General features: G+C 39.8%; 2 protein-coding genes across 5 annotated transcripts; one reads left to right on the forward strand and one right to left on the reverse strand.

The window, feature by feature from the left end:
- Positions 1 to 6,615: 6,615 nt before the first annotated feature.
- Positions 6,616 to 63,808, reverse strand: LOC104846711 (IQ domain-containing protein H-like). Its single transcript, XM_023558368.2, has 5 exons — positions 63,758 to 63,808; positions 55,761 to 55,883; positions 54,573 to 54,667; positions 23,401 to 23,518; positions 6,616 to 6,952 (listed from the first exon to the last, which is right to left on the reverse strand). The coding sequence occupies exons 1-5, from the start codon at positions 63,806 to 63,808 to the stop codon at positions 6,812 to 6,814; spliced, it is 528 nt and encodes a 175-aa protein (XP_023414136.1). The 3' UTR covers positions 6,616 to 6,811.
- A 240-nt stretch (positions 63,809 to 64,048) lies between these two features.
- AAGAB (alpha and gamma adaptin binding protein) lies at positions 64,049 to 116,781 on the forward strand. Of its 4 annotated transcripts, none has more exons than XM_023558365.2 (10): positions 64,049 to 64,152; positions 80,442 to 80,632; positions 80,766 to 80,862; positions 81,207 to 81,296; positions 82,714 to 82,797; positions 108,184 to 108,266; positions 109,205 to 109,304; positions 113,413 to 113,517; positions 113,980 to 114,029; positions 114,832 to 116,781. In XM_023558365.2, the coding sequence occupies exons 1-10, from the start codon at positions 64,080 to 64,082 to the stop codon at positions 114,907 to 114,909; spliced, it is 951 nt and encodes a 316-aa protein (XP_023414133.1). In that variant the 5' UTR covers positions 64,049 to 64,079; the 3' UTR covers positions 114,910 to 116,781. The 4 variants fall into 4 exon arrangements, with proteins under 4 accessions (XP_023414133.1, XP_003418426.1, XP_064123444.1 ...); XM_003418378.3 differs by having other exon boundaries at positions 109,208 to 109,304; XM_023558366.2 differs by lacking the exon at positions 64,049 to 64,152 and adding an exon at positions 64,564 to 64,929.
- Positions 116,782 to 121,896: the final 5,115 nt, after the last annotated feature.

The following is a 121,896-nucleotide window of genomic DNA, read 5'->3' on the forward strand; positions in this document are numbered from 1 at the left end:
AATTAAGGATTAGTTGGTTAAGTACTTCACTTGAGGGGATCTGACAAATAGATTTTATAATTAATTTGAATCCTGGCTCTCTACTTATTACATAACCTTAGGCATGTAGCTTAATCTTGGTCTCAGTTTCCCCATCTGTAAAATGGTTACATACCTTTTGAAGGATAAAATGGTAGTAATGGTATAATAGTACCTACTTTATAGAGAAGGGTTAAATAAGGTAATATACATAAAGCACTTAGCACAGTGTCTGGCACACTTAATAAATGCCATTATTATGGTTGGTTGGCCAAAAGTACTTTTCAAATGTGTCATGTAAGATTTTAGATGTTTGAACATGGCCAATTTAAATTTCTTTTCAGATGTCTCAACACCCTTCTCATTCAGATATTCATTAAATCTGAATTTCGCATGTTGAGTCCAAATTTTAAGACGATGCTTTCTTGCTGACCTTTTATCTGCAGTTATAAACAAAGTAACACTGCAACCTGGCATTACCAAATAAAGACTGTACAACTCATTTCAAATCTTGTTAAGAACCAACCCAAACATAAAATGAACACTGAAATAATCTATATTGCTCTGTTATCACGACATAGCATGCAGTATTGTTATTGTACAACTGACGACTACGCTATGACAAAAGTATGCACCAAATAACTTGCCTGGCTCTTGGCTGATATGGCACACATGTGTTGTAAAACTAACTTACTGGATGTTTCCTAGGGGCCAGGCGCTGCTTTAAGCACTTTATACGTATTAGTTCATTTAATCTTCATTTATTTGTATATAAATCATATTTGTATGCTTTTTAGGAGAGTGTATATAAGCAGATCTGAATTTCAAAATACTACTGCAAAGCTACACCCTATTTAATTAAAAAAAAAAAAAACACTTTTATAAGAAATTCAAATGTATTCACACACACACCGTTAACCTGACAGCACAAATTAACCCATTAGGATGGGCAGGGCATTAACATTCAGTATCTGATGCATGTTGTGTCATGATAACAGAGGATTACAGATCGCTTCAGTGTTCACTTTATGTTTGGGCTGCTTCTTGACAAGATTTGAAATACTTAAGTATGAATGTATTGTTCTTTATAACATTTTAAAATCGTTTAAATATATATCATAAAAATAAAACTTTAATTAAATGCTTGCAACCTCTGAAGCTCATCTGGGGTTCTCCGGAACAATTTGAAAACCACAGTTATTAAGCCCTGTCCCTCATTTCTACTGGGGTGAAAGGAGCCAAATGAGACTATTTTTTGAAAGCAAAGGTGTAAACAAGGGAAAAGGAAGTCAGGGATTTTTAATATTAACTCATTTTTTGGAAAGCCCAGCAACATTAATATGTTATCTGTAGTACTTCTAGCACCCCTGCCTAGCAGGTATCACTATCCTGACTTCATAGCAAAAAAGCTAAGAACCCAAGATGTAAATTTACTTACCTAGGGTAACACAACTGGAAAATGGGGAGCTAAGACCCCAAACACTAATCTACTAACTCTTCCCAACACCCTCAAACCACCTCCACTCTAGCATCTCCTATTTTATAAACCAGGAAAATGAAAATGAGCCAGACAGAGTAACTTACTCCTGGAAACAGCTAGGTAGTGGCAGAGTTGTAACAAGAATCCAGGAGAAAGGATGTTTTTCCAGGTAAACCCTATCAGGGCCCAGTATGAGGATGGCCTGTGCAACCAGGCCTACCAGGACCCAACAAAATCATGACTTCATTTCTAGATCAGGCATCAGCCTGTATATAGCTTCAATGCAGAGACTGGACAGACGGGAGGACAGACCAGTCCTGCCCTGGGTACCTATTATGTGCAAAACAATGCTTGGTACAGTGGATGTTGTGAAAAACAGACAAAAAGAAGACAACAAGGTCCCTGACTTCATATCAGTGTGGGAGAGAAGACATAATCACATGAAATACTAAATAGAATGCCTATAAAGGACCACAGGCATATTCTGGTTGCCAACCATTAAAATAAAGTAGGTTTTAAATGACAATATAAAACATGGCACAATATCATAAGCAAGGACTGTCAATAGTAATAGCTAACATTTGCAGAGCACTTCTTACGGACCAGGGGCTTAGAGCTCTGAATTATCTCATTTAAATCTGAGTGTAATGCTATGAGACACGTAGGATTATTGTTGCCATTTTACACATGAGGAAACACAGGCTTTTTCTGTGAGATCTCCACCTAGTAAAAACTCACACCAGGAAGTATGACCCAGAGTTACTATGGTAAGAGCTAAAAAGTGCTTTGAGTTCGGCATAGGGTTGGTTTGGGAATACGATACATGCAGGATATTAGCAGAGAAGCTAAAGAAACACAGCACTCAAAGAAGCATGAGAGCTCACTCCAGCTAGATGTTTGATGAACCTTTGTTATCTCATGAGGGTATAGCCTCTGATTGTCTCTCCCTATTCCCAGAGCAATGGGTTCTGTGAGGGAGCTGCACACCAGCCAATGGCAACTATCCCATCACTTTCTTCAGCTTTTCCATTGCACCAAACCAGTACAGGACTAACATTCTAATTAGCTACAGCAGTATACAACTGCAACGCACCCCACGCTCACCACCAGATTAGTGGAATACGATGTATAGGCTGTGAATCAGGGAGAACATAAAAAGCCGCTATTGTTTTTTTCCCCCAAAAGCTCTTTCTAAGCAACCTGAAGAGAAGGCTCTCTTTAAATGGTAGAAGTGGGGATGTTCTACCCGCCATAGCAGTCCTTGGGTAATGACTGTGTCATAAATAGGATATGGCATTTCAGAATGTCCTTAAAGCTGTTTCTTTTTGTTCAACTAATTTAATTTACCAAATGCTCCTGGGAAAAGGGGGGTGGGTAGGGGGTAACAAGATGCTGACTCTACATTTCCTGAAAAATCAACATTTTTTTAACCGCTGTCAAAGAAATTACATCTGATTGTTATCTGCGCTGGCTTCCCCAAACTCTACCTCGGTGAAAATTCCGCCCTGGCAGGTGTGAGAAAGAATAGATGCAGAACTTGAACGAATACTCACATCTGTTTTTGGAAAAAGAGAACAGAAGCAGCACAGAAGGAAGTAAAAGAGATAATTGCTGGCTTGAACTACAATACATTTTACTTGTGGGCAGACGGCCAGCTTACAGCAGGCGGAATATGCAGGCCCATCTTATTGGAATTCAGGGGTGGGCCTCTATTCTTGTCCGGAGACAGCTGTAAACCAGCAGCCCATGGCATCACAATCAGGCACAGAGTTTTGTCAAGGAATGCTGATACATACAGAAGCAGCTTTGTCTGCTTCAACTGCACCCCTGCCTAGTGAAATGACAGTCAATCTCTGATTCCAGATGACAAGAACTGGATAAAAACTTAAAACAAATGGCGACCTTTCAAAAGATTAATTTGTTTACCAACAAAATGTTCCCTCTTTGTCATCTGAGATGGGGGTGACCTTCACTTCCCCATATCTAGGCTGAAAGGATGCTGACTACAGTCATCTGTTAACTCCATCTCAGCAATTATTCCCTTTTTTATTTTTAGTGACAAGAAGGGGTTTATTAATTCACTCTGCTTCTTGTTATGGTTTATAAATGCAACAAGCTCATTCTGAATTACTGCAGTGTAACATCAATTTGTTTAAATCTAATTCTGCTACCGTTGCCAAATTATGTTGTGACTGTAATTGTGGCCATATGCATGGGCTTAAAATACAATCGTGTTCTGAAATCGTTATTCTTCCCCCTACCCCAGCCCCCACCCCTTATTTCTGGTGCTTCTTCTAATCATTTGACATTAACACAATTGCCTCACTTTCCATTACTTTATCATTTCCGAGATGGATGTGCTTTCAGTGAGAGAGAGATTACTGTGTAGTCTCCAAGTGACACAGTAAAGAATGCAACTATGATTTGCGAAGTGTGGTTGCCACCCAACTAAGTTAGTGAAAAGCACTGCATAACATATGACTCATAAAACCTAGAAATCATAATAGTATTAAATTCAACCTCATGAATAAATAAAAGATTCTAAGTTTACATTGCATTATATATTTATTTATTTGGAAAGTGGTACCAAAGAACTGATATAATTCTATAGCAACTCGTATCTTGCCAAAAAGAAAAATGTTTTCATGATCCTTTTCTAGGTCATAACAGTTATAATCAGAGTTATTTGTGCAGCAATTCAAAGCCATGTTTTGTTTGGCTGTTTTGTTATGCATTCATAATCTTTCTTTTAAAATTCATGTTAACAGATACATGTTTCAAGCCTTTTAAGAAACGCTTGTTATTTAAAATAAAATAAATCAAAGTCAAATTTTCTGTAGATCTTTCAATGGGCTGCATTATAAAGTCTAACTTGAACTAAATGTCAGTGGGTAAATACAATTGGTACCAGGGATTTCTTCTTGTCTCCTTACACCTGTAAGGACCTATTCAAAAACATACTAGAGGGTTATTTGTTTTTTAGTTAGCAGATTTAAGATATTGAAAAAAATCATGAGTAGGTTTCACTTTCAATACTTTTTTTTGTAAACTGATTTTATGCAATAAAGTCACAGGATATAAAATTCTGGAGGCAGTTTTGTGTGATGTGAGTGAATGTGTGTGTGTGTGTGTGTGTGTGTGTGTGTATGGGGTATGTGTGTTTCCAAAGCACTAAAATCCTTCCATTCGCCCCTCACTATCAGGAAGGGCACACCTCTTTATAAAATGGATAACATGGCAACTTGTAGGACATAATAATGTGAATTGGTTACATATTCAAATTTACTCTGTCAAAAATGTCTAAAATTATTTACAGGCGTTTGACAAGCTGTTCGAGTTTCATAAGAAGTAAGGAAACACATGGCCCTCGGCAGCCAAATAATAATCCCCTTGGAGTGTTCTGAGTGATTCTAAAAAGCAATTAGCCTTGATGCTGCTTTTCTAATTAACTGTACATCTCAATGCTAGATACATTGCTTCAGTTTGGGTAACTGCCTTCAAAAACATTTTTATAAGTGGTAAATCACAACTGTATTTATTCACAAATGCTCTACATGATTGTTTAAAACCAAACACCCACGTTTCCCTCACAGGACTTTTTGCACAATTTTTCTGTTTTATAAATCCAAAATGAAAATAATGTTTTCAGTTAGTACTACTGTATATCTATACCAACATAGAATGATAGGGTCAACCATTCTGATTGAAATGCCAGTAGTCAGTTTGAGCAAAATGGACATAAACACATGCATTTTAAGTGCTCTTGGGTAGATTTTTATGGAGTTAAGTTTTTTGGAATAAACAGATTTTTACTACAGTAACTGAGTATTCGTTATCTATATGCCATACTAGGCAATGTGCTTCCCCAAATCCTCTGTACTCAAAAGTACATGGACACAATACCCAAAATACTCATTCCATCTAGCAATTAGAAAAACTGTAATAAATGATTAAGATTCTGCCTCAAATTTTGGATTTAATTTTGAATTCCCTATTTATGTCTGAATCTTCACTCGGATTCACTAAAGCAGAGCATAATCCTCTCTGAATCTAGAGACAGCCCTTTTAAAACTTCCATGCTCATCAGAAAAAGTTTGCATGGAACGCAGCAGTTGCCTTGGGCTACGAATCCTCTACATTTCACCAGCTAAGCCAATATTAATTCTAGATGGAAAGGGAAAACCAACAACAATAGAGAAATCTGCTTCTGTCTGTACAGCCTGAGAAATAATATTTTTATTTCAAGGGCTTTGGGCTCATGGGAAGCCGATAAAAATGTTTTCACATTATTCACAGTGACATTTTAAATAAAGCTTCAGCAGGAATAAAAATATCTAACTTTCTGGTTATTTCTTAGGCTATGAAAGTATTTCTGTGATAAAGTGCTCTTAAACAAACCTGTAAGAATAACATAAAGCACAGATAAAGAAACTGAAAATATACTTCAGAGTTACATGAAAGAAGCAGGCAGTTGAAAATTTCTATGCAGGAAATTTAGAAGATTAATTTAAGAGAATATTATGCTGGTTAGAAATGGTTTTGCAATTTAATTTTAAAATGAATCTTGTCTTCAGCTTTTCACTGAAGTGTACATTTAAGAGCTTTCGAGAGAAGCCAAAGGTTAAAAATGTATAGATGTCATTCCGGTAACTTAAAATACATGTGTTTCCAGTAATAGAAATGATCTCAAATAAAATAATTTGCCTTTTAAAGTGAAACATTCTTCTTAATTCTCCTAAGAAAACCCCAAACACGGAGGAGTACAATCTTTGCTTTGGGACACTTAAGTCAAAGACAAAAATAGGCACAGACTCAGATCTGTGAATGCCAATTTCCTTTTGATTATTTTTCCCTCTCATCAATTTGCTGACATAAAGTCTCTGCTTGCTTCAGATTTAGAATAATATTCTTAAATTTTTGCATATCGTATGAGTATACATCACTGAAGCTGATGCTGGCTACACTGCTGTTTTTTCTTTTCATCTTTCCAGTGGAAAGCCTACTGTCAAAGCAATAAAATATTTTAAAATTTCTCTGTCAATTCATTTTGTTGTAAAATTATTTCCTTCTTGTTAGAATCATGGTACCAGGTTAGTTGGGAATAATAACAGAGAAATTTGAGTGAGCTGCAAACAGATCTTTTTAAATGGATTTACATTTTCTTAATCATTTCTAATTATAAGCAGAATGCAAGACACTCCATTTTACCTTCCCAAAATTCCAAAGACAAAAGGATCACATCTTTACTTTAAAATCCACATTATATTTTACATTGCTTATCAATGACTTTTAATTCTTAAAAAAATTTAGAGCTTATAAAAACAACTCATTACTTACACAGGCTTTTCTCTGATTAATATATGGCAAACTGATTCCATAGTTCGCATTTACAGCAGCTCTGTGGTGGATGTTTTCAGGATCCTGCATGATTTTTACATTCAACCCTATCTTTCTCTGAAACAAAGAAACAATGAAACTTTCATGCTGGATGAACAAAAATGCTTACTAACATTTTATATCCGCAAAGGAGTATAAAGTTCTTCGAAAATAATTATTTCAATGTAATTCTCACTGGAAAATATGTATATATTTGAATCTTTTATTTAGGCTGCTGGCTGGTCCCTTTTTTGGGAAAATGACTTTTCTGCAGATTTTCCTCCATGTAGCCTTCTGTTCACACACATATATCTTCAGATACCGTTCTTTTTCTCAAAACACAATGCTAAGAGCCAATCCAGGTGGATAAAAGACTAGTATACCTGGTCTCCACTTATTTTCAGCTTTCCAGGTCAAGGATTTTGCCAGTGAAATCTATACTACAAACACACAGATAGAGGGCTCCCTTGGTCTGTTAATGTGACCACTATACTCCTGGGACTTTGACAGGTAAATCTCAGTTTGGACTTCTTCAGTTTACCACAACGAGTTTATCTACTCTTTCACAGAGATTTTGCTATCTCTAAGAATAATTTAAGCTTTCTTTAGGAAAAAAATAAAAACATCTTCCTTGAACCACTTATTCCTCATTTTAAATGATTCAAATTAGTTACTGCAGAAATGCTTGCAAATGACCAACTAGACTTGCAGTGTAAGGGGTGGTAGAAAGGGGCACTGGGTCAGCAGACCCATGTTCCAGTCTTGTCCTGGCCTGGTTGCCTGTGCGTGACCTTGGGTAAGTCATTTCATCTCTTTGGAAGCCAGTTTTCTTGCTTGCAAGATGGAGACAGTTAAACTTGACGACCTCTTGAGGAATTATCCTCTATATTTGGCATTCTATGACTTGAGGTTAACAGATAAGTTGGTACTTAAGAGGTAGGGTATTACCAATAGTTTCTGAAGTCTTTTGTGACTTTTTAAAAAATTGAGATATAAGTCACATACCATAAAATGCCCCGTTTTAAAGCGTGTAATTCTGTGGTTTTTAGGACATTCACAAAGTTGTGCAACCACTACCATCTCTAATTCCCGAACATTTTCATCAACCCCAAAAGAACTCCACGCCATCAAGCAGTCAGTCTCCATCTTCCTCTCCCTCCCTGCCCCTGGCAACCAGTAATCTCCTTTCCGTCTCTATGGATGCTTGCCTATTCTGGACATTTCATATCAATGGAATCACACAAATGGTGGCCTTTGTGACTTTTTTTTTTTTTTTTTTAGGAGGCTGGGGTGTTGCAAGTAATTAAAAAAACTGATCTTTCAATTAAGTACCTTAGTTCTGGGGGTGATCTGTGCAATTACTAAAATGGCTGCAGGAACCAGACAGATTAGTTCACGATCCAGTTGTTTCTTTGATCCTGAACATTCATAAACGGCCTATGCCTAAGGTCAAAGTGAAGGAGAAGGCTACAAAAATATCTGTGGAATGTACGCTGTCCAGATAAGCTATTGCTTAATACAGGCTTCAAAACTTCCTTTTATTTTTTAATAGCAGTTTTTAAACAAAATCTCTAGTTAATTGCTCTCAACTGTCCATTTTATTTAACCCATGCAAGGACACAGGCTGCAAACCAGACATGTCTATTCTCTTCTCCTTGAGGCACATGGAGTGACAAAAATAATGTAGTGCCTAATTACAAATGGTTTTCCTTCTGTGGGTAGGCCACACTCCCAGCACTACTCTGGGGTTTCTGCATGGAAGCTGAGTGCCTCTTTTATTGAAATTAATACCTGAACATAATTTTTTCCTTCTTAATTAAACTTTCAGAATAATTTCCATTCTACCAAGGATCAGGAAATTGCTAATATGTCTTATATTGACTGGATGTGGTTTCTGTAATTAGGGTGTTTTTAAAAAGTATATTCTGGATACAGTTGATGGTAATAGCTTCATCTATCATCTCTAAGCTTTGTTAGAACTTTTTAATTCTGGGATCACTGGCTTGGTGGACCACAGCCGTTTCCTTAGTTTCATTTGGTCCATCAACTCTGTGTGGCGATAGGACCAGTGGAGGAGGAAATGATCACATATAGAATGATTATTAAAACTGGAATTAAACTCCAGTTCTTTTCTTCTCATTTTTACATTTCCATGTCATTGGACACAGATTTTTCTGAAAAGAAATCCAAGATGTAGTATATTCTCAACAACAACAAACCAAATCCAAAAAAAAAAAGAAATCAGTATGTAAATGACAGGCTGTCATAATTCTTTGTTGTTGGCTTCTAAAGAAATGAGAATGGTTCTTTAAAATTATTAATATTCTAATATTTACTATTTTGGCACCAAATCACGTGTATACGAGGGTAATAATATTTAGAATGCATGGTTTAATTTCTCTTTAAAAGACATTAAAGCCTTCTAAGTTTAAATAATATTTACATATCAAATCAGTTCACCGAAATTTACTACCAAACATATTCAAAACCTAAATCTGTCTTCTATAGATAAATGAAAAAAAAAATTTATGAAAGCATAAGCTTACAAGACAATTATGTATTTTAAAAATAAAAACAGAATTAATCATTCCACTAAGTAGACAAGCATGTCCTGGAAGATGATCATTTTTTTTTTTTTTTTACCAACAATAAGATAAATATCAGAAATAATTTTAGAAATTTTTCTTAAATTTGTCAAGAAAAGACAACAATTTATTTAATCTATCTTGAGTCACTAAGTAGTCTAAACTTTGTATTCTCTCCTTTTAATAGTAATTACATGCAGATATATCAAACGTGACTCTCATTTAGACTTCGGTTTGTAAGAACAAAAGTTATTATCAAAGCCAATTACTGTTTTACCTACATGGCTGCACAGAAGCAGGGAGCTCAATTTTCATCTCATCAGTGATTTTGTGGTATTTATTTTATTACTATGCCCACAAAGCTATATAAGAAGGAAATAGCTTATGCTATTAAAACTAGGGTTTGAATACAAGAGGCTAAGGTTTCTTTTAGAAGAACTTCTGAATTAAAAACACTAGGCAGCGTGTAATGCCAGCTCCCTAGACATGGGCAGGCCATAAAATGATACACATCTGAGCAGTAGATCCCACACAGAGTAATCAAAATTGAAATGCTTCACAAACAAAGTTGAGACAGGCTATTTACTAAGTTACAGTATTATCAGCATAACATTATTCTCAACAGTGTTTGCTACAAGTAATGCCTTCTAAAGTGGATAGGGCTTCATATCATATTCCCACTGGTTAAAGGCATCCGCTGTTTAATATCAAAACTAGAGGAAACAAAAAGAGTCCAGCCACTTTTAACACTCTGATTCTCTCAACCATTATTATATTTAATGGAAAGAACAATGGATGTCAAATCCTGCCTCTCCATGTTCGAGCCATATAATCTTGGGTGAGTCATTTGCCCCCTGGAGCTTTAGATGTTTCATTTGTAAAACTGGGTAATAATACCTACCTTCACAGGGTTGTCTGAGGTTTAAATGACTAATCTAATTTTTTTTCTTTTTTTATGTTAAGTATCTCACAAACTATAAAGGAGCTGACTTCAAGGGGCTCCCACTGGCCAAAGCGTAATGACTGTAAGGGGTTGAAGCACTTCAAACAAATAAAAATCCATGAGTTCTTAATAATATTTCCTGCTTTCCCCCCCCCAAAAAAATTCTAATTGATAATCTAAAAATTTATTTAAAAAAAGAAAAGAAGGGATCAGGTAGGTATACTGCTTTTCCTGAAAAACTGTTTTTCAGATTCATCAAAAAGTTGATAAGGAAAAGGTCTTCATAGAAGCTCATAAATGCACAAGGGATGACAGAATTATAAAATCACCACTTTGTAATCCCTAAAGAAATAATGCATTAGGTAAACAACAACAGTTGCTAATACTACAGGTGAAAGGTTGTGGGGAACTTTAGAATGGATAGATCAGGCTGATAATACTTGAACTCACTGATCAATCGCATCATTTAAAAGATGAAAACAGAAATTGCCTCCTGATATGCTCTAAAGGAAGTACATGGCACCACCTATGAAGTATTCCTGCCAAGAAGCTAGAACCTGAATCTGATCAAGATTCAAAATAAAACAAGCAATTTACAAGGTATTTTGGGGACAGGGGAACATGTTAAATGAGACCACAAGGTTGCAATTAGCCAAATTCGGACTGTGGGAAAAACCTACATGACAAATGGCCTGGTTTCTTCAACAAACAAATGACATTTTTAAAAAGAGGGGAGATTTTATAGGTCAAAAGAGATACAGCTGTAACGTGTGGACCTTGTTTGCACCCTGATTCAAAAAAACAAGTGTAGGAAGACATTTTTAAGACAATTAGGGAAAGACTAGACTTAGACTGGGAATTATATATTATTAATGAATTACTGTTAAATTTCTTAGATGTGATAATAATTACGTTTTTTCTTTAATGTCCTTATCAGATAATATACTAAAGTATTTAAGGGTAAAATGATATGATGTCTGGGTTTTGCTTTAAAAGGCTTTACAAAAAAAAAATGGTGGAAGGAATAAATGAAATAAGAATGGTAAAATTACGGTGACTGTCAAAGCTGGGTGATGGTTACATGAAGTACATCCCAGTTTTATATCAATAAAAAGTTTTGATTATACTTTAGATACATTTAAATATTATTCATTACTTTATTACTATTTCAGCTCTAACATTCTACGACTCTAAGATTTTCCCTCTTACCTCCCTGCGAGGGCTAGAAGGATGAACAAGCTGAAGTCCCCCACAATCACAGCATCACTTCACTCCATGCTGCTTCTAAATAGCTCGGCTTCAGCCTAACTGCCTCAGGTTCACAAAACCTTAAGACCTAACTATTTCTATTCAGATATGCTCATACTCCTGTCTGACTCTTACAAGAGTTGAACTGGAGAAAAAGAGAAATGTTGGGATGGGGGGGAAATCTAACATTTATTGAGCTCCCATTTGGGGCCAGGTACAAAAAAAAAAAAATTTTTTTTTTTTTTTACCATAATAGCACAACCATAATAGATGGAAACACTGGTGGTGTAGTGGTTAAGTGCTACGGCTGTTAACCAAAAGGTCAGCAGTTCGAATCTGTCAGGTGCTCCTTGGAAACTCTACAGGGCAGTTCTACTCTGTCCTATAGGGTTGCTATGAGTCGGAATCGACTCGATGGCAGTGGGTTTGCTTTTTTTTTTTGGTACCATAATAGGTAAAAATAATAATAATAAGTAGATGTTGCCATAATTCAACTGGTTTAATTTAGTCCTTAAAATGACAAGAGGGAATACATGATATGATCCCCACCTTCCCAGTGAAGATAACTGCTTTTAAGTGACCTCTCAAGGTCACACAACATTCTATGTGGGAGAGACAATATTTAAGCCTCTGACTCCAAACCCTCTTTCCACTACAACATGCTGCTACGTTATAAAGAAATGTTGGTTGATGTACTGTTGATTGAACTTCTTGTCTGTCTCTCAGATCCTTTACCCTCTCTCTAATCCCCCAGGCACTGCCTGGATCTATGCTGTCATCAATTATTACACAGACTTCTATAATGGACCCCAAATTGGGTCTCCTTGCCTCCAATCCATCCTCTGCATGACCTTCGGAGTGACTGAACCTATGAGCACTACTTGGAATGTGTCTCTCACCTCTCTAAAATCTTCCAATAGTTTCCCTTAGGGTGGCATGATCCAGCCTCTTCCTACTCTCCAGCCTCCTCTCCTGCCGTCCCTCATGATTGTTCTGTGCTCTGTTTTTGCGAAGTGACCAGCAAGTCCCTCCATGCAATGTGTTCTCTCCACTTCCACAAGTAAGCATGCTGTTCCCTCTTCTGGAAATGTCCTCTTCTCTCTTCTTCATGATCTTCTGGACACGCTTTTACTCCAACTTGAACTCAGGGCAGGTGCAACCTCCCCTGGGAGGCCTCCCCTAACCTCCATCTCTCCTTCTCTACCCTCAACAAAGGATTCAAATATTTATTGAGAGCCTACTAAATGTTGATGAACAAAAAAGACAGAGTTCCTGCCCACATGAACCTTACATTCTTGAAGGAATGTGAAGAATCAGACAATAAACATGTAAACATACATATAAATTTCAGACTGTCGTAAGTGTTCATAAATAAAATAACTAGCGCAATGGGGCAGAGAATGATAGGAGGCTACTTTAGGTGGGGTGGTCAAGGACAGCCTCTCTGTGGAGATAACAGCTGTATTGAGACTTGTGTGAAGAAACTGAAGGAGTCGTGTAAGATCCGGGAATGATACAGGAGCGAGAAATCGATGATGAATGAGAGGGGATAATGGTAGGAGCAAAGGCCTTAAGAGGCTAGCTTTAATAGCAGGATACTTCTTCCATTATGACAAAGGAGAAAACATAGACTATAAATCCAGACATAGAGAAGCTGATGGTTTTGGTGATAGTCAGGTTAGCACGCGACTGAGAACTGGAAGACTATTGCTTAAACAAGATAGAATATATTTGCCTCACGCATATGAAATACAGGGGTAGGCTTTCCAGGATTGGTGTGGTGGTCCATAAAATTGTTAGGGACCAGACTCCTTCCAACTCAGCAAGATGGCTGCTAGAGTTCCAGCCATCGCGGCCTCATTCCAGACAGAGATTAGAAGAAGGGGAAGAAAACACTCAAAAGACACTGGCCAGATATCTTTTAAGAAAGTTTCCTAAAAACTGCTCTCAACACTTTTCCTTGCATCTCATTAACCAGTTGTTGTTGTTAGGTGCCACTGAGTCAATTCCAACTCATAGCAACCCTATGTACAACAGAATGAAACACTGCCCAGTCCTGCGTCATCCTCACAATCGTTTCTATGCTTGAGCCCATTGTTGCAGCCACTGTATCAATCCATCTCGCTGAGGGTCTTCTTTTTCTCTGACCCTCTACCTTACCAAGCATGATGTCCTTCTCCAGGGACTGATCCCTCCTGATAACATGTCCAAAGTGCAAGAGACAAAGTCTTGCCATCCTTGCTTCCAAGGAACACTCTGGGATTAATCAGTACTTAGTCAAACAGTATGTTAACCATCTGCACCATCCCTGCAGTTGTAATGGCTTAACGTTTCTGGAAAAGTAGCTATGGGTGAAAAATACGTAGCAAATTGAATCTTCTCATAGAAGTAATGTTATTAATGGACATAGCCCATAGGGCCCATGTTTGACGCTCATGTTTTAATAGAAACAACTCCATAAAAAAAAAAAACCCACTGCCATCAAGTCGATTACGACTCACAGCAACCCTATAGGACAGAGTAGAACTGCCTGATAGTTTCCAAGGAGCGCCTGGCAGATTCAAACTGATGGCCTCTTGGTGAGCAGCCATAGCACTTAACCACTATGCCACCAGGGTTTCTGAAACAACCCCATATACCATATTTAATCATCTGTTCCGTTAGCATGCCTTATGTACACTGTAAAGTATAAACCCCACTAAAGCATATATGTAAGCTAACTGAATGGTAGCCAATTGTGGTAAAACAATATTGCATATGATACATTAGCATAATATATTACATGTGATTCTAATGTGACTTTGTAATTGCCGCCTTTGTATTACTGCAACAAGTCAGAAAGTCACAAGGCCACCTTTAGTCAGGGGCATTGGACTGAGAAGTTTCTTTGGGAAGATTTAGAGAGACATATCTGAAGAAAATTCTGGGGATAGTTAGGAATTTACACAAAATCAGGATTTATTCTGCTGCTTCACCGCCCCCCCCCCCCCAATTATAAATTTCCCTGTGGCAAATACAGGCAGGAGCTCTAGTTTTTATACTTTTAACAGTGGTCAGGAAAAGGCGGATCTTTGAGGGCAAATAGAACTGAGTTTGAATTCCAGCTCTTCCTTTCTTAGCTTTAAATTACTATTGTCTCTCAGTCTCATTTTCCTCATCTGTAAACTGGTGATAGTAATGCTCCCCTCCCTCAAAGTGTTGTGAGGATGAGATAAGATATCACAGGCGTGGCTAGCACAGGCTCCTCGATGTTCTCCCTGCTTCTGCTTTTTGCCCTTCCACATCATATTCGCCACATGGCTGCTGGAGTGACCGTTCAAATCGCCAATCAGTCCTCTATGGGAAGGCCTCCCATGGATTCCCATCTTGCTCGGGGCAATACCCACAGTCCTCATGCTGGCCTGCAAGATCTGGCCCCCTATTATTTTTCCTCTCTCTCTCACCCTTGCACACTTCTCTCCAGCTTCCTTGCTGTTCATATTTCTAATTCAGGGTCTTTACATATGTTGTTTCCTCTGCTTGGAATGCTCTCCCCCCAAATACCCAGGTGACTTGCTCCCTACTTCTATCATGTTTCTGCTTAAATGTCACCTTACAAGTGAGGCCATCCCAACACTCCCTATGTTTCTTCCTCAGCGCTAGGGCTCACCGATGAAAACACTACATATTTACTTTTCAATATGTTTACTATCTCTTTCCCTAATATCTATTCCACCCCACTGAAAGGTAAGGGCCATGAGAGCAGAAAAATTTGACTGATGCCTAAAATAGTGTCCAGCACTTATTAGGTACCTGATAGAGGTTGATTAGTATTTATCAACAAGTAATAACAACTAATGTTTATACAGTGCTCACCATGTACTGGACACGGTTTTAATATATGTATTCAGTTATCCTTACAACAGCCCTATAAGGTAGGTTCTATTATTATGGTCCCCATGAGTCAGAATCGACTCAATGGCAACTAACAATAACAACATTATTATACCCATTTTGCAGATGAGGAACTTAGGCAAAGAGAGGTCAAGTGACTTGCCAAAGTTGTAGCTAATAAGCGGTGGAGGCAGGATGTGAACCTATGGTTCTATCCCCTATGCTGTCAACCACTGGAGTCTACTCCAGGCCTACTATGTAGGGCACTTGTTATAGCAATGAAGTAAAGAGTCCCTCTGCTTTAGATTAATAGAAACTTAAGAAACAGGATAACCAAATGCAATGGATAAATCACAATATATCCTGGTTGGATAAAAGAGAAGTAAAAGTCATTTTGAGGATAAATGAGGCAATCTCTTCTCTTCACCCTACTCTCTACCATCTGGGTGCCGTCTCATCAGCAGAATTTTCCATCTGATATCAAGCGAGGTACAACTGCAGTGGAAATCTCTGAGGCAACCCTTACTTGCTCAGATTTTTTGCTTCTTTTATCTCCCACCTCATTATTCCTCATAATGTCAAAAATCTTCAAAACTCTAGCTTTGGCCAAATTTGAAAATCACTTTCCCAAGTAGATCTAAATCCACACAATTAAAGATCCTTCCCATCTTAGCCACAAATGTTGCACACTGCTTTTCATACTACATCACAATATATTTTTTATGTCTGTTTGATTGTTAAAGCATCCATTTTAAGGAATTAATATAGGGAATAACTCTCAAATAATGAGGAATTGACTTGACGGCAGTGGGTTTTGATTATCTTCCCTGCCCCACAAACTTACCAAATTATTGTGCTTCAAAATAGGTCCTTTGATCTAAACAGTTTAGGAATTTCTATTTTGAAATTGCCTTCAGACTTAACTTGCCAGACACAACAAGAAAATCAAATACTCTCTTGGCTTATAAACTTTTCCTCCCTCCTCCTTATCTTCTGTTGTTTTTATTTCCAATCTCTTCCTTGACGATTGTGAGTACACGAAAGCCTAAAGCCCAAGGTGCCTAAAGAGGAGTCGGGCTGGTGTTGATTTAGAGCTATGATAGACTATTAAGAAAAGCCATCAGAATGTGGGGTGGCAAAGAGCAAAATGAGAAGCAAAGGACTGATGTGGCAGCTTGGTAGAGTCACAAGGCCACTGGACTGAGAGTCAAGAACCAGGGCTCAAGTCCAACTCTGTCATAACTATCTAGCTGACCTTGGACAAATCACTTCCAATATCAGGGCCAAGGTTTCCTAGTCCATAAAATAAGTGAGCTGAATCAGCTGTATCTAAGATTCCATACAGCCCTAAGAATCTTAAGTTTTTAGGGACAAGTCCCAGTGAGTCTGAGAAGGACAAGTCCCAGTGAGTCTGAGAGGCACAAGTCTCAGTGAATCTGAGGGGGAGGCACATCTGAATAGATATATTTGGGGGCCTAGTTCTATGATCTAAGACAAGTACAGATTATCCCTCCTGTGATTAGAAGTACCCACTGGCTCCTTAACAATGAGTCTAAAAGCTTTCCAGGTCTGAAAAGTACAGAGTGAAACTAGCTATCTCTAGTGACAGTTCTCTGTCACTAGAAATAACTAAAATGAAGCTGATGACTACTTACTGAAGATGAGGCTGAAGGGAGTCAAGTATTAGATACTAGGATGAATTAGATACCTGTTGAGATCCCATCTAAATCTAACGTTCTAAGAGATTCTAGAGTTAGGTAAAGAATAATAGCCAAAGTTGAACACTATTATATGCCAGGTATGGTGCTATCTAGGAAACTATACATTTACTCCAATTCTGGGGACTTGGCTTTTGGAACTGCTGTCAGGGCCTACATCACATTCTTTGGAGTAACTTCACTCTTTTGTTTATGCAAAAAGTTATTCTGAGCTATATCCAGTGAACAAGGTAGATATTCAAGCTGAGCAACAGGTATCGTCTAGACTGAGACAGTGGTGGCACAATGTCTCTTCCATGGTAGCTGGTGTTGGTGTGAATAATGATTGTGCCTGTTTTCTGCAAACATACTGTAGATACTAGGAATATTTTGAGGTGTACAGTTCTTCACTGTGCAGAAAGTCCCCTCATTGTATACCCCACTCCCATTGCATGTCTCACTTGCAGAATGTTCCACTCTCTGCAGAAAGTTTAACATCATGGCCCTGACCCACTGAAGGCCAGCAGTGTCCCTCAAGCATTGTGATCCCCTCCCCCCCCCCACCCATTTTCCACTCCATTAAATTCCATGTGGAGAGGAATCGTGCCTGTATCAGGCATCTGTGCATCCCAGAGCCTGTGACAGTGACTGACACTTAACTGGCACTGGATATTGTTAAATAAATGGAATCAATGTCTCACAAACTGCCTGTGAAGGCAATTAGAAAAGAAAAACTCTGAGAATATTTTCAACACTTAAATTGTTAGATTAAGTGTAAAGCCTCTTTATGATATTTGCTGCATTTCTTCTATTCAGAAACAAACGTTTTCAGGTGAGGGAATAGACACAGTGTAAGACTGGAGAGACATTCAGGGGTAAAGTCAGTAATATCTGAGGGTAAGGAGAGAAAGAAGTCAAGGATAATGCTAAGATTTTGGCTCAAGCAACTGGGCGTGGTGGTGCTAGGGAACAGGGGATGTACAATAATCATGTTTATATTTCAGCTTATTTCTATATGAAATCATCAAGTTTGGGGAAATTAGGTTCTTCACATAAACAATTAAGTCTTGGCCATGAATTACATGGGGTATTAGGTTTCGGCAAGAAATAGATGGTTCAAATTAGGTAATTTGAGGAGAATTTCATAAAAGAACTGTTTCCCAGGGTTAAGAGCAGGATGTTGAGAAATCGAGTGTGCAGAATCTTTGGGACTAGCCGTAACAGGACACAAACAATCCAAGGCTGGAAGGGTCAAGGAGAGGGGATGTTGTCAGTGGCCACACTGGGTGACACTGTCAGAAGGGGAGACATCAAAATGGCTGTCTATAAATTTTTTGTGCAGTGTTTCAGCAGAGATTTATTATTTTTATTAAAATATCCCTGTAGTTAGTTATAACAACAAAACCATTAAAAAAAAATTTTTTTTTCCAGCTTACATGTATCAATACACTTACAAGGCTAAAACTCTATGCTGATATATTTTTTGAACCTTCAGACGCTCTCCCGTCAGAGCCGTCATTCTTACCTAGTTACAATGACGTTTCAAATCACGCGGTTTCATCAGCGCATGCTATAAGCAGGCACTGTTGTTTCTGTTGCAGCCAGTGTTTTTATAGTCGCTGATTTTGTCAAAGAAGCCCTGGTGGCTCAGTGGTTAAGCGCTTGGCTCCTAACTGAAAGGTCGGTGGTTTGAACCCACCAGTGGCTCCACAGGAGAACAATGTAGCAGTCTGCTTTTGTGAAGATTTACAGCTTTGGAAACCCTGTGGGGCAGTTCTACTCTGTCCTACAGGGTTGCTATGAGTCAGAATTAACTCCACGGCAGTGAGTTTGGCTTGGGTTTTGTCAAATTTTCTGGTGTTTTAGCTAAAATATTGTGGTAATTAGTATTTGTGAACCTATAGCTTTTTTGAGAATGAAGTAGTAATTAAAGGAAAAGAAGGAGTAATATACAGGAATCATGATTTACGCGGAACATTAGTACAAAAAACATTACTCATGGTGTGAAATGGGCGGAGGCCTGGGGGAGAGGGGTGACACCATGAGTTACTGCACTGGATGACACCAACCCTGGGGACACCAATGGATGGTGTAGTGGATGCATCCATGAGTTACTGCACTGGGTGACACCAACCCTCATGACACCCATGGGTGGTAGAGTGGATGTATAATGTGCTGCCCAGATTTCTCATTCAAGACTGAAGCACTCATTCCCCCAACTGCCAGGAATGCTAGCTACTGCTGGCTCACAGCTGAGTCGTTCCCTGGGATCTGCACTGTGCCAAAGAGAATTGCCCAGTCCAAGATTACTCTTCTCCCCAGGGACAGCCACGTCTCATGACTGGTTGATATAACTTTGCCTCAATTTGGGACAAGTCTAAGGGCCATCCCAGCTCCAAGGCTCCCCACTGGATTGGCTGATGACTTAGTTGAGATGAAATCTGTTTCAGTGAAAAGAAAAAAATTCATAACCAACCAAAACCCTATATATCTGCATATGTACTCAGACCATATATATATTATGAACAATGAGAAATATATGGAGCAACACAAACCACGATGTTAACATTGGCTATCTCATGGGATTGGACAGTTGGTAGTAGATGAGGGTAAAATGATTAGCTTTGCCTTTTACATCTTCATACTTTGTCAAGAAGACAAAGTAAAGTATTATGATGACATGTGCAAAGAGCTGGAGGTAGAAAACCAAAAGGGTAGAACAAGTTCAGTGTTTCTTGAGCTGAAAGAACTGAAGAAAAAATTCAAGCCTCGAGTCACAATAGTGAAGGATTCTATGGAGAAAATATTAAACAACACAGGAAGCATCAAAAGAAGATGGAAGGAATATACAGAGTCATTATACCAAAAAGAATTAGTCAATGTTCAACCATTTCAAGAGGTAGCATACGATCAGGAACCGATGGTACTGAAGGAAGAAGTACAAGCTGCTCTGAAGGCATTAGCGAAAAACAAAACTTCAGGAATTGATGGAATATCAATTGAGATATTTCAACAAACGGAGGCAGCGTTGGTGGTGCTCACTCGTCTATGCTAAGAAACTGAGAAGACAGCTTCCTGGCCAACTGACTGGAAGAGATCCGTATTTATGCCTATTCCCAAGAAAGGTGATCCACCTGAACGTGGAAATTATAGAATAATATCATTAATATCATACATAAGCAAAACTTTGCTGAAGATCGTTCAAAAATGGCTGCAGCAGTATATCGACATGGAACTGCTGGAAATTCAGGCTGGTTTCAGAAGAGGATGTGGAATCAGGGATATCATTGCTGATGTCAGATGGATCCTGGCTGAAAGCAGAGAATACCAGAAGGATGTTTACCTGTGTTTTATTGGCTATGCAAAGGCATTCGACTGTGTGGATCATAATAAATTATGGATAACTTTGCGAAGAATGGGAATTCCAGAACACTTAATTGTGCTCATGAGGAACCTTTAAATAGGTTAAGAGGCAGTTGTTTGGACAGAACAAGGGGATGCTGATTGGTTTAAAGTCAGGAAAGGTGTGCATCAGGGTTGTATCCTGAGCAATCTGTATGCTGAGCAAATAATCCGAGCAGCTGGACTATATGAAGAAGAACGGGGCATCAGGATTGGAGGAAGGCTCATTAACAACCTGCGTTATGCAGATGACACAATCTTGCTTGCTGAAAGTGAAGAGGACTTGAAGCACTTACTAATGAAGATCCAAGACCACAGCCTTCAGTATGGATTGCACCTCAACATAAAGAAACAAAAATCCTCACAACTGGACCAATGAGCAATGTCATGATAAACAGAGAAAAGATTGAAGTTGTCAAGGATTTCATTTTATTTGGATCCACAATCAACAGCCATGGAAGCAGCAGTCAAGAAATCAAAGGATGCATTGCATTGGGTAAATCTGCTGCAAGGGACCTCTTTAAAGTGTTGAAAAGCAAAGATGTCACCTTGAAGACCAAGGTGCGCCTGACCCAAGCCGTGGTATTTTCAATCGCATCATATGCATGTGAAAGGTGGACAATGAATAAGGAAGACTGAAGAAGAATTGATGCCTCTGAATTGTGGTGTTGGTGAAGAATGTTGAACATATCACGGACTGGCAAAAGAATGAACTAATCTGTCTGGGAAGAAGTACAACCAGAATGCTCCTTAGAAGCAAGGATGGCAAGACTGTGTCTTACATACTTTGGACATGTTGTCAGGAGGGATCAGTCCCTGGAGAAGGACATCATGCTTGGCAGAGTACAGGGTCAGTGGAAAAGAAGAAGACCCTCAACGAGGTGGATTGACACAGTGGCTGCAACAATGAGCTCAAGCATAACAACGATTGTAAGGATGGCTCAGGACCAGGCAGTGTTTCGTTCTGTTGTGCAGAGGGTTGCTATGAGTCAGAACCGACTCGACGGCACCTAACAACAACATTATAAGCCCTGGTGGTGCAGTGGTTAAGCTCTCAGCTGCTAACCAAAAGTTTGAACTCACCCAGGGCTCCATGGGAGAAAGACCTGGTAATCTACTCCCATAAAGATCACAGCCTAGAAAACCCTACGGGGCAGTTCTACTCTGTCACATGGGGTCACTGTGCCTCGAAGTTGACTTGACAGCACCTAACAACAACAATACAACAAGAATATGGAAGACTTCACATTCCAATTCTATCTTACAATAGTTCACCACTAATTCCTTTTTTTTTTTTAATAAGGAAACCCTTAGAAAGTGAAAGATTAGTGGAAACATTTTTTTAAAATTATAAATGTTTACAAATGTAAAATAAGCTTCATAAACAATTCTTAATTATGATTCTTAATTACAATTGAGCAACTCCTAATTGTTGGTCATTTAACCTTTTTGGTGTGAAATGGAATTCCAAAAGCAGCCATTCACTTGTGGGGAAAGAGAGTTTAAAGAAACAACTGGGGTTTACCTAGTTTAGAAGGTCGGAAGTAGACAATTAAAGGTGGCAATATCACAGTTGGATCTCACGACTGCTTAATAATACAAGCTTTTATGTCGGTGTACTAGGCAAGCGGAGCAGCTGGCAAAACAGTACTGTTTGTCATTGACTTTACAATGCAAAATTAGGGCTATCTCTTGTGTCTGCGGATATGCATTTTTAAGCAGATGTCACCAATATTAGAAATAAAACAACAACAGGGATTCCCGCCCTGGAGGTAAAGTCAGGGTGGGAAACGCTCCATGCCCCTTTCTAAAGGAAGCATGCGGGTTCTCACAGCATTTAAAAGAACTCGAGGTTATACTCAGCACATAAGAGCCTCATCTTTATGATCATTTGCCAGGAATCAAAACTCTTTTGGGTAAATAAATTTCTGCATAGTTTTATTTTTTATGGAACAATTATATCAACTACACACTCTACAGTTGTCCTAATTTCTGGTATTTTATTTCATTGTCTAGATAAACCAGAGACTTCCAGCCTTCCACTTGCAGGCCAACCGTGGCCCTCCTGAGATTCTTGGCAAAAATATAAAATTTTAACTTGAATAACTAGTTAATAATAAGGAAGATGGGACATTTAATCCCCCTTAATCTCAGTATTGTTTTATTTTCATCAAAAACCCACCATCGTCGAGTCAATTCCGACTCACAGCGACCCTATAGGACAGAGAACTGCGCCATAGAGTTTCCAAGGCAGATTTGAACTGCTGACCTTTTGGTTAGCAGCCATAGCACTTAACCACTACACCGCCAGGGTTTCCTCCATTCTAGGGCTCTGTTCAAAAATTTGAAGGCATTATGTTGTTTTATTTTGCTTTCTGAAGAAAGCTCTTTGTCCTGCTGACCACACCGTGAGCGTCTCTGACACGATTACCGGAGATTATACAAACAGGCCTATCTATCCGCATGCATTTTCTTCTTCATTTAGAAAAAAGAAACAACAAATTTCCTACCTTTACCCTTTAAGAAAAATTTTTTATAACAGCTTTATTGAGATATAATTCACGTACCATAAAATTCACCCTTTTAAAGTGTACCATTCAATGGTTTTTAGCACTTTCCCAGAGTTGTGTAAACATCACTACCATCTAACGTTGGAACATTTTCATCATTCCAAAAAGAAGCCTGATACCAATTAGCAGTTATCCCTGTTACCCCCTCTTCCTAGGCCCTGGTAACCATACACCCATTTTCTGTCCTTATGAATACCTGTATTCTTACCTTTACTCTTGGAAAGGTATGTGGAATTGAGCTGTGCTGTTTTTGGGGCCGCCAAAGTTTATCCCCAGATTCCAGAGGGAAAATAAATGATTTCTGATCAATTACTGCTGGAAGCAACCTAAGTAAAATTAAACATAATTTAAAATACAAATTTGCTATTCTTAAAGGGTTCTCAAATTGTAATTTTTGAAACAACACTTTCTAGTTAAGATTACATTTGATAGGAAATATTCTATCGGTAATTACAATAAATTAGACCAATCTTTAGCATTTTTACCACTATAAAACTGCAGTTGTTTTATTAAACATAAGAATTTCCAAGTCTGATAAAGACTATTGCAGCATGAATAAAAAGCTCTATCTCTGGCTGTGTTTATATGACTAACAACTGACAGAATTACTACACTATAAAACATTTCTTGGTTAAGAAAAACACAGAATGCTGTATTTTGTTTAATAAAATCAAATCCAATATATTCAGAATGATGGTCCCTAAACAGTTCATACTTATATTGTTTAAACCTTTGTTATTTTATATAATTGCAAAGACGTAAGGATCAAAGGTAATTAAAGGTCTTCCTTATAAAGCAATGGACAGACAGTTCCATAGGGAGGGCAATGTAAAAACAAAACAAAGCTGTAAGAATGAGTGTGTGTATACAATGTTATATCTAAAAAATCCAATTTGCAAGTAGGTTCCAGTTCTTTAAAATGATCAACAGAAGTAAAAGCAAATAAAACTCAACCACCAGTAACTCAACCCCTTATTCTACTATGATGTCAACTTTTATAAAATTGTCATTAAAAACCAAATATCACAGCCTACCGACTTGTGTGATGCACAGGTGCTTCAGTGGGAGAGCCTTCTCCTTCCATTCCCAGCTAGTATACCTCATACGCACCCACCACCCACCTATTAGTGGTGGCTTATGTGTTGCTATGATGCTGAACAGGCTTCAGTAGAGCTTCTAGACTAAGGCAGGCTAGGAAGAAAGGCCTGGCAATCTACCTCCAAAAATCAGCCAGCGAAAACTCTATGGATAACGACGTTCTGATCAGCAACCAATCATGGCAACGATGCAGGACTAGGCACCGTTTCATTCTGTTGTGCATGGGGCTACCATGAGTCAGGGGCCCACCTGACAGCAGGTAACAACAACACTGACTTGCATGTGTGTGTATTTCTCACATTATCATATGTCCTGTATGTGTGTGTGTGTACCCAACATTATCATATGTTAGACACCCTGGTTGGGGTTCTCTTGAATTATGTTTTTTTTTTTCTTTATCTTTCTATCAACTAGCCCAGCTAACTTTTAATAACATCTTTTTATTATAAAAGTAAAACTTGTATTCTGTAAATAATTTAGAAAATAACAGAAAATTTTAAAGGAAAAAAAAAATCACCTCTAGTGCCATCGAGGACCAGTCCCTAGAGAAGGATATCATGCTTGGTAGAGTGTCAGCAGAAGAGAGGGAGATGCTCAACAAGATGCACTGACATAGTGGCTGCAACAATGGGGCTCAAACACAGCAATGATTGCAAGGAGGGCGCGGAAGTGGGCAGTGTTTTGTTCAGTTGTACATAGGGTTGCTATAAGTCAGAACCGACTCGACCGCACCTAACAACAGTCCCACCACTCAGACACAATCCCTATTAATAGAATTGGTGCTTTGCCTTGCAAATACAATGACGGAACAGTTGCATTTTGTTAATTTGAATTAGGAAAATTTAAAATACTGATTTAAATATTAATAAAGCATGCTTAGCACACAAGATGTGGAATAATGTAAATTTTTTGTAATTTAAGCCAGAAAAAAAACGAAACCCAGTGCCATCGAGTTGATTTCGTTAGGACAGAGTGGAACTGCCCCATAGAGTTTCCAAGGAGTGCCTGGTGGATTTGAACTGCCCACCCTTTGGTTAGCAGCCATAGCACTTAACCACTATGCCACCAGGGTTTCCATAATTTAAACATTTGCCCTAAATCACTTAATTTCAAAGTTGGCAAACTGAGCAATTTGCAAACAATCGCTTATGCTATTGTCTCGTGGTGATATCCCTTCTGCTGGAAAACAGAAACCTCAGCCAGCCTTCGTCAGGACGTATCGTGTATTATGCAAGTTTTAAACTATACCAGGTATACACGGATGCATCTTTTACTTATGACGCAAATTTCCTGTGTGTATGAGTGCCAGCGGGTTCACGTGTTTGTGTATGTGTATATGGATATGAGTATATGTGCAGATGAGAGTGTCTGTATATGTATATGAGTGGGTCGGTATATGTGTATGAGAAAGAGAGTGAATGTGTGTGTGTATGTGTGTTTACAGATATACATAAACTATCCCTTTGGCAAAGCCTCAGTCAAACACAATTTCTAGGTATTTGATTATTTTTTCCTCACTCTTTTGGGGACCGGATAGTATTTTGAAAAATGTAGCACCACGAAAATCATAGATATTGTAGAAAAAACATACAATGTTTGCAAAAGTTTGTCAAACTTCTTCTTGTCCAGAAATTGCTTGCTTGATATTTGATATTTGTGTTAGAGAATATAAAAGGGCTTGACTGTTGAACCTGTCATAAGTGAAGTAACAGAAATAATGACCATACATCACCATGACCCACCATGGCAGCCCCAAATACAGTAAGAAAAGGAGTCAAAACATTGAAATAACTTTAAAAAGCAAGGGAGTGTCAAAACACACCTAAAACTGCCCTCTGCCAGTATCCACACAGCTTGGCTTTGGGTTGTTAGTAAAATCCTAAGGAAAAGTGAGCCTTGTCAGCTTAGGGGTTCCAGAGTGCTTAAACAAATAAAAGAAACCCTAACTTTGGTTGGTGCCCAGAAACTGTGGGTAATATTTGACATTCGCTAAGAATTATTTGCGAAAGGGAATAAAAGGACAGTAAAAACAAATAAGTAGCATAATCACAGCAGCACAACCTGGGGGTGTACCTACACAGTTTCACCCATTTTTCTTCTTTTATTGTGAAATACAACATATATACGGACCAGTGGGTAAGGCAGATATTCATATTTTGAATAACAATGAAGTACACACCTTGTAACCACCACTCGAGCTAAGCAGCAGCCCATTTCCAGCACCCTAGCAGTAACCTTGCCCCATTCCCTTCTCCAGAATAAACGCTCCCTCCCCACCAGAGTTAAGCAGTATCCTAACTTTTGTGAAAATAATTTCCTTGTTTATCCATCCCTATATAATACAGTTTTGCTTGTTTTGTCGATTCTATGTGAATTAAAAAGTTGTTACACTGTGTATTCTTTCATGTCTTAAGTCTTTCATTCAGTATTATCTTTATGAGATTTACCTAAGTTGTGTGAAGTTTGTTTATATGCACTGATGTATGCTAATATGCTAACCCACTCACTCTGAGTCAATTCTGACTCACAGTGACCCTATAGGACAGAGCAGAATTGCCCCATAGGGTTTCCAAGGCTTCAATATTTACAGGAGCAAATTGCCAGGTCTTTCTCCCACAGAGCGGCTGGTGGGTTTGAACCACCAACCTTTAGATTAGCAGCTGGGTGATTAACCACTGCGCCACCAGGGCTCCTACTAATATACTATATGATGTATATTAATTGCTGTTGTGCCAATATATTACATGAATAGACCCAATTTATGTATCCATTCTACTCAAGACGGATGTTCGGGTTGTTTCCTATTTTTTATCATAAAAAATAATGCTGCCATGAACAATCCGGTATTTATGTCCTGGTGTACGTGTGCATGTGTTTATCTAGGGTTGTTCTGTCTAACTCAGTAGCCACTGCCACATGTGCCTATTTAAATTTAAATCCAAATAAACTAAGATTAAAAAAAATTAAAACTCGTTTCCTTAGTCATGCTAGCTAGCTGCATTTCAAGTGCTCAATAGCCCCTGTAGAGATACAGAACATCTCCATGACTGCAGAAAGTTCTACTGGACAATGTTGCTCTAAGGAATACACCTAGGAGTGGAACTGCTGGACCAACAAACATGCACCTTCAGTTTTACTATATCATGGTACACGTTTCCAAATTGGGTATGCCAATGACACTCCCACCATTACTCCAAATCTCCTCCAACATTTGGTATTGTCAAACTGTTTAATCTTTTCCAATTAGGTGGGTATGTGATTTTTTGGTTTCTTTTTTCACTTGTGAACTTGGGCTAAACCCTGCACCTTTAAGAGTGTAAATTTGTTGAAACCAAACCCGTTGCCAACCTTCCTCCCATTCACATACTTTCCAAAGAATATATTTGATCATTTCAATGCATAACACATTTTATTTCTCTAATATGGAATGTATCAGTATCACATAAAGTTGTCGTTTTAGTTGCCTTTGAGTGACATAAAGTAGTCACAAAATAATTGTGCTATTTCTTGATACAAAAATTTTAATAACATGAACTATAAGTAGGCACTATAGGTTCATACTTAAGAGTACTGGGTTTGAATCCCAGTTCCACCATTTTTTAGCTATTCAACCTTGGGAAAGTCATTTAATTTTTAAAATCTGTGATAGATGTTGAATTTTATTAAATGCCTATTAGCCACTGAGATAATTACATGGTTTTTCTCCTTCAACTTACTAATATGGCAAATTATATTAACACAGTTCTTAGCAGACCATTGTATATTCATGAAATAAACCCCTCTTGGTTTTTGTGCATTATTCTATTAATGTGCTGCTGAATTCTTCCTACTAATCTACACGACCTCAACTGCAGAATTAATAAGAAGAATTGATCTGCAGTTATTTTTGGTGCTTTCTTTATCAGATGTAAACATTAATTATTCAATAAATTTTTATTGAGCACTTGCTATACACCAGGTAATGTGCTAATGCTGAGTAGAGAATGATAAAAATCAAATAATCAAGCAAAACAACACAAAAAAGACAAGATGACTACCTTCTTGGAATTTACAACTTAGTAAGGGAGACAAACATTAAACAAATACGACTCTCAACTAAATTTATCATTTTACACAGTAACAAGTTGCTAAGAAGTCCTGAGTACCCTAAGAGATACAGGAGGCAGGAGTCAGGGAACGTGTTTCTGGAGAGGTGACATTTATGGTTAAGGATAAAAGAAAGTAGAGAGTAATGATGAAGGAAGCAAAACAAGTGGTGAGAATAGAGTGTTATGAACAACAGATACACTGTCCGAAGTGTTTGGGAAGGGGATCTCATTTGACTCTATTTATCTCTACGGCCTTGAAAATAAAGCAAAACCCATTATTTGGAGGTAGGTAATCTCTGAAGTATTCTGCAAAAAGACCCTTAGCCCAGGGGTCTGGGGACCAGGGTTAGGGGGACATCTAAGTCAATTGACATAATAAAATCTATTAAAAAAACATTCTGTATCCCACTTTGAAGAGTGGTATCTGGGGTCTTAAATGCTAGCAAGCAGCCATCTAAGATGCATCAATTGGTCTCAACCCACCTGGAGCAAAGGAGAATGAAGAACACCAAGGACACAAGGCGATTACGAGCCCAAGAGACAGAAAGGGCCACATGAAACAGAGACTACATCATCCTGAGACCAGAAGAACTAGATGGTGCCCGGCTACAACTGATGACCGCCCTGACAGGGAACACAACAAAGAACCCCCAAGGGAGCAGGAGAACAGTGGGATGCAGACCCCAAATTCTCATAAGGCCGGACTTAATGGTCTGACTGAGACTGGAAGAACCCCGGTGGTCATGGCCCCCAAACCTTCTGTTGGCTCAGGACAGGAACCATTCCCGAAGCCAACTCTTCAGACTTGGATTGGACTGGACAATGGGTTCAAGATGCTGGTGAGAAGTGAGCTTCTTGGATCAGGTGGACACTTGAGACTACGTTGGCATCTCCTGCCTGGAGGGGAGATGAGAGGGTGGAGGGGGTCAGAAGCTGGCGAAAAGGACACGAAAAGAGAGTGGAGGGAGGGAGCAGACTGTTTCATTAGGGGGAGAGTAATTGGGAGTGTGTAGCAAGGTGTATATGGGTTTTTGTGTGAGAGACTGAGTTGATTTGTAAACTTTCACTTAAAGCACAATAAAAATTATTAAAAAAAAAAAAAAAGCCTTAGCCATAAATGTTTACTTCATCGCCTCCTGGAATAAAAGCATCATATCCACAAAAGATTTGTTGTTCTTTAGAAAGTTGCCTTGTTTTGCCAAAGCAGACAGGATTCTCAACGATTGGACATGGTGTGTATACTTTAAGGATGAAATTTCATGTTAAGAAAACCTCGCTTAGAGGAGGGGCTCAGTTCCTCACGAGCTGTACGTTCTCTTCCGTAAAAACTCTATCAGGCAGGTAAGGAGTGTAAAGCAGTAAAACTTTCAGCAACGCCCATGGGAAGCTTTCCATACAGCTGCGTGTGCCCTCAACCCAGGAGAAACTTGCTTTGTTTTTCTTGAAAAACCTCGCTTCACTTTTCTTGAAAATATGTTTTTTATTTTCCATTTTAAAGCTTTAGTTTCATAGCTTTAAACTTTAATAAAACCTTGTACAAATCAACCCCTGCCCCATCCTCTGTGGTTAATTTGAGACTTGGAATTCAAGGATCTCATAATTTGTGCAAAAGACCTCTTTAAAGTGTTCAAAAGCAAAGATGTCACCTTGAGGACTAAGGTGCGCCTGACCCAAGCCATGGTGTTTTCAATCACCACATATGCATGTGAAAGTTGGACAATGAATAAGGAAGACCGAAGAAGAACTGACGCCTTTGAGTTATGGTGTTGGCGAACAATATTGAATATACCATGGGCTGCCAGAAGAAAGAACAAATCTGTCTTTGAAGAAGTACAGCCAGAATGCTCCTTAGAAGCAAGGATGGTGACACTTTATCTCATGTACTTTGGACATGTTATCAGGAGGGACCAGGCCCTGGAGAAGGATATCATGCTTGGTAAAGAAGAGCGTCAGTGAAAAAGAGGAAGATCCTCAATGAAATGGATTGACACAGTGGCTGCAACAATGAGCTCAAGCATAGTAAGAATCGTGAGGATGGCGCAAGATTGGCCAGTGTTTTGTTCTGTTGTACACAGGGTGGTGCAGTGGTTATGTGTTTGGCTGCTCACCAAAAGGTCAGCAGTTTAAATCTACCAGCCGCTCCTTGGAAACCCTACAGGGTGGTTTTACTCTGTCCTATATGGTCGCTATGAGTCAGAATTGACTGGATGGCAACAGGCTTGGTTTTGGTTTTTTTGTACATAGGGTCACAGTGAGTCGGAACTGACTTGCTGGCACCTAACAACAAGAAAAACAACATAATTTATGCACACATTTATACGTGAATGACACAAATTGTAGGTGGAACAGGAACAATCTGGAAATGCAATTTAATAGCAAACTTTAGGAACTTTAACCAATACAATTGTGCACAGTCTATCATTTTTATAAACCTAATAGATTTTTTTTCCTTGCTCCTGTCATAGTTATTGAGTCCTCCAAAGGGGCCTCAAGGGCCCCTTTCTGGTAGCAATGCCACAGAGGAGGTACTTCCTCCAAGGTTACCATATAATGGCTGAATAGTATCACAGAAAAATTTTAAGGGCCAGGCCTGGAAGTGGCTTATATCACTTTTACCCACATTTTATAGGCTAGAAGGCCTGTGGGCACATGATACCCAAACTAACTTCTAGGGAGGCTGAGAAATATAGCCTTCCCAAGTGCCCAAGACGAGGAAATGGTGAAGTGAACACTTAATATTGCCTCTGTTACATTTCTCAAACATGCTTTGCCAGTTTCTGCCCCGTGCCTTGCTTTTGCTTGTGTTGGCCTGTCACCTGTCCATTTTTCAAAATAGAGATAAAATTTACATAAAGTGAAATGCAAAGCTCTTAAGTGTATAACGTAATGAGATACACAGCATTTTGATCACCCTCAGAAAATTCAACCATGACCATTTCTAGTCTCCCCATCGCATAGGTAACCATTCTTCAGATTTTTATCAGCATAGATTAGTTTTGTCAACTTTTTTTTTAACTTTTGTATTTTGACATAATTTCAGACTTAGAAAAAAGAAGTTGCAAGAATAGTACAAAAATTCCTGTGCCCTTCAACCAAATTTCAACATTTTACATTTGCTTTACCGTTTTCATTCTCTATAGGGTTGCTATGAGTCAGAATCAACTCGACGGCAACGGGTTTTCTTTCTTTCTCTTTCTCTCTCAATATGTATAAGTATTATATGCATTTTTGAACTGTTTGAAAACAGTACTAGTATCCCTTTGGATGATATGCCACAAATTATTTATCCATTCAATTATTGTTATTTGTTTTTTCCCCATTTTTTACTTACCATGAATAAAGCTATTAACATTATCGTACAAGTCTTTTTGTGGAATTGCTGGGCCATATAATAGTCATATGATTAACTTTATAAAAAACTGTCCACACTTAACACTGTAAAACTGTCTATTCTACCAAAAGCTATCTATAGATACAATGCAATTCTGATCCAAATTCCAACCACATTTTTTAATGAGATGGAGAAACAAATCACCAACTTCTTATGGAAGGGAAAGAGGCCTCGGATAAGTAAAGCATTACTGAAAAAGAATAACAAAGTGGGAGGCCTCACTCTACCTGATTTTAAAACCTATTATACCGCCACAGTAGTCAAAACAGCCTGGTGCTGGTACAACAACAGATACATAGACAAATGGAACAGAATTGAGAACCTAGACATAAATCCATCCATATATGAGCAGCTGATATTTGACAAAGGCCCAAAGTCAGTTAAACGGGGAAAAGACAGTCTCTTTAACAAATGGTGCTGGCATAACTGGCTATCCATCTGCAAAAAAATGAAACAAGACCCATACCTCACACCATGCACAAAAACGAACTCAAAATGGATCAGAGACCTAAACATAAAATCGAAAACGATAAAGATCATGGAAGAAAAAATAGGGACAATGTTAGGAACCCTAATACAAGGCATGAACAGTATATAAAACATTACTAACAATGCAGAAGAGAAACTAGATAACTGGGAGCTCCTAAAAATCAAATACCTATGCTCATCCAAAGACTTCACCAAAAAAGTAAAAAGACTACCTACAGACTGGGAAAAAGTTTTTCGCTATGACATTTCCGATCAGCATCTGATCTCTAAAATCTACATGATACTGCAAAAACTCAACAACAAAAGGACAAATAACCCAATTAAAACATGGGCAAAGGATATGAACAGGCCCTTCACTAAAGAAGACCTTCAGGTAGCTAAGAGATACACGAGGAAATGTTCACGGTCATTAGCCATCAGAGAAACGCAAATCAAAACTACAATGAGATTCCATCTCACTCCAACAAGGCTGGCTGGAGAGGTTATGGAGAGACTGGAACACTTATACACTGCTGGTGGGAAATGGTACAACCACTTTAGACATCAATTTGGTGCTTCCTTAAAAAGCCAGAAATAGAAGTACCATAAGATCCAGCAATCCCACTCCTTGGAATATATCCTAGAGAAATAAGAGCCTTTACACGAACAGATATATGCACACCCATGTTCACTGCAGCATTGTTTATGATAGCAAAAAGATGGAGGCAACCAAGGTGCCCATCAACACATGAATTATGGTATATTCACACAATGGAATACTATGCATCGATGAAGAACAATGGTGAATCCGTGAAACATTTCATAACATGGAGGAATCTAGAAGGCATTATGCTGAGTGAAATTAGTTAGCTGCAAAAGGACAAATACTGTATGAGACCATTATTATAAGAACTTGAAAAACAGTTTAGACAGAGAAGAAAATATTCTTTGATGGTTACAAGAGTGGGGAGGGAGGGAGGGAGGGAGAGGGGTTTTCACTAATTAGATAGTAGATAGGAACTATTTTAGGTGAAGGGAAAGACAACACACAATACAGAAGAGGTCAACACAACTGGACTAAACCAAAAGCAAAGAAGTTTCCTGAATAAACTGAATGCTTTGAAGGCCAGTGTAGCAGGGGCAGGGGTTTGGGGACCATGGTTTCAGGGGACATCTAAGTCAATTGGCATATAAAATCTATTAAGAGAACATTCTGCATCCCGCTTTGGAGAGTGCCATCTGGAGTTTTAAATGCTAGCAAGTGGCCATCTAAGATGCATCAATTGGTTCTCAACCCACCTGGAGCAAAGGAGAATGAAGAATGCCAAAGACACAAGGTAACTATGAGACCAAGAGACAGAAAGGGCCACATAAACCAGAGACTATATCAGCCTGAGATCAGAAGAACTAGATGGTACCAGGCTACAACTGATGACTGCCCTGACAGGGAACACAACAGAGAACCCCTGAGGGAACAGGAGAGCAGTGGGATGCAGACCTCAAATTCTCGTAAAAAGACCAGACTTAATGGTCTGACTGACACTAGAAGGACCCCAGAGGTTATGGTCCCCAGACCTTCTGTTAGCCCAAGACAGGATCCATTCCCAAAGCCAACTCTTCAGACAGGGATTGGACTGGACTATGGGATAGAAAATGATACTGGTGAAGACTGAGCTTCCTGGATCAAGCAGACACATGAGACTATGTGGGAGGCTCCTGTCTGGAGAAGAGATGAGAGGGCAAAGGGGGTCAGAAGCTGGCCAAATAGACACAAAAACAGAGAGTGGAGGGAAGGAGTGTGCTGTCTCATTGGAAGGAGAGAAACCAGGAGTATATAGCAAGGTGTATATAAGTTTTTGTATGAGAGACTGACTTGGTTTGTAAACTTTCACTTAAAGCACAATAAAAATTAAAAAAAAAACTGTCTACAAAATGGTTGTCCCACTTTTTAGTGGGTTTTACACATCCATTAGCGACATATGAGCATTCCAGTTGCTCCACATACATACATGCCAGCATTTGCTGTGTGGTCAATCTTTTTAATTTTTAGTCATCGTAGTGAATGTGAAATCATGTCTCACTGTGGTTTTAATTTGCATCTCCTGACATTTAATGCTGTTGAACATCTTTTCATAGCACATGGTTTATTGATCATTAAATGAATAATTTATTTTGTAAGGATCACCAAAAGCTGGTTCCTGTGAGGTGGAAGTCAAAGATGTCCCAAATGTCCAACTTTTTCAAATTGCTGTACCATTTCATCATCTCTAACATCAACTACTCCCCGTCTCTTCGTTGGGTCTGGTAATTCGCTGCAATGTCTCACTTACAGTTAAGCGGCTTATTAGGGAAGTAATGGGGTACAACTTGAGATCGGAATTAACTTGAAAGTAACAGGAACAACTCAGGACCCAGTTCCTAGATCAGGACAGCTTCTTTTTGCCCTCTGCCGTCGAGCCTTGCTGGGGCCTTGCTGCTGCTAGGCCCTGCCCGGGGCCTTTTCAGGCAAGTGTTACAACTCTCTTATCTCTTGGGTCAACAAGCCCCACCGCTGCCATCTTGCGCCGTCTCCTGGTTTCTGCTGTCTTGCCCACTACCGCTCTTGCTACTGTTGCACCGCCATTTCTTGTTGTTTTCCGTGTTACAGCTCCAATCGCTCTCTCTTGCTCCACGTTTCCCTTTAGGCCTAGCAGGATGGCAAAACTGACCAAACCCCTTGATAGGGTTCCATACACCTTATTTGCATGGTCCCACCCCCACGAGGGTGCCATACATTTTATTTATATTATTAGCAAGCTATTCAATCCCCCTGGTGGGTGTCTTGGACATCTAGTGCTGCTATAGCAGAAATACCTACCACAAGTGGGTGGCTTTAAGAAAGAGAAGTTTATTCTCTCACAGTTCAGAAGGCTAGAAGTCTGAATTCAGGGTGCTGGCTCCAGGGAAGGCTCTCCTTCTCTGTCAGCTCTGGAGGAAGGTCCTTGTTATCAGTCTTCCCTTGGCCTGGGAGCATCTCAGTGCAGGAACCTCAGGTCCAAAGGACGTGCTTTGGTCCTGGTGGTGCTTTCTTGGTGCTCTGAGGTCCCCAACTCTCTGCTTGTTTCCCTTTCCTTTTTATCTCTTGAGAGACAAAAGGTGGTGCAGGCCACACCTCAGGAAAACTTCCTTTACATTGGATCAGGGATGTGACCTGGGTAAGGCTGTCACAATCCCATCCTGATCCTCTTTATCATAAAATTACAATCACAAAATGGAGGACACCATACAATACCGGCTGTCATGGCCCAGCCAAATTGAAACACACAGTTTCGGGGGACATAATTCAATCCACGGGCCACAAGCACCTCATCTGCATAGTCCACCCAGTCATTTGGTGGGAGTTACAAAGACTATGGCTAGAAAGGTCATATTAAATAATTCTCTGCACCCCAATCATTCATATATTTTCTCTTGTAAAGTGTCTAGTCTTCTGCTCATCTCCTTATTGAGTTCCCTTTTTATTATTGCTTTGTCAAAGTTATTTACTCTGGGAGTGGGACCACAGTTTTTTCTGTAGTATTTGGCTGGGTTACAATGGTTATTGTGTAAAAGTTTTCTGTCTCATTAGGCTGCACCTTTTTTGGTTATTTGGGTAGGAAGAGCAACCTTTTCTTGGGGCTTTTTTTGTCTTACCTCTTGTCATTTCTGGGTTGCTGGCTTCTTCAACTCCAAGTCTGGGATGTATGAGGCAAAATGGAAACCCAGGGAACTCACCTCTGTGTCATTCCTCATGTCCTAAGGTGCCTAGATGGCCTCCCTTCTTCTCTCAACCTTTTAGAGTCTTCTTATGTTTGTTTTATACATAATGCTCAGGGTTTTTAGGTGTACTTAGCAGGAGGCATAGGTAAAAGTATGGCTGCTCCATCTTCCCAGAAAAGGAAGTCTCCTGGTGTATTTCTTTTCAATTTTCTTACCTCCAAGGATTATATGTTTAGACCTGAATCTAGACACACAGGTAAAGAATTGCAATATAACTTTATATCCTCTTGTTTTTCCCACTCAACATATATGTTTTAGTCATCTAGTGCTGCTATAACAGAAAGACCACAAGTGGATAGCTTCAACAAACAGAAGTTTATTCTCTCACAGTGTAGTAGGCTAGAAGTCCAAATTCAGGGTGTCAGCTCCAGGGGAAGGCTTTCTTTCACTGTTGGCTCTAGAGGAAGGCTCTTGTCATCAATCTCCCCCTGGACTAGGCGCTTCTCAGCCCAGGGACCCCGGGCCCAAAGGACACGCTATTTTCCTGGCTCTTCTTTCTTGGTGGTATGAGGTCCCCATGTCTCTCTGCTCACTTCTTTCTTTTATATCTCAAAAGAGATTGGTGAGGCGGAGCCAAGATGGCGGACTAGGCAGACGCTACCTTGGATCCCTCTTACAACAAAGACACGGAAAAACAAGTGAATCGATCACATACATAACAATCTACGAACCCTGAACAACAAACACAGATTTAGAGACGGAGAACGAATACGGGGAAGCAGTGATTATTTCCAGAGCCTGGAGCCAGCGTACCAGTCAGGTACGGCACAAGCACAGAGACCTGCTCCTCCCTCCTGAACTAACCCTGGGAGGGGGACCAGCCAGTTCCATGGGCGGCGTGGGACGCAGCCGGTAGGAGAAGTCCCCCGGAGGCAGTGACTGGTCTTGGAGCAGAAAGAGCAGCATCCGAGCCGGGGAACCGTCCCGCAGGGATTTGGACTGGACGCAGGTACGCCATAAACACGGAGAGTTGCTCCATCCCCCTGAACTAACCCCGGGAAGGGGACCAGCCGGGTCGCGCGGGCGGCGTGGGATGCAGCCGGTAGGAGAAGTCCCCGGGAGGCAGCGACTGGTATTGGAGCAGGGAGAACAGCGTCCCAGCCGGGACACTCGGTCACGGCACAAGCACGGGGACCTGCTCCACCCATCTGAACTAACCCCGGGAGGAGGCCCAACTGGTTCTCGGGAGCGGCACGGCCACGCGGCTGGAGGGACGAGAAGTCCCCGGGAGGCAGCGACTGATTTTGGAGTCGAGAGTGCACCGTCCCAGTAGGGGAGCCTTGACGCTGGGCGTGGGGCTGGAAGCGGAGGATCTGACCGTGACTCCAGCGGGCCAGACCCCCCGGGGGCAATCTCCACACAGCCAGCACACATAGGCGACGCGCCCGCGGGAATCTCAGATATAATAGTCATTCCAAGCAAGACAAGCAACTCTGGCTATATTCTGAGGTGCTACTCTCCTATCTCTCTGTTCCCTCCCCCACCCTCCCCAGGCGGCTTCATTAACATCTGAATAGCCTGAGCCAAAGGGAGAACTCTGATAGGGATCTGACTGCATTTTTTTTTTAGCGGATTTTCTGGAAAAACTAGTTTCCCAGAGATGGCTCGGAGACAACAATCCATATCAAACCACTTAAAGAAGCAGACCATGACAGCTTCTCCAACCTCCCAAACAAAAGAATCAAAACCTTTCCCAAATGAAGATACAATCTTGGAATTATCAGATACAGAATATAAAAAACTAATTTACAGAATGCTTAATGATATCACAAATGAAATTAGGATAACTGCAGAAAAAGCCAAGGAACACACTGATAAAACTGTTGAAGAACTCAAAAAGATTATTCAAGAACATAGTGGAAAAATTAATAAGTTGCAAGAATCCATAGAGAGACAACATGTAGAAATCCAAAAGATTAACAATAAAATTACAGAATTAGACAACGCAATAGGAAGTCAGAGGAGCAGACTCGAGCAATTAGAATGCAGACTGGGACATATGGAGGACCAGGGAATCGACACCAACATAGCTGAAAAAAAATCAGATAAAAGAATTAAAAAAAATGAAGAAACCCTAAGAATTATGTGGGACTCTGTCAAGAAGGATAATCTGCGGGTGATTGGAGTCCCAGAACAGGGAGGGGGGACAGAAAACACAGAGAAAATAGTTGAAGAACTCCTGACAGAAAACTTCCCTGACATCATGAAAGACGAAAGGATAGCTATCCAAGATGCTCATCGAACCCCATTTAAGATTGATACAAAAAGAAAAACACCAAGACATATTATCATCAAACTCACCAAAACCAAAGATAAACAGAAAATTTTAAAAGCAGCCAGGGAGAAAAGAAAGGTTTCCTTCAAGGGAGAATCAATAAGAATATGTTCTGACTACTCAGCAGAAACCATGCAGGCAAGAAGGGAATGGGACGACATATACAGAACACTGAAGGAGAAAAACTGCCAGCCAAGGATCATATATCCAGCAAAACTCTCTCTGAAATATGAAGGCGAAATTAAGATATTTACAGACAAACACAAGTTTAGAGAATTTGCAAAAACCAAACCAAAGCTACAAGAAATACTAAAGGATATTGTTTGGTCAGAGAACCAATAATATCAGATATCAGCACAACACAAGGTCACAAAACAGAACGTCCTGATATCAACTCAAATAGGGAAATCACAAAAACAAACAAATTAAGATTAATTAAAAAAAAAAATAAAAATACACATAACAGGGAATCATGGAAGGCAATAGGTGAAAGATCACAATAATCAAAAAGAGGGACTAAATACAGGAGACATTGAACTGCCATATGGAGAGTGATACAAGGCAATATAGAACAATACAAGTTAGGTTTTTACTTAGAAAAATAGGGGTAAATAATAAGGTAACCACAAAAAGGTATAACAACTCTATAACTCAAGATAAAAACCAAGAAAAACGTAACGACTCAACTAACATAAAGTCAAGCACTTTGAAAATGAGGATCTGACAATTTACTAAGAAAAACGCCTCAGCACAAAAAAGTATGTGGAAAAATGAAATTGTCAACAACACACATAAAAAGGCATCAAAATGACAGCACTAAAAACTTATTTATCTATAATTACCCTGAATGTAAATGGACTAAATGCACCAATAAAGAGACAGAGAGTCACAGACTGGATAAAGAAACACGATCCATCTATATGCTGCCTACAAGAGACACACCTTAGACTTAGAGACACAAACAAACTAAAATTCAAAGGATGGAAAAAAGTATATCAAGCAAACAATAAGCAAAAAAGAAGAGGAGTAGCAATATTAATTTCTGACAAAATAGACTTTAGACTTAAATCCACCACAAAGGATAAAGAAGGACACTATATAATGATAAAAGGGACAATTGATCAGGAAGACATAACCATATTAAATATTTACGCACCCAATGACAGGGCTGCAAGATACATAAATCAAATTTTAACAGAATTGAAAAGCGAGATAGATACCTCCACAATTATAGTAGGAGACTTCAACACACCACTTTCGGAGAAGGACAGGACATCCAGTAAGAAGCTCAACAGAGACACGGAAGATCTAATTACAACAATCAACCAACTTGACCTCATTGACTTATACAGAACTCTCCACCCAACTGCTGCAAAATATACTTTTTTTTCTAGCGCACATGGAACATTCTCTAAAACAGACCACATATTAGGTCATAAAACAAACCTTTGAAGAGTCCAAAACATCGAAATATTACAAAGCATCTTCTCAGACCACAAGGCAATAAAACTAGAGATCAATAACAGAAAAACTAGGGAAAAGAAATCAAATACTTGGAAAATGAACAATACCCTCCTGAAAAAAGACTGGGTTATAGAAGACATCAAGGAGGGAATAAGGAAATTCATAGAAAGCAACGAGAATGAAAATACTTCCTATCAAAACCTCTGGGACACAGCAAAAGCAGTGCTCAGAGGTCAATTTATATCAATAAATGCACACATACAAAAAGAAGAAAGAGCCAAAATCAGAGAATTGTCACTACAACTTGAACAAATAGAAAGTGAGCAACAAAAGAATCCATCAGGCACCAGAAGAAAACAAATAATAAAAATTAGAGCTGAACTAAATGAATTAGAGAACAGAAAAACAATCGAAAGAATTAACAAAGCCAAAAGCTGGTTCTTTGAAAAAATTAACAAAATTGATAAACCATTGGCTAGACTGACTAAAGAAATACAGGAAAGGAAACAAATAACCCGAATAAGAAATGAGAAGGACCACATCACAACAGAACCAAATGAAATTAAAAGAATCATTTCAGATTATTATGAAAAATTGTACTCTAACAAATTTGAAAACCTCGAAGAAATGGATGAATTCCTGGAAAAACACTACCTACCTAAACTAACACATTCAGAAGTAGAACAACTAAATAGACCCATAACAAAAAAAGAGATTGAAACGGTAATCAAAAAACTCCCAACAAAAAAAAGCCCTGGCCCGGATGGCTTCACTGCAGAGTTCTACCAAACTTTCAGAGAAGAGTTAACACCACTACTACTAAAGGTATTCCAAAGCATAGAAAATGACGGAATACTACCCAACTCATTCTATGAAGCCACCATCTCCCTGATACCAAAACCAGGTAAAGACATTACAAAAAAAGAAAATTATAGACCTATATCCCTCATGAACATTGATGCAAAAATCCTCAACAAAATTCTAGCCAATAGAATCCAACAACACATCAAAAAAATAATTCACCCTGATCAAGTGGGATTTATACCAGGTATGCAAGGCTGGTTTAATATCAGAAAAACCATTAATGTAATCCATCACATAAATAAAACAAAAGACAAAAACCACATGATCTTATCAATTGATGCAGAAAAGGCATTTGACAAAGTCCAACAACCATTTATGATAAAAACTCTTACCAAAATAGGAATTGAAGGAAAATTCCTCAACATAATAGAGGGCATCTATGCAAAGCCAACAGCCAATATCACTCTAAATGGAGAGAACCTGAAAGCATTTCCCTTGAGAATAGGAACCAGACAAGGATGCCCTTTATCACCGCTCTTATTCAACATCGTGTTGGAAGTCTTAGCCAGGGCAATTAGGCTAGACAAAGAAATAAAAGGTATCCGGATTGGCAAGGAAGAAGTAAAGTTATCACTATTTGCAGATGGCATGATTATATACACAGAAAACCCTAAGGAATCCTCCAGAAAACTACTGAAACTAATAGAAGAGTTTGGCAGAGTCTCAGGTTATAAAATAAACATACAAAAATCACTTGGATTCCTCTACATCAACAAAAAGAACACCGAAGAGGAAATAACCAAATCAATACCATTCACAGTAGCCCCCAAGAAGATAAGATACTTAGGAATAAATCTTACCAAAGATGTAAAAGACCTATACAAAGAAAACTACAAAGCTCTACTACAAGAAATTCAAAAGGACATACTTAAGTGGAAAAACATACCTTGCTCATGGATAGGAAGTCTTAACATAGTAAAAATGTCTATTCTACCAAAAGCCATCTATACATTTAACGCACTTCCGATCCAAATTCCAATGTCATATTTTAAGGGGATAGAGAAACAAATCACCAATTTCATATGGAAGGGAAAGAAGCCCCGGATAAGCAAAGCACTACTGAAAAAGAAGAAGAAAGTGGGAGGCCTCACCTTACCTGACTTCAGAACCTATTATACAGCCACAGTAGTCAAAACAGCCTGGTATTGGTACAACAACAGACACATAGACCAATGGAACAGAATGGAGAACTCAGACATAGATCCATCCATGTATGAGCAGCTGATATTTGACAAAGGACCAGTGTCAATTAACTGGGGAAAAGATAGCCTTTTTAACAAATGGTGCTGGCATAACTGGATATCCATTTGCAAAAAAATGAAACAGGACCCATACCTCACACCATGCACAAAAACTAACTCCACGTGGATCAAAGACCTAAACATAAAGACTAAAACGATAAAGATCATGGAAGAAAAAATTGGGACAACCCTAGGAGCCCTAATACAAGGTATAAACAGAATACAAAACATTACCAAAAATGATGAAGAGAAACCCGATAACTGGGAGCTCCTAAAAATCAAACACCTATGCTCATCTAAAGACTTCACCAAAAGAGTAAAAAGACCACCTACAGATTGGGAAAGAATTTTCAGCTATGACATCTCCGACCAGCGCCTGATCTCTAAAATCTACATGATTCTGTCAAAACTCAACCACAAAAAGACAAACAACCCAATCAAGAAGTGGGCAAAGGATATGAACACACATTTCACTAAAGAAGATATTCAGGCAGCCAACAGATACATGAGAAAATGCTCTCGATTATTAGCCATTAGAGAAATGCAAATTAAAACTACGATGAGATTCCATCTCACACCAGCAAGGCTGGCATTAATCCAAAAAACACAAAATAATAAATGTTGGAGAGGCTGCGGAGAGATTGGAACTCTCATACACTGCTGGTGGGAATGTAAAATGGTACAACCACTTTGGAAATCTATCTAGCGTTATCTTAAACAGTTAGAAATAGAACTACCATACAACCCAGAAATCCCACTCCTAGGAATATACCCTAGAGATACAAGAGCCTTCATACAAACAGATATATGCACACCCATGTTTATTGCAGCTCTGTTTACAATAGCAAAAAGTTGGAAGCAACCAAGGTGTCCATCAACGGATGAATGGGTAAATAAATTGTGGTATATTCACACAATGGAATACTACGCATCGATAAAGAACAGTGACGAATCTCTGAAACATTTCATAACATGGAGGAACCTGGAAGGCATTATGCTGAGCGAAATTAGTCAGAGGCAAAAGGACAAATATTGTATAAGACCACTATTATAAGATCTTGAGAAATAGTAAACCTGAGAAGAACACATACTTTTGTGGTTACGAGGGGGGGAGGGAGGGAGGGTGGGAGAGGGTTTTTTATTCATTAATCATTAGATAAGAACTGCTTTAGGTGAAGGGAAAGACAACACTCAATACATGGAAGGTCAGCTCAATAGGACTGGACCAAAAGCAAAGAAGTTTCCGGGATAAAATGAATGCTTCAAAGGTCAGCGGAGCAAGCGCGGGGGTCTGGGGAACATGGTTTAAGGGGACTTCTAAGTCAATTGGCAAAATAATTCTATTATGAAATCATTCTGCATCCCACTTTGAAATGTGGTGTCTGGGGTCTTAAATGCTAACAAGCGGCCATCTAAGATGCAGCAATTGGTCTCAGCCCACATGGAGCAAAGGAAAATGAAGAACACCAAGGCCACACAACAACTAAGAGCCCAAGAGACAGAAAGGGCCACATGAACCACAGACCTACATCATCCTGAGACCAGAAGAACTAGTTGGTGCCCGGCCACAATTGATGACTGCCCTGACAGGGAGCACAGCAGAGGACCCCTGAGGGAGCAGGAGATCAGTGGGATGCAGACCCCAAATTCTCATAAAAAGACCAAACTTAATGGTCTGACTGAGACTGGAGGAATCCCGGCGGCCGTGCTCCCCAGACCTTCTGTTGACACAGGACAGGAACCATCCCCGAAGACAACTCATCAGACATGAAAGGGACTGGTCAGCGGGTGGGAGAGAGACGCTGATGAAGAGTGAGCTAATTATATCAGGTGGACACTTGAGATTGTGTTGGCAACTCTTGTCTGGAGGGGGGATGGGAGGATAGAGAGAGAGGGAAGCAGGCAAAATTGTCAAGAAAGGAGAGACTGAAAGGGCTGACTCAAGAGGGGGAGAGTAAGTGGGAGTAGGGAGTGAGATGTATGTAAACTTATATGTGACAGACTGATCGGATTTGTAAACGTTCACTTGAAGTTTAATAAAAGTTATTAAAAAAAAAAAGAGAGATTGGTTTAAGACACAATCTAATCTTGTAGATTGAGTTCTGCCTCATTAACATAATGGCCAGTAATCCCACCTCATTAACATCATAGAGATAGGATTTATAACACACAGGAAAATCACATCAGATGACAAAATGGTGGACATTCACACAATACTGGGAATCATGGCCTAGTCAAATTGATACACATATTTTTGGGGGACACAATTCAATCCAGGACAATATACCCTGAGAATTTTTCCATGCCATCAAAATTTTTTCAAGAATATCAGTTTTAATAGCTACATAATATTCTATCATATAAAAAAAAATTTTTTTTTCTTTTTTTTTTTATATAGATATGTTATAATGGGTTTTATTGTTGATATTTAAGATGTTTTTAATTTTTTGCTATTATAATATAATGCTGAAATGAACATCTTTATACACAAAATCATTTATATCTTTGCTTATTTCCTAAGGGTAGATTCTTGAAGATACAACTACTAAATAAAATAATAATTTTTGAGATATTCTTAACACATTGAAAATTGCCTTTAACAAGCCAATTTACACCTCACCAGTAGAGTAAAACTATGCCCACCTCACTGCGCCCTCATCAGCATTGAGTATTATAGCAGTTTGAATTATTTTTTGATAATTTCTAAAGCAAAAACACAGTGCTGTATTGCTTACTTTGCATTTGTCTGATGTGCCAGTGAGGTTAAGCAGTTTTCTGCAGTTCATTTGTATTTCATCAGTTATATGACGCATTCTTCACATGGTTACTGGTTATTTGCACTTCTATCTCCATGAGTAGTTTGTCGATGTCCTTTTGTCTATGTCAAGCTTTTTTTTCTATTAGTTGGCAAGAGCTCTTTGTATTTAAGAATACTAGCCATTTTTGTCTTATATCTGTTATAAATGTTGCTTTCAGTTTGCTGTTTCCCTTTTTATTTTACAATGCATTCTTTTTATTAACCATTTCTACACAGCTTGTTCGATGACACTGGTTACAGTCTTCATATTGCATTAGCATTCTTATTATTTCCATTCTGGTTGTTCCATTTCCATTAGCCTACTTTCTCTGCCCCTGGCCCCCACATTCTCATCTTTGTTTTAAAGTAATTGTTGACAGCTTTCTCTGTCCCTGGCCCCCCACATTCTCATCTTTGTTTTAAAGTAATTGTTGACAGTTTGGTACCATATAGTCTTTTTTTGTTTAAAGTAGTACAGTACAGTGATAGTCTTTATTTTGTGAGCCAATCTGTTATTTAGCTAAAAGGTGACCTCAGGGGCTAGTTTCAGTTCTAGGTTTAAAAGAATATCTCAGGGCAATAGTCTTGGGAAGTCCTCCAGTCTCAACCAACCCAGTAAGTCTGTTCTTTTTTTTTTTTCCCAAAGAATTTCAAGTTTTGTTTCACATTTTTTTCCCATTCTATTAGGATCCATCTATGGTGGCCCTGATCAGAATGATATGTAGTGGTAGCTGGGCACCATCTAGTTCTCCTGGTCTGAGGGTGGATGAGGCCATGGTTTATGTAGACTCTTAGTCCATGGGAGCCCTGGTGGCACAGTAGTTAAGAGCCTGGCTGCTAATCAAAAGGCCAACAGTTCGAATCCACCAGTCACTCCTTGAAAACCATATGGGGCAGTTCTACTTTGTCCTGTAGAGTCACTATGAGTGGGAATAACTCTACGACAATGGGTTTGGGTTTTTATTAGTCCTGTAAACTAGTCACTTCTTTGAGTCTTTGGTTTCCTTCTTTCTCTTTTGCTCCAGAGGAACAGAGACCAATAGTTGTATCTTAGATAGTTATGATGTGTTTTTAAAATTCTTTGCTTGAAAAGAATTCAAACCCACAGAAAAATTCAAAGAACAGAGAGCATCCAAATACCCCTTACTTAGACTACCAAATGTTAACCTGTTGTTACCTGTGCTTTGCCCCTCTCTCTCCTTGTGATTAGAGTAGATCATATTTTACATAAATTTGGATTTGTGTACTGCATTGTAACAATCCAGGATACATTGAGTTCAAGGTGCTTCAATAATTAAGTAAAAATATACCGTGAAATGTCTACTCTTCATTTAAGAGAAACCTCTTCTTTCCTGCGCACTGTTTCTTACTGTTATCTATTTGCTTTGTTCCTACTTGTTTTTTTTTTTTTTTCCCTCAAATACTAGAACAACAAAGTATAAATGAAGATGTCTGTGCAGTTCTGATAGTGCTGGTACAGATGGCAGTCACCCTCCTAGTGTCAACAAGCAAAGCATGGTCATTAAGAACAGTGTGAGCAGATATCACAAGCAATAAAACCTGTGAAAGCCAGCAATGACAGAGGAAGAACCACACTTTGACACTGGAGAAGAATCATTGCCAAGTGGGGATAATAATATCTACACTACTTGACTTCACAAACCTATTTTGAAAACAATGTGAAAGCACTTTGAGCTCTGTGGAGAAAATATGCCATTTTGATAACGTCATTATCATTGTTTTGTGAATGACTGCTAGGAAAAACCTTGCACTTGCAGGCATCCATTATCATCACTTGTGTACCTACTGGGCTTTTGTCTCTACTAGACAAAACTACCAGATTTTCCCTTGAGCAAATACTTGCTAAAAAGGAAAACCATCTTTTGTGAAAAGCAGGCTTTCTGGTTTTCCGGCAGCTATGGAGTAGAGTACAAGATTATAGACATCTGACCTGAACTTGAATCAGGGCTTCACCACTGACTACCTGTGTGACCTACGACTGGTTTACTTAACCTCTCTGAGCCTTGGTTTCCACACCTGTAAAAGGCAAAGGGTAGGTACTTCATAGGTTTAAAAAAAGTCCTTTGCAAACTGTTGTGTTATCAAGAAATTGACGATGATGATGAACAGCATGATAACAATGACAATGAGGATGATGAGTACTGCATATTTGTTCTAAATAATTTCTAAGGTATACCAGGGGTAGTACTCATTTGGGATGAATTATTCTGAGTCCCTGGGTTTCCGTAATGTGAATCCCCATATATCTGAACAAAGTTGAGTCTTGGTTACTCATAGGAGGTCCACATTTCTTATCGCATGCCTCCCTGCTCAGAAAAAGTTGCTCTTCTGGGACTTTTGGCCTGCGACACTCCATCAGCCCCACAGTTTGTGCAGATATTGGAAATTATTGCCAGTGTGATTGCTAGGTCCCACTCCTGGCTCAATCCCAGTGCAAGATGCTTACTCTGATTCCAGTACTAAGCTTCTGATCATACAGAAGGCCCTCTATGTGGTCAAAAGAATATTGAGTCCAGAAAGCCATGCTTGTTCCAGAGATTCCAAGCACAGATAACCTGCATAAGAAATACCCAGGACCCCATCTGGGAGTCAGTAAAAAGAGAACTGCAAACCAAAGCTTGAGAACCATTACTCTAGACCTGTGGTCTCTCAAATAGGGAGCCCACACCCCAGGTAATATATGACAATACTCTTTGGTGTGTGAAGAAAGTATAAGAACTTCTATTTACATAAAATAACAAATACACCAAACAAGAAATAAATAATAACAAATTACACTACTATTTAATATGAAAGGAGCCTTGGTGGTACAATGGTTAAGTGTTCGGCTGTTAACCGAAGAACTGGCGATTTGAATCCACCTGCTCCCATAAAGATTACAGTCTAGGAGACGTTATGGGGCAGCTCTGCTCTGTCATATAGGGTCACTATGAGTTGGAATCGACTTGACAGCATACAACAACTATTTAACACGGTGATGGTCACTGGATCCCTCACGTGGTCATGTTACCTGCAGTTCTGGAGGCATCCTCAGAGGGGGAGCTCCATACCACAAAGGGGTGAACAGTAGGGCCAACACTGGTACATTTGCTTTGAGAGAACTAAGACATACTGCAGTTTACATGTGTCTAAGAGTGGGTTTACGGATTATATTTAGTTTTAACAAAATTAAACCTGGAAAAATAGGCAAGTGTCTTAATAAGATTCCTGCAAAAACAAATGAGCTGTATTTTGAAGATAATGGTAACAAGCACAAATGAACAACAAAAAAATGGCAGAGCTGACACTTTTACTCCTGGCATGTCTCGCCCACTAGACTCTAAGGTCCTTGAGTTAAGGACCTGCTTTTGAATTCCACAGAGCACCAGACATGTGCTAGAACACAGTACAAACTAAAACTTTCTGACTTGAATTAAACGGGTTGAAAAGAAGATGTAATTCAGGATGTCAAAGTAAGGACTAAAGGAGGAGAGGATGGCCTTTTAGATTCACGGTCTTATCAGAAGTTGGTGGAGCTCTGAAGAGTCGGTGTGCCGACACCATAAAAAAATAAGGATGACAGATACTCTTCCTGCATCATAATATTTATACTATGTGGGTGTGCCTAGACCGTCTTGCTCTTCCAGGTTCACAGGTCAAGATCAGCACTCTGGAATGACTTTTCACCAATTCCCTAAGTAATGCACCTCTTCTGATCACATACCAATAATTTTCCAGGAAGCAGAGGTTAGTTACTTATAATTCTCTCCAACTTTCTAAGAGAGATGAAGGTATTAAATCACAGAGAACATACTCATATCTTCTGAACCTCAGATACAAAACACACAGGTCTAATATGCTGAGTTTGGTTAATTATTCTAATATGTATAAAAAAGATTTCAATTAGTGAAAAGAACATTGGGAGCTGGGGAATCTAGGTTCTAGTTGGGCTCGATTTACCAACTCTAAGTCTTTGGTCAAGTCCTTTAAGCTCTATAATCTCATATACACATTTATAAAACAGGTATGGTTATTTTAAGGATCAAATGATATAATATATAGATAACATATAGATAAATCTTCATACCCTATGCATAGAACGGATAAAGTATTATCACCAAGAGCAAACAATTATAGATCCCCTACCACATGCAAGACACTATGGTAAACTGAGTCTACTGTAAAGTATGAGACTTGGTCACTGCCCTTGTTGTTGTTGTTAGGTGCCATCGAATCAGTTCCAACTCACAGCAACCTTATGTACAAAAGAAAGAAACACTGCCCAGTTCTTTCTCATCCTCAAAATTGTTGCAGCCACTGTGTCAGTACCACATGCAAGACACTATGGTAAACCGAGTCTACTGTAAAGTATGAGACTTGGTCACTGCCCTTGTTGTTGTTGTTAGGTGCCATTGAGTCATTTCCAACTCACAGCAACCTTATGTACAAAAGAAAGAAACACTGCCCAGTTCTTTCTCATCATCAAAATTGTTGCAGCCACTGTGTCAGTACATCTCCTTGAGGGTCTTCGTCTTTTTCGCTGACCTGCTTTACCACGCATAATGTCCTTCTCCAAGGACTGGTCCCTCCTGATAACATGTCCAAAGTACATAAGACAAAGTCTCACCATCCTCGCTTCTAAGGAGCATTCTGGCTGTACTTCTGAGACGACAGATTTGTTAGTTCTCCTGGCAATCCATGGTACAGTCAAGACTCTTTGCCAACACCATAATTCAAATGCATCAATTCTTCTTTGGTCTTCCTTATTCATTGTCCAGCTTTTGCATGCATATGAAGAAACTGAAAAGGCCACGGCTTGGGTCAGGTGCACCTTAGTTCCTAAAGTGACATCTTTACTTTTGAACACTTTCAGGAGCTCTTTTGCAGCAGATTCGCTCAATGCAATAAACCTAAAAACCAAACCCAGTGCTGTCGAGTCGATTCCGACTCATAGTGACCCTATAGGACAGAGTAGAACTGCCCTATAGAGTTTCCAAGGAGCGCCTGGCAGATTCAAACTGCTGACCCTTTAATTAGCAGCCGTCGCACTTAAGCACTATGCCACCAGGGTTTCTGCTCAATGCAATACATTGTTTTATTTCTTTACTGCTACTTCCATGGGTGCCGATTGTGGATCCAAGTAAAAAGAAATGCTTGACAACTTCAATATTTTCTCCACTTATTATGATGCTGCTTATTGGTCCAGTTGTGAAGATTTTTGTTTTACATTGAGGTGTAATCCATACTGAGGGCTGTAGTTTTTTTGATCTTCATCAGTAAATGCTTCAAGTCCTCTTCACTTTCAGCAAGTAAGAGTGTGTCACCTGCATATTGCAGGTTGTTAATGAGTCTTCCCCCAATCCTCATGCTGAGTTCTTCTGCACATAGTCCAGTTTTTCCAATTATCTGCTTAGCATACAGATTGAGTAAGTGTGTTGAAAGGACACAGACCTGATGTACACCTTTCCTGATTTTCAACCATGCAGTATCCCCTTGTTCTAGTCAAATGACTGCCTCTTGGTCTATGTACAAGTTCCTCATGAGCACAATTAAATGTTCTGGAATTCCCATTCTTTGCAATGTTATCCATGATTTGTTATGATCCACACAATCAAATGTCTTTGCACACTCAATAAAACACAGGCAAACATCTTTCTAGCATTCTCTGCTTTCAGACAAGATCTGTCTGACATCAGCAATGATATCCCTCTTTCCATGTCCTCTCCTGAATCTGGCTTGAATTTCTGGCCGTTTCCAGTTGATGTGCTGCTGCAACCATTTTTTAATTATCTTCAGCAAAATTTTACTTGCGTATGATATCAATGCCATTGTTTGATAATTTCTGCATTCTGTTTGGTCACTTTTTTTTGGAATTGGCACAAATATGGATCTCTTCCAGTCAGCTGGCCAGGTAGCTATCTTCTAGATTTCTTGGCATAGACGAATGAGGGAGTGGTTTCAGCACTGCATTCATTTGTTGAAACATCTCAACTGGTATTCCATCAATTCCTGGAGCCTTGTTTTTTGCCAATACCTTTAGTGCAGCTTAGACTTCTTCCTTCGATGCCATCAGCTCTTGCTCATATGCTACCTCCTGAAATGGCTGAATGTCGACCAATTCTTTTTGGTATAGTGACTCTGTATTCCTTCCATCTTCTTTTGATGCTTCCTGCGTCATTCAGTATTTTGCTCGTAGAATCCTTCAGTATTGCAACTCAAGGCCTGAATTTTTTCTTCAGTTCTTTCAGCTTGAAGACTGCCAAGTATGTTCTTCCCTCCTGGTTTTCTAACTTCAGGTCTTTGCACATTTCATTATAATATTTTATTTAGTTCAGCTCTTTTACTTCAACAATTCTTCCTTTTGCTTTAGCTACTTGACTTTCTACGGCAAGTCTCAGAGTCTATCTGACATCTATTTCGGTCTTTTTTTTCTTTCCTGTGTTTTTAATGACCTTTTGCTTTCTTCACATATGATGTCCTTGATGTTATCCTACAACTTGTCTGGTCTTCGGTCATTAGTATTCAATGAGTCAAATGTGTTCTTGAGATGGTCTCTAAATTTAGGTGGGACATACTCAAGGTCATGTTTCAGCTCTCACGGACTTGTTTAATTTTCTTCAGCTTCAACTTGAACTAGCATATGAGAAATTGATGGTCCCTTCTACAGCTGGCCCCTGGCCTTGTTCTGCCTGATGATATTGAGCATATCCATTGTCTCTTTTCACAGATATAGATGATTTGATTCCTGTGTATTCCATCTGGTAAGGTCTATGTGTATAAGCCACATAGAGTCGATTCTGACTCATAGCGGCCCTGTAGAACAGAGTAGAACTGCCCCATAGAGTTTCTAAGGAGCACCTGGTGGATTCGAACTGCTGACCTTTTGGTTAGCAGCCATAGCACTTAAATCACTTAACCACCAGGGTTTCCTCTATGTGTACAATCACCTTTTAAGTTATTGAAAAAAGTATTTACAATGAATAGATTGTTAGTGTTGCAAAAATTCTGTCATGTGATCTCCCATGTCATTTCTATCACCAAGGCCATATTTTCCAACTGCTGATCCTTCTTCATTTCCAACTTTCATATTCCAATCAACAGTAATTATCAGTGCATCTTGATTGCGTGTTTGTTCAATTTCTGACTACAGAAGGTGGTAAAAATCTTCAATTTTTTTCATCTTTGGCATTAGCAGCTAGTGACTAAACTAGTTAGTTATATTAACTGGTCTTCTTTGTAGGTGTATAAATACTATCCCATCACTGAAAAATTGTACTTTAGGACAGATCTTGAAATGTACTTTCTGACAATGAATTCCTCTTCAATTTGTCATTCCCAGCATAGCATGCAATATGATTGTCCAATTCAAAATGGCAAATATCAGTCCATTTCAGCTATCAATGTTCAAGCATTCCATTTCATTTTTGACAACTTCCAATTTTCCCAGATTCATACTTCGTAATTCCATGTTCTGATTATTAGCAGATGTTTGTAGCTGTTTCTTCTCATTTTGAGTCATGTCACATCAGCAAAAAAAGGTCCCAAAAGTTTTACTCCAGCCACGCCATTAAAGTCAACTCTACTTTGAGGAGGCAGTTCTTCCCCACTGTATTTTGAGTATCTTCCAACCTGAGGCGTTCATCTTCCAGCACTCTATCAGACAATGTTCCAATGCTATTCGTAAGGTTTTCGCTGGCCAATTTTTAAAGAAGTAGATAGCCAGGTCCTTCGTCCTTCTCTGTCTTAGTCTGGAAGCTCTGCTGAAACCTGTCGACCGTGGGTGAAATACCGGTGGCACAGCTTCCAGCATCACAGCCATACACAAGCTACCATACCTAGTATGACAAACTGACAGGTGAGTGGTGACACTGCCCTTAAGGACAATTTATAAGGAATCACCAACATAAGGCAGTAAATGATGTATGAAAAAGAAGTTGTATAGATAGTGAATGCTATGCAAATTTAGAAATGGCTTGAAGATGGTTTAAAACTGGACCCTGGCTGGACCATGAAGGTAAGTGGACGAGTGCTGGGGTAGCAGCCTCCAAGATGGCCCCCAAAGATCTCTATCCCCTGGTATTCATACCTTTGTGTAATCCCTTCCACTTGAATGTGGGCTGCACCTGGTGACTTCTAACAAATACAATACAGCAGAAGTAATGCGGTATCATTTCTGAGATTAGGTTAAAAACAGACGTGGCTTCCATCTTGGGGACTCCCCTTCACACTCTGAGTTTCTCCTAGATCACTAGCTGCCATGTTGTGAAGATATTCAGGCAGCTTAAGAGAGACCCATATGGTGAGAAACTAAGGGTTACCAGTATCATGTGAGTGGGTTCTCCCTCCCCCAGCTGAACTTTTAGATGAGACTGCCCCAGCCAACACTTAGACTGAAGCCTTGTGAGAGATCTGAACTAGAGGCACTTAGCTAAACCACGCCTGGATTCCTGACCCACAGAAACTGTAAGAACATGAATGTTTGCTGTTCTAAGTTTTGGGTAATTTGTTTAACAGCAATAGATAACTAATAAAAGTACCTTCTAGGCAGTAGGAATGGAACTGTGATGAGTGGAGAGTAGCCTGAGAGACAGAGGTTTATGTCTACAGAGAAGCCCAGGTAGACATGGGGAAAATTGTCTCTAACAAGGGATAATGGACATTTGTGGCACTGCCTTCATGTAGCGGGAAGGGAGACAGGCATGATGTATGCCCAAGACTCTGCTCCCCACTACCAAGCGCTGGAAGAGTAGAGCTTTCCATGATTCCTTGTATATACTCTTACCTCCTTTTTGAACATTTTATTGTAGTTTAAGTGCAAGTTTACAGAGCAAATTGGTTTCCCAATCAAAAATTTACACATATGTTGCGTACTATTTCTGAAACTTGGCTTCACTGTTGGCTATTATTCACTTTCACCGGGAATGTATATGTAATCACAAATAAGGATCAATGGCTTTTTAAGCTTAGTTATGAGCTTTATCTATATTCACTCAAATTCATGAGGCCTCTATATTAGAAGGTACAAGGTGAGGCAAGGTCACTTCTTTCTGACTCAATTCTAATTTTAATAAATCATCTGTTAGGACATATAGCGAAACCTGTGACAGCCAGAATTTGACAGGACTGCCTTATTTTTCCAGGTCTCGCACAATTTCCACCTTTGACAGGATGTAGTCTTACCACTTTTCTACCACTTCTTTTAGTGGAAAATGTGTTAGTTTTCCTTCTCTGACATGTTTCTGCCTTACACAGCTTCCAGCTTTTACATGTTTTACTGTATTACATGAAGAATATTTCAAGCAAGTTTTATTATTTTTATGTTTTGTTTATACTGGATACTAAAATCATCTTTACAGTAAAGCACATATGACACTCTAAAAACTAAATAAAGTACCATGTGGTCTGAATTGTAAAGTGATGGGCTGCTAACCGAAATGTTGGTGGTTCGAAACCGCTAGCGGTTCCTTGGGAGAAAGACGTGGCAGTCTGCTTCCATAAAGGTTTACAACCTTGGAAACTCTATGGGGTCACTTTGAGTCAGAAACGATTTGACAGCAGTGGGTTTGGTTTTTTTGGGGTTGGATCTAAATTGTATAAACTGATGTACATTAAAATCTTTCTATTGAGGGAAAAAAAAGTAGCTTCAAATCCAGGACCCTGAAAAAATTATCATAGTTGTAAAGCATTAGAACTTGCTAGAAGCAACCCAGAATAAGCTTCATTAAAATCCAAATTCTGCCATTAACTTCTTCCGTAAAATGTCCACTGAAATTAGTAGAACAGATGTGAACAAAGCCAAGAAAATTTTGCCTTTACAATCATCTCACCTGAGTGAGGGAAAAAAAATTTTTTTTATAGTATTTACTTTGGGATCTAAAAACGGCTATTTTACTTACCATTTGGAAGCCTCAGGAGAATACAAGTTCTCATCAGTAACAGGAGTCGTTAACACATGTTGGTTTACAACACTTAAATACTTCTCAATGTGAATCTGTTACAGAAAAGTCAAAGTTTAGACCATTAGAGTGGACCTAAGTTATTCAGCTAATTTACTCCATCCCATTAGGTTAACACTCTGAATCATGTAATTAAGCCAAAAGATACAACATGCTATGTGTTTATTACATGCCTAAGGTATCATTAGGCATCTCAAGGCCAAATTACTTTAACTATCCCAAAAAGCACAATAAACAACTGCGACCCAAAGCTTGGATGACCTGTAGCACTCTTCACAAATGAAACTGTGTATGTACAGTAGTCAGTAAATTGCTCAGCCAGGAAAATTTAATAGGCAATACCGACATGGAGTAATGTCTTTCTCTTACAGGGACTTCATGCAACATCAGAGTAAAGAATCTGGCCTTTAGGTAACAGATTCTTTGAAATGGCTAATCCAAAGACTCTAGCTGGGTCCAGTCCTCTCACCATTAGGTAATATAGGACAATGAAGTATTACGCTAATGAGGCTACAAAATACCCTGCATTTCTCACAGCCTCAGAGATAACATGGTAGACTGAAAGTCTGAAGCAAGAGCAAAATGCTGACAATAAGAGGCCTAGCAGGTGGAGATGGGACCTTATTTGGAAGATGGACCCCGTAATCTAATGCATTCTTGTTTCATAAATTGTTATTATCCAGTTCTTAGAAGTGGGTTCTCCACAGCCTTTAGATCCATTACGACCAAGTCCCTAGATTATCTACCTGATTTCTCTGGTCCAAAATTGGTGTCTTTAGTTTTACCCATGATTATAATATTACAAAAACATATAATCTCAAAATATTTAAGCTATTAGGGAAAAGTCAACTCTTATATTTTTAAAATCACGTTTTAGGGATTGTCACTATGTAATTTTACATAATCACCATGTCCTTAAATTCTTTGTGGAACAAGATTAGATGTAAATCAATCAATCAGTTAACAATCAGCACGACCATTAATAAATGAACAGAATGAAAATGCTGATGGCCACCCCAAGTCCATATCTGTTACAAAATTACAAAATGTCCTACGAGAACCACAATTCTTTTAGAGAAATCTCTATTTCCTTCCAGAATTTTATTTAATATCCAATGTTCTACTTACTCTTAACCCCATTTCTGTCCTTTCGATTGCTGTTTCAAGATTCTGAATGTCTAGAGTCTTTCCTTCTCCCTCAAGTGGGAATTTTGTTAATTTATTCCTTAATTGATAAAGATCTTTATGAACCTGTAGTCATAAAAAAACATAAACTATTAAAAGAATACACATATAGCCCACCTATAACATCTATTTAAAAGGTTTGCAATGTGCTTGAATTACTGGAGACAGTAAAGTTGATTTTATGACATTCATTGACAAGGACTACTTCTATTGTTTGAAGGTACTCTTAATTTATAATATTCCACTCTGTCTCTCAGAATTTTGAAAACCTAAGCTGCTATACAATTTTCTCTTTTCCTTCCTCCCATTAGAAGTTGATCCAAGATAAAACTGCAACTCAAATGGCTGCTGCTTTCTCAAGTGGTAAAGCGGTTGAGACAGAGGTAAGAAGTTTGTGCCAGACTCCAATCTCTAAAAATTGGTCAAGAGATAAGAAAACAGAAAACTTCCAACAAAGAGAAGTTCTAGTGGAACCAGTGCTTTTCAAAAGAGTATTCTCTATATGTTGATTGGACCTGTTGGTCTCGTGTGCCACCTCAATCTTGCCCATTTACTCTTCTGAAGAAGCAGGCCTTGTTTTTGTTTATGTAGTTAGAAATGAAAATGATCCACAAAGAAAAAGCAACATATGTTATTACTTTAACATTTTCCTTCAGTTAGTATTTTCCTTGGAAATGATGAACATCTTCTCTCCAATGTCAAGCACCCTGAGAATAAAATGGGCACTACGAAATTAGACAGCAAAAGATTCTTTGCATTCATATTAGAAACCAAACTTCAACAGATAAATATAGATGGTACCAATTATTGTATGGGCTGCTGCCACAGGAAAAAATATTTTGTTTTGCAAATTTAGGAACCGAACACCTGTGTCAGCAATAGTCACACCAATAACAATCTGCAGACTGGGTTGCTAAAGGTACTTTGAAACACTTACCTTTTGTCTGTATCTGGACTCACACATTGATCTAGCCTACGTTATTGATTACTCTCGAATGTTCTCACAGAGCCAAGTATTCAAAAGACCAGAATTTTCATCTTTTCAGTGATGGGCATCACAGACCGGCAGACACATCTGGTCATTTGTACTCTGTACAAATTGTCATGTAAAGCCTTGAGAACTCACAGATTGAGTCTGAATACACGTACTGCTCACTTGTAGACACTAAGGATGAAGATGCACTCCTTTCAATTGTTTTGTCCGAATTACTGCTGCAAATGGATTGACCAGAAATTGTCTAAAGGCATTTGGAAAGTACAAAGAGGCAGTTCCAGGTTAAGCCCCTGTCTTAGTCATCTAGTGATGCTATAACAGAAATACCACAAGTGGATGGCTTTAACAGACAGAAGTTTATTGTCTAGTAGGCTAGAAGTCCAAATTCAGGGCGTCAGCTTCGGGGGAAGGCTTTCTCTGTCGGCTCTGGAGGAAGGTCCTTGTCATCAATCTTCCCCTGGACTAGGAGCTTCTGCGTGCAGGAACCCTGGATCCAAAGGATGCACTCTGCTCCTGGCACTGCTTTCTTCGTGATATGAGGTCCCTGTGTCTCTCTGCTCACCTGTCTCTTTTGTATCTCAAAAGAGATTGGCTCAAGACACAATCCAATCTTGTAGATTGAGTCCTGACTCATTAACATAACTGCTGCCCATCCCACCTCATTAACATCATAGAGGTAGGATCTATAACACACAGGAAAACCACGTCAGATAACAAAACAGTAGACAATCACACAACACTGGGAATCATGGCCCAGCCAAATACATACACGTATTTTTGGGGGACACAACTCAATCGATGACAGCCCTACTTGTAGGCCCATGTATTTTTTGTTCTTCCTCTGAATGCACTGACTTTCCCTTCTCTAATATTTGTAGCTCTGTGTGTCATTCTGTAATTATGCCTGTCAGCTGCTGTGGGAATGAAAACTGCATTGGTGTACTTATCGGGGCGCTAAAGGTTTGGTTTCTTCATTTGTCTTGTGTGGACAACAATACTTCATAGAGTTTTGAGGCAATATGTGATAGGCCTGGTACATAGGAAGAACTCAAAAAAAGGCGGCTGAAAATAATTCCTACCTCTACAACTTACTAGTTACATGATCTCCATGTCTGTCATTCAAATTTTCTGAACCTCTAGTTTCTTCAAGAGAAAAAAAAAAAAAATACCCTACCCCTCGACGGCACCTAACAACAAGCCCTACCTCTTAGAATTGGAAATCCTGGTGGCATAGTGGCTAAGTGCTATGGCTGCTAACTAAAAGGTCAGCAGTTCAAATCCACCAGGCACTCCTTGGAAACCATATGGGGCAGTTTCACCGTGTCCTATAGGAGTCAGAATCGACTCAACAGCAACGGGTTTGGTCTTAGAATTTTTGAATGAAAATGAGGTAATGTGGGAAAAAATGAATGAATATAGGCTTTGGAGCCAGACAGATACGAACTGAAGTCTTGCTTCTTTCTTTACTAAAATGAGGATAGTCAATAACTACCTCTCAGAATTGTGGTATGAATAAAATGAGTTAAGGTATGTAAAGTGTTTTGGACAGTGCTAGCCTCATAGGAGTGCACCCCAGAATGCTATTTCTCCTCTACTGAATTGTAAAACCTAGTATGCTCCTTATGTATAACTGGTACTTGGTAAAATGTTCATTGAATTGAATTGCTCCCTTAATCCTTCTGAAAAGCTTTTTACTTTACTTGCCGGATATTTTCTTACCCCCTTTTAATAACCACCCATCTGTCTGTATAATTGCAACAGAGGCAAGTACTGTAGGAAATGTTTCACCAGACTTGGGTAGGAAAAAGAGATTGTTAAACTCTAAATCTGTACTTTCGTCAGATAGATCCAATCTACCATATTGAAATTTTACATGTCACCTATCATCTCTGTGATCATCAAATGCATTGCTTTCCACACATTTCCTACTTTGAAGAAGATTCGCACTTAGACAATTTGGGGACAGGGCTGCTTAATAAGGAAGGGGAAAGATTTAATTCTGCAAAACATTTGCTCTAGAATTTAAAACAGCCATGAAACTAGATTCTATATTGTCAGAAGCAGTTTCATAATTCATTTTATTTATTTCTGCTAAAGACAGAGTTTGGCTGAGTCTCTCTCATCAATTTTCTTTATCTTTAATTTCATTTGTTTTTATATTATTTGCATCTGGAAAATGAGACAGACGGATTGATAAGAAAGATAGTGATAATATCTAACTAAGCTGTCAATTAGCTCCAATATTTCCAAGGTTGGAATTAACCTACAACTGTTGGATTTTTGAAATATGATTTCCAAAATTAATTAAAAAGCTAATTTTGATTGCATCAAGCACTAATAAAGACATATTAAAAAGATATCACATTATTATTAATGAAGTATAAAAATAAAGCTTCTAAGAGTCACTAACAAAGAAAACATCTAGGAAACTTCCAGAGAACACCACAATACTTTTTCAAGGTTGTTTCTCAAACATGTCATAATCTGTTCAAGGATCAATATACACTGGTTGTATAAGCTTGGGCAAGTTATTTTGCCTCTTTGTACCTTAGTTTCTTCTTCTGTAAATTGGGACTAAAAATTAACAACCACCTAATAGAGTTGTTGCTAAGACCTGATAAAATAATCTAAAGTTCTCAATACAGTGCCGGACTCTCAAGAAATGTTGGCTATTTTAACTATCCCAGAACCAGTGCTGTTGAGTCGATTTTAGTGATGATTATTATGGAAACGCTGGTGGCATAGTGGTTAAGAGTTTGGCTGCTAACCAGAAGGTTGGCAGTTCAAATCTACCAGGCGCTCCTTGGAAAGCCTATGGGGCGGTTCTACTCTGTCCTATATGGTCACTATGAGTTAGAATCGACTTGAGGGCAACAGGTTTGGTGTTTTTTATTTTTTATTATCACTATAGAAAAACCACACTATTCTGGTTAGTTGAGGAAAGATCCATATAAAATCATAAAAAGCCTGAATTATAGGCTTGGGAGACTTGAAAGTGATAAGATATTAAGTAGTTAACAAAATGCTGCCTAGTAGAACTCTATGTAGAAATGGAAATCATATTTCCTGAATTATAAATGAAAATATGTAGTACTTTGATACACGATCTGACAGTAGAACAGAATATGCACCATCAGAACTATCCCAGAAATCTAAACATACAAGGAATATATTTTCAAAATGAGTCACACAAAGAGTTTATTTGTACACAATTTGCAGACATTTTCTCAAAGTATTGCTGTCACTATTAATTTGTACCATCTAAATAAAAAAATATTTTTTTAATTAAAAAAAGGTTTTTCTAAATAATGGTAAATGTTAGTCCAATTCCATTCATTTTTGAGCAGAACAGAAATGATTGGAGACTGAATTAAGGAGCAGATCATTATCCAGTCATCTAGTGTCTATGGGCCCACTCCTGAGCTAGGGATAATCAGATATTCAAAACCCAGCTTGTAATAGGGAGACAAGGCATACCTTGTTGGCCAAATAGCAACACCCATACATAGAGTTCCAATTAAGAATGGAGTAATTCTGGCTAAAAAGGCAAGTTAAAATAAATTCTTCCTCATCTTCTAGGGACTTAAGAGTAAAAAGCAGCCTAAACTTGAAAAGACACAGAAATGTACCTACACAAAACTAAATAATACAAAAGGGCAAGAGGTCAGATCTACTAATTACGCATATTTATGTGTTTAACATTTATGAATGTTATACTTTACAAGACTCCTATGAGGAAGTTAATATTATCTCCATTTTATACATGAGGGAATCTGAGGTTTAAAGAGGTTAAGTAACCCATGCAAGGTAACACAGCTGGTTAATTGGTGGAACTATTCAAATCGAGGCAGTCTGATTCCAGAGCCTTCATGCTTAACCATTATGCTATCTCTCAGAATAAAGATGTATTAATAAGCATCTGATGTACAAAGTTAAGGAGCCCTAGTGGGAGAACGGTTAGGCACTTGGCTGCTAACCAAAAGGTTGGTGATTTGAACCCACCAGCCTTGGAAGCTCTATGGGGCTTTTCTATTCTGTCATATAGGGTCGGTTTTAGTCAGATCTACTTGATGGCACACAACAACAACATACACAAAGTTAAACCCAAATCAAACCCACTGCCGTCGAGTCAACCACAGTGGGTTTCCAAGGCTATAAATCTCTATAGAAGCAGACTGTCACATCTTTCTCCTGTGGAGCCACTGGTGGTTTTGAACTACCGACCTTTCAGTTGGCAGTGAATTGCTTTAACCATTGTGCCAACAGGGCTCCTTTTTAAAGTCAAAGGCTGGTGAAAATGTAGTGGAAAAGGCAGGCTTTAGCTATTTAGAGGACTGAAAAGGGGCAAGTGAAGACTTTCTTTTTATGCCAAGAATGATGGATTTAAAAAGTTTGAGAAGAATGCTTGTATTTTTTATGCATACGGGGTGACCCACATTACTCACAAACGGCAGGATAGTGTAACGGAGCTTTCTGCCTAGGGTCAATCTCCACCACTTATTAGCTGTGTTACCTTGAACAAACAACAACTCTGGTCAGTTTCCTTTTCATAACATGGGAATGATAATAATAGTACATAGCTGACAAGGTTGTTGTAGGGGTTAAAGGAGTTAAAATACAGTATTTACAGCACTTAAAATACTGCATGATACACGGTTTAAGTACTTTGTTAGCTTTGATTACTGCAATTTTCCTTTGAAATTATATTACAGTTTATATTTTACAATGCCATCTAAAGTAGTGGTTCTCAAGCTTGAGTGTGCATCAGAATTATCTGAAGAGCATGTACAGATTCCTGGGTCCCACTCCCAGAGTTCCTGATTCCACAGGTCTGGGGTGGGGCCTGAGAATCTGCATTTCTCACAAGTTCCTAGGTGGTGTGGATGATACTGGTGCTGGAACCACATCTGGAGAACCACTGGTCTAAAGAGTTATTTCACTGAAACACAGACCTAATAAACCATATTAGGGTGAAGCAAGTGGAGATTTAAAGTACCTGTGATTTACAATTATTTGTATATATAAAGAATGCTGGTGACACAATAGTTAAGTGCTTGGCTCCTAACCAAAAGTCGGTGGTTCAAATCCACCCAGTGGCTTCACAGGAAAAAAGACTTGGCAATCTGCTCCCATAACAATTACAGCCTAGGAAACCTTATGGGCCATTTTACTCTGTCATGTAGGGCCCTTATGAGTCGAAATTGACTTGATGGCATACAACAACTTGTATATATACATTTGCCAGAAACAATTTGACTGCCTAGGTTAATGGTAAAGGAAGCCCGTTTTATAGCTTTGGAGAAATTGGGTCAATTTAGAGTAAGAAATGAGTCTAATCCAAGCTATGTATCCTACAGAAAAGGAAATTGAGGCCTACCCAGCTGCGGAGTGCCAGAGCCAGGGGTCTAACCTTAGTACTCTGACTCCCAAACAAGCACACTTTCCACTAGAACTACTGCTTGTTGTCAGCCTGCTTGAAGGAAATCAATTACAGCTCCAGGTAGAAGTGGAATCTGCCCCTTCTGAGAGTGGTGCGGTATGCTCACAAAAACTCAGGATTCCTTGGGAGGGTAGGGGAAAGTCTTCCAATATTTTCTCATTATACACATTCTATGTATTACCAGAAAGAATTCTACACTGTATGCAGAGATCAGCCTCAATTAATCAGGCTAACACATAGGCTCTCTTTCTTTACATGGGCCTTCACTTTGCAAGTCCTGAGTAACCTTTTTATGTAAGTGGGGGCACTGAGCCACATGGACGTGACTATTCTTACTTAGCTCCTCTGTTGCATTTTACAATTCAGTGTCAACAGACATTGATTACTGTAATGTATCCTGGGCTGACCAAACAGCTCCCTCTGGATTCCATTCTGAAGTGAAAAGGCTTCTGGCTTTTCAGCTAGAGCACTCTTGTACACAATACCAAACCACAAGGGGAGCAGCCCTGGGAAATACAATTATCTCAAGGGAAGCTGTGAAACTGGCCTGCAGAAGGTCTGGAAGATTCTCCCCCAGATTCTTGTCTCTTTTTTAGAGATGTTCTAGGCCTGGAGGAATAGAGGAAACTAAAGAGAAAGTTAATTGTTCCTGTAGTCAACATGAAGTATACTTCATGGGGAAGAACTGGCTGTTTCTGGACAAGAGTTTCCATTAGTGTTTCAACTGTTTGGGGTCTGTAAAAATGGGGACCGGGTTTATAGGGGATGTTGGGTGAAAGAGAGGATGATAAGAGTGAGGTAAGAGAATTTGGGCATGATTCACAATCGGGAAGTCTATGAAATGGTTGAGTCCCAAGGCTCGTACTTTGGAAAAGGTGAATTTAGGAAAGTTTCTCCCAGATGGGAGGTAAGAGACCAAAATCCTGCCTGGAAGAACAAGTAAACCCGTTGAAGATCTGAGAATCCTGATAGAATGATCGTAGGCAAATCACTTCAAGCCTTATTCAAATGGAGCTAAATCTAAGAGTTAAAAATAGTTATGCATGTGGATGCATTTTAGAACTGGGATAGGTAAATGTGAAAAACGAACAAACAAACAATAAAATGCCTTAACCATTTCAGAAAATTCTGAAATTTGACGTCATGGCTTCAAATTTTTCAGAACATAATACTTGTAAACGGTGTCTCAGTGCAAGATGGATTTTTTTTTTGCAGTAAACGTTCCGGGTGAGGTGATCTACAGTGTACGGCCTTGGGGTTTTACCAGGAGCAGAGTTTGTGGAACGCGACCTCCAGTGTATGGCACGGGGCTGAGGGGTGGTGCTGGGCTCCTGGACGAGGTCTGGGTGGGCATATTTGGGAGTTCTCTCAGGGGCTGAGGCCCTCGAGGACTGGAGGCAGTCTGGGAGCGGCGCCCCAAACGAGTGGACGCGCGCGAAGCGGCGCTGCTGGGCCTCGCTCCCAGGTGTCTTAGCTGGGCGGGGCCGGGAGAGGCCCGTTTCCCACCTGGATTAAGATGGATCCAATGGGGTCGTAGTTTTCAGTCTCCTGAGCCATGGTCAGGGCCGGGGAGAGTAACCTCCCCCCCGGAGGCGCCATCTCCAGGCGCTGAAACCTTCGGCCAGGGGCGTGTGTCCCCATGGCAACGCTATGCGCGGCCCGGCCTATTCTACCGCGGGAGCGGAAGAGGGGAGCGAGGAAGGAGCCGGGGCGGCCTATCCGTTCCGAGATGGCGCCCTTCCTTGAGTGTCTCCCCCGCACGGCGGCGGCTGTGGTACAGCCCAAGGCGGAAGCGGCTCCTGGACGGAACCGGCGCCAGAGCGCAGCCATGGCCGCGGGCGTCCCCTGTGCGCTGGTCACCAGCTGCTCCTCCACCTTTACCGGGGACCGTCTGGTCCAACGTGAGTAGCGAGGCGGCTGGGCCGGCCTTCAACCCCTCAAGCCTCGGTGGGCAACAGGACCAGGGCCTCAACCTGGACCTTGTCGCCGCCGCAGGTCCTCGGCGGTGGCCTGAGGCTCTCCAGGTTCTTCTCAGTTTCTGTCGAGGTCCCTACCCACGCCCCCAGGTGTCAACCCTGTAACTCTTAAACTTGTTGCTTTTCTGCCTGCCCGGTGCACTACTGCGTTACTTCCAGCATCTGTAAAGTGGGACTGATCCCTGCCCAGCCCACCTCACGGGCTGTTGGGAGGATTCAGTGAGATGAAGACCATAAAAGACGCTCTGGAAACTGTATTGAGCTACACGAGTATAAGGTGCAGAGACTGTTGATACAGTTGTGGCTTTTATTGCTGTCCCGGCTCCTGAGGTAGAGAGTATGTTTCCTCTGACTTTCGTGTGTGTTCAATTACTAGGTTAACCCTTGATGTATGCAAGACTTGTTCTTGTACTCTTTACTATGTGGTTAGTCCCTGCTTTGCCTTCTGAGGTTCTCCACCAATATTAGTTTTAGAGTATTTCTGAGCCTAGTCCCTTTGCCTCTGGACCCTCATATTGGTTGTCAGATTAAGTAAGTCTTAAACCCTAAGTGAAGAGACCATTGTGTTGGAGAGAGCACAGCACGGATCATAGGCTCAACTCTGCCGCTGAAGGGCCCTGTGAAGTTGGCTGTAACTCAAGACACCTTTTTCACATCCATGGCGTGGTGTCAGAGCACTGACTCTTAGCTGTATGATTGTGGGTAGGTCACTTAACCTCTGCCTTTCAGTCTTCTCATCTATAAAATGGGCACAATTAATCCATCATTTACAAGATTGTTGGGCTTCATTTAGACCTGGGTTCAATTTCCTGCCGCTTCACCTCCAGTGCAGCCACTGCCCATCTGTCCTGGAGGTTTAACGGGTTCCTGTGATGCTGAATAGGTTTCAGCGGAGCTTTCAGACTGAGACAGACTAGGAAGAAAGGCTTGGCAACCTACTTCCAAAAAATCAGCCAATGAAAGCCCCGTGAATCATAGCGGCCTGACCCCATTGTGCATGGGGAATTGATGGCACCCTTTTTTTTTTTTTTTTAACAACAGCAGTGTTGTTATTAAAGCATATTATCTCAGTGACCCTCAGTTTTCTAAACTTTAAAATGTACTTATTTAGCAGGGTTATCTGAAAGAAAGGTGAGGTGACATTTGGGAAAGCACTTTGTAAGCTGTATAAAGCATCCTACAATTTTAATTTTTTTTTACACCCACCAAATGTTAGAATCAGGCAGATGTCCCTCCAGCACAGATTTTCTATGACTTAGTTATCGTTTGTGATCACTTAGAATGTTCCTTGCTAGGGTAAAATTTTAATTATAGCACTTATTAAATGGCAACTAACTGCCATTTCCTTACCTCTTAGAAGTGCTCCTTCCCATTGTTTTTTTTTTAACGTAATGTTTCTTTGTAAAAGTAGTGGATTCTCATTAAGTACAATTTAGCATATGGAGAAAAGAAAATGTCATAGTCTCATCACCCAAACACAAACACTGCTAACATTTCAGTGCATTTCCTTCCAGTTTTTCTTCTAATGCATACTTGTTTTTAAATAATTCAAATTATATTTCATATGTAATTTTTATGCTGACTTTTTCACTTCATAAAATTAATTTCCATCACAAATTACATCTAGCAAACATGTCATACTTTGTTCAAGATTCTTAAGCCTCTTGGTATATTTAAATTTCCAAAAAATGTATATCCGTTTTAATTCTCATCACTGAACTATGAAAGTCCTTACGGCCAGCCTCAGAAACCTGTGCTAAGTATTCTGATGGCCATGGTGCTGTATATATCGTATGCTTTAAGGAGCAAAAATTTTTATTTCTTTTTGCTACTCAGAGGCCTGGGACTCAGAGGCCTTATTTGCAGTATTCTAGGTGGATGTCTGCCATTATATAAAAGGGGCATTACTGATTTCCATTGTAGGCTTTTAAAGGGAAATGAAGGCTCAGGAGCCTGAGGGACTTTTAGAAGGCTATCTATAACATGAGAGTAAGTCTCAGGGCCAGAACGCTTTCCACCTCACATATGATTTTAACTTTTATTCTGGAAATATTTATTAAGCCCAGAGCTAGTCTCTTTGCCAGTTACTGCCGCTACAGTGTTGGCTAAGATACTATCCCTGTCCTCGAGAAGGATTTAGTGAAAACAGGTGTATGCTCCACTTGTGAAGATACTGAAACATAGATACTTAAGTTTTAACATCTTACTCTGGTTCCCTAGAAGGAACTTTAGATGGAAAAGTTCCTGGAGACTTGTTCAGATTTAAAGTATATAATGCCAACTCAGCAACCATAAGCCATTCGGTTTCTACTGCTAAACATTTGGAGCAAAATTTGTTCTTTTAGTGAAATGTGGGAATTTGAAGATGTTATAATCATAGCAGGCATTTATATGCATATCCTTTTTTTTTTTTTTTACTGTTCTCAAGCATGTTTTTACATCATTTAATTTGGTACTTGTTTCCCTATGAGGGGAGCCCTGGTGGTGCAGTGGTTAAGAGCTCTGCTGCTGACCAAAAGATCGACAGTTTGAATCTACCAGCTGTTCCTTGGAAACCCCGTGGGGCAGTTCCACTCTGTCCTTTAAGGTCGCTACCAGTTGGAATTTACTGTATGGCAACAGATTTGGTTTGTTTTTTTAATCCCTGTGAAGGTAGTTTATTTCCATATGACAGATGAAGAAATTGTAGCTTGGAAATACGAGGTGACTTGCCAAAGTGCTCACCCAGCACGTGCTGGTGCTAGTGTTCATACTCAGGATTTGTAGGTATGTGAATGAAATGTATTGGAATTCCATAGCAATCAGGACTTTAAGATGGTGGCATTGGTATAAGAAGATGATAGAGAAGATTAACTCCTAAAAGAAGGTTTTGAAATACGCTGACATTTCCATTTCAGAATGGTTAATATCTTAATTTTGAATGGGGGGGGTGAAGAAAAGCTCTGCTTAGAAGACTTATCTTTGAAAAGATCATTATGCATGCTTGATAGTCTGCGGTGTCTGGATTGTTCTTTTCTCCAGTGAGTGAACTTGGAGTAGAGACAGTATATATTAGTCCCTCCTACTTATTTTTAACTTCCAACATTGTAACTCTGCAAGAAAAGAAAAAAAAATACATCAAATGGTAAAAACAAAAGGTCGTTCCAGGTCATCTCTAACATCCGATTCTGTGGTATAAGGTTAATTACTTAGTTTTATGTTGAGTTCGTAATGGTTCTTCACGTGATGTGGCATTATTAAATTTTTCTCTGTGTTTATTTTTTGAAAATTGAAGAATCAAGCCTCAATTTAAAATTGCAGCAGACACCTCACTTGTGGAGTGGAGAATTTGACTTTTTTGTGTTTAAAATTCAGATGCATTTATCCACAGAAACAATCCGCTGGTAGTCAGATTTCTAATACTGTGGTACTAGATAGCTCACTTTTAAGATGAGTAAAATAGGCTTAAGGAGTCCTGGGGCCGCAGTGGTTAAAGCTCTTGGCTGTTGGAACCCACCAGCCACTCTGCAGGAGAAAGATGTGGCAGTACACTTCCGTAAAGATTTAAAGCTTTAGAAATTCAATGGGGCAGTTCTGTGATGTCCTACAGGGTCTCTATGAGTTGGAATCTACTCGAGGCGACGCGTTTGGTTTTGAGTTTTTAAAGTGGGCTTTGGGGAATTACACGGGCAAAGCCAACCATCGTTTATACCTCTGTTTCTTTGGGAAAAACACTTCCTTCTGCAAGACTGGGAGTTTTTTCCTAGGCCTATCAGGCTCTTATACTTACAAATGAATTTTAAAATATTTTACTAAGGAGAACATTCTTGTTTCAAAGGTTGTTGCTGTGGTTTTTGGATGCTGTTGAGTCAGCCCCAGATGCATAGCGGCCCCATGCTCAACAGGATTGGACCGTTGTGATCCATAGGGTTTTCACTGGCTGATTTTTCTGACATAGATCACCAGCCCTTTCTTCCCAGTCTGGAAGCTCCGCCAAAACCTATTTAGCATCATAGCCACTTGCCAGCCTCCACTGACAGATGGGTGATAGCTATGCTTGAGATAAATTGGCTGGGAACTGAACCCAGGTCTCCCAGCATGGAAGGCAAGACTTCTACCATTGGACCGCCACTGCCCCCGCTTCAAAGGTAGGGCTGTAATACAGCTTAGCCAACATAGGCTGGCAACAGAGTAGAGATAAGAGCTTGGGTCTTCTAATTTGCCTTTTTCTGCAGCTGCTTGAGGTATTCTGAGTGGAGCCTTTGGTTTATTTACTGTGAGCATAAGTAATAATTTTTGCTTAAGCAGAGTTGCTTATTTTGTTGTGGTAGGAGGACTCTGCCTTTGATTGGATTGGGAATTTCCAAGTCTTTATTTTCTTCAAAGAGTGAAAGATTGGGCTAGCAAGGTTTACCACAAAGGCCTTCAGTTGTCATCACAGAGTGATTCAGTAGATGGTCAGACTAAAGCAGTGATTTTAGCGGGTAGTGGGGTAGGAACTGACTTTGATTTGTGTTTAGCTAAGTAATTTAAAAAATTTTTTCAATTAACATTTAAAGGGACTCGACGGCACTGGGTTTAAAGGGCGCCTAAGATTTTATGTTCGTTAAAGAAAGGATGTTAAGTCATCGACCTAAAGCAGAGAGAAAGCTTAGATACAAGTTCATATTCTCTGTAGACCCAAGGGGACTTAAAAAAGTCTATGTTACGTTCCAGGGTGTGTGTGTGTGTGTGAGAGAGAGAGAGAAACAGAAATTAAAGCTCAGTGAAGTTGCGATTTCACAGCTCATAAAAGTTGGTGAGCCAAGATTCCATTCTAGTTCTTCTGTATGTGTGAATTATGGTGAACTTCTGGCAATCCGAGCTGTGTGTATTCAAAGTGGAGGTAGGTATAGGGGTAGGAGAAATTACGGTAGAAGATTTGACTGCTAAAATGAGAACTTTTAGAGCTCTCAAAGTATGCTTGCACTTTTTCTTTTGGGATAGTTGGAGCCTTAATAGATGAGCCATAATAAATATTAAATGAAATCACCTCTAATAGTACTCAGTTTGTGTCCTTACTTGTGGAGTAGAAAATTTGACTTTTTGTGTGAAATTTAAGGCTAATCTTTTAATATTATTGATGAGTGACATAATTATAAAATATTTGTCTTTCCAATAAATGGCATTCTTTGAGGGAGGTACAGAGTAGGAAGAGAAATACCCGTTGGACAGTGTTATGCATCAGCCCACGTTGCACAAAACCATTTACGATACGTGGAGTATTGTATCATTCTGGAAGACCCTGAGCAAGTCTATGCTTGGGCCTTTATTTCTGGGCCATCTAACTTGTTTTTGTGTAGCAAAAGGTAAAAACATCTTGAAAGTACTCAGTGGTCATTTGATTTAAACAGCTTGCCACATTTTGCCCTGTATAATTCTTTAGCAGGTAATTATATTCAGTAAATAATGAAATCTAATATAAACCCATTTTTTTTAAAAGGTTAGCATATGAAAATTATTTTAAGTTTGCCTGGCAAGAATTATAATCTGGACACGATGTTATATTTATGTTGGAGCCAGTGCAATAAGATATCATAGGCACATCTCTAATAATTACTTATCCAGGAAGTTAGATTGACGTAGGTTCAACAGATGAGGACAGTTGTGAAACTCTTAAAGAGCCTTTGTGATGTTTTAGGTACAGTAACCAATAACTTGTTTGGGGTTTAATTTTCCACACAGACCTGAAGGCTGGTTCTCCAAAAAGGTGGGGAGACATATTGTCATGCTTGGATCAAAGTCAGTATGCTCAGAGTGGGAAAGTGTGATCATTTGGTAATAAATAGAGCGTGCACTGTGATGCTGACCGAGGAGAGTTGCCATTTCTATCTGAATTCCTCCAGGGTTGTTCAGGATTTTTGTGAGGAAAAAATTTTGGATTTAGCACTGAATTCTACCCTCTCACTAGTTAATTTTTCATTCACAAATGTTTACCAAGTATCTTAATATGTGCCACCCATTGTTGTAAGTAGGAGTCCCTGGGTAGCATAATTGGTTAGGTGCTCGACTACTACCTTGGTAGTATTTGAACCCACCCAGAGGCACCTCAGAAGAAAGGCCTGACAGTCTACTTCTGAAATGTCACAGCTTTAAAAACCCTTTGGAGTGTTGTTCTGCTCTGCACACACAGGATCACCATGATTTGTGCCTCAGTCACCTACCTCATCAACAAAACGAGAGGATCATCTTCCAGCTTCCATGATTTTTTTTTTTAACAGCATTATTGAGGCATAGCTTACATTCTTTAAAATTCACCTGTTCTAAGTATACAATTCAGTGATTTTTAACATATTATGGAGTCGTCCAATTATTACCACAATATCATTTTTGAACATTTCCGTCACCCCAGAAGGAATCCGTGTGTCCATTGGCAGTCACTTCTCATTCCCTCCTCCAACTCTAGGCAACTACTAATCTACTTTCTGTCTCTATACATTTGCCCTCTTTGGACATTTCATATAAACAGAATCAAGTAACAGGTAGCCTTTTGTATCTAGATACAACATTATGCCCCTTTCATTTAGCATAATGTTTTTGAGATTTCATCCATGTTTTGACATAGACTTTGTATTCCATTATATGGATAAACCAGATTTTATTTACCCATTCATTAGTTGATGGACATTTGGAATGTTTCCACTTTTTGAATGTTACAGTAATACAAGTTTTTGTGTGAACATATATTTTCATTTCCCTTGGGTAGGTACCTAAGTGTGGGTTTGCTGGCTCATACGGTAAGTTTCTGTTTAATATTTTAAGAAACTGCCAAGACTGTTTTCCTAAGTGGTTGCACCATTTTGCATTTTCACCAGCTATGTATGAAGTTTCCAATTTCTGCACTTCTTTGACAGCACTTACTATTGTCTATATTTTTTACTTTAGTCAGGGGCCACCTCAAGGGCAGCTAACAGTGGTGTGAAATAGTATTTCATTGTGGCTTTGATTTGCATTTCATGATGACATTGAGAATACTTTCATGTGCATTAGCCATTCGTATATCTACTTTGGTGGAAAAAAAAAAAAAAACCCACCAAACGCATTGCTGTCAAATTGAATCCAACTCAAAATGTCTATTCAAGTCTTTTGCCCATTTTCAAATTATTTGTCTTATTATTGAATTGTATGAGTTCTTTATATATTATGGCTACAAGTCTCTTACCAAATATATGATTTGCAACAATTCTTATCATTCTGTGGCTTGTCTTTCAGCTTTTTTTATGCCATCAACTTTCTTTTTTTTATTGAACTTTAGATGAAGATTTGCAGAACAAACTAGTTTCTCATCAAACAGTATACACATTGTTGTATGACATTGGTTAACAACCCCACGACGTGTCAACACTCTACCTTCTCAACCCTGGGCTCCCTATTTCCAGCTGTCCTGTTCCCTCCTACCTTCCAGCCCCTGCCCCAGGGCTGGTGTGCCCTTTTAGTCTGGTTTTGTTCCATGGGCCTGTTCAGTCTTTGACTGGAGGGTGAACCTCAGGAGTGACCTCATTACTTAGCTGAAAGAGTATCCGGGGACCATACTCTCAGGCTTTCTCCAGTCTCTGTCAGGCCAACAATCTTGGTCTTTCTTTTTGAGTTAGAATTTTGTTCTATGTTCTTCTCCAGCTCTGTTGGGGACCCTCTATTGTGATCCCTGTCAGAGCAGTCAGTGGTGGTAGCCAGGCACCATCTAGTTGTACTGGACTCAGTCTGGTGGAGCCCATGGTAGATGTGGTCCATTGGTCCTTTGGACTTATCTTTTCCTTATGTCTTTAATTTTCTTCATTCTTGCTTGCTCCCGAAGGGGTGAGACCAGTGGGGTATCCTAGATGGCCGCTCACAGGCTTTTAAGACCGCAGACGCTACTCACCAAAGTAGAATGTAGAACATTTTCTTTATAAGCTATGTTATGCCATCGGAGCTAGATGTTACCTGAGACCATGGTCCCCACAGCCCTCAGCCCAGCAGTTCGGTCCCTCAGGAAGTTTGGATGTGTCTATATGGAGCTACCATGACCTTCCCTTGTACAAGTTGTGCTGGCTTTCCCAGTATTGTATACTGTCTTACCCTTCACCAAAATCTTTAAGCTTTCTTGATGGTGTCTTTAGAAGTGCAAAAGTTTTTCTAATTTTGATGAAGTCTAATTTATGTTTTTTTTTTTTTTTTTCTTATGGTCTTTTGACTGTGTGTTGTCCCATGGTGATTTTATCCTCTTGAAAGATTTTTTGGATTCTGGGGTACTGGATCTGTTAGCTTTATGACACCTTCCAGTGGGCCAAGCTTATTGTCAATATTTGAATACACAGGCTATAGAATATATGTTATCCATTAAACATATTTTTTTTTGGAAAATTTTTTTGGACTTGTTTACCTTTTTTCCAGAATAAATTAGCAGCTGATACAGATAATGTGATCCTGAGCAGATATTGCTATTTCTTGTAAGACTTTATTTGGTTGCTTCTTTGTTTATGAAAAATCACCGTTTGAATATAAAAAATTATTTTCATCTCATGATTGTCCTGTTAAGGTTTGTGCGTTATTTCTTCCAGAGAACTACCATTCATTCACCAATTATTTTTAAAGCATCTGAGATTAATTCCCAAATGTTTTTTGTAGTTAAAATAATCAAAGAAGAGCTTGAGATAGCTTTTATCAGGGTGTGCATTCTAGAACTTTTGTGAATACAGTGAAATCAATTCTACCAAGTTCCTTTGCTTTAGATCAGAGTTTCTCAATACCGTTGCCATTTTGGGCCAGATAATTCTTTGCTTTGTAGGACTGTCCTGTGTATTGTAGGGTGTTTAGCGGCATCCTTTGCCTCTATCCACTGGATCCAGTAGTACCTCCCCACTTGTGACAACTAAAAATGCCTCCAGATGTTGACAGAGGATAAAATCTCCTCCCAATTGGGAGCCATGCTTTTGAAGTGTGTTTAGAATTGTGGTTTTAAGTAAATAAGTAATAATAATAGAATTCGTAGATGGTCCGTCCCCACAAAATACGGATAGGAATCGTCCATCAGCTGTGCCAATGGGATTGATATAATGGCCTTTGCGTTGAGCTCATAGAACTTAGCGGCTGATGGTTCCCACTTGGCCCTCCTAAAACATTTTTCCGTATTCTTTCTTCCCTTCCTCCCAGTATCTTTATGTTCTTCTCTGTCCATGTTTGTTTCTCACTGCCTTGTGAGGTCTTCTAAGGGCAGGCAGAAACTATGCCTCTCTCTACCCTCCCCCTGCCCAATTATTTTAAGAGTAAGCTGTGGCGACCAATTCCAGATGGCTGTTGGGAGAAAGTAAACTTGAGGAAAAGGAGGAGGACTGGGATAGATTTCCTCTGCTTCAACTTTTAAAAGTTTTCCACTCTGATATAAAAAGCCCAAGAGCATGTGGAAATGTGAATTTAAAGTGTGACCAGAGAGAAGGGTGTGTGAGGGAAAGGTAATTAAGTGTCGTAAGCAAACCAGAATCATTGTTAAAGCAGTGGTGTGTTACTTTAACTCAATCCAGTTATTCTTCCTTGGGCAACTTAGTAGTGCTGCAGTGATTGATCTATCACATGGACTGAAACAAATCCTTGCCCCAGGAGGCCCAGTTATGATTACTCAGGGAATCACAGATAGGAATTTCTCGACATTTGTCTGGGTAAAGCCCCAGCTACACCATTGCACTGTTTTACCATTTCAGTGCCACACAGCCTGCAGAGGCCCCTTACATTACACCATTATGATCTATTCCTAGTCCTTGGGGAATAATCTGAGAGGTCCTAACTGCTACAGAGTATTTGACCAAGTGGAACCCACCAGAATGACATTCTCATCAAGTTGTGGCTATGAAATTGTAACCGGTTGCAACTATATGGACCCATTATAATTTTTAAAGGTTTCTCTTTACCTTTCCTTGCCAGCTAATGAACATTCTGGGTTTTGTATTTTTCCCCTAATCACATTTTGCTGAATGCTTTCCTTTCATAATGGCTACTTTCCTCTTCAATTGACGTCAGACTTTGCTGCCTGTAATTTTCCCAATTGCTTTTTCTTCGTCTCAGTATGCCGTAACAATGGAAAAAATTTTTTTTGAGAAGGCATATTTTGGGGTAGAGGTCAGAAGTGGAGGGGATGAGCCAGAGCAGCTTAAACCACCCTCCTCCAAAAAAAAAATAAACTCATTTTCATTGAGTCAGTTCCAACTCATGGTGACCCATGTGCTACAGAATAGAACTGCTCCATAGGGCTTTCTTAGCTGTGATTTTTACCAAAGCAGGTCACCAAGCCTTTCTTCCAAGGCGCCACTGGGTGGGCTTGAACCTCCAACCTTTAGGTTAGTAGCCCAGCGCAAACCATTTGCACCAGCCAGGAACCTGAGCAGGTTAAAGGAGGCGGCTCTTCCTTCAGTGTTTCTCTAACCTCCCCTTGTCAGGAGTTCTGTCTTCTGTGCAAAAAATTGAGCTGGAAAAAAGGAAACATTTCCTGAAGGCCTACTCTGAGCCCAGTCCCTATGCTTTCTTATACATTGTTTCATTTAATCTTCAAGAAACTGTTTGAGGAGTGACTTTGTACCCGCTTGCAAGTGAGGAAAAGGAGACACAGAGAGGCTAATATGGCCAAATTCTCACAGAGGGCCAGCATTCAAACACAGGCCTGTCTGACCCCAGACCTGTGCTGTTTCTGTTACACTTGACCTTTTCTGTTCTGACCAACACTGGTGGCACAAAGGGAAAGCAGAGGCACTTTGGGCCCCAGCCGAGTGGATACCATGAAAGAGATTCATATCTGAGGTGGGAGGCTATAATGCCTGTTATAAAGACCAATTTCATTTTTAAGAGAAAAAAATAAAACCAATTTTGCATTATCAGAAGAGTTCCGGTTTCTGGAAGGATCATCTTTTTTTTTTTTTTTTTTTAATTGTACTTTAGATGAAGGTTTACAGAACAAGCTGGTTTCTCACCAAACAGTACACATTGTCGTATGACATTGGTTAACAACCCCATGACATGTCAACACTCTCCTTTCTCAACCCTGGCTTCCCTGTTACCAGCTGTCCTGTTCCTTCCTACTTTCCAGTCCCTGCCCCAGGCTGGTGCGCCTCGTTAGTCTTGTTTTGTTCCACGGGACTGTTCAGTCTTTGGCTGAAGGATGAACCTCAGGAGTGACTTCATTACTGAGCTGAGAGGGTGTCTGAGGGCCATACTCTCAGGGTTTCTCCAGCCTGTCAGGCCAGCAATTCTGGTCTTTCTTTTTGAGCTGGAATTTTGTTCTATGTTTTTCTCTAGCTCTGTTGGGGACCCTCTATTGTGATCCCTGTCAGAGCAGCCAGTGGTGGTAGCCAGGCATCATCTAGTTGTACTGGACTCAGTCTGGTGGAGGCCGTGGTAGATGTGGTCCATTAGCCCTTTGAACTAATCTTTCCCTTATGTCTTTAGATTTCTTCGTTCTTGCATGATCCCGAAGGGGTGAAACCAGTGGGGTATCCTAGATGGCCGCTCGCAGGCTTTTAAGACCCCAGGCATTACTCACCAAAGTAGAATGTAGAACATATTCTTTATGAACTCTGTATGCCAATTGACCTAGATGTTCCCTGAGACCGGGGTCCCGACACCCTGAGCCTAGCAATTCGGTCCCTCAGGTCCATGTGTCTATGGAGCTACCATGGGTTTGCCTTGTACAGGTTGTACTTGTTGGAAGGATCATCTTTTGACTTGAGGTTGCAGCTGTCACTTTCTTCAGAGTGTAGAAAATATGATTTAACTACAAAGCAACTTCTCTTCCCAAAGAGTGTCATTATTGAAAACCAAACAAGAACAGCAACCAAAAATAAACCAAACCCTTTGAGTCGATTCCTACTCGTAGCGACCCTAGAGGACCAAGTAGAACTGCCCCATATGGTTTCCAAGGAGAGGCTGGTGGATTCAAACTGCCGACCTTTTGGTTAGCAGCTCAGCTCTTAACCACTGTGCCACCAGGGCACCTTTACCTCTGAGAGAAGGAACATTAGGATAGATAGCAGAACAAAGCTGGGCAGGAGAAAAGAGGGCGATGTTGGATTGCTGAACTGAAATGCTGCCTCGGCATACAGCTTTCTTCAAGCCTTTTGAACCCTTCATTTCAGGTACTTGATATGGGATTATAGGAGAAATAAATTTACTAAGGAAGTGAGAGAGCAAATAGTTGTGCAGAACTTGGTCATTATGTACAACAGTTTCTCCTCAAGCAGGGAACCTAGAACTGGGGAAAAGGTTTATACTTGCTACCTGAACTGGATTAAGAGTTAATTTCTCATCTGAAGGCACTACACATTAGCTATTTTAAGCTGTGAAATCAAATTTGCAGTAACAGACTTGGCAATTAATCACCTAGTATTTGTGTCTTTAAAAATGATATATAGCCCAGCACCAGTAGACGGCTGCCAACAATCTGAGTGAGGCAGGCTGAGATCCACCAGGTGGAGGTGAAGCTGCTCTTGGTTTTATTTGTGTATATCCGAGCTGACCACATCAACACTCATTTTTTTGTTGTTAGGTGCCGTTGAGTGGATTCCAGCTCATAGTGACCCTATGTACAACAGAACGAAACACTGCCCAGTCCTGCGCCATTCACACAATCATTGTTATGCTTGAGCCCATTGTTTCAGCCACTGTGTCGGTGCATCTCCTGGAGGGTCTTCCTCTTTTTCACTGATCCTCTACCAAGCATGATGTCTTTCTCCAGGGCCTGGTCCCTTCTGATAACATGTACAAAGTACATGAGACAAAGTCTCGCCATCCTCACTTCTAAGGAGCATTCTGGCTGTACTTCTTCCAAGACGGATGTGCTCGTTCTTCTAGCAGTCCGTGGTATATTCAATTTTCTTTGCCAGCACCATAATTCGAAGGCATCAATTCTTCTTCGGTCTTCCTTATTCATTGTCCAGCTTTCACATGCATAGGACACAATTGAAAACAGCATGGCTTGGGTCGGGCGCACTTGATGTCCTCAAGGTGACATCTTTGGTTTTTGACACTTAAAGAGATCTTTTGCGGCCAGACCTCTGTTTAGTGACAAGCAAAGAAGGGAGACCATTGCATGTTTTTCTAAGAAGTCTGGCAAAAACAAACAAACAACAACAACAACAAAAAACCAAACCTTCAAAATCACCATGACTTACCTTTGACATATAAATTACCTGAAACCTATAGACAGTTTTCTGATGGGTAATTGTGCTTAAGGTTCGTACATTCTGGTATCCTTGTTCTGGCCATTACTTTTGGTGTTCATAAAAAAGCAGAGGATACCGTAGGCCCATAGGTCAGTTGTGGCTTACTGCACTTGCTTGTGGGCTAGCTCAGTACTCTAACATGTGATATATATCCATGGTGTAGTGGGAAAAAATGCTGGTGGCCTGAATTCCGTTTTAGGGGCTCTTTTTAGGCAAGTGGCTTCTTTTTTCTGGCCCTCAGCTTTCTTATCTGTGAAATGAGTGAATTATACTAACTGATCTCTAGAAACTCTTTACCATGTGTACAAGTGTTTGGGTGATTGTTTTTTTAATTTGGAAAAGAATAAATTTGTTGTTAAACATTTGAAACCAAACCAAGGAGATGAAGGAGGAAAGCGATATTTAGCATAGACATTTACATTTGTTAAATTAAACTCCACATGATGATATTGATGGTGAGAACTGGAATGAGACAGTCTTCACTATTCTTCCCTGGCTCTAATATAGCACAGATGTGATAATAAAGTCCATATGTCGCCTCGCAGAAACTATCCGATTAGACGTAAAATGTTAAAACAAAAAATCTGATAACTCAACTGAGCTATCAACTTGTTTTAGGCAGCACAGAGAATAATAATAAAAACAACACAAAATGCAGCTACTAAAACAAGTGAAATATGAAATGCTTTTTCCCAATTTATGGGTTCTAGTCCCACCTAGGTTTAGAAAAAGAAAAAGAAAGAAATAGCTCCTTTCTGTGTGTTAAGTAAAATTTTAATCATTTTCAAATCAAAGGCAGTACAGAAATGAAATGTGAAGAGCTCTGAGTAACAAGCATTGGTTTGTTCTCTTGTATTCTAAATTCTAAACATGGTTTGATAACATGAGCCAGCCTTAGTGGATCTAAATATTCTAAATTATAATTAGCAAGTATATGACATTTTAATTGATTTTTTTATGTTAGTCGAAGAAGCTGATTTAAAAGAAAGCATAAACCAAATTTGATTCCAGCTTTTAACTATACAGCTAGCTTAGGAAATATCAAGAACTGATTGTGGAGATTGTAGGAGTGTTACTCCCATGTTCCTGGTATTTCCCTCCTTTAAAAAAGAATGAATTCATTATTTAAAAAAATTACCCATGATGAGGACAGATTTCATATGGTGACTCCTCCCACCCATTAAAAAAATCAGTATGTACATTCATTGGCACTCTCCTTGGTTTGCTTTGCCTTCTTCCATATGTGTTTTTATTGTTATATTAAGGTATGTGCGTTAGCTGTGCAGTAGTCAGCTCTTGGAAACACAGCCACATATTGCTGTGCCACCTGCCTGAAGTTTGGAAAATTAGCTCTGAATGCAATGTAGTCCTTGATGCAGGATTTTTCTTTCCTGAGACATTTACATGAAAGCAGAATCCTTGATTTTAATAACTCACCTATTCCTCAGGCTTATTTCCCACTGAACTTGTCATATTGCTCATGAGGGACATTGCAGCTGATTGCTGTGGAACTGGTGGACACTACATATAAGGTTGTGACTTCAGGTAGAAATTTAACAGAAGGAACTGCCAATTTCTTAAAGAAACAGTATAAACTCAGTTTTTTGAATATGGGTGCAGACCTTCTGTTAATAATTTAACAGTAACAGTTCTGGTTTTGGTGAAAAAATGTTTAAAAAGTTAGTTTCACAATGTGCCTTATATCAAGAGCTTACATTTATTTTAAATTCTAGTTTTTCCTTAAAAAAGAAACAAAAAACTTTTCATTTTTTAGAAGACCAGTTCTTCCTAATAACCGCCTGGTAAAAGTTTACCTATAAAATGAACACACGCACACATTTTCTGTATTATTGTACATTTTTTCTAGCAATCTTCTGGACTAAATCACTTCCCCATACTTTTATGTTGAGCAAAAACTATGTTTCCAAATGTATAATCTTAGTTCTGGAATTTACACTGTAACTTCTAGTTTTCACTCCCCTCCTGGTTGTGAATTTGAGGAATACTTTATATGTTCACTTTAGTATGTGTTGAAAAAGAGCATGTGGCCATTTTTCTGTGTATTCTTCTAAGATAACCCGGTTAGTGGCGGGTCATCTTACTTCTCTGAGCTCATTTCCCATATCTGTATAAATCGAAGGTTATGGATATAGGTGTGAGAGGTGGAAGTTTGAGTTAGAAAAAATTCTCACGTGTATTCCAGTTCTAGACATTGTATGACATTGTGGAAGTAGAACGTTTTGACGGGCCATGACCACATCTGTATTCAAATTTGCTCATCATCGATGTGGCTTTTACTGTAAGGAATTTCGTAGTAGTTACACAACCACGCTGCACGTTGACTTCTAAAAGAAGATTTAGGTATACTCTGAAACATTTAATTTGCTTGGCTATTCACATTTACCATTTGCCAGAGATGTCTTTGTCGAATGAGAATTTGTGTTGGCTTTTAAGAATGTGAATAAGGCTGAATATAAATGTAAGTAGGGTCATTTATCAGTATCTGTTCTTTTATTCCATTAGTTGAATTAATGTCTAAGCATTTGGCCTGAGGAATATATATGGCGGCTCTATTTTATTAGCCTTAATCCTCTCATCCTTTTACCTTAAAACAAGTACAAAATAATTATGAATTAATGAATATTCTTGTAATCTTCCATCTCCAATGAAGTACTTAAGGAATAAAATTAATAGAGCTGTCATCCTTCCTCTTCTCCTTGTTCTTTCTAGACATTGGTTGGGTAATGATTCTGTTCTCTCTTATTATCTAATCTAGTCACAATAAGTTTTCTCTCTGTGAAGCAAAAAGCCAGTGGCTTAAATTATGTCGCCATTACTTCCACAATCAAATGCTCAGATACCCTAATAAATACAAGGCCCCTTGAAATCCTTACATAAAGGGAAGCAGCAGAAGTGCTATATTAATCTAGTATCTCCCTGAGAAAATCGACCGAATGTGTATGGGTTTTGCTCTTTTCGTGATAATGTTATATCATTGTGTCATTTATGTAGATATCCTTGGGACAGAGGACCTTATTGCAGAAGTGACTTCCAATGATTCTGTGAGATTTTACCCCTGGACCATTGATAATAAATACTATTCAGCGGATATCAATCTATGTGTGGCGCCAAACAAATTTCTTGTCACTGCAGAGATTGCAGAGTGTGTCCAAGCGCTTGTGATTTACTTTGACAGTACACAAGTAAGACTTTATTTTTCACGGTGCCTTGAATACGCCTGCCCCCCCGCCCCCGCGCCCTGAATTTTCTGTGGGTTCTCTTAATGCCTGTTTCTCTGTTTTTGTTTGTTTGTACATTTGTTTTTCCTCCCTCTAGAAATCTGGCCTGGATAGTGTCTCTTCATGGCTTCCACTGGCAGAAGCTTGGTTACCTGAGGTGATGATCTTGGTCTGTGATAGAGTGTCTGAAAATGGTAAGCTACTTGGATGGTACAGTAGTTGGTACATACATTTGTCATCCCTTGGTAAACAGAATACATTTGTTTCCTTAACTGAGAACAATACATATCATGTGCTAAACTTCATTACTTTACCGAAATATTTCAGCTGTTTCTTTTTGGAATCTTGAGATATTCATTTTTTTTTTTTTTTTAAGGAATGGACACTTTGGAGTTGAGAAATAATTTTCTCTATATTACCTTATTTTAAATACCTTAAGAATAACACCGATATTAAGAAAAAAATATTGAGATTTGTAGAGAGTATTGCAGAGATATTGATGTTTTATTTATAAACATTCTTTTGCATACTGTCTTAGGCATAAACCGACAAAAAGCTCAAGAATGGTGCATCAAACATGGCTTTGAATTGGTAGAACTTAGTCCAGAGGAGTTGCCTGAGGAGGATGGTAAGTGCATGTCGGTAGAAAGCATGGCATTTGGATTCAGATATGAGAGATTATTTTAATTCAAGACAGACGAATCACAGTAAAATTAAAAGAGCATTATTCATTCCCCCCTCCCCCCAGCTGTTTGAAAAGATGAGAGAAAAATTCATTGATGTGGTCTTACCATCAGTTTAATCATCCGTTCATTTGGTCTTAACCACCCATTTTAGGACTTTTGAAAATGTTATTTGTTTGTTTTTCTTATGCATAAAGGTAGAGGACTTCTACCTTAAATCTTGGTCCTTTCCTTAATCCCTTATCCTTTTCCTGCTGTTCTAGGTTACTGAGGACAGGCTGTTAGAGACAGGTTCTGTGTGAACTGTGTTCTGTAGACTCTTAGGAGACTTCTTTTTCAGCTGTACGAAAACTGTGTCTGTTGTTATTTTCCATATGTAGTCTTACAGTCCTCAATACCTGAAGGATTTCCATTTCCTGAATACATGATCATGCCTTCATTGTAGCCAAGGAGGCCAGTTCATTGTTGCTGTGCTACCTGAAATTACTACCCTGTTACTTTACCTTGTATCAGGCAAATTCCAGAAGCAGGGCAATACCAATATTAAGTTTATTATTATTATTATTTATGATCCTTTTCCTGCCTTTTGGAGCCCCGGTGGTGCAGTGGTTAAACAGCTTGACTGCTATCTGAAAGGTCAGTGGCTTGAAACCACCGGTGGCTCTGTGGGAGAAAGACGTGGCAGTCTACTTCTGTAGATTTAGAGCTTTGAAAACCCTGTGATGCAGTTCTACTCTGGCCTGTAGGGTTGCTGTGAGTCAGAATTGACTCAACAGCAGTGGGTTTTTTTTTTGTTTTCCTGCCTGATTACAGTCGGACAGTAATTTCACTTCTTACTCTCAAACTATCTTCCTGTGATCAAGAAGTTCTCTGGATATCTGTCATAAAGAATAGTCATTATTCTGTGGTTCCCAGGAAAAGATACGGCATTTATAGGTTTTATAACAACTAAGAAGACCGTTTCTGCCTTCAGGAAATTCATTCTCTGTAGATAACTAAGACTGGTATCTCTTTGACTCTCCTGGTATTATATAAAGGAAACCTACATTTTTGGGAGAATATGAATGGATTCCATTGGTAAGGCAAGGGGATGACTTTATGTTATAAGCCTCTTATACTGTGTATTTTTTCATTGTTTTAGTTTCTAGAATGTTTTTATTAGGAGCTCTAAGCTTTGTATGTGCTTTATTTTTTTTCAATACGTAAATTACAGTGTGAAGTAACAACTAAAGAGACAAGATAATTAAGCCACAGTTATTTGAAACTATGGCTCGGGGACATATTTATACATGTGGATGAAGGTATTTGTATGTATGCATAAGTGTGTGTGTAAATATATATATTTTTCCTCTCCCTAATTAGATGACTTCCCAGAATCTACAGGAGTAAAGCGAATTGTGCAAGCCTTGAATGCGAATGTCTGGTCCAATGTTGTGATGAAGAATGGTTAGTAACTTGAGACTAAAAGTCATTTTTTTCTTGTTCCTTGTAAGCTTTCAATTATTCTGATATATGTGGAACTATTAGGATTATGGAAACCCTGGTGGTGTAGTGGTTAAGTGCTACAGCTGCTAACCAAAAAGCCAGCAGTTCGAATCCGCCAGGCGCTCCTTGGAAACTCTATGGAGCAGTTCTGCTCTGTCCTAGAGGGTCACTATGAGTCGGAATTGACTCAACGGCAGCGGGTTTGGTTTGGGTGTTTTATTAGGATTGTGTGCAATCTGTAGATTTGTTCCAATTCTTGGCTCCTCAGACATTTCTAGGAATTTTAAATATATGTTTAGTAGTTAATGTAGTAAGAACTTATAGCATACCTATAATGTGCCTAGCATCGTCTTTGGCTTTGAGATATGCCCCCAAAATTGTCAGACATGGACCATGTCCTTAAGGAGCTCATAATCCAGGTGTGGAATCCAAGTGTGCACATGTAAAATGCCAGGTGACAATGCCAGGCCATCTGTGATGAGTGAAGGATGACTGATACAGGAAGTAGGTGCATAGAGGTCAGAGAGGTGGCTGTTGCCATGGACTTGATTCGACAGAGAGCTTCAAGGAGAAAGCAGGTGTCGATGGTAGTCTTCCTGGGATGGTTAAGTTTGGAGTTGATGAAGGCAAGGGTTACAAACCAAGAAGGAAACTTGGCATCAAGAAAATGGCTGTATCAAATTGACAAAAGCAACTTGAAAGATTAGGTAAGAATCTTAGGAGGCAGTGAGTTTATGTTCATGGGGGACAAACAACTCAGAAAAGAAGGGTAAGAATGGTTGCACAGCTCAAAGAATGTACGTGTAGAAACTGTTGAATTGATGTATGTTTTGCTGTGTATATTCTCAACAACAATGAAAAAAATAAATAAAATTATAAAAAAAAAAAAAAAGAAGGATTGGTATATGTTCTAGGTTGCTAGAAGGACCTCACCAAGTAGTAGGAACTGGCTTACAGAGAGCCCTGAACGCTAGGCCAAGGAATCTGGGCTTTTTCCTATAGGAATTGGTGAGTCACTGGAAAATTTTTAACAAGGGATTGATGCAAAGAAATTGACATTTTTGGAAGGTTAATGTGATGGGAGTGTGCAGGGTGGATTGGCATGTGAAGGAGGTGGAGTTAAGAGTCAGAAGTCAGGGAGACCAGGCAGCTGTACAGCCGCTCAGGAGTGAGGTGTTGGGGCCTGGGCTGGTGGTGGCAGTGGCCATCAGGTCGAGGGTTGGATATGAAATGTCATCTGAAGAGGGTAAGCTAGTTGGCACTCACTGGAATTGCTGCCTGTGTAATGTTTTTTCCTTGTTGTGCTTGGCTGCCTCAACAAGTATGACATGGCAGGTGAAACACTGCAGAAGGGAATGAAAAACAATTTCCTTTACCCCATCTTCCCTGAGATAAAAGGTCAAGTGGAAGACCAGTTTTATAAAAAGAGAATATTTCATCTCAAGTTTTGGTAGACACTTGAATGTTTTGCAAGATTAGGTCCTTTTAGTCTGCCTGAGGTCTGATCTAACCCTTGTCATCACTGGAGATGCTCCTTCTGGCATAGGGTACCCTTTCTTCTCCTCCCCATCCCTTGTTCCTTCCCTCTTCTTTTTTTCTAAGCCCAGTTGCTATCAAGTTGATTCCAACTCATGGCAACCTCATGTGTATCAGTACAACTGTGCTCCATAAAGTTTTCAGTGGCTGATTTTTTTTAAGGTAAATCGCCAGGCCTTTCTTTGGAGGTGCCCCTGGGTGGACTCGATGGCAGTGGGTTTGTTTTTTTTTTTTTTTGGTTTGCCTAGGTGGACCAGAAACCTGGTGGTATAGTGGTTAAGTGTTATAGCTGCTAACCAAAAGGTCGGCAGTTTGAATCCACCATGCGCTCCTTGAAAACTCTGTGGGGCAGTTCCACTCTGTCCTATACATTTGCTATGAGTCGGCATTGACAGCGGCAGATTTTTTCTGGGTGAACTTGACCCTCTAAACTTTTAGATAATAGCCAAGTGCGTTAACCATTTGCATCACTCAGGGACTCTTTCTTTCTAGGCGGGATCTAATTTGTCTGTTATATTACATTGCCAAAATATTAGATCTTATATTGCTGTAGCAAGCAAAATAAGGCCCTAATAGGAGATTTAGAAGGAATAAAGAGATTTTAGCCATGTGGCCATCTTCTTCTTACTGATACAAACTCAAAATTAAGGCTTGGTCCTTGCTCATTTGTTTATTCAGCAAATCCTGCTGAACCTTTGCCATAGTGAGGCATTGCTCCAGACTGTCTGCACTATAAAAATAAGTTTAAGATATGCCACATAAACTAGATCAATTTAGAATAAAATTATATTCAGTGGTGCTTGTTATATTTATGAGAATTATTCTCAGAAAAGTTTGTTTGGCTTCAATCACTTTCTGAAAACTCTATCATACGTTAGAGAAGTACCACTTCATAATTTACATTTATGGTTATAAATTTAGAAGCTTTACTGAACTTGCTTTATTACTTTGGAAGTATTGTTCAAGGTGTTTTTTGAAAGAAAAAAAAAGCCGTTCTACTTGTTCTAGATACTGAACAATATTCTTAAAAGAACTCCAAAACAAAGAGATACATTGTGGACTTTTCACGTTTCTTTGCTCCGAAGTGTCTGCTTTCTTCTTTTCTCTTTACAGTACTGGTACATTGGTTTAAGCTTCATTCCATGTTTAAGAGAATTCTGGCCTATGTGGCATAAAGAAAATTTACCTGTCTTCTCTCTAGGAAGAGTCCTGAATATGGAAATGCAATCATGTTTGGATGCAGCGCAGGTCTTAAGAAGCATGAAGGGCGTCCTGGTGTAGCCTGGAATCTGACATTAGAGACAGCCCTGTTTGAGTAGATGTTGGATTGTATTACTCTTCCAGGGTGACTTGCCTCCTCAGCCTCTGCAGAGCCCTGCGTTGTGGCGGTCTGTCTGAATGCCTGGTGAGCTGTGCGTCAGCAGCCTTTCTTCAGTATCCGAATGGTGTCTGCTAGCCCATGCTTAGACTCATTCATTTGTTTTTTGGGTGGGGGGTCTCTCTTTCTACTTTTTCGTTTTCATTTCCCCCTTTCTCTTTCTTACTTCTTTTGTTTAAACCAAAAAAAAAAAAAATTGAAACAAAAAGTTGGCTGACAAACGAACTTATAACAGCTGTAAACTCTCAGAGTCCCGACTTGCACTAAGATCTTTATGATTTTGAAGTCTGTGCATTTAACACACTGTAACCTGTAGCCTTTTAGATTATTTTGTTGTTGTAAAGTTTCGCCTTTACTGCTGTTTCTCCAAAGAATCGAGTTTCTAGTTTTAGGAATGCCACTCAGCTATGGGAACTTAAGCGGATCTCCTATTCTCTTAGTTTTATTTTTAATCTGTAAAATGAGGTTGATCTCCACCAATCAGTGCCTCGCAGCCCTGGCTGCACATTTGAATCACCTGGGGAGTTTATAAAACCTGTGCTGCCCACTTGTCTCCCAGACCCTTTATATCAGAAGGGGTGGATGGCTGCAGGATTTTTTCAAGTGCCTCAATGGTTCTAACACCCAGCCATAGTTGAGAACCACTGACGTAAATGATAGTCATCTGGTTCTAACTTGTAAGATTCTGCGCTTACTCCATGGAAGTTAATTAGACGTTTTAGAAGCTGCATTTGTCTGCTGACTGACCCACTTTCTCCTATTCCTAAATCATGTAGTATCTCCAAGTGAGTTCTCTGACTTGCGAAGCCAGGGCTGTGCCCAGCATAGAGTAACTTATAGACAGAGGTGAAAAGAGTGGGCACTGCCCTCCATATCTCCTTTGTACCTTTCTCTAGTATGGTCTGGCATCATGAAAAGGTTACCAGCTGGTACTAAACAGTCTTCCATAAGATCTGAAAGGAATAATACAGCCTTTATAAGTGGCTATGTAATTGTCTAAGGTCATATTTGAGACCCTAGGAGTATCTGGGCCATTTGAGTTCTTTTCTGTGAGCCACACGAATGGCAGCTGAGCCCAATTCAAGTTAGGAAGGTACTGTACTTGGCCTAAACTTATGAGACTATTATATTGGAGAACAATCATATTTTTCTTTCCAGTTTTTTTATGCAATATCTTTTCTAAGTCCTAACCCAGATTACATCTTCTTGTGTTTTATAGAATTTAGTAAGGGACATTGTTTTGTTTTATGATCCAAAATTGTCAACTCATAGTGACCCTATAGGACGGAGTAGAGCTGCCTTATAGGGTTTCCAAGGAGTGGCTAGTGGATTCGAACTGCCGACCTTTTGGTTAGCAGCCATAGCTCTTAACTGTTGTGCCACCAGGGCTCCTTTGGTTTCATAGTGTCTGTGAATTAGCTTGGGGAAGGCATTTAGAACCTGGAATCTGTGCATGTGCACCTGGTATGGCTTTTCAGATGGGAAAAATGAGGCCCCTGAGAAGGAGATGTGTCTTGCCCACAGTCACACAGTCAGTCAGTAGCAAAGGTGCAATCAGACGGCCGGTTTCCTGACTACAAGTGTTCTGCCATTAGAGTGTGTTAATTTACATTATTGGCCAGTTAGAAAAATGAACACAGAGCAGTTAAATAATTTACCCAAGTTGCATGGAAAGTCATTGGCAGAGCTGGGTGAGTTCACTGGCTGCAGAACCCCTCAGCCTCGGTGCTTCTGGCATGAGTAAGTTTTTTGTTTTTTTTTTTTTTACTAATTTTTATTGTGCTTTAAGTGAAAGTTTACAAATCAAGTCAGTCTGTCACATATAAGCTTATATACACCTTACTCCATACTCCCACTTCCTCTCCCCCTAATGAGTCAGCCCGCTCCCTCCTTCCAGTCTCTCCTTTCGTGACAATTTTGCCAGTTTCTAACCCTCTCTACCCTCCTATCTCCCCTCCAGACAGGAGATGCCAACACAGCCTCAAGTGTCCACCTGATACAAGGAGCTCACTCTTCATCAGCATCTCTCTCCAACCCATTGTCCAGTCCCTTCCATGTCTAATGAGTTGTCTTCAGGAATGGTTCCTATCCTGGGCCAACAGAAGGTTTGGGGACCTTGACCCCCGGGATTCCTCTAGTCTCAGTCAGACCATTAAGTATGGTCTTTTTATGAGAATTTGGGGTCTGCATCCCACTGATCTCCTGCTCCCTCAGGGGTTCTCTGTTGTGCTCCCTGTCAGGGCAGTCATTGGTTGTGGCTGGGCACCATCTAGTTCTTCTGGTCTCAGGATGATGTAAGTCTCTGGTTCATGTGGCCCTTTCTGTCTCTTGGGCTCATAGTTATCATGTGACCTTGGCGTTCCTCATTCTTCTTTGATCCAGGTGGCTTGAGACCAGTTGATGCATCTTAGATGGCTGCTTGTTAGCATTGAAGACCCCAGACGCCACATTTCAAAGTGGGATGCAGAATGTTTTCATAATAGAATTATTTTGCCAATTGACTTAGAAATCCCCTTAAGCAATAGTCCCCAAACCCCCACCCTTGCTCCGCTGACCTTTGAAGCATTCAGTTTATCCCGGAAACTTCTTTGCTTTTGGTCCAGTCCAGCTGAGCTGACCTTCCCTGTATTGAGTATTGTCCTTCCCTTCACCTGAAGTAGTTCTTAAAAAAAAAAAAAAAATTTTTTTTTTAAAGTTCTTATCTACTAACTAATCAGTAAATAACCCTCTCCCACCCTCCCTCCCTTCCCCCCCCCGTAACCACAAAAGTATGTGTTCTTCTCAGTTTATACTATTTCTCGAGATCATAAATTATAATAGTGGTCTTATACAATATTTGTCCTTTTGCCTCTGACTAATTTCGCTCAGCATAATGCCTTCCAGATTCCTCCGTGTTATGAAATGTTTCACAGATTCGTCACTGTTCTTTAACGATGCGTAGTATTCCATTGTGTGAATATACCACAATTTATTTAACCATTCATCCGTTGCTGGACACCTTGGTTGCTTCCAGCTTTTTGCTATTGTAAACAGAGCTGCAATAAACATGGGTGTGCTTATATCTGTTCGTGTAAAGGCTCTTATTTCTTTAGGGTATATTCCGAGGAGTGGGATTTCTGGGTTGTATGGTAGTTCTATTTCTAACTTTTTAAGAAAACGCCAGATAGATTTCCAAAGTGGTTGTACCATTTTACATTCCCACCAGCAGTGTATAAGAGTTCCAATCTCTCCGCAGCCTCTCCAGCATTTATTATTTTGTGTTTTTTGGATTAATGCCAGCCTTGTTGGAGTGAGATGGAATCTCATCGTAGTTTTAATTTGCATTTCTCTAATGGCTAATGATTGAGAGCATTTTCTCATGTGTCTGTTAGCTGCCTGAATATCTTCTTTAGTGAAGTGCGTGTTCATATCCTTTGCCCACTTTTTGATTGGGTTGTTTGTCTTTTTGTGGTTGAGTTTTAACAGAATCATATAGATTTTAGAGATCAGGCGCTGGTCGGAGATGTCATAGCTGAAAATTCTTTCCCAATCTGTAGGTGGTCTTTTATGAGTAAGATTTTAATGAGACTGAAAGTAATGATTGTATCTGAGTTGTTGGACTTGTTTGCTTATTGCCTTTAAATAAACTAAATAAAACTTTAAATTTTAAGAAGAAGTCTCTCTGAGATGGTGTTGCTATCTATCCCACTGTTTCTGCACTCAATCCAAATTACAGATAAGGCTCTTTAGCCTCTTGTACAACAGCCTGCCCCCACCTCCGCCTTTTTTGTCTTTCTTGGCACTGACTTTTTAAAAAAGTCCTGGCCAGTTGTCCTGGAGAGCCCCACGATCTGATTTGTTTCTTGTCCCCAGTGTTAACTGTGAACTGGAAGTTGCTCTAAAGGTCGGGTTGACTTCAGGTTCGAGTTTTGTTTGTTTTGTTTTTGACAAGAACACAGGGTTGTGTGTGTCCTTTAGCATCTACTGGTAGGTGTGTAATGCCAGCTCCTGGATAGTTAATGTAATAAATACTTACATATTACTTTTGAGTGAAATATGGTTTATACTTATTTTGAAATATTTTACTTCGAGTCACAATAGAACTACTCACTTTGAGTTATGACTCTTGTACATAGTAGATGCTTAGTTAATGTGTTTTTGTTACTTAAATTTGAATTGCAAGAGCAAACAGATTAATTATAGTACTACATATGCAGTCCAATTATAATTCTAGAAAGAAATTTATAAATCTTCCTGATATGGAGACGTAGTTTCTGTGTTAACTTTTTTTTTTGATGTTTTAAAATATTTTAATAATGTTACAAATAAGCTGCAAAATGCAAAAGTAAAGGAGCTGGAAATTTGGTTTTGCTGATTGGTAAGGAGCCCTGGTGCGCAGTGGTTAAAGTGCGCGGCTGCTAACTGAAAGGTCAGCGGTTCAAACCCACCAGCCGCTCTGCCAGAGAAAGATGGGACAGCTTGTTTTGGGTTCAGGTCTAAGGAAACAATACCAAAAACATGGATGTTTCCTCCACCTTAACCCTTTCCATCCTAATGTGGTGGTGAAACGAGGTAGTTGCTTTCTTTCCGTAGGCTTGTTTAGTGATGACAAGGAAAGGAGCACAGCCCAGGAGGAACCCAGGAGGTGGCAGGGACAAAATATGGAGTCCATTTACCAGAACATGCTGTCTGAACAAAGTGATGGGAAGTCTGCGTAAAACTTGATGCTAACGGTGAATCAGTGAGGAAAACTTAATTGCTGGAAACCATGACCATGGAGGGCCTGAAAAGTCTACAGAATCTTCAAAGAAAAAAAATAATTAAATGATGTCTTTATAGTTTCTTAGAATTTTTGCAGATCAGGGCCCTATATAACTTAGCATACCCATAGGCAATCTTCATCTGCCAAAGTTAGCTTTAATATCTTTAGCAATAATTTGCATAGCAGTGTACTATGGAAAATACTAACCTGTTACCTGCAATTTTCTTTTTTTTTTTCAATTTTTATTGTGCTTTAAGTGAAAGTTTACAAATCAAGTCAGTTTCTCATACAAAAATTTATATGCACCTTGCTATATATTCCTAGTTGCTCTCCCTCTAATGAGACAGCACATTCCTTCCCTCCTCTCGCTGTTTCCCTGTGCATTCGGCCAGCTTCTGACCCCCTCTGCCCTCTCATCTCATCTCCAGACAGGAGCTACCCACATAGTCTCATGTATCTACTTGATCCAAGAAGCTCACTCTTCACCAGTATCATTTTCTATCCCATAGTCCAGTCCAATCCCTGTCTGAAGAGTTGGCTTTGGGAATGGATCCTGTCTTGGGCTAACAGAAGGTCTGGGGACCATGACCTTGGGGTCCTTCTAGTTTTAGTCAGACCATTAAGTCTGGTCGTTTTACGAGGATTTGAGGTCTGCATCCCACTGCTCTCCTGCTCCCTCAGGGGTTCTTTGTTGTGTTCCCTGTCAGGGCAGTCATCAGTTATAGCCGGGCACCATTTAGTTTTTCTGGTCTCAGGCTGATGTAGTCTCTGATTTATGTGGCCCTTTCTGTCTCTTGGGCTCATAATTACCTTGTGTCTTTGGTGTTCTTCATTCTCCTTTGCTCCAGGTGGGTTGAGACCAATTGATGCATCTTAGATGGCCATTTGCTAGTGTTTAAGACCCCGGACGGCACTTTCCAAAGTAGGATGCAGAATGTTTTCTTAATAGATTTTATTTTGCCAGTTGACTTAGATGTCCCCTGAAACCATGGTCCCCAAACCCCCGCCCCACTATGCTGGCCTTCGAAGGTTTCAGTTTATTCAGGAAACTCCTTTGCTTTTGGTTTAGTCCGGTTTTGCTGACCTCTCCTGTATTGTGTGTTGTCTTTCCCTTCACCTAAAATAGTTCCTATCTACTATCTAATTAGTGAAAAACCTTCTCCCTCCTCCCTCCCCACTCTTGTAACCATCAAAGAATATTTTCTTCTCTGTTTAAACTATTTTTTGAGTTCATATAATAGTGGTCTCATACAATATTTGTCCTTTTTCACCAGACCAATTTCACTCAGCATAATGCCTTTCAGATTCCTCCATGTTATGAAATGTTTCACAGATTCATCGTTATACTTTATCGATACGTAGTATTCTATTGTGTGAATGTACCATAATTTATTTATCCATTCGTGTGTTGATGCACACCTTGGTTGCTTCCATCTTTTTGCTATAGTAAACAGTGCTGCAGTGCACATGGGTGTGCATACATCTGTCCATGTAAAGGCTCTTGTTTCTCTAGGATATATTCCAAGGAGTGGGATTGCTGGATCGTATGGTAGTTCTATTTCTAGCTTTTTAAGGAAGTGCCAAATCGATTTCTGAAGTGGTTGTACCATTTTACATTCCCACAGGCAGTGTATAAGTGTTCCAGTCTCTCCAACATTTATTATTTTGTGTTTTTTAGGTTAATGCCTGCCTTGTTGGAGTGAGATGAAATCTCATTGTAGTTTTGATTTGTGATTCTCTAATGGCTAATGATCGTGAGCATTTCCTCGTGTATCTGCTAGCTACTTGAATGTCTTCTTTAGCGAAGTGCCTGTTCATATCCTTTCCCTGTTTTTTAATTGGGTTATTTGTCTTTTTGTTGTTGAGTTTTTTTGCAGTATCATGTAGATTTTAGAGATCAGATGCTGATCGGAAATGTCATAGCTAAAAACTTTTTCCCAGTCTGTAGGTAATCTTTTTACTTTTTTGGTGAAGTCTTTGGATGAGCATAGGTGTTTGATTTTAGGAATTCCCGGTTATCTAGTTTCTCTTCTGCATTGTTGGTAATGTTTTGTATACTGTTCATGCCTTGTATTAGGGCTCCTAGCATTGTCCCTATTTTTTTTTTCCATGATCTTTATTATTTTAGATTTTATGTTTAGGTCTCTAATCCATTTTAAGTTGGTTTTTGTGCATGGTGTGAGGTACGGGTCTTGTTTCGTTTTTTTGCAGATGGATATCCAGTTATGCCAGCACCATTTGTTAAAGAGACTGTCTTTTCCCCATTTAATTGTTTTGGGGCCTTTGTCAAATATCAGCTGCTCATATGTGGATGGATTTATGTCTGGATTCTCAATTCTGATCCATTTGTCTATGTATCTGTTGTTGTACCAATACCAGGCTGTTTTGACTACTGTGGCAGTATAATAGGTTCTAAAATCAGGTAGAGTGAGGCCTCCCACTTTGTTCTTCTTTTTCAGTAATGCTTTACTTATCCGCGGCCTCTTTCCCTTCCATAAGAAGTTGGTGATTTGTTTCTCCATCTCATTAAAAAATGTGGTTGGAATTTGGATCAGAATTGCATTGTATCTATAGATGGCTTTTGGTAGAATAGGCGTTTTTACAATGTTAAGTCTTCCTATCCATGAGCAAGGTACCTTTTTCCACTTCTGTAGGTCTCTTTTGGTTTCTTGCAGTAGTGTCTTGTAGTTTGCTTTGTATAGGTCTTTTACGTCTCTGGTAAGATTTATTCCTAAGTATTTTATCTTCTTGGGGGCTACTGTAAATGGTATTGATTTGGCGATTTCCTCTTAGATGTTCTTTTTGTTGGTGTAGAGGAATCCAACTGATTTTTGTGTGTTTATGTTGTATCCTGATATTCTGCTGAACTCTTCTAGTAGTTTCAGTAGTTTTCTTGAGGATTTTTTAGGGTTTTCTGTATATAAGGTCATGTCATCTGCAAATAGAGATACTTTTACTTCTTCCTTACCAATCTGAATGCCCTTTCTTTCTCCATCTAGCCTAATCGCTCTGGCTAGGACCTCTGGCACAGTGTTGAATAAGAGTGGTGATAAAAGGGCATCCTTGTCTGGTTCTTAATCTCAAGGGGAATGCTTTCAGACTCTCCCCATTTAGGATGATGTTGGCTGTTGGGTTTGTATAAATGCCCTTTATTTTGTTGAGGAATTTTCCTTCTATTCCTATTTTGCTGAGAGTTTTTATCAAGAATGGGTGTTGAACTTTGTCAGATGCCTTTTCTGCATCAATTGATAAGATCATGTGGTTCTTGTCTTTTGTTTTATTTATATGATGGATTACATTAATTGTTTTTCTAATGTTGAACCATCCCTACATACCTGGTATGAATCCTACTTGGTCATGGTGAATTATTTTTTTGATATGTTGTTGAATTCTGTTGGCTAGAATTTTGTTGAGGGTTTTTGCATCTAAGTTCGTGAGGGATATAGGTCTGTAAGTTTCTTTTTTTGTGATGTCTTTACCTGTTTTGGTATCAGGGATATGCTGGCTTCATAGAATGAGATTGGGAGTGTTCCACCCTTTTCTATGCTCTGAAATACCTTTAGTAATAGTGGTGTTAACTCTTCCCTGAAAGTTTGGTAGAACTCGCAGTGAAACTGTCCGGGCCAGGGCATTTTTTTGTTGGGAGTTTTTTGATTACCTCTTTAAACTCTTCTTTTGTTATGGGTTTATCTAGTTGTTCTAGCTCTGTTTGTGTTAGTTTAGGTAGGTAGTGTGTTTCAAGAAATTCATCCATTTCTTCTAGGTTTTCAAATTTGTTAGAGTACAATTTTTTGTAGTAATCCGATATGATTCTTTTCATTTCAGTTGGGTCTGTTGTAATATCACCCATCTCATTTCTTATTTGGGTTATTTGCTTCCTCTCATGTTTTTCTTTTGTCAGTTTGGCCAGTGGTTTATTAATTTTTTAAATTTTTTCAAAGAACCAGCTTTTGGTGTTGTTAATAACTCTTTCAATTGTTTTTCTGTTCCCTGTTTCATTTAATTCTGCGCTATTTTTTATTATTTGCTTTCTTTTGGTGCCTGTGGGTTTCTTTTGTTGCTCTCTTTCTATTTGTTCAAGTTGTAGGGATCATTCTTTGATTTTGGCCCTTTCATCTTTTTGTCTGTGTGCATTTATTGATATAAATTGACATCTGAGCACTATTTTCATTGTGTCTCCAAAGGTTCTGATAGGAAGTGTTTTAATTCTCTTCGGATTCTATTAATTTCTTTATTCCATCCTTCATGTCTTCTATAACCCAGTCGTTTTTAAGCAGGGTATTATTCAGTTTCCAAGTGTTTGATTTCTTTTCCCTGCTTTTCTGTTACTGATTTCTGCTTTTATGGCCTTGTGGTCAGAGAAGATGCTTTGTAATATTCGAATATTTTGGATTCTGCTAAGGCTTACTTTATGTCCTAATATGTGGTCTATTCTAGAGAATGTTCCATGTGCATTGGAAAAGAAAGTATACTTGGCTGCTGTTGGGTGGAATGTTCTGTATATGTCTATGAGGTCAAGTTGGTTGTGGCATTTAGGTCTTCCTTGTCTTTACTGAGCTTCTTTCTGGATGTTCTTTCCTTCATTGAAAGTCATGTGTTGAAGTCTCCTACTGTAATTGTGGAGCTGTCTATCTCACTTTTCAGTGCTGCTAGAGTTTGTTTTATATACCTTGCAGCCCTGTCATTGGGTGCGTAAATATTTAATATGGCCATATCCTTCTGATGTATTGTCCTTTTAATCATTATATAGTGTCCTTCCTTATCCTTTGTGGTAGATTTAACTTTAAAGTCTATTTTGTCAGAAATTGATATTGCCACTCCTGCTCTTTTTTGATTGTTGTTTGCTTGATATATTTTTTTCCATCCTTTGAGTTTTAGTTTGTTTGTGTCTCTAAGTCTAAGATGTGTCTCTTGTAGGCAGCATATAGACAGATCGCGTTTTCTTATCCATTCTGCCACTCTCTGTCTCTTTATTGGTGCATTTAGTCCATTTACATTCAGCATAATTATGGATAGGTATGAGTTTAGTGCTGTCGTTTTGATGTCTTTTTTTGTGTATTGTTGACAGTTTCTTTTTCACACTAATTTTTTGTGCTGAGTAGCTTATAGTCTTTTCCTCTTATTCTTTTTTGTTGATTTTGTTTCTGCTGAGTATGTATTTTTTTTCTTGTGTTTTATTTTGATGAGTAGGATTGTCAGTCTCCTTTGTAGTTACCTTAATATTTATCCCTATTTTTCTGTGTTTAAAGCTAACTTTTGTTTCTTTATATCGCCTTATCTTCCTTTCCATATGAAAGATCTGTGACTACATTTCCTAGTCCCTCTTTATTGTTTTAATGTCACCTTCTTTTACATAATGACATCACTGTTTCCCTGTTTTAAGGGTTTTTTTTAATCTTGATTTATTTTTGTGATTTCTCTATCTGGTTTGACATCTGATTACTCTGTCCAGTGTTCTAATTTTAGGTTGATATCTGATATTGATTTTCTAACTAAAGAACTCCCTTTAGTATTTCTTGTAGTTTTGGTTTGGTTTTTACGAATTCCCCAAGCTCCTGTTTATCTGGAAATGTCCTAGTGTCGCCTTCATATTTGAGAGACAGTTTTGCTGGATGTATGATTGTTTTCTGGGAATTTTTTTCCTTCAGTGCTTTATATAAGTCATCCCGTTGCTTTCTTATGAGCATGGTTTCTGCCAAGTAGTCCGAGCTTATTCTTACTGACTCTCCTTTGTAAGTGACTTTTCATTTATTCCTAGCTGCTCTTAAAATTCTTGATTTTTGGTTTTAGCAAGTTTGATTATATGCCTTGGTGACTTTCTTTTAAGATCTACCTTATATGGAGTTCGATGAACATCTTGGGTAGATCTCATCTTTCACAATATCAGGGAAGTTTTCTGCCAACAGATCTTCAACAGTTCTCTCCGTATTTTCTGTTGTCCCTCCCTGTTCCAGTACTCCAGTCACTCGTAGGTTACTTCTCTTGATAGAGTCCCGCATGATTCTTAGGATTTCTTCATTTTTTAAAATTCTTTTGTCTGATTTTTCTTCAAATATATTGGTGCTAAGTGCTTTATCTTTAGTTTCTCCAATTCTGCCTTCCACTTGCTCGATTCTGCTCCTCTGACTTTCTGTTGAGTTGTCTAATTCTGTAATTTTATTGTAAATCTTCTGAATTTCTGATTGCTGTCTCTCTATGGATTCTTGCAGCTTATTAAATTTTTCATTATGTTCTTGAATAACGTTTTTAATTTCTTCAACTGCTTTATCTCTGTGTTCCTTGGCTTGTTCTGCATATTGTCTGATCTTGTTCCTGATGTCTTGAAGGGCTCTGTATATTAATCTTTTGTTTTCTGCATCCAGTAATCCCAGGAAGGCACCATCATCCAGAAAATCCCTTGATTCTTTGTTTTGAGAACTCATTGAACGGATCATGGTCAGCTTCTTTATGTGATTTGATATTGACTGTTTTCTTCAAGCCATGTCTAAGTTATTGTATTAGTTTATTTTATGTTTGCTTATTGTATCCTAGCTTCTTGCTTTGTTTTGTTTTGATATGTCCAAATAGATTGCTTGAGTGAGCTAGCTTGATTATTTTCGCCTTTGAAGCTCTAATGTCCTGCCACCATATGGCTAGAGCTGTTATCAGGTGTATGAGCCTAGGAGTCCATTCACTTTCTTGTATGGATTCAGCTCAGGTGTCCAGGTAGTTGGTCATCAAGTGTGTGGTACAATCTCTGTCCTACAGTCTTAGAGGGGCATGCAGTATCAGGTTGCAGCAGAGGGTCACGCTCTGAATAAGGCAGGGGGCTGACAACCATCCCCCTAGTGTCTATGAGGAAAGCGCATCCCTATTCCCAAGAGTGCACAGGCGGATGGTTTCTGCAGACGGACCATGGGCACCCAGTACTTTTGGTTGTAGGGACCGGGAGGTACCAGTTATTCTTTGACCCCTGTCGCAGGTGGCTGGGTGACCTGAGTGGAGCCACAAGTCCTTAGGCCCCTGATGTGGGTAGGTTAGGACCCTGTTTAATAGGCAAAGCGTAGTCAAATATGAAACACCCACCTCTCCACTGCACAGCTGAAACAGTTGTAGTCTGCCAACAAGGGCCTATTCTCTTGAAATAGGCCCACACAGGTCCATGCAGGGGGGAAAGGTATTCAAAGTCCACGGACCATTTATGCCTGGATAGGAGCCACTTCTGTCCTGAGCTCCCCAGGTTAGTGGAGCTGGCAGATTTTCTTTTCCCCCTATTGTGAATTTATTCTTTTCCAAGGCCGGGAGAATGGCTCAGGGCGTGCAGCAGGACCTATCTCAGTCCCAAGGAGATTGACAGCCACCGAAGCCAGCTTGGGTGCTGGAGGCGCAGTAAGATGTACGCAAGTACTTAGCTTTTGCCGAGAGCACCGTTCTTCTCTGGTTCCAGAGGTGTGAGTAGGCTGTGTGGCTGGCTGTTTCTCCCTGAGGAAACTGTGGCTGGAGCCCCACCGTGGCCAGTCCCGGGAATGGTGCCTGAGGGTTCCCGGCGATTCAGGTCTGGCAACTCCTCTCCACTTCTGAACTGTCTCTCCCTCCCCCTGCCACTCAGTCCACTTTCTAAGTTTGCCTTTGATGTTCAGGGCTCCTAGCTTGTCATAAATATAATTGTTTCACTTGTTTTTTCATGTCTCAGTTGTAAGAGGGTTCACCGGAAGCATCAGACTACTCCGCCATCTTGGCCTCCCCCCCAACATGTTAACCTTTTTTTCTTCTTCCATTTTCTTTTTAAATTTTTATTGTCCTTTAAGTGAAAGTTTACAAATCAAGTCAGTCTGTCACATATAAGCTTATATACACCTTACTACACACTCCCATTCACTCTCCCCCTAATGAGTCAGCCCGCTCCCTTCCTCCAGTCTCTCCTTTCATGACCGTTTTGTCAGTTTCTAACCCTCTCTACCCTCCCATCTCCCCTTCAGACGGGAGATGCCAGTACAGTCTCAAGTGTCCACCTGATACAAGTAGCTCACTCTTCATCAGCATCTCTCTCCAGCCCATTGTCCAGTCCCTTCCATGTCTGATGAGTAGTCTTCGGGAATGGTTCCTGTCCTGGGCCAACAGAAGGTTTGGGGACCGTGACCACTGGGATTCCTCTAGTCTCAGTCAGACCATTAAGTCTGGTCTTTTTATGAGAATTTGGGGTCTGCATCCCACTGTTCTCCTGCTCCCTCAGGAGTTCTCTGTTGTGTTCCCTGTCAGGGCAGTCATCGGTTGTGGCTGGGCACCATCTAGTTCTCCTGGTCTCAGGATGATACAAGACTCTAGTTCATGCTGCCCGTTACATGTTAACTTTCAATAACTTAATTTTATGTCCTTGGCTCTACCAATGTCTTATTTCATAAGCTAAAGCATGCATTCTTAGTGGGGATGTATGACCTCCAAGGGGGTGAAAATTGGTTCTTGGAGGGAAAAAAAATCGTAATGTTTTTATGTATCATCCGTGGTATTAAAATTTTCAATTGGGTGATTATCATAAATAGGAAAAAAGTATCTGAAATGGCTCTTTCAAACTCATTGCCGTGGAGTGGATTCTGACTCATAGCAACCCTGTAGGACAGAGTAGAACTGGCCCCTGGGGTTTCCAAGGAGCAGCTGGTGGATTCAAACTGCCAACCTTTTGGTTTGCAGCCACATACTTAACTGCTGCGCCACTAGGGCTCTAGGATGATGATATGCAAAAAGGCTGAGAAACATTGAGCAAAGGGTACCAGTAGTATATAATAAGCTCTTTCCTAAAGGAAATCCCCGGATATCACAGGATTCATTGTACAGGTCAAACTTCGAGGGAAGTGAAATGTTTCAACTATGCATTAAAGGCACGACTTCAAAAGGTCTAGGAAACGAAGTGGTTAGGACTGCCTTTACAGTGGGCTGTGCTTTTTAAATGTTCTGGTCTACATCCGTTTGCTTGCTGTCTGTCCTTTCCTATAGTGGCCTGACTTAAATTCTCTTCCCCTGAAAATGTGACTGCAGTCAAGCTACAGCTCAAGGAAAGTAATGTAGATAAAATATCAGCTGCCTGGTTGAACTACTCGTAGCCCCTATCAGAGCCTGACTTGTTGTGAAAAACCAACCATCTGAGTCTAGACTTGTTGTGAAAAACCGACCATATGAGTCTATGTTTTATAATTGATAATGTCTACTTATTATCATTATCATGAAAGAAGAAACTGAAGTTTGTCACATTTTAGAAGTTAATTTTTCCCCCTTTTTGGTTTCCTGTGAGATTGTCTTTTCTTTCAATTGTTCTGGTACATCAAAAAGCCTAGTTGCAGAGTGGTTTATTATTTATCAGATGATCTAGGCATCATGCTTGGTATTGTGCCTTGCACCTGGGAGACAGTCAGTAAATAATAGCTTTTAAGGGCAAGATGGTTAGTAGAATGCCCGATGAGTTTTTTGTTGTTGTGTTTTTTTTTTTTTCCAGGTGAGGTTGTCATTTTGCTGTTTTACATAGGAAGGTAGCATTATACAACGTGTCCTTGTTTAACCTCAGTTTAGTGTTACTTCAAGTTGCCATATTGGGGCCTTTGACGCCTGAGCACTGACAAGTGCTGTGGAGGGTTTCCTCTGCATTTCATTGTCTGCATTCAAGGTTTTTGGGTATTCAGTGGGTCTTTAACCAAATACCACTGGGGAGTGAGGGGCAAGGAAGGGAAGTTCTGTGATCTTTTATTGTTTCTAATCAGCGAAGGAAGGATTAGACTAAACAAATGCTACAAAGTTGTGACTTTGATCCCTCCGTGGTAAGCAATAATTGTAGAGTTTAGACTTCAAAGCCCTGAGAGTTTACTTTTCCTTTACCTATTATAGTTTGATTTCCAGCAGTGCAAGTAGGTGAGGAGTAAGTGGGATTTTAATAGTAGAAACAACAGGTCTTTCACTTGGCAATTTTCTATGTTTTCCCATCGTAAATATAAAGAATTGATCATCTGTCAATGTGTTTCCCCCTAAAGTTACTTGGTAACAAGATACCATGGCAGAAATCTTAGATTCTAATCCAAGGATTCATTTGTAATTAATGAACAGTGCAGTAGTCAGAAATGTGTACCAAAAACCACAAGGTCTACTGTGATATGAAGGATACTCTACTGAGAAAGTAGATAAATGGCTAATGCCTTTAATATATAATTTTTTTTAGGTAAAAAATAATTTATTTGAGAAGACAAGAACAAGCAAATGCGTAGAGACCAAAGCTTATTTGTAGTTACCAGGGATGGAAAGGAGAGGGAAAAGGGAGATTATTGCTTATGAAGCACTGAGTTTTGGTTTATACCTGTTGCCATTGAGTCGATTTGTAGTAACGGAAAAATCGTATTGATTAAGGGTAGGATTGCACAGCCAATTAATGTAATTGCTGTCAATAAGTTATACACCTGTAAAAAGTTGAATTGGCAATAGGTGTGTGATTTACAACAACATCAAAAAGAGTAGCTGCTGAGGCTGCTTGTGTAGAACCAAACACCTCATGGGATTTGATTTCTTGGTTTGGAGGTGTAGGGTCATGGATTCATGGGACATCCCAATTAATTGGCTAATACCATGTTTAGTGCTTCTATTGTACCTCCTACTTTGTTGCATAGTGCCTGGGTTCTTAAAAGCTTGCAAGGGACCATCCAAAGTACAATTCTCTATTCACCTGGAGCAACAGAGAAGGTAAGAGAGTCAGAAATGGGAAGAAGAAATGAAATGTGTGGCTAATTGTCTCCATGAACAACTGGCTCCTTTGCCATGAGACCAGAAGGACTGGATGGTGCCCAGCTGCCATTACTGAACATTCTGATCAAAGATTCTGTAGAAGAATCTTGATCTAAAGAGAGAAAATATAGAACAGGGTTTCAAATTCTCATGGAATCCAGATATTCTGGAGCCACAGAGGCTGGATGAAACCCTGAATCTATTGCCCTGAGATAATCTTTAAACCTTAAATCAGAAACATCCCCCAAAGTCCTCTTAAAACCAAACCATAGTTTAGCTTAACCAGTGAAGAATTTCTGCCTTGAGCATTGTGCTCTTTTAAGAACTGTCTGTATGGGATCAAACTGACAACAGCAACATGAGAGATTAGATGGGAGACGTAAGGGGCAGTGAGTTCATGTTAATGAGGGAGGAACAACCTTGAAAAGGAGGGTGAGAGTGGTTGCAGTACTGCGAGAACGTAATCAGTGCTACTGCACTGTACGTGTTGAAACTGTTGAATTGGTGTATGTTCTGCTATGTATATTCTCAACAACGAAAAGTAAATTATTCTTTAAAAAGTAAAAAATGATGATTAAGTAAAAAATTTGAACCTAATATAACAACATCAAATCAGTAAGAGGAGGAATGGTTAATGAAGGGTACGTTAGGCTAAGATTCTGGTTGGGTCTCCCTTTGTGGTCGTGGGGAAATGGTTTCATGTCTCTGCACCCCAGTTGCCTAATCTGTAGGATGGTAGTGTAGAAGTGCGTCATACCTAAGATCCCTTTGAATATGTTCTATGAAACTGAGCTCCTTAAGTCAGAGCGAGTTGCTTTTCTTCTTATCCCCGTGCCGAATATTGGGAACTGAAAAAAATGAATAATCTCTGTGAATGTTGCCATCAGAAATATATACCTTATAAAGAAATAAATATATATCTTTGTGTGTAAATGTATATAAAAATACATATCTTATAAGTAAGATATATATTGATTTCTCTGTGTGTGTGTGTATAGAAGGCATAAATTGGCATGGAGATGGAGTCATAAGAAAGACAACAAGGAGAAGAAAGAATTGTGAAGAATTAGAAAAGATAGGAGGAAATAAATGTTTGAAGAAAGTGATGGTATTTCTTTTAAAAAAGCATCCCCCAAATTATCCATAAGTAAATGAATGGTGGGGGAATGTTTTCAAATTAGTCACCCCAGAGGTACTGCTCTTCTGCCACCACCTTGTAAGACATTTTTGGTACCCTGCTTTGGAATTATTTTTGGAGGTGGCTTTAAAAAATGTTTGTCTTTTTCTTCATAGTGAAGTCTTGTTTTATAGTTCATGTTCTCTACCACATTTGGTTCTGAATCATTTTTTACTTGATTCTGAACATTCCTTTGAGGATTTTCAAAAGAGTGTGCTTCAGGCTCTGAAGATAGGGCTTTATGATGGAACCATTATTGGAATTAGTGTAGAACTCCCTTTTACACTTTGGAAAAGTCAGTATTCATTCCAATGTTTAGCTCAATTTGTTAAGAATTTGTGTGTGCACACAGTTACAGAAAAAAAGACTAGAAGGGCATATCAAACCTGTTGACATTGATTCTGACTCATAGTGACCCTGTAGGCTAGGTTAGAACTGCCCCATAGGGTTTCCAAGGAGCGGGCTGGTGGATTCGAACTGCCAACCTTTTGGTTAGCAGCTGAGCTCTTAACCACTATGCCTTCTTTATTTGGTGATTTAATTTTCTTGCTTATACTTTTTTCTATTTACCAAATTTTCTATAATAAATATATAGTTTATAATCAGGAAAAAGTGAAAAATATAGTCTGATTACTTTTTGGTCACGTTAGTTATATTTTCAGTTATTAGCAGAAACAGTTTTTGATTTCAAACAGGTGTCCCAGGTGTTATAGGAAGAGCAGAGGTTCACTTACCTGAATCCAAAGGCAGTAGTGGAGCTAGGTACAGTGTTTAAGGCTATTTCTCTAAATAAACACCATTTTTAATAACATACTTCAAATTTTTTGCCCTTGTCAAGCAGTAGTTTAGTGAAGGAGTATAGATCGGTTCTTCTAATTCTTTTGTGATTTCAAAACACCTTTCAACTCGAATGTAGAATAAAAGTGTTGGCTTACTTCCATTAATACTGGTGAAATAATTTCTGATGAAGTGCTTTCTTAAAAGAATTGTTACCCAAATAGTGTAATGTGATTTCAGAATACAATTCAAAAATAGGTACAGCTTCACTTTGTAAAAGGAAATATCTTAGTTGTGGTTATGGTAAGTTTGGGTTATCACATGGATGGAAAAGAACACGCTGATAACAAAAGGAAAATATTTTTGGGGGAGGGAAAAGGAATGTAAAGAAAACTAGAACATGGAGGAAACTTGAACTTCTTCAGATGATGCCAAATGATACTTTAAAGAAGTAAAAACTGAAATATGAGCACAGAAAATACATAACAGGTTATATAAGACATTTTGGGAGTGGGGCCGTGGAAGCTCTTCATATTTTGAATCACATATACGTTTGAATAAAAACTTCTCTGATTTCTGTAGCTTAGCTAACATGCGCAGCATTGGTCTGACAGTCACATCAGGCTGTTTCGACATCCCTGCTGTGTGCCTAGCACTATGCTGGGAGCTGTGGAGTATGGAAGAGCCATTAACTATTGTCCCTGACTGCAAGGAGCGTATCATATAGTTGAGGATGGAGATACACTCAGGACAAATATTATACTAGCATATTCTTTGAAAGACTAACTGAAGAGGAAGAACAAAGGCACATGGCACTCAGAGAAAGGTAACTACGAGTTAAGATTGTACAAAGAAATTTCCCAAGTAGGGAGATAGTTCTAATCCTGACAGGAGGTAAAATTAAACCTTTTAAGTGTTTTTATTCTTTATTAAAAATCTTCTTAAGAAATGACTAAAAATCTGAAAATTTTAACCAAAAATGTTCCTATCCTAATCAGTAGATCTGTGTCAGTGATTCACAACGGTGACGACTTTGCCCCCTAGGGCACATGTGGCAGAGCTCGGCTGTTAACCAAAAGGTCAGCAGTTCAAATCCACCAACCGCTCGCTAGACCCTATGGGGGAGTTCTACTCTGTTCTATAGGGTGGCTATGAGTTGGAATCGATTCAATGGCAACAGGTATAGATATTTGGTGGGCAGAGGCTACTAAATATCTTTAAATGCACAAGACAGCTCCTCACAACAAAGAATTGTCCAGCCCCAAATGTCAGTAGTGCTGTAGTTTAGAAACCCTGGTCTATATGTACTTGAGGGACATTGAAGAGACCCAAACCCAAAACCCATTGCCACTGAGTCAATTCCGACTCATAGTGACCCTCTAGGACAGAGTAGAGCTGCCCCATAGGGTTTCCAAGGAGTGCCTGGTGAATTCAAACTGCTGACCTTTGGGTTAGCAGCCGTAGCTCTTAACCACTACGCCACCAAGGTTTCCACTGAAGGGACATTGAGGCCTAATTACCTATCTGCAAGTAGCAATGACCAGTGCCTCCAAGAGCTATGGGGCTGGACTGGGATCAGTTAATGAGTGGCGTTAAAGCAGTACGTGATTAAACTATTCAGTTTGGACCTGTTCAGCTTAGTTCAATTAAAATCACAGTCTAATATAGGGACGTAACGAAAGATTACTAACAAAAGAAAACTATATATGAATAGAAACATCTTTTTGCACTTGCCCCAAGTTTGTGTCATACCCACTATTCATACATCAAGCATTGACAGTCTCAATCTTTACATGTTTCCTCTTGGCATAATGGAAAGAGCGTGTAATTTAGAATCAGAGACACTTGGAGTTCTAGTTTCAGCTGTGTGACTTTGGACAAGTTATTTCATCTCTTTTGAGTTTTTATCTATTCTGTAAAAGAGGAAAATAAAAGTACCTATCCCAATTAATTGTTAGATGATTAATGAAGGCTGGACAGAGGTTAGCAGTGAGAGCTAGACTTGGCTCCGGCACCGTATACCTTAACGCTTTTGTATCTCTTGACTTTTTGTTCCATGCTCAAAGAGATTTCCTGTTCAAAGAGATTTTTTAAGATTTAATATCTCATTCTAATAATGGATAAAATTATGAGAAATGTCAGAATGGTAGAAAGAGAACTCAGCTAGTGGCCAGAAAACCTGAATTTCATTCTTGCTCTGCCTTCTTGTGTGATCTTGGACAAATCAATCACTCTGTGCTGCAATTTTCTGACCTATAAAATGAGGACATGGAGCCCTGGTGGTGCAGTGGTTAAGCGCTCGGCTGCTAACTGGAAGGTCAGTGGTTCGAACCCACCAGCTGCTTCGCAGGAGTAAGATGTGATAGCCTGCTTCTGTAAAGATTTACGGCCTTAGAAACCTCTTAGAGTATGGAACAAAAAGTCAAGAGATACATCCTGTTCCCCACTTGTGGGCAGCAACTGAAAAGAATGGGACATTTTCAGTAAACTATTTTGGTCTAAAAATATGCATAAACTGACATTGTATTGCATTGTTCTTCATGAATCGAGTCTGGCCTGCCCAATTTGGGTAACACCTAACGGAGGAAAAAAATAAGCCATGGAATTGGAGTATGGTGAGGTTTGTGAATTGGATTTGAAAATTCCCCAAAGCCTATTATTTACAGTAATAGAAGTGAGGGCTCTTCTCCATCTGCTGCTAATACTCAGATAACGCCTTTGTACAGACAGCCTAAAGTATATCGTAAGAGTTCTCATGTATGCTCATGCCATGTAAAATCACTGTCTATTGAGGAGCCCTGATGGCACAGTGGGTAAAGTGCCGTGCTGCTCACAGAAGGGTTGGTGGTTTGAACCCACCAGCCACTCCGCAGGAGGAAGACGTGGCAGTCTGCTTCTGTAAACTGGAAACCCTGTGGGGCAGTTCTACTCTATAAGTCAAAATGGACTTGACAGCAGTGGGCTTGGTTTGGGGTTTGTTGCATAACTGCATCAACTGCCTTAATATCAATTGCCAAAAGAAAGGACTGTATTGACATTGGAAACCCTGGTGGCGTAGTAGTTAAGAGTTACGGCTGCTAACCAGAAGGTCGGTTCAGCTCCACCAGGTGCTCCCTGGAAACTATGGGGCAGTTCTGCTCTGACCTGTAGGGTTGCTATGAGTTGGAATAGACTGGATGACAACAGGTTTTTTGGTATGTTGACATTTGAGTTAACACACTGAGGCTCAGTGAAACAGTCTTGTCAGTGTAGGAGGCAGAATCGACCTGTGTCTCTCAGCCCTCTGAGCCTCCCCGTGCTACCTCGATGACCGCTTAGTGCCCTGTTGTGCAGTGGGCACACCCCAGGCATTTGGCCTGGAGGTTCATCCAGAATGAGTGAGTTGGAGGAAGGGGTGCACGGAGGCCCAGGAGTGCATGCACAGCTCTGGTCATGCTGCCAGTGCTGAGGTTGCGGATGGAGCGGAAGAAGCAGGAGGAAAGCAGCAGGCTCTTAGTGCTGCCCAGTGCCCTTGTGGTGCTAAAAGCACAGGCACTGGGCTGATGGTGGCGTGCCCTAGGTAGGCTGGGGTACTGCCTGGATTGAGAGGTCAGGGACAAAAAGGCTGCAGGCTAATGCTCACCTTTCCACAGTTAGGGCTTCATCTCAGTTTAGAAGGCAAATCTCCCCAAGTGAAAGCAAAGAGGAGGGAAACTGCCAACGTTTCTCTTTCCTTGATACCTCTGTATCCACCCAAGTATCTGACAATAGGTTTTACCAGTTAGGAGAAAGGATATAGGAAGTTTGTAGGTGGTTTAGAGAAAGAAATAAGAATGGGTCAGGGAAGAGATGGGGAGAGCAGAGCTGAGGTGGGAGAAAGTTGTCTTTTGAGAGAGAAGTTCTTTGACATCTATGCTGTTAGACCATCGGACTATGGGTTTCATGTTCTACTCTATGTTTTTCAAACTTCTCTGATCCTAAAGTCTCCTGGAGTACTTGCCACAACTTCAAATTCCTTAACGACTGTTCTAGAAATTCTAATGCAATGAGTCTGACGTAGGGCCCTTTGAATACTGGGGTCATTTTAATAAGTGCTCCAGGTCATGATGGGGACCACTACTGGCTCAGGGATGGTGCTTATACTTTCATCACTTCTAGATGTTCTGCTTTAGATTTGTACTCTAAATACAAGCATCTAAAGTATTCGGAGTCTGACCTGTAAATGGCCCATTTATATCAAAATTTGAGCTTTATTTCACAAAGCATGCATGTTCCTTTTTACTTGGTAATAATGCCGTAGGAGCCCTAGTGGCACAGTGGTTAAGAGCTCGATTGCTAACCAAAAGGTTAGCAGTTCGAATCCACCAGCCATTCCTTGGAAACCCTGTGGGGCAGTTCTACTCTATACTATAGGGTCACTATGAGTTGAAATTGACTCGATGGCAACGGGTTTGGGTTTTTTAATGTCTTCACATCCATTTTTTAAAATGTCTTTGATAGTTTAAAACATGGGAATATTAGCGCATAAACCCAAACCCATTGCTGTTGAATCGATTCCGACTCATGGTAACCCTACAGCACAGAGTGGAACTGTCTCGTAGGGTTTCCAAGGCTGTAGATCTTTATGGAGGCAAACTGTCACATCTTTCTCCTGAGGAGTGGCTGGTGGGTTCTAACTGCCAGCCTCTCGATTAGCAGCTGAGTATTTAACCAGTGCGCCACCAGGGTTCCTTAAGTGGCTATCAAAACATCAGTGCTGTTAATCTTCAGGGAAAAAAAAAAACAGAACCACTCTTTAAAAAAAAGTAGCCATTTGTTTTGTTGTGGTTGTATCAGGGTCTTGCCACCATATTTGACCTGTAATTTTACTTTTTTATTATTCAGAATTGAGAGCTTATGGTAATTGATAGTAACTTTTTTTTAGTAGTTAGTGAGGAAATAGCCATTGTTTCATCATCACAGTCATTTTAACAGTTTAAGAGGTGAATGAAAATTTTCAGTGATCGTCTTTTTCCTTTTCAGATAGGAACCAAGGTTTTAGCCTTCTGAGCTCATTGGCTGGAGCCAACCATACCGTTGGGTCAGCAGAGAACTGTTGCTCAGAGGTAAACATTTTTTCTTAGCTCTTTTCTCCTCTTTGGCTTTAATTTCTCCTTGTCATTATGAACCTTTACATCATTTGTCCTTTTTTTTTCTTTCCATTTAAGGGGCAGCAAAGAATATTAAAAATGGATAAAAGGAGGATCTAAAACAGCCCTATTGTGCCTGGCACTTGTTGAGAGAAGGCTAGCTCAGCCCCTTTCAGATGTTTGTGTTTTGGGCTGTTAACATATTTTTTTGCTAGAGTGCTTTTAAAAAATATGCTGGGATTTCCTTGAGGCATAAACATGCTGCCAGATCTTAAGTATAAAATAAAAGTTGATTTTTTTTTTTTTTTAAGTATCTTCTGTGTACCAGCCTCTGTACTCAAATGTGGCGCAAGGTCCCTGCCCTCATTAAGCTTTCAGTCCCCTGCCCTCGTTAAGCTTTCAGTCCCCTGTCATGAAGGACTTTGGTCCAAGCTTGCCTTGGCAGTGTGCTAGAACCAAGAGGAAATTATACAGTGCCATGGGGCAGCTCTACTCTGTCCTACAGGGTTGGTGTGAGTCAAAATCGACTCGACAGCGACAGGTTTGATGGTTTTTTTGGTTATGTTGTCTTTCAAGGGATCTTTTCATCAGTCTCGGAGCAGTTTCAGTTAGGATTGTGTACATTTTCACGTTTTGAATACAACATGGATGTAAAGCAAACAGATAGTTCTAATAGTCCATAGAAAAATTGTAAGACTTTCTAGTTTTTCCATTGGGGAAAACAACTCCTGGGTTACTGAATTTTTAGGTTTTTAGTTTTTAATGCGATGTTGATCCTTTTTCCATCTCTCCTTGCCTCTAGCTCCTATTATACCTTCGCTACAGCCAACCAAGGAGTGAAAGTGTGAGCTTTTTTTGGATACAGCTCTGAAACAGCCTATTACTAAATTACTGCCTGTGTGTGTTTTCCTCAGCAGCAGCCCCATTTGCCAGCAGGAGATAGGGCTGAATCCCTCTTGGATCATGAGGGCAGTGCATCTAACACAGCAGAAGCCCAGGTTGATAGCATTGTGGGTAAGTTCCTTCTTTAGGTACGGAGAGACAGCTCTGTGAAACTTGGAAAAGGTATCTGAGCATCAGTCATTGAAGGGGAAATTGACTTTACACGTGGAGAAAAGAGGAAGATTGATGGTGTACTCAAAATGAATGTGAGCCTTGCGGATGGCTAGCGGAAAAAGGACGAATATATAACAACTACACGGGCACAATTTTCTCTCTGATGCTCTTAGCAGGGTCTTGATTCAGATCACCTTGGCTAAGATAAGCAGGTGGTGACACTGCGTTGTATTTCACTGTACAACAGTTTTTTCATAGTAGTTAACAATAGGCAGTACTGATGGTGATAAGAATAACACAACTTTATATTTGTAGCTCTTTTACATCCTTTTAAAACTCTTTTATATCCACTTTTTCATTTGATAACAAAGTTTGGCAGAGAGGTTATTTTACAGAGAGGAAGTTGAAGCCCAGAGCAGTTGAATAACTTGTCCAAGGGCATCTAGCAAGAAGGTCCAGGAATTAGAACTGGAATCCAGTCTGCTGTCCAAAAGCCAAAAAGCCAAAGAACTTAGTTGACAGTAACTATAAATGTTATTTTCTTGGGGAACTACTGATATCCCTGCTTTCCCTTTACACCTCAGAGGGCCCATGTGTAGGAGTGATAAAATTTTAAAGCTGTCTTTTTTCTAATTGTAAAATATGTATAGAAAACTCAAGTTATTGATTATAGTAACACATAAAGAAGAAAAAATTACTAGTAATCTCTTCTCTCTCTAGCGTATTCAACCTTGTCCTCTCAACTGGATCCTTCCTATTGACTTCTAAACCTGCTAAGGTCTCTACCATTAAAACAAACGATTAACCACACGGAAGGGGGTGGAGAACAGAAGAACTAACCTAAATAACTTTGGAAAACACTATTCTGACTGGATGCTATAAGGCTAAAGACCTAAAAAAAAAAAAAAAAATGAACACAAATATTGAACTGTACTTAATAAATTTTTTCTCAAGGGGGTATGAGTTAATAATTCTAAAATTACTTTATGTATATATAAGGTTTAAAAAAATACATTGTAGATAATGAGAGCCAGGTTGCTTAGTGTCAGAGAAAGGAGTAACAGGGGAAAGGCTGGGATGAATCCTGTGGTACTGGATTGTACTAGAAGGCGTTAGCATGAGTTTATGGATTTTTAAATAGTCCTACAGGTAGAACAATGGAAAATAAATATAGATATATGTGTATGCATGTGTTTTTATAGATACATATATTTTCTGGTTCTATCCGCTGAGAAGGGGCTAGAGCAACAGCATGCTGGTAGCATCGGGCACACCAAGCACTCAGATCTTGGCTTTTAAATACCCTTGTTCGATAAAAGGAACTAGGACTCCTTGGGGAAGTAGTTTATTCCAGCTCTGGGGGAGGAAAGTGCAAGATGAATCTGGAGCATCTCATGATGCCAGAAAGTAAGGAAGTATTTAAAAATGAACGGTGACTTGTTGAAAGGGTGCCGGAACCAAGCCGAAAGAACTCCCAGTGGCAAAAGCTGGAACAGTTTGACTAAAAAGATTAATTACACTAATATTGGATTATAATCCTTACAATAAAATAAATAACCATGAGCCCATACTTATATAAATAAATAGTTGAATACATGAATAAGTGGGAGAGAAAGGCAGCCCTTCCTTGCAGAAGAATTCCAGTTAATAACGTAGAAGGAATGAGGGAAATAGAAAGCCACCATTAGGCAAACACCACAGTAATGTTGCAGCAAGAGCCGCTGATGGGGTTGCTAAAATTAGTCGGCAAAATTTTGAGGAGAAGCGGAATATTTGCACAGTCTAAAAGTATCTCCCCCAGAGTAGTTAGTTATTACAAAGGAAAAAATAGTAATTTTACACTGGAGAAACCTGGCAGACACTGCCTTATCCAAATGATTGAGGTTAACCTCACCAGTAGTAAGACATGGACATCACCTTCTGACGTGATGCACTGAGAAGGGCGCGTCACTTCTGTGGTAATCCTGCCAAAAATCATAGTCTCAATCTAATCATAAGAAAACATCAGAAAAACCCAAATCGAGGGACATTATAGAAAATAACTGACCAGTACTCTTCAAAACTGTCAAGGTCGTAAAAGACTATCACACACTGGACGAGAACTAAGCAGATTTGACAGCCAAATGCTGTGTGGGATCCTGGATTGGATCCTGGGACAGGAAAGGGACATTAGCGGAAAAACCAATGAAGTCTGAATAAAGTCTGTGGTTTACTAATAGCATTGTACCAACATTAATTTCTTGATGTTTATTATTGTGGTTATATAAGATGTGAACACTAGAAGAAGGGGGGTAAAGGGTATGTGGGAACACTCTATACTATTTTTTGCAACTTTTTTTTCCTTTTTTTGGTAAGACAAAAATTATTTCAAAATAACAAGTTAAAGCAAAAACAAACCAATAAAAACTCCACATCTCCCCCTTTATCTCTTAACTACACTGATTTCCATTCCTTGCCTCCCATTCACTCCCCATCTCACTCCCATCTGGCTTTTGTCCCCATTATGCCACTAAAACAGCTCTTCACTAAGGCCGCCAGTGACCTCCATGCCTCTGCATCTGACAGATATTTTCCAGTCTTCATCTTACTTGACCTCTCAGCAGCATTCAGCATTACAGATCATTCTCTAATTTAAACATTGCATTTTCTTGACTCATCCAGCACAGCGTCTCCTGGCTTTCATCCAGCATCTCTGGTTATTCCTTCTTTGGTAGATTACCCTCCTGTACCCAGCCTTAAATATTGCCATTCGTCACAGCTCCGTGTAAAGTCCTCTTCTGTGTCTCCGTTGAAGTACTAAGTGATTCTCTTCACGTCCACAACTCAGTTACAGTCTATACACAGATAAATCACAAATGTTATATGCTAACTGCCTGCATGACATGTCCGTTGAACTAAAGCAAATTTATTAACCAAAGTGTATTTTTAACATCAAATTTTTTAACATCTTTGTGGTAGATGCAAAGAATTATGTCATCATCCTTGACGTCAAGGAGCTTAACAGTCTAAATGTAGTGACAGGACTTGTAGTGTAAAGGTTCAGGTTATGGGCTTTCAAGCCCTGTACAGCTAGGTTCAGATCTTGGCTCTACCACTAGTGGCGATATGACCTGGAGTAAATTATTTCACCTCTGTGGGCCTTGGTATCTTCTTCTGTAAAAGAGGGGTAGCGAATCTTTCCTGACAGGTCTGTTGCAAAGATGAAATGGAACCATGTAAGTTTTAAAGCACTTAGTGGCGATGGTGCAAAGGAAACTCTCTTACTGTAGAAATATTTATAATAGTAGTGGTGAGAAATATTAGAATACAGAGTAGCATACTCATGTGTCAAGACAGTTCTATAAACTGTTTAAATGTGGGAAGAATTCTAAGGAAGGAGACCTCTGTGAACTGGGATGGGCAGGAAAGACGTCCTAGAGGCAGTGGGCCTGGAGTGGAGAATGAGTAACAATTCTGATTAGAAACAAACTGATAAAGAGGCAGTATGCTGAGGTAGAAATAGTAAAAGATTCGTGGTAAGAAAATGTGGATTTAAATCAGCTTTTGCTCTGAATAGCTGTCTTTTGGGATGATTCCTCTCTCTATAAAGTACAGATGATACCTGTCCTAACCACCTTATATATGTTCGTTCTCAGTATTAGATGTGAAAACATTTGTTGCACAGTAAAATATTGTATGCATTTTAATCATTTATCATGGAATCAGTGTTCCTTAAAGGAAAGAGTCTGGCCTTCAGAGTTGGAAACACCTGAGTGAATCCAGCTACACATGTACAGCTGTGACGTTCATCTTTGACCATTATGTTTCTCATCTCTCAAATAGCCATAGTATTCCTTATCTCATTTGCAGTGTCGTAAGGACAAAATAAGTGAAAGCTACTGTTCATTTGTGAGGATCCGTAGAAGCCAGGCACGTTGAAACACCGCGAGCTTTAAAGCTGATACGCATTAAGAACTCATTCAGTGGTGACTTTCATTAATGCTGGTATTGATTGCCTTAAGATTTTGTGTGTTTAGCACATACATAAATAATGTGTGACGAATAATGTGACAAATCCTTCTTTCAGATCCCATGTTAGATCTGGATATTCAAGAATTAGCCAGTCTTACTACAGGAAGAGGAGACTTGGAGAATTTTGAAAGACTGTTTTCAAAGTTAAAAGAAATGAAAGGTAATCTGCTCCACTGTATCTATCATGTTCCCTTATCAATGCTCCTCTCTTTTATATAGTAAAGTTTCATTTTGTAACTACCGGTTTGGATCCCATGCTCTGGCCTTAGCTGTCTTGAGAAACTTAGTTACCTGGGGGACTGTACCGTCCTCTGTTGGTAAAAATTCTCTGGAAAAAGCTTTCTTCTTCATTCTCTTTCCTCTTTCTTTTCCTTCTTCTCTTGCCATTCGCTGTTTCTTTCAGTGTGTCTCATTAACATGGAATCAGTAAGAGCCCTACCAATTTACTCACATCATTACCATCTGGAAAATTTGGAAGACTTCAACTTCCTAATAGCCATAATGACTACACCATAAACATGTCTTTGAAACCCACCTTCCATCTTCTAGCATTAGAACATCCATACATTCCAGACTCTCCTGTACTATTAGACAAATTTCTTAAGATATATTTTCCCCCTAGACAAGGCTGCGACGCTTCCTCACGAGCAAAGAAAGTTGCATGCAGAGAAGGTGAGACAATCAGTCAGGTATTTATTGGGTATCTACCAAAGGTCCTGTGCCATTATACAGCACAGATGTTTGCTTCGAAAGGGTCTTCGTGTGCACTTTCCGTTGGATATTAACTTACAACTGATTAAATATTTATACAATAGTAATATGGTCATTGCAGTCAAACCAAGATTTTTCAAATGTATGTTGAGTGGCATGGAGCTTTTGTTTAGACTCAGGGGATCTTCGATTTTCTAACCGTTGGGCAGAAAAACTTGAGTTTTTTTTTTTTTTTAATTACCAATGCAACACCTGTTCTTTATTCCATTGTATGAAGTTGTCATTATTTATCCACATCTCTTTTGGACAGTTAGGCCGTGTGCAATTTTTGCTTCTATAAATAAGGAGCCCTGGTGGTGCAGCGATTAAAGTGGTCAGCTGCCAACCGAAAGGTTGGCAGTTTGAACCTGCTAGCTGCTCCATGGGAGAAAGATGTGGCAGTCTGCTTCCGTTAAGATTATAGCCTTGGAAACCCTGTGGTCCTGCTCTGTCCTATGGGGCTGCAGTGAGTCGGAGTCAACGGTAACGGGCTTGTTTGGTATGGGCAGTTTTTTTATGTACCCTCTTAGCATACATCTCTGATTCTATCCTTAGATAAGGTCTTACAAGTGGAAGTGCTGGGTCAACAAGGATTATCGAGGGCTGGAGGGCAAGGGGTAAAGTGTAGAATATTAGGTCTGTCTGAATCAGTTCAAAGTATGGCATGTGGCAAGGGCTAAAATTTAGCTATTATATAAAACTTGTTGCATGCTTCTCTCCACAGGTGGCTAAAGCATTCTGGATGGCAATTGGGGGAGACAGAGATGAAATTGAAGGCCTTTCATCTGATGAAGAAAACTAAATTATTTGTACTGGGGTTTGACTAGCCAAAATGCTATATATAACTTTTTACCTGAGTTAAGGGGATACTTTCCTACTCAACCTGGTTATATTTTGCTGAAATTCCCATCATGTTGGCCACCTGAGTTATTTATAGGGCTCCCTTAATTTTAATTTTTAGTAGGGCTTTAAGGAGAAATCTTTTCTCCCTCGGTGTATTACAAGGGAGTGAGGAGTATAATGACAGTGAGGTGTGAGAGTTTTTTAAATGACGTTTTGTTTTAGGAATGGAGGTGAAATGAGGCTTAGAAGTCTATGTAGTTTGTCCAGGTGAAAGAAGGGGAAGAAGATTGCCAAGCCATTTCTAGTCGACCTTTTAAATAGCATTCCCTGCATCCAGACTTGGTTATCATGGACCTGGAACTATGTCATCCTTCCTGAACCTTGTGGATTCCCTGGCTACACTGTCGCTTTACTGCTACACTGTCGCCTTATTGCTACACCATTGCTTTACTCCTGTCAAGAAGTGTTGCTCTGAGCTATGATGCTTTCGAAAGGAGGCAGCTGCAGGTTTGATTTGTGCTCTAGTATAGGTGGGGCCAAAGACAGTGGCCCTCGTGTTAGTCTCTAAAATATGCTTCTGGGCTTTTCATTTGTAAAGTTAGGAGCTCATGATAGAAAGTACTGAAAAGCCAGTGTGAATTTTTAGACTACAGTAAATGAGGCAAAGGTTTCCTACTCTGGCGATAAACTCTTCCACTGAGTTTTTATGGTGTGTGTGTTTTTGAGAGAGAGACAGAACCTTCAGGGATCCCCCTGTGGTCCAGAGAAACGGTATGAAATTGCACACTGAGATTTTTGTGTTGGCATCCTCATGAAGAAACTCTTAGAGGGCTTAAACCTTAGTGGTCTCCCCTGCTACTTGAGATGTCAGAGCTGTGTTCAGTCTTTATACCCTGAAAACAAGGCACAATTCTCCCTCTTTCTCTTTGAAAGCTAACAGGGAACACTGCCAAAATAGTGACACTAAGGACTGAGAGGTGAAGAAGGACGTGAACTATTAGGTAATGAATTCTGGAGCACCTGGTTTACTTCCAGAGCTTCGTGGCTCCTCTGTGCCCTCAGGACTGCAGCTGTGAGGGAACACCTTTGTTCTTTATCCTTTGAGAGGACAAGGTCATGTTGAGTGGCTCAGTCCCAGGGGAACTGATCACCAAAGGGAAGGTTCCCAGAGGAAGAGTGGAAAGCACAAGTTAAAACCCTAATTTCTGTTGTTGCAGACCCTTTTTCAATGCAGGTCATTACCTTTCTCTGTGGTAGTGAGTGCCCTGACTCTACACCAGCACCAGAGCAGCGGATGGTGCTGGCACACATGGTGAGAATAGGTTCTAGGCTAGTGTGTAGAAGAATGACAGGCTGTTACAAGAGAACCAAGTTCCATATCTGCTCCGAGCACCATCATATAAGCCCTGCAAACCAGAAGTAGATGGCAGAGGAATGGAATGTGCAATGCCTGGCCGGGGCCACCATAGGGAGGAGAAGTGCCAGTGATGGGAACATTCGGAAAGAGGCATTCCTGGGGACATTGGAAGCTATCTTACTTGGTGAACTTTTTTTCTTCTTTATTGATCATTCTTATGATCTGGAAGACTCTAGTTCACCACCATTGCATCAGTATTTCTTTACGATGACTGCATTAGCCATTGATTGGAGATGTGAGGAAAGTTGGCTCTGGGATTGCAAGAGGAAAGATGGAACATGTTTTTCTTAAAACATGAAAGGTTTTAGAAAATATGTCAGGCCACATGGTTAGGGAAACAGACTAGAAAAAGCTGTGAATTTGATTTTGTCGATTTAACAAAGCCAGGAGATTAAAATGTGATTTATGTATAAAGTCTGCTAATGTGTATTATTATGATTTTTTTTTTTTTTTTTTTTTTAGTGGGAGGTGTGAGTCAGAGAAACCCTAATACCCTTCACTGGAATAGGCATAAATTCTGAATAGTTAAGGGTTTGTCACACTTACATTTTGGAATCTACCACACACAGGTATGCCATCAGCCTGCTTTCTCAAGACCTCAGCTGTCAGGGGAGATTGGCCACTTCTTGGGCACATGTGGGATAAAGGTACCCAATGGTATCTCCTAAAGGCCCATGGTAAGAAGAGTGATCATGAGCTAATACTGTGGTAAAGTGCAGTCTCTCTGAGCTGACCTTTGTACATGGCACCGCAAGTTATTATGGACCATCCAGCTGGGATTTAAAATAAGAGACTCAGCTTTTTTTTCTTTAATATCTGTCTATGTGTTTTAACACAGTGTCTGGCACATAGTCGGCCCTTAATGTTGGTTGGGCAGTATGGTTCATATTTGATAGTTTGATGGCAATGAGCACAAAGTTTGAGGATAGTTAAGTGTTGAGAGGTAGGGAGAGACAGAATAAAAATTTTTTTTCTTCTGAGAAAATCATGTGTTATGTAATAATTTTAGAATGATGAAGACATAGATATTTTTATACTTTTAAAATATGCCATCCTGCCAGAGTATGGGGAGATTGACAGAACCAGTTTGCTTGCTCTCTATTTATAGAACTTGGCCACGTCTGATTCAGAGAAGTTAGAGATTCAGGGAAGCTAGACTTAGATGGCTGAGTAATATGGGATGTGGTTCAAGGACCATAGAGCATGTCAGGCCATTCCTGCAAACTTCTTGTAACATGTGAAATGTGATATATGGCCCATTTCATGTTCCCACTGTCGAGAGGTGTGGACAAACATTTTTGCTGTGGTTTGTCAAATTCCCATCACCTTGGGCCAAACTCTTAACAATAGCCATCGAGAGAGCACGTGGAGTGCCCCTTGCCCTGCCCTGGCCTGCCATGGAAAAACAGTCTTATAAGAATCACTGTCTAAGGGTAAGATGAGAGCCCCATGAACTATTCTGAGCTTGAGTGTTTGCTGATGCAAAGCTGAATTTAGCAAATGGTCTAATGTGGTCAGGGGCTCTGATTCACTGAGTTCTGATTGACGGAGACAGAGCTGTAGTGAATGCTCTGATGAGTTAGGTTTGCCCTCCACCCACCACCTCCAGATTTTTCAGACAGACAAGACAATTCAGCTACAGCATCTTATCATTAAATACCAAATCTTATTAGAGGGCAACAGGTGGAAGAAGTGTAAAAAATCTGGGTACGTGTACTGCACCCTGTACCACCCCAGTAAGGGTTTGTCTGGCCACCCGCAGCAGTAACTTCCCCATGGTTTGGATACCTCATAAAGTAGAATGTGAATGTGCAGGACACACGTCTAGGTTTTGATTTAGATTTCACCCAGGGTTTAGTTGAGGATTCATCGTTGCACCTTTGGGCTGTTGACTCTTGTAGAAAAGGTCTTAGTGATTCTTTGTGTTTCACATTCTGAGCATTACCTACGCCTCTTATTAACATCACAGGTCTTGCTCCTAATGTAGATCCCTTCCCTCAGTGCACATATTGCGGTTATTCTCCTGTATAAGGTATCTTACTTGGTTCAGAGGTGTTTCTCTGATTTGTGAAGAATTAACAGGAGGTGACAGCCCTCTGGGCTTCTCATTGGTGCACTTCTGAGCCCCAGCTCTTAATGAGTTACAGTTCTACTTCTCTTCCTGTTGGAAAAACAGTGGTTCAAAACCTGGACCTGATGGTTATTACCGCATCTTTGGAACAGAAGCTCGGAAAAAAAGAAATCTGTTTTCTTCTAAAACCCTTTCATGTGTATCTCTGTGCATCTGTTAATAGGCCCAAACTCTTCCTCCCCACAACTACAAAACTTGGAGGCATAAAGCTCCCCCGCCCCCTGAAAACAAAAAACAAACCCACTGCTGTTGAGTCGATTCGGACTCAGAGAGACCCTACAGGACAGAGTAGAACTGCCCCGTTGGGCTTCCAAGGCTCTAAATCTTTACGGAAACAGACTGCCACATCTTTTTCCTGTGGAGCATACTGGTGGGTTCAAACCGCTGACCTTTTGGTTAGCACCGTAGTCCTTAACCACGGTGCCATCAGGGCTCCTCTGGAGGCATAAACAGACCACATAAAACCATTCATACCCAGCTTACTGGCCAGGAAGCCTCTCTCGTTCTATCCCATGAAGGGAGGAACCACTCATTGCCTCTGCCCTTTCTCTGTTATCCACCAAATAGCTTTAATGCAATAAAAATGCAGGCTATGTGAGGCTGAGGCCTAGGGTAGGGACTTTGTGGAAGGGCAGTATAGTTTAGCAGAGAGAAGATTCTGTCTCATGTGCAAAGATGTGTTCTGTACCACACAAGTTCCCCCTCTCCAGGAAATCCTCGATTAAAGAATTTAGGTGGCCTGGCAATCTACTTTGAAAAACCAGCCATTGAAAACCCTATAGGGACCCGCACAGTTCTACTTTGACACACGTCGGGTCTCCATGAGTCGGAATCGGCTCAATGACAACTGGTTCAAGGCTAGAAGGCCTCAAATGTAGTTAAGAAAAAACAACTGTAACTCGTTCTTCCCACCTTGATGAGAGTTGAAACAAAGATTCAGGATTCAGCCCACAATGATTTTGAACATTCTTGGTGCCAGACCTTGAGCTAAGTGTGGAAGAGGATACAGACTTGAGTGATGATGTGGTTTCTCTTTCCAGGAGCTTATAGCCCAGCTCAGGTGGGAGAAGTTGGTGAGCAAGACAAGGTCAGAAAAGATGAAATGCCGGGTAGTGTGTAAGAAGTGCTGGGACCAGCTGTAATTGCCATGGGAAGGAGAGCGCATAAAGTGCATCATAGAACAGTGGTTCTCAAACTTGAGCACACATCAGAAACACCTGGAGCTACCCGAATTAACAATTCAATAGGTCTAGGGTGGGGGCCTTGGTTTGCATATTTAATATCTCAGGTGATGCTCCTAGACCTGGGACCACACTTTGAGAACCACTTAGAGGAAGCAATGCTTGAGTTGAGCCTAGAAGGGTACGAATTTGGACAGAAGATGCATGGAGGCAGCAGAATTCTCAGTGGAAGTTATGGCATGTCTACAATGTAATATTATCTTGCCATAAGAAGGAGGGAAGTTCTATTACATGCTACAGCATGGATGAACTTTGGAAACATGCTAAGTGAAATAAGCCAGACCCCAGGGCACAAATATGTGATCCCATTTAGATGAAATAGAATAGGCAAAGACCTAGAGACATGGAGCAGATGAATGGTTACCAGGGGCTGGGGGAGAGAGGAATGGGAAGGTATTGCCATGGGCGTAGAGTTTCTGTTTAGGGGGTTGAAAGTTTGGGAAGCAAATAGTGGCGATGGTTGCACACCATTGTGTGATTAATGCCATTGGATTGTACACTTGGAAATGGTTAAAATGGTAAATTTTATTATGTTGTATTTTACCACAAAAAAAAAAAATTTGGAGATAAGCATATCTTATATTGACAAAATCCAAGTACCCCAGATAGAGAAGTGGTGGTAGATAAGGATGGGGTGATGTTGGAGAGGACTCTGAAATACAACCTTGTAGAGCTGGTACCTACTCTGTAGGTAATTGAGGAGGCAAAGGTTTGTGAGCAGAGAAGACATCTAACCATGGCTGCATTCCAAGAAAATCTGGCAGCAGTACTGACCTACACTAATTGATGAGGAGTATCTCCCTGGAGAGCTGTATTGAGGATTCTAAGTGCTATGATGAGTGATTTTCACCATGGATAGAGAAACAGAGAATGGTGGTAATTTTGCCATGTATTTGCCATCCCTGGACTAGAGGGACACAGATTAGGAGAACACTAGGTCTGATAAAAAAGGTAATCACAAACTGTATTTTGGTGGCATTCCTTCAGTCATACATAAGGGCTTACTGTAGGGATGTTGTGTGCTGTCGAGTTGATTCCAGTTCATAGCGATCCTATATGGCAGGGTGGAACTGACCCATAGGGTTTCCTAGGCTGTGATCTTTATAGGAGCAGATTGCCAGGTTTTCTCCCATGGAACGCCTGGTGGTTTCGAACCGCCAACCTTTTGATTAGCAGCCAAGCTTTTATCCGCTTCGCCACCGGGGCTCCTTTATTATAGGGATAACCCATTGCTGTTGAGCTGATTCTGACGCAGCGACCCTATAGGATAGCATAGAACTACCCCGCAAGGTTTCCAAGGCAGTAATCTTTATGGAAGCAGACTGTCACATCTTTCTCCCGTGGAGCAGCTGGAGGGTTTGAACTGCCCACCTTTTGCTTTAACCATTGGGCCACCAGGGGTCCTCACTATAGGGATAGTAGGGATAGCACAATGGAAATGGATAGAAAAGATGCTGCTAAGGTAGGATCTAGTAGATACAGCTACTGTTTGGCTCATTAATTCAGCAAAAGTATGGCAGCCAAAAGAAGCTGGGGCTACAAGAATATAATGTAAACCCTGCTCTGAAGGAGCTCAGCCTATGGGAAGACAGACACAGTCAACACACAGCTGAGGAGACTGGCGATATAGACATGTGTTAAAGGCTTCCTGGAGGAGAAGCCTCAACCAAGTTCAGAGCATTAGGTTAGCCAGGTGACCTGGTGGTGTGTGTCAGAAAGGCCAGTGGGGTGTAGATGGAGCAAGAGCCTGGCTTTCCAAGGACAGGGAACAGCATGAGCAGTCATGGAGACAAGTGTGACACAAGGAGCAGGATGCTGGGTGGTAGAGTATAAGGAGTGGTGAGAGCTAGGTTACCTGTTGCCATTGAGTCGATTCTGACTCAAGGCGACCCTATAGGACAGCATAGAACTGCCCCATAGAGTTTCCAAGGAGCAGCTGGTGGATTCAGACTGCCAACCTTTTGGTTAGTAGCTGGCTCTTAACCACCGTACCACCAGGGCTCCAAGAGCTGGTTAGGGGCCAGATAATGAGAGTCAAATGTTCTGTGTTAAAGACCCTAGAATTCATGCTTTGGATGGTGAGGAACCAGCTAGAGTCAGATAGTGACTGAGGGCAGTGTGGATGATACATTTATAGGACAGAATGCTGACAGCCAG

Source organism: Loxodonta africana, chromosome 13, assembly GCF_030014295.1.
Source record: "Loxodonta africana isolate mLoxAfr1 chromosome 13, mLoxAfr1.hap2, whole genome shotgun sequence".
Taxonomy (NCBI): domain Eukaryota; kingdom Metazoa; phylum Chordata; class Mammalia; order Proboscidea; family Elephantidae; genus Loxodonta; species Loxodonta africana.

Bases quoted from the DNA above. Each gene is read 5' to 3' on its own strand.
- AAGAB (XM_023558365.2), top strand. From the start codon at position 64,080: ATGGCCGCGGGCGTCCCCTGTGCGCTGGTCACCAGCTGCTCCTCCACC. The intron at 64,153-80,441 runs GTGAGTAGCGAG...TCATTTATGTAG, and splicing joins CGGGGACCGTCTGGTCCAAC to ATATCCTTGGGACAGAGGAC. The intron at 108,267-109,204 runs GTAAACATTTTT...TGTTTTCCTCAG, and splicing joins CAGAGAACTGTTGCTCAGAG to CAGCAGCCCCATTTGCCAGC.
- LOC104846711 (XM_023558368.2), bottom strand. From the start codon at position 63,808: ATGGCTCAGGAGACTGAAAACTACGACCCCATTGGATCCATCTTAATC. The intron at 55,884-63,757 runs GTGGGAAACGGG...TTATGACTACAG, and splicing joins TTGGATCCATCTTAATCCAG to GTTCATAAAGATCTTTATCA. The intron at 23,519-54,572 runs GTAAGTAAAATA...AATTTTACTTAG, and splicing joins TCTCCTGAGGCTTCCAAATG to GTTGCTTCCAGCAGTAATTG.